Source organism: Aspergillus piperis, assembly GCF_003184755.1.
Source record: "Aspergillus piperis CBS 112811 unplaced genomic scaffold BO85scaffold_32, whole genome shotgun sequence".
Lineage (NCBI taxonomy): Eukaryota > Fungi > Ascomycota > Eurotiomycetes > Eurotiales > Aspergillaceae > Aspergillus > Aspergillus piperis.
Genome location: NW_020291622.1, coordinates 1 through 127,209, shown reverse-complemented (window position 1 = coordinate 127,209; position 127,209 = coordinate 1). Strand labels below are relative to the sequence as shown.

The following is a 127,209-nucleotide window of genomic DNA, read 5'->3' as shown; positions in this document are numbered from 1 at the left end:
ATCTCAGGCGTCGGCGCAGCATCGTCAGAGAAGAGCGGAGTGGCGAGTTCGTCGGGGTCCAATTCATCGGGGAATTCGAATTTAGTTAAATTGTTCCGCTTGGTCGTCGGACACGCACCCTGCAGCGCATTTATCACCGCTAGGACTAATGCTTCCCTCAATGGTGCTCCGGTCATTATTAATGCCTTGTCGAGCATGTGTATCGTAGGCGTGAGCCATTCTGCATCCGGGTCCACCTCAATTAGTTCCTTGTTAGAGCGGGAATCGTAGATAATCCTCAGTATATTTTGCCTGCGTGTGAGAGCCGTGGAACCGGGATGTGAAGGAGAAGGAGGGAGAATTGGGTGTCTGTTGTGTTCGCGGCGCGGAAACCCGCAGTTTTCAGCGATCGTGAGACATGCTTTCAAGATGCATGCGTCGGTGTAGTAGCGGCGCCAGCAGATGTCGACATCTTTGAAGGGGAATACGCGGAGCTTTGAGTCAGCTAGCTTGATTGCGCTGTCGGGATCGCCGAGAAGGTGGTCGTGAAGTGTATCGAGGTTGTTGTCCGGGAAGCAGCGGAGGATGGGGTCGTCGGGGCGGATATTGAGGATCTCGAGGAGAGTTTTGGGGAGCTGGAGGTGGATTGGGGAGTATCGCATTCTTTGCGGGTTATTTCTTATCTCATTGTATGTGCTTGGAGGAGGATGTGTATCTGCATGAAGATGCTGGACTTGACTCAAGAGAGTGATGGATGGTTTAATGTTGATAGTGTTGTTCTTGTCGCGTCTTTTTCCGAGGATCAATTAAGTATCCCGATCAAGACTAGCGTCCAAACCCCGCTATCTCCGAATGACAATCTTGAATGTATTCAGGTTGTCATCAACTACACGTTAGAGATGCTTAAAGGGCGTTCAATTACACCAGGAGGGATTGTGGAGCGAGATTGATTGTGCTATTAGACTAGTTGTCTCTTCATTCGGACATATTCCCTGTTATAATTACAACCGCCAAACCATCAACTCCGACCCTATGTTACAAACTCTTTATATATACACCCTTTAGGCACATTTGGTACTATCAATTCCGGTTGCCGTTGCTTAATCAAGCAAATCCACAACAAGCTTTGGAATGCCGGCAACTCCCTCGCCCCTAATGGCACTGACAGGAACCGCGCAGACCTTGTCTCTCCGTCCATAGGGATGTCCGCCCGGATGTTCCTCTTCGCCGTTCTTAACGGCGGCAAGATAGTCACGCAGTGTCTTGAAGCGTTCTTGAGTCTCCGGGAGATCGGCCTTGGTGGCTACCACAAACCATGGCTTGGTGTGGATTGGGGAAAGATTCAAAGCGGGAAGTTCGTCTTTAGCTTTTGACGCAACCTTGTTGAGCTCCTGAATTGCACTTTCGGATTGTAGTTCAGGAAGACCATGAGTGGGCGGATTCCAGGTTAAATCATCTCCCTCAACTTTCATCGACTCTTCAACGTCACGGACGCGCTCGTATTCGCCCAGTTCGTGCCAGAGACCCTTCAGTCCTTGCACAGGGTCACCTGCGCTAAGATCAACCACAAATGCCAGGATACCAGCGCGCTCAATATGCCGGAGAAAGCCAAGACCAAGGCCCTTATCCAGATGAGCGTCCTCGATCAGACCTGGAATGTCGGCAATTGTGAAGTTCGTCCGCCGGGCCTTTCCTTTGGATTCCACCAACGGTCGCCCTTTATGATTGTCGATGACCACCGTACCAATATTGGGAGAAAGCGTCGTGAACTCCCAATTTCCGACCCGGGTGCGACTGTTGGTCAACGACCGAAGCAATGTACTTTTGCCCGCATTGGGCTTCCCCACGAGTCCAACATCCGCAAGCAGCTTCAGCTCAAACTCAAGCTCCAGGCGCATGCCGCCTTCACCTCTAGATGCGAACGTAGGCCGGTTCATATTGCGAGTCACAAAGTGTGGGTTACCCAAGCCACCGGCACCTCCAGCAGCCAACAAGATCGGCTTGTCCATATGCTGCGAGAGATCGAGGTAGATTGGCGCCTGCGGTTCCAGTGCAGCAATATGTTGTCTCCGGGGCGGATTATTCGGAAACACCGTAGTCAGGTAATCAGACGGGTTGGCACCAGGGTAAAGAACCCAGCGATCATGTCGTATAGACGGTAACCCAAGCTCATCTATTTCATCCCTCTCTTCTGCGCCCTCCTCTGCCGCAGCAGCAGCAGCAGCCGCAGCTTCTTTGCGCTCACGTTTCCGGCGCACGATTTCCTCCGTGACCGGGTCGTAACGATCGACTTCACGAACGACAGTGCCAACGGGAACCTGGAGCAGGACATCGTTGCCTCGTTTGCCTCCTTTGCTTTTCCCCTGCCCGTTCTTCCCCCGACCGGCCTTTATAATCCCCCTACGAGCCAGCTTATGTAGACTCGTCATACCTTCAACGGCCTGAATATAGATGCTCCCGCCACTACCTCCATCGCCACCATTCGGCGGACCCTCTTCGACATATTTCTCACGAAGAAACGAGACGCACCCATGCCCACCAGCACCGGCGTATATCGTCGAGCGACATTTATCCTGAAAGATGAAGCGCGAATAATCTTCGGGGGACGGATTCAGATGTGACGGTTCGGAGATATGATCGGGCAGTGGCGTTTGCTGGTGATACTCTGATCGCTTAGACTCGGCTTCGGTGCTATTATACCGCTGAGACCAAACTTTCAGAGCGTAAGCCGGCGTCCTAGCTAGAGGACGTAATCGGACGGAGGGGTTTGGGGGGAGAATGCGAGGAATTGAACGGAGGAGCCATGTTCTGTGAGCTGCCATGTTGTAAAATGTGGAGCTTAGCTATAGCTCATTCTGGGATGGCGGGGAGAGCAATTATGCGAATTGAAGGGGTATTAATCAGCTGCGATGCATTTTCCTGCCTTGTTTCAAGGAACTCAATAGCTTCTTGGGATTGGGATCGATGATGAAATCGGCGTCGATGTCATGGCTCATGCCGCATTTCCAGCAAATCCGGCCAGCACGTGACTGACCTTATCGGCACCTGATGATAACAGTTGTTTACTGTCTACAAACAAACATTCACAGTCATTCAACATGTGTTTGCTATCTGCCATTGTCAGAATTGGTCCAACTATTAGATTCCAATGATGATACCAAAATATACACTGTCATCATTCAAATTCAACAACCATACAAATCTTCACACACTAACAACAGCAGAACCAAAACCAAGCCCATAACCACAAGACATACATACAGGAACCACCAAATGAACTGAAATTCCAGGACAATAACAGAACAAACCAAACTTACTTCAATCCCACAAACCACCACAAAAATACTATGCAACAAACACCAAACCGACCATCCAGCTAATTACCAACTCATTTGCAACCCTAAAGCCCGCACTCTCAAGACTGTCATATCAAACAAAAAAAAACCTCCTAATCCCATGCACCAAAAGCTACAGTCAGCAGAGGAAAATATGCAGAAGTATGTGTGTCAAGCTTACTTACACTTACGAGTGTTAGTCAACGAAGAATTGAAAGTTGGCTGTCTGTCTGTCTGTCTGAAAGAGCGGCCAGGCCCAACCGATCAATCTTCAATTGTCTTGCACTACATCGGGCAGAACTTTTTACTTTTTGACGCACTCAAGCTGAGCTGAGCTGGGCTGGGCTGGGCTGGCTGGGTCAGCTTACATTACAGATGCAGTGTGTGCGAGGGAGGGAGATGGATGTGCACTGCACTGTGCTGCGCTGCCCTGTCTCTGCTGTGTTGCGGTGATACCTTGCGCGCATATATCGGCAACGACTCGGGGAGTCTCTACGGAGTACCTTGGTTGGTGGGTTCTTATTCTCGAGGGGGGGAGGGGTGTCTGATGTCTGATGTCTGGTTGTGGATTGGGGGGTATTCGTATCTATATCGGCATTGGTGGTTATACCGGACTATAAACTCTGTTATAATGATATTTACTCTATAGTTGACAATTGAAGCAAGACATATTGGGCCTAGGCTAGTATCTCCAAATAAGGAAACAGAATGAAACCTCCGGCAAACTGAGACACGGGTTTATTTTCCCTTCTACAGACAGCCTACCATAACACCGATCAACGTTTACCAGCATAAGGGCGTACAGAAACAAACAAACAGACAGACAGACAGACAAACCTGGCAGATGGGCAGGCAGGCAGGCAGGCAAGCAGGCATCCAGTCGGGCCACAATAACAGCAAGTTAAGTAACCTGTATACTTATTTGGTAGACAATATATCAACAACCGCACCATGCGACATGCATAATACTCCCATCCCATACAGCAAGTATATCCCGAGGAATGATCGCACAATGATGCAATCCTATGCATAGTATACAGTAGACCGCTCAAATCTCACCGGGCAAATACCCAACTGGGCTGAAATGTAAGTCAGTCAGTCAGTCAGGTGTTGTGTTACAGTATATAGCGGTAGCAGCTGAAGTACTTGAGTGGCAGCAGTGGTGGTTTCAACTGCAGGGCTAATGCCGCGCGGACTCGCCACACCCGGGAATTGGTTGAGTCGCATGGCACCATAGCTGTTGAGCCACATATCCTTGTGGTACTTCGTCTCTTCTTTCCCTTGTTGCTGTTGGTATAGAAAGTGGTATGTTGAGAGTAATCTGCAGATGCAGTAGGGGTCATTGGTGATGTATGGATTAGTTGGTGCTTGGTTACTGTAGTTACTACTGTGTGCTATGTATCTATTGTGTAGACCCAGTTAGTTATTCATCATTCATTTGGGTGTGTACCTGTATCTGCGATCTGGACCGATCCACAGTGGCGAAAATGAAAGATAAAAATACTTCATATGAAAAAGAGAGTTGCTGAATTAGAAATAAGACTGCGTGATTGTGGATCGTGATTGAAGCAAGTCAGTAACTAAGTGGTCAGTGGGCTCTTCTTTGGACGTGTCAACTTTCTATTTTACCTTTCGGGGACCTGATCTGGACTGTCGGATTTAGTCAAATGTAGAATGGGTGTGGATGCGCTAAACTTATCGCAGTTAATACGTAGATACTTGACTTGGCCTTTTCGTCGAGACGGAGTATGTGTGTGTGGGAGAGTGGAGATAGGACTTATGCATGGCTTTACATATTGTGGATATTCAGTTGTTGTGGACGCACTGGACAGGCTTAGATATTGGGGTGGTGTGTCCATCCATCTGTCCCTCGGACTAAATCAGTACATGGTGCTAGTTGACTAGTATCTACTTTAGTAGTAGATCAGCAGGGGGTGGATGTTGACGCACCTCTCATCCAATGAACCTGACGTCCATTTATCGCCGACCACACGACAAGATCTCCATCACGAAATCCGATCAACAAAGCAAACAGACAAACAAGGGCTCCATTCGAAATCTGGGTTATCATGACATCTCAGGGGGGAAGGAATAATGCTCCAATAGTGAGAGCCGGAGATGTCCTCCCGTCCCGTGTGGATGTATCAAAGAACCTAAAGTTGTGTAGAGTTTTGTTATTTCCTTTGGCGTGCGCGCGGATAGCCACTGGATGCTGTAAGTTGGGGGGAGAAGAGAGCTGAAATGTGAGAGTCTACTTAGTGTAGCTGGTCTTAGTGTCCCGGATCGGATCCGGGTGCCCGGCTAGTTAGAATGCCTTTGCTTTTTGGACTTTTCCTGTTCAATGCTTCTGGGGAACGGAGGGAGGGGCGACTGGGAAATGGGTACTTTTGTCCGTTAGTGGCTGACATCCCTGCCCGAAGGATCGACTCGTCGTTCTATCCAGTCGAAGCTTACGCTAGCTTATCGGCCGCCTCATCTCATCTTGAATGATGCAGATGCAATGCATCCGGCGCGTAAAATGTATACTTCCAGCACCTCAGTCGATCACATGACGAAGGGGTGTTGTGTCTTCAGGGTCTGGCCATCCTAGTTTTGAATTAATAATTTCGGTCCAGAAAGGTAGCATTCTCCGGATCAGGTCCAGTTTCCGTGGTCCGGAATAGAGTGGGTGAGTCAATGGTTGGAAGCTGACAAGCACGGAATCCCCGGCGATCTATCCTGCACGAGCTGCCCTGGAATATATGTCTTTGCCCTAGGACACATTCCGGACCCGGTACTAGATAAGTACTAAGTAATGCACTCTCTCAGCTCCTGCTAATCACCGCATAAGCAGGGCTGAATAGATGCCCAGCTCAGTATCATGGTGAAGGCAGCCAGCCCGCAACTTGAAGGTGCATGCGGACAATTTCACAGTTAGTCCAATGCGTTGGCAGAGTTGCGATGGAGGAAGGCGACACCCAACGTTGTCTAGATCTGACAGGCAACGGCTGTGAGACATATAGCTAAAAAAGGAAGCCAGAATATCAAGTAATCCGATATGGTGTAGTGGCTAACATCGCCGTCTCTCACACGGCAGCCGGGGGTTCGATTCCCCCTATCGGAGCTCAAATTTCCTTGATTTTTGCTTTCTTTCCATCTAGTGTCTCTTTTTTCCATTTCTTCCCGCCCCATTGTTGCGAAGAGATCGATAAATGAATCCTAGCGTCATTTCTTTTTCCACTTGTTGCCTCGGTGGCGGCCTGTAGATTGACAGCTCGGCAAATATGCGACGACACGCCCGTTGGTCACACGTTACGACCAAATAGCGACCATTGGCAGTATTTTTCTGCGCGACGGCGCCTACCAAGTAGGCTACCTGCTACCTGCCAGCCTGCGAGGCGGACTATAATTACCCTGATAGGCAAAAGGGCCAAAGTACCGCAGGGCGATTACCCACCATCACCACATTGTTACACTATCGGTGCCTGTCGCACCAGGGCCTCGCGACGAGAACTTGGTCAGGTGGTGGCTAAGTCCACCGTGCAAAGTGGGCTCACCGGCTTCGGTGCCGTACGTAGCACATCTTATGATTTGTGTGACGTGAGCCCGGTTACCTCAATAGTAGCTGAGCATAATCTTGGTATGGCGAGTTGCACAGTGGGTCTTCTAGACTACCTTGTTTCCTGTAATGGCATGCCCATGCCGCTTCTCGATTGACGAAATGGAACATGGACATATCCATGACTGCATAATTCGTGGAAGTTAATGACCATTCGGGCTTATTACTGCACAGTGGACCATCATTCCACGACCTACGATCTGCGAGTAGGATCATTATCGCAAAAGCTCGGTCGAGACACGGCAGATCATTGACAGGACTCCACCCGTCTAGATAGGCCTCGACCACCCAGTTGTTGTGCATCCCATGTGCAGACTTGGATGCTGCCAAAGTGACAGATCAAGGTCAAATCCAGTAATGACACTGGCTCATCTTGTTTCGGCACTACTATGCGTGGTGGGATGCTGTTCGCAGCAAACCGCCTGCATGACAATGCCATTGGCCTGGTTTGGGGTCTGTGATTGTGAACAAGGATGCAGTAGTTCGACTGTCACAGGGATAGGCAGGCCCTTCTGCAAATCAGCGCCCGCGATCGACGAACTAGTCACGACGTCCATGAACAAGTTGAGATGCATAAAGTACCGGGCCATATTGCGATTTAAAGTTATGGTCCATTGTTAGCATCCCTGTCGGATACTACGGAATAGCGTACATACACTGTGTCGAGGGAGGAAGTCGAGGTAGGGGCTCCTCCTGTTGATGGATCATCCAGAAAGGCTAGATTCCGCACGTTGGGGCGAGGGACAAGTTCCCTCCGATTCATGTCGACAGGTACAAAGTACACAGTCGTAGACTCACTTACAGGGACTAGCCCACCTTGGCCTTGATATACAGCCGTTCAACTTGGTCTGAGGCTCCGCAGTGGATTCCAGAAGTGCAGGGATCTGGGCGAATGGGATGGGGTTCCTGGTACCGCCGGAAGGGGGAGGATGGGATTCCCCTGCAGCTCACATGATCAGAAAGAGGACGGCTATGATGGCTCTAAAATGGGGCGGAATGCAAATAGTGCGCCGTCTGAAAAAGCCAAAAGGCGGGAACAGGAAGGCGGAATCGATCAATCATGCGAGAGTCGAGAGACTAGCCGAGTGTGATTGGAGATCAGACCCATGGTCCTCGATTGTTATCCGTCGCCGCGGGACCGGATCCGCAATTCCGTTGGAGACGAAAGTCCTTCTTTGAAAGTTACTCCTTATTCAATCCGGGATTTAATTTCCCTTTACTGTTTAATGTGTGTGTGTGTGTGTACGTGCGTGCGTTGACCACCGGTGTATCCTATCAAATGGTGGATTTGGGGGTCAGCTTTGCCACGAAGACAGGAGGACAATGGCGGTTGTTGAAAACCCACTGACATGTGTAGGTGGTACAGGCATCTACCTGCCTACTCCAGCAGGTCGCCTACATACCGAGTTCTTTCATAGGTCAGCATGAAGAGGAAGAGTGAAATTAGTGGTTCTAGGAACCGAGACATGCTTAGTACTCTGTATCCGTAAAAGTAGACACATTATCCAGACTGAGCCTTACTTGAGCCGTCGAGTCCGTCGATAGTTACGCCATTGTAGCGCCGCGCCCCCATAATTAATCCCAGCTGAAAGGATGCTTTCATCTCGCATTGCGATAGGTAGAGACGGATAGAAGAGGGAGACTAGATGGAACGGATTCCATCCCGTCCCAGCTGATGCTGGATACTACTGTATGACACTTAATTAATTCAGAAAGGAAAAAAGAACAGAGTAAGTGCAAGACGAAGACCGGCCAAGTCCGCAATTCCCTTCGCCCTTTTGAGGGGGGGCGCAATTGAGGTGGGGAAAAGAAAGCAGAGGGAAGGGAAAAGAAGGAAGGCATTTTTTTTTGGTGCAAGTTGCCCAGCCCCGCTGGCTTAGCCACGGTGGCTCGATTTGCCAAAGCCAGCAGCCAGCAGCCAGCGACGGGGAAGTACTATTCGCCCGTACTTTTGCCTCCAAATCCCTTCCGTCGAGCCGGCGTGTGATTGTGACGCAACGGCGAAAAGCGAGGAGGGAGAAAAAAAAGGATGAGATGAGATGAGATGCAATTCCCGCCCTTTTCTCGGGTTCGATGTTTCACATCCACCAAACTGTGCTATCCATCCACCTGACCGCCTATATGGTTTTATTGGTTCGGGGAGGTGAAGCCGGTTCCAGTGCACAAAGACCTTCGGTTCTGGTGGTGAACTAAAGGTACCTGGTGGATTCGTACCTCTCCTCAGCTCTATCTTTGGTCCGGTACTTCCTTCCCGGTACTCGGTACCTTGGTTCGTTTCAAAGTCTATCCTACTATCCTATTACTCCTGACGTTGGAAGGGAGGAAGGTATCGAGGTTGACGAAAACAGCGAGGTGCTGGTCTCATGAGATAACTAGTTGTTCCATCTTCCAACCGAAAGGCGGGAAAGACTGCGGGTCTCTAATTGCGTTTGGCTCCTTTCTTTCTTTCTTTCTTTAGATCTCACACCCCTTCTCTCACTCTCAAAGTCTCAAAATTCCGTTTCCTCTTGGCTCTCTGAATCGAACCGACTGCGTTGCATACAGGTAACGTAGACTGGGTAATTATCGGCATTATTAAGCGATTAGATAAAGTAAGACCGAAAGACTCCGAGGATTTACATTGATGCAAATGCGATCACCGATGGAACGGATGCCTTCAAAGACACACACCATTTATCTCCTAACAGGGAAATCCCCAGTAGGTTGGTGGTTGACTGCGTATGACCTGCGCGGTTCCCCACATTGATCGAACCGATCATGTCCGTAATCCTGACAGAAGACCAGGGATCCCAGCTGAGAGACACTCCAGGATCTCAATTTTGGATCACTACTTTACTGTATGGCTTTTCAGTCCTGCCACCGTCGTAGTAGTAACTACTAGTCTACTTACTGCTGGGGGCTTCTTTGACCCGCCACAGCCGCAGTCACGCTGACTGCCGGTGTTGACCGATCGAGCAATTGTCAACGAGTATCTTACTCGATCTTACATTATTGTTCAGCACCAATGGCATGATGCACAATAATTTACGCTGACGTCAACTACTCCAATACGGGGGTTTTCTAGAAGCATTCGATACATCTGCTTGACGAAGCATCATGTAGTTAGTGACTGTTCTGGGAGGGGGGAGAGTGGACCATCTCTAGTAGTCGGGTAACCACCTCAATTACTATGAAACATGCGGCCATGCGCCGACAGTACCGACTTGACTTAGCCTAAGTCAGGACGGAACCGACATAACTAACAGACTAGTAGTTAGTTACTTTGTATTTATCGGGTGATCCGATCATGATGGAAGGCAACATCGAGCATGACCTAATTGAGAACTAGACGATCAGCAGGGGAAAAAAAAGAAATTCAATCAGTGTGGGACTGGCAAAGACACTCCGAGTCTCATCCGCCAAAGTATAGGATTCCTCATGGCTCAAGAGGCGGACCCGACACTCTGGCGCGGGAACTGCGCCTGTAAAACGATCGACCGCAGACCGGAAGCGGGTGGCTTGTCGCTCCAAAGCTGATTCCAGGTGGGCCGTGGATCCCGAGAGTTGGGAGGACGCTACGGAGGACTACTCAATACTCCATACAGAGAAAAGTTAATGGGATTCGCTGAAGCTTTGAGACATGTGCTGGGTCAGAGAGAGAGAGAATCGCGGCAAAGTAAAAATTGCCCCGCGAGCGAAACTCAAGAGTTAGGAAAAGAGATAGAAGAAAAAAAAGAACCGAGAGAGAAAGAGGCTGGAAAGGTATGGAGCAGAGACCTGCTGATAGAGTCAACGTCATGCGCCAGTAAGCCATGCATCGATGACTAGATAGAATCCCATGCCAGTAATAAAGATGCTCAATGCTGAGTGTCGTTGCAGGATACTGAACGAATCGGAGAATAGGTGGATTAGGTGATAGGGAGGCATAGTAGTATTGATGTATTGTCGTTGTGATCAGACTGACAAGATCACTAACGCAAGACGCGATACGCGATATGCTGCTTAGAGGGACAGACATACTCCAGAACAGCCTCTAACATCCTCCTGCAATACCGAAGAAAGGTTATTGATGGTCGGATGAATGGGCAGATGTTACGGTTCCTTTCCTCCAGCCTGGTTCTGACACCTCTCCCAACCATCCACTGCAGCAAAAGCGATGTACCGCGGGGCAGCCCAATGCCCCGCCGGTGCGATAACAAGAGACATGGATGTATGCCACCAGTAGCAGCAATCAATCGACCTTGCATGAGGAGTTGATCTAAGCCCAGCTGTCAAAACGGAAAACTGCTTCCCGAAGGTTGTTGCCAGCTGCCCTCCTGGCTACCGTGGCTGTGTATTGGATCAGCTTGTGTGTGTAATGTTGGATCGCTCACCGTAAGTTTCTCATTGCTCCCTGCAAGGCGGACCAGGGCTGCTGCTGCTGCTACTGCTGCTCCGTGAACGATCCCGAGCCAGCCAGGCATGATTCAAGCAAGCATCAGCGACTGCCCGCGCTTGGATTTCTGCCCAAAGCACAGCAGAGCGTTATTTTTCCTTTCCCACCCCCCCCCCTCCCCCTGGGGGACGGGGCAGCTGACCTATCGCAAAGGTTCTTGAAAAATTAAAGACACACGAGGACTGCAGTAAGTAGGGTAAAACCGGCCAGGATCTTTGACAGACGTTGACAAACAAAGCCTGTCTGTCCCGCATTTGGTGGCACAAGGATCGTGATGCAGTCAGTGGTGATAGTTAGTAGTTAGTTATCGGCCAACAGCTTAGGCGGTCCGTACCCAAGTTACCCAGCAGCCTGCAAGCCCCTCCTCTCTCGGCTCTTCACCGCTTCCTGCCGGAATTTTCGTCTGTTTTGTTTTGGCTGGCAGTGGTTCAATTCAGGTGGTGAAGTGGGCAGTGACCGACGCTTCCATTCCCCCTCTCCTCCCATCTCAGCTGGCACAAGGTTATTGCACCTGCAGGGCAGCGGCATCAGCGGGCACGGCACCACACACCGATGTTCCTCACTCATCAATCATCATCCTTTCTTTCCCTCTATTACTACAACTCCTACTACCAACAGCACATCATAGTTGCCAATAATGACCGGGAAGTTGTTGCCAGCTCCCATGCAATTAGCCTAGTTACAAGTATATACAAGTATACTAGTGGTCAAATGTGGCTGCTAATCATCTCAGGGTCCCCCACCTCTTGATCCACCCAATAATATAGACTCGCCCGTGCTTCATTCAGCTGCGACGGGTCATGCCCACATGATGCACAGCAGCACGTATGTTATCTGCTAAGAGACTAGGCGCATCGCGATGACATTTCACCGTCCGTTTCCTGTTTTCCTCCGAAACGTCCGAATGGTTATCAAGCTGGACACGATCGTGGTCACTCGAGCTAAGACCGCTGACCACTCGGCCATCTCCTGTCCAGTATCATGGTTTTGAACCGACGCCATGCAGACACCGCCAAACCACGGGCCGTTTGGGTTGACGGCTCCTTAGCAAATCCTTGAAACCCAAACGAGGCACGTCGTCGTCTTTGCTTGTCAGGGAAATGAGGGGTAAGCTCCATCTTACTGGATGCAAGTAATGCACCCAAGTCGAAAATTTAATCCTGCGACAGCACGTTGTCGCGAAAATCCCTAAATAGCCCAATCGGGATCCCCAAGGAAGCACTCGTATTGGCTTTGAAGACCCGACCCGACTTATCTTCGTTCGCATGCTCTCTCGGGTTGCGTCTCTCCCGCGTGGTATCTAGTTAGCTAGTAGCTTGGGTAGGGTTTCTTCTTCCCTAGCTGCTCCTTCGTCCGGCTCCTCCATGAAGCCGCCCCGGCGGATAGAATTCCTACTGACTTCCTATACGTACGTATTTTTGGCCCAGAGCAACGGGGTCATCGGGTTTCAACTCGGCGGGGGGTGTTTCCGGATCCTCCCCATTGGCTTTGTGTACCAAATCTATCCCCCTCACCCCCTTTTTCACTTTCTTTGATGATCTGATAGAGGTCAGCGGGTTCAGCTGCCTGCTACTGTCCGTCTCAAGTGTAATGACGTCGTCTGCTGCTCTGCAAATGCCTTTTGCTGAGCTGCCCGAGTTTATTGTCCGCCCTTCATCTTCTTTCCTGCTGGGCGGGCGGATGCTAATGGTCGATCGTCCGTATCAAAAGCGCCCCACTGGCCTATTCATCATGATGGTCAAAAGATCACTTGCAGCTTGCAAGCTTCCATTGTTTTTCTCCCCCTCTTCTTGACCCTCATTTGGCTCGCGTGGCTCCAGATCTCAACCGCGCTAAGTCAGGCACTATGAGATCCACAGCATGGTACTATTTACCTTATGCAGCGGTGGGTTTTTACCTGTTCCTCTCTCTTCGTTACCGAATACCACGTAATGTTACATACTTGGTACTAAGTAAGTAACTTGGGCTTGTTTTTCACCTCCGCCCGCCCTTAGCGTTACTCTTATGTGTTCATGGAGAAGGCAGGCTACTACTTACTACTTCTTGGAATTAACTAGAAGATATAACACGATCACAGTTGGCCAATGGCATTATCAGAGGAGCGAAATGACCAGTAAGTATCTTTCTAAACCCACCCCCCTGGTCTGTTATAGTAGGATATTTGGCCATGTCACCGGGAGAGCCTAAAGAGAGCCACACAATTTTTTGGGAAACAACACCAACGGCGGCTAATACTTAGCAGAACTTAGCTGTGGATAGGTAACCTCGTAAATGGGGGATGGAGGAGAAAGACAGACGGACAGGACCTTGAAGGTGCGTCGTCGGGTGTCAGGCTCATTAGCCTCATACCATTAGGTACCAGGAACTTACTTTTCGCATTACCCGCCGTTTCAGGTCTCAATTAAGAGGTTCTCCAAGCAACACGGGGAAAATCTCGAGCACTAGCCGTTGGACTAGTAGATAGAATGACGTCAAAGGAATCCGAGAAGGGATTTTACTGGGGATCCAGAGTCTGCGACGATGTCCATCCCTCCACAGTCATCGGCAGCCCCAGGGATGCGTGGAATGATCTTAATGGGATTTGCGATTGGTATCCAAACAAAATGCAGTTCGGTATGGACACCATGATTACTTACTTACTGTACACTTCCGTCTATCCGTTGGGACCGACAGCGCAGAAAAAAATAAAATAAAAAAGCCTTCAAACAAGATAGATAGAGTTCGGCGGGAGCTCCAATCAAAACCCCGTGATCACCTGCTGCAATGTTGTTCGCCCTCCTCGCTTCTTTCCCTCTTCGATCCTTTCTTCACATCGGAGTTAGTTACAAGACAGGCCTGCCCTTGTTACTCATCCACACCCACTCTCTCTCACTCTCGGTCTCCTCCCTCCAGAATTCCTCAGGTACTGTAAATGTCACCTACCAATCACCAGACAAAGCTAGTATGCCCTCTAAAAGATCGCATTAGAGTTCCGGGGCATTTGCTCGAGAAGCCGAGCGGTCATCACTGTGTAGTGGTTTATAGCATGGCTCGATCTACCCCCTGGGGTCGTGGGTGAGGTTGGTCAAGTTGCTTGTTTGGGTACGGTATAACACCGTGGCCCTCGGATTTGGTCCATTTGCTACTTTAGGTGCCGAGCTCAAGGACAACACGCCTCTATGATGAGGGACCCTTATTACTGATTATTACAACGATCATACAACCCTCTAAGCTTGGGCTCCTTGTGTTAAGCAACTAACCATGGGGTAAGAAGTCGCAATCCGTCTCCCAGTGAGTACTAGTAGTACTAGTCGTAGTAAGTAGGCTCTCTCTCTCCTTTTTGACGGGTGATCGCTCTAAATGTCAATCGGTTTTCTCCCGATCACCCACCCCGTCTTTTGTCGGTCCACTTCCAGTCAAGCGATGGAATAATAGCGTCGTTTCTCACCGTAAGGGCTGGCTGTCGATTGCTCACCTCCCGCTTGCCGCCAGTCTTATTATCAGTCCCACTTTGGCAAATGGAGGATGATGGTATCGACTCTCTAACTGTGTATGGTCCCGTGTGCTGTGCATGTATGTACGTATGTACTATGTATGTGTGTATGTGGGCTTTGATTTTATTTCCTTCCCCCCAATTTTACGCTGTGCTTTCTTTTTTACCTGTTCCTTTATTTTTTTGCTTGCTCCGCTCTCCCATCAACTTCTCCCAGCGATCTTCTTCTCGTCGCTCACTAATTACCCACTTCGCCAACCCCTCTTTTTCGCCCTCTCTTCTCGTTGCTTTTCATTTTTCTTATCTTTGTTTGGCTAATCAGTATTATGCCCACTGCTCCGATTTTCCGCTCCTCCATATCAGATCACCAAGCCCTCAAACCTGTCTTACTTACTGTACACTCTTTGATTTCTTGGCTCGACTTGCCGATGTGTATTCCTCCCTGATCTTGCACGATTCACCGCTTCTTACCATTAAGCAGCCCCCAAACAAGGCACCCCCGTTTTTATTGCTAGCTAATCATCTATTGTAGTCCAACTGACTGCTAAAGTACAACCTTCCCTATATTTGATGTTGTTCAGCTTCCTGATTTGTAATACCACGGTAGCTTGTGCTGTTGGATGTTGTCATGATTAGCGTAGTTCTTTGTTTGTCCAACATCAACTACCAACAACAACTACCGAGTGTGGACCTCAGTTCGTAGCACTTTTGATGCATACATTTTTTTTTTTTTTTTTCTTTTTGATATTTTTTTGTAATTTTGTGGGCGATCCCCTTTTTACCTGATCCGTCAACTGATCAAGCATGAGGGTGGGAACCGGCTGGCTCTTCCAGAATTCCGCTCCTGTGGATCAGGCCGAAGGGAGGGAGGGAGGCAGAGCGAAAGAAAAAAAAAGACATTTACTTTGTGGAGGGACAGCAGCTTTCCTAGTGTAATTACAGCCGCACATACACTCTTACTCACTTAACACTCACTCACTCGCCATTCAGTTTAGCCATGATAGGTAATCCCCTTTATTGAGACTTGAGAGGGGGGGGGGAGGCGGGCTGGTCACTGTGATTGAAAGTGGGCTGGAGGTGCTGTTAGATCTATCATCTCACTAAGTCACACTAAAACCAGACTTCTGGAAAGCCGATCATCATTGCCTTACGGGCCAATTTAGCGCGCTCCTAGCTACTCAACTACTCACCTCTGACTGTTCCCCGGAGCCCGGGGCTCAGGTCCATGGGTCCTACCGGTCAATCTGCGGCGGCGGCTCTGGAATGGAGCAATTTGCGGTTTCTCGCTGTGTCTCTCCTTTTGCCTTTTTCTCTCCCTTTTTGCTTCCTTTCTACTTTTATTTTTTTTTTCTCTATTTATTATTATTATTATTATTTTTCGTCCCCATTTTTCTTGATTTCATTTCATCCTGGAGTATTTTTTGATCTTTCCTTTTCCGTTATTTATCATTTATTTTTTTGTACCCCAATATTTCCCTTTTGCTTACTTTAGTTTAATCGTCTTCCCCTTTGAGTGTTTAGTGTGGTCTGACAGTAGGTCTAGTTGATGGATACATTTCCAGCTCCGATCTCAATCTGATTTTTCCCCTTATGACATTATTTCTGTTTGATTCGATAATGATGATGCTGATAATTATTCCTGGCTAATATTTGCAATCGGGAAAATCCACGGGCTGATTTATTTTTTCTCTGTGCTGTAAGGAATCAAAGGGCCATACCGCTCTTACATGGGTAACCGGGCGGTTTCCTTCTGGTTCCCTTTCTGCCCGGACACGGCTGGGACGTTACTGGCGAAGAGAAAGACAGAGAGAGAGTAATACTCAAGTTGTAACCCAAGGTGGGAGTGAACATGATGTATGCCCCGTAAGTACGTAGTACCTTGAATGGATAGAGAGAGTATTGTTTCGCTTCTGCTATTGGCTCCACCCCTTTCTCGGATTCCGGTTCTGCTCTGCTGCTTTCGCTTTTTCCTGCTACTTTTTCCCTTTCCGCCCACCTCAAGTCTCTTGTGGTGCCCCATTATTTTGTCTTGTTGCCTTGACGGCCGTGTCAGATGGTTCCGATCCATCTCTCGTTCCTTCCCCTCCGCGTAGTCCACCCGCATCATACCTTAAAAAAATAAAAAAATCCAAAAAATCGAAAAATTGGATTTTTTATTTTCCCTTCCCTCGAGAAAATAAAATAATAACAATAAAATTATTAATCATGCTAATAATCAAAGTGGATCCCCTTATTCCTCAGCTGTTTGCTGTCGACTGCATCCTGCATCCTTTTGTACAGCTGTAACCGAAATAGGCTTGCTCCATTGTCCCATACTTACTATCTTGAACCGTTGACGTTTTAGTCTTTTCGCCTGATCACATATCTAGGTAATCCACTGGAAATACTTCATTTAATTCCCTGCCCGTCCAGATTTCTCCTTTTATGTGACCTTCCCTCTCTCTCCGCCATCTTTCTTAAATACAATCCACTTGCCTCCGTGGACTGCAGCGCTTTCTGTCTCTTCTCCTCTCCATCTGCTGCACTCCGCTACTATATCTGCTACCTTAGTACTACTTACCCATTAGCCCTACTCTCCTACCACCTCCACCCGCCAACCCATCATCATTATTACCCTTACACACACCCTCAATTGAACGACGACGGACCAGCCTTTCTACTTCTACTCCTCTTCTGCTTCCAACTTCCTCCCCCTGTGATTTTCTTTTTATCACCGTTGGGGTTCCTCACCACTCAAAGTTTGCGTCATTGGATTCCCTTGCAGTTACACAGTCTAGCCGTTTCTCGGGAACAGAAGCACGGAAAATAAAATCCAAAAAAGTTTTAAAAAAGGATTTGCAGCATCGATTGACGACAGGGGGGGTAGAAATGTTGAACCCCCTTTAACAAACCGAGTCCTCTTGTCTTCAGTTCAGCGATCTTATCATCATAACATTCCCTCCCTTCGGTTACAGCGGAGATTCCAGCCGAAGACACATTCCCCGAAATCATTGGCCATTGGCCTCGCATATTGTCTTGCTCTATATTATTATTGCAAGAGACGCAGGCCGATATCGCCCTCCGTGTTTGATCTCGAAGACTTCACGCGGACAACAAACACAACAACAATCTTCAATTCCTCTTTCCTTCTGTTGAGAGAGTGAACCAAGTGGGTGACCGCTCAACCAACATCATGTTCAAACGACCGTCATGTTTACAAGGCCGGCGGCATGGTGAGGGCAACGGTGATTGGACCGCCTTCCCTGTCCGCCAGCTCTTTGTGCTAGGTACGTTTTTTTTTCTACTGGACTGATTGTTGTGACAATTCCTTTGCGCCCAATTCCCAACCGTGATCGTGCATATGGCAAATAGGAATTTGTTTGTCCCTCGGCCTATTACTTTGTTTTGTTGTCAATTGCTTGTTATTCTGTTTTATTTTTTTCTCTACTTTAGCTTTCTGTTTGGGTACCTGATTCCTGCGCATGCACGCACCCCTCTTTCATCTACTACTACCTCTTATTGCATGTTCCTTCCCCCACGCAATATCATACTAGTACTATTGGCCCCGCGATCCAATGGAAACTGACAGTGATACCAGCACTATGCCGCATCTGCGAACCAATCGCGTTTATGTCCATATTCCCCTATGTTTACCAGATGGTCGAATCTTTCCACGTAACAGATAACGACCGCAAGATCGCCCTGTATGCTGGAATGATTACATCGGCCTTCACCTTTGCAGAGTTCTCCGCAGGCATGTTCTGGGGTCGGATGAGTGACAAGATTGGCAGAAAGCCTGTCCTCGTCATGGGCTTGATTGGAACTGCCATTAGTATGGTTGTTTTCGGGTTCGCTCCCAACTTGCCAACTGCCATGATTGCCCGGGCACTGGGTGGCCTTCTGAACGGCAACATTGGCGTGCTTCAAACCACCGTTGCAGAGATCGTCACTGTCAAAGAGCACCAACCCCGGGCCTATTCCATCATGCCGTTCGTCTGGTGCCTTGGGTCGATCATCGGGCCCGCTATGGGTGGTGCGTTGGCACAACCATGCGACAATTATCCCGGATTATTCCAACGTGACACCATCTTCGATCGCTTTCCGTTTCTGCTGCCCAACCTGGTCTGCGTTGTCGTCTTAGTGTCCGGCATCGTTGTTGGCCTATTGTTCCTGGAGGAGACCCATCCGGAGAAGAAGCACCGCCGCGATCCCGGCCTGGCGTTGGGCAATTGGCTCGTTGCGAAAGTCTGGGGTTCTCCCGAATCCCTCCCGGAGCCCACGGACGCCAAAGCGGAATTGACCGGAGAGGGAGAGTACTACGACTACGAGGATGTCCCTCCGCCAGAATACAGAAGCACGGAAAGTTCGCCTCGTCTGGGTCCGATGAAGGAATCGGACAACCTGTCTGCGGATGACGACATTGAGGGGCAGATGAAGGGCGAGCCGTGCGCAACTCCCAAGGCTTTTACCAAACAAGTCATCTTCAACATCATTGCCTATGGCATTCTTGCATAGTAAGTCCCCTCTCGTTCCCCACTTCTCTTTTCCCCGCCATTCTTCAGACGCTGACTTTTGCACAACAGCCACAGTGTCTCCTTCGACCAACTCATGCCCGTCTTCTTGAGCACCCCCAAGTCGGACGACGATGTCGTGCTTCCCTTCAAATTTACTGGTGGTCTGGGACTGGCTACGAGTAAAATCGGCTTCATGTTGGCGGTTCAAGGCGTCTATTCCATGATCGCGCAGCTGTGGCTGTTCCCATTCGTTGTTCGTCACTTTGGAACACTGAGAGTTTTCCGTTTTGTGTTGCTCGTTTGGCCGCCTCTCTACCTCATGGTCCCTTACCTTATCCTCCTGCCCGAACAGCTCCAAACTGCCGCGGCCTACGTCGCTTTGATCAGCAAAATCACGCTGCATGTCATCGCATTCCCTGCTACTGCTATTCTTCTCGCCAACGCTGCCCCGTCCTCTAAAGTCCTCGGTTCCATCAACGGTGCGGCCGCCTCGACAGCTAGCTTGAGCCGCGCTTTCGGCCCAACAGTTACTGGCTTGCTTCATTCTAAGGGTCTCGAAAGTGGATACTCCGTGCTAGCCTGGTGGGCTTGTGGAATAGTGTGCATACTTGGCGCCATCGAGAGCTTTTGGATGGAGGAATCGGAGCGAGACCAGGACGTGGAGAAGAAACCCGAATGCGATGGCCCAACTTCAAACCGTGACTCGTTGCGGGGTTCCTTCACTGCAGGTAAGGAAGACGGCTCTCCCGAGGAAGTGCGGAGATTGCTGTCTTCGGCGCGCACCAGCATCGATGACCTGGACGTTCCCAACGTGGACTTAATGCAAGCCAACCTGAACGTCACTTCCGAGCCCGAGCCTGACAAGTCGAAGCTCAGCCAATAGACCTGTCCGACTCCTGTTTCATTATCGCGAGAGGCAATGTCGCTTCTTCTCGCATCATTGTCTTTTTTAAACTACTCTTGCTTGGAGGCTTATTTCCTTTGCTCAAATTCGCATTGCCTTGCCTTTGCTACTTTTGCACTTGTTCGATTTTTGGCTCATATTGGGTGGTATAGCCTGACTCTTTTTTGTTTTTGTTTATTCTTTGACTTTACTTTATCCCCCATTATTTACTTTGCTCTCCATTATTTATGTTTTAGATCATGATTTCGAATATTGGGCGATGGCGCAGTGTATAGACTGGGTGCATATGTGACAAAAGCATGAGGGCTGGCAATTCTGTCTTTGATTTTGGGGTTACCGCGGGGATTCATTGGGCACGCATATGATTTCATGCATCTGGGAGGCTCGTTGTCATTATTGCTACATTCAACCGCACTATTTGCAGAGAAGAAAGAAGAAGAAATTCATTGCTGGGGGCAAGGTAGAGAGCAGCAGCATCTCTCCTTAGCCCTGTCGAATTAAAAGACATAACACAGAGTTTCTTGAACCGTACTTGGTAGTGTTCGCCATCAATATTCTTTAGTAGATACTGGCAATATCCTCCATAGTGATAGTGACCTTCATGCTGGTACTATTCGTTGTACCTTGCCCCTCCGCTCGGTCGTCGGGGTCTGAGTGAGTTTTCCTCGAGGCTCTGACTGAGTAATGCAACCTTCCCCTCTTCCGACTAGCCACGCCTTGCAGCTATGCCACCTGTAGTAGTGCTGTCGCGTCCTCTGGTAGTGCGGGGGTGCAGCTGAGATCAACGAGGGGAGGGGGGCTGGTGTTGGAAGGGTACCTAGCCACCATCCTTCCAACTAAACTGACTCTAAGCGGTCATTATAAGAGCTCGTGTAGGAATATGATCTAGGATTCGTCTCTGAGTCTAGCGCTGTGCGCTACCGCATTGCTTCGAGTTCCGTAAGCTGCGATCTTCTGGATTGACAGGAAGTGGAAGAGAGGTACCTATGAACCGTAGTGCTTCCCCATAGTTAACTAAGTAGCTACTTAGCTAACTAACGTTACTTGTTAGTTACTAGGACTGACAGGCCGCGGTTCGGATGACAAATTTCATCTGTGCTATGGCCCCAGCTTATCAGTAGCCAATCATAACACAGTGTCGTTGGGCGGTGTCACGTGGAACAAGTCCAGTGGTATCGGTATTGTCACCAATTCGGCTTCGGACAACTTCGCTTCAGCATCAACGGTGAACCTGGGACCTGGACTTGGTTTCCCTCAGTGCAATTCTTGTCATTCTCTATATCGTTCACTTGGCATCAATTGCTGCATCTACAGTACTGGTTTACCATTGTTTTGCTTCCCCAGCTGACACTCTTTGACTGACATACGTACGCCTCTCACTACTGATACTAGTGCCGGCTGGCGGCACTAACCACGATACTAAATGTTCCTACCTAGGTACCGGACCCAAAGGTGCCCTTCAAACAACTCCACCAATTTTTGCCCTATCTTGACTTTTGATGCTTGCTTTTTCTCTTTCTCACTCATCAGTCGTCCATAATCCAGTCCGTCCTTTCACACCCCCCGTCTAGCCTATCCGCGTCTTCCTGCTGCGACCGGTCCCCTCCGTCATGCGCAGCGACTGTGCCCTCCCGTCCAGATAATATCGCCTTTCTGTCCTGTCGGATCGCGGCACTAACGAAAAGTCCGAGCATCGGGACAGCACTGGCGAGTCAGCCCTCCGTCGAATCGCTGTCCCCGGATATCGAATCGGATACCCCGGTCTTCGAAGAACAAAGGCGCAAAAGCAGAACATATTAGCGCATGGGGGTTGTCTTATCATGAATGCTGATTCGGTTCTGGGTCTCCGGTACACCATCTCCGCATCTCGCTTGTCCGATTCCAAATTCTCCCCTCCGAGACATGGTCGCATGTCTACTCGACTCTTCTGCGTACCCTTCTCGTCATGCTGAACCCTGATTCTCCTCCTTCGCCGACCTCCATAGGGAGGAAACGTCCGCATCCGCCTACCGAGCCTGCCTCCGTCCCGCCAGAGCCGTCGGCGCAATCTCACCAGCAACAACAGTCAGCCACTGACGGCCCTGCGACTCAGTCCGCCTCCGCCGCCGCCGCCCCCTCGACCTCCAATTCATCCTCGTTCCGAAATGTCTCCGCCTGTAATCGTTGTCGTCTACGGAAGAACCGATGCGATCAGAGGCTGCCGCGATGTCAGTCCTGCGAGAAGGCTGGTGTCCGTTGTGTCGGATATGACCCGATAACGAAACGCGAAATCCCTCGCAGTTATGTCTACTTTCTTGAGGCCCGTGTGGCGTATCTGGAGAAGGTATTGATAGACCATCAGATATCCTACAAAGACCCTGTCGCTTTCGACGAGGAGGAAGCCGTGAAGATCGAAACTGGGAGTGATACTGCGCCAGCCCCGGCAGTGGGCTCAGAAGGCTCGGCTCCAGCGGCCGGTGATGGGGCCAGCGGCTCGGATAATAACGAAAAGTGGGTGAAAAAGGAGAAGGATGGACTCGTGCTAAGAAGAGAAAAGAGCGATCCCACTGGTCAGACTTCGGAGAACAACAACCAGGACTCGCAAAAGGAAGACAATTGGCGCATACATAATCTGGTTTCGAACATAGGCATGGTCTCTGTGCAGGGAACCTCTGATCCCCGATATCTGGGCTCTACCTCTGGTATTTCGTTCGCTCGCGTGGTTTTTGCCGCCGTCAAGAGTTCCGTGCCAGGGAATGTTGCAGAGCGCGGGCCAATGCGCCCAAATGAACGTTTGCCGCATAGTGCTACGGGGACAGGTGGAAGTAGCATGCGTGATTCCTTCTTTGGATTACAGACCAGGTCTATGATGAAATGTGCTGCATTCCCGGATCGAGAATTGGCTGAGAGGCTGTCCAATCTCTATTTCGAGCATGCGAATCCACAAATGCCCATTCTGCACCGGGCTGATTTCATGGAGATGCTTGATCGTACATACTCGCTAGATGAAAAGAACCGCTCCCCTCGCAGTCTTTACATTCTCAATATTGTATTTGCCATTGGTGCTGGAATTATATTCGAGGACAAGCCATCCTCTGATGAGAAGGAAGATGGCCGCGACCACTCTCCTTCAGCTTCATCCAAGCGACCCCGGCTTTCAAGCCATCAGCACCAGCCGGAAGAGTATCATGCCTCTGCAATCATCCATCTGGAGTCTTTCCTGGGTAACACTGCATCCGGGGATGGGTCTGGAGCTCTGGAGGAACTACAGGCAGTGCTTCTCCTCGCTAGTTTTGCCCTTCTGCGACCTGTGGCGCCTGGTCTCTGGTACATTGTTGGTGTGGCAATGCGGCTGGCAGTCGATCTTGGCTTGCACTACGAAGATGGAACCGACATTGACACGCTCGGGGAGGAATCAATAAACTGCACAGCCGGGAAGAGTGCAGAGAAGTCTATAGCGCGAATCGACCACCGCGAGCTTGGACGCCGGGAATGGGTACGCGACCTGCGCCGCCGGTTGTGGTGGTGCGTTTACAGCTTCGATCGTTTAGTCAGTTGCTGCGTCGGCCGTCCGTTTGGGATCAGCGATCAAGCCATCAGTACTGAGTTTCCATCTCTGCTAGAAGACAAATACATCACTAAGTCGGGAATTGTGACTCCTCCCGAGGGTGCTCCGAGTTATAAGCACTCCGCGCATCATTACTTCAAACTGCGTCTGTTGCAGTCCGAAATCCAAGATGTGCTGCAGCATCAGCAAGCCCGGTTCGTTCGACAGAGAGCCCCATCTGTGGGTAGACGACATATTCGCCCTGACATCTCCTCCCCTTTCCTTCAAGGCTTCGATTCGTTCCGTTCGTGGCGTAGAGACGTCCACCGGCGGCTTGTGGAGTGGCAGCAAAGTGCGCCCACGCGTCGCGATACTGGAGTCAGATTTCCTATCGAGTTCCTCGAGTTGAACTACTGGCAAGCGGTGATTATGCTTTATCAGCAAAGTCTGACTGTACCGGCTGAATTGGCGGATGAGATGATGCCGGCCGAGGATGTGTCAAGCCCGTCCTTCTCTAACGTGGATGAGGCAGAAGATGAAGATGATATCTACTATAAGGTAGCAGAGGCTGGACAAAAAGTGATCCGTATATATCGTCAGATGCACCGGGTTCGGTTGGTCAATTACACGTATTTGGCTACTCACCACATCTTCATGGCGGGTATGTTATCTAGCTGACTTGGCTGTAGCGTATCGTGACTGACTTCTTTCAGGCATTTCCTTCTTGTACGCAATCTGGCACTCTCCGTTGGTGCGCAGCCGTCTGGTACGACCTCTATTAGCGATCTGCTGCTTTGATATCATTCTAACCATATGCAGACCCTCGACGAAGTGGACTTCACCGTCCTTGCAGCCACATCCGTACTTGGAGATCTCATGCACAAGTGCCCGCCTGCAGAGGCCTGCCGTGATGCCTTTGAACGTATGAGCAAAGCTACGGTTCAGATGTGCTTGTCCACCACCGGATTCGGCTCCCAAGTAGATCTAACCCAGGCACCGACCCGGAGCACACAACGACCGACAAATGCGCCACACCCAGACCAGAGCAGACCGTATGGGAGGTATGCGCAGGACCCCCGACAACGTGTGCCGGCCCGACGACAGGGCCAGGGCCAGGGCCAACCGCGGCCATCGCGACCAATGCCACGGTTCGACATGAACCTCGGAGACCTCTTCAACGACAACACGGCCGTCCCAGAACGCCCCAACAGTGGACCTAGACTGCCAGGACCCTATCCCGTCCGACCAGAGTTCCCCGAAGCCTCTACCCCTACACCCACCTTCCCTCCCGATCGGACGATGCGGCCACATCCCCCGCGAACCCCATCAATGGAATACTATCCTCCCTATGAGACCACCGTATCTCCACAGCCCCAACTGCACCAGTCGTACTACTACGGTAACTCCCCCCAACAGAGCGCGTCGCCAAACAGCGTCAACGCGAACCCACCCGCCACCCACTACCATACCCCTGAGAATGAGCATCCACCTTCCGGTTTGAGCCTAGATTTTCTCGACTTCGACCCCACAGCCGCTGAAGGCAGCCACATGGCTGGCGGGTCGGACGGACAGGGTGAATATGAATTCCAGGCGATGCCGTCATTGGGACATGGCGTGGGCCACAGCGTCGGGATTGACCTGGGCTTCGGCATGGCGATGGATTTCCAACATGATTGGAGCGAAAACGCCAATTACGACATTTTAGAAGGTTACTTTTTCGGTGGGGCAGGGAACGGACCATCTGGAGAAACTCAGTAGATTTTCTTTTTACGGCATGTGGTGGAAGACATGATGATGGTTTTTTTATATCTTTTTTACTATACTTTCATGTCTATAGTACATTTCCCCTGGGTGATGGTGTGAGAAGAGAAGAGTGACTGGATGATGGACGACTTATGAAAAAAACTTAACTTTGCGTACTATTTGTACATGGTTAGTTACGGTATATTATTGATATCATATTATATATTGAGTCATAGTACGTAGTATTATAATTACTAGTTAGGGTCTATAGTGTGTTTTCTCTCAGAGCTCTTCATCCGTATTGAACCTCCACACCGCTAAAAACTACCAGTAGTACTCGGTAGTGTAGTGTGAAGAAAACCACCTAATGTATTATACTACATTAAAGATCATTCGAGCCCAAAGAGCCCTGCACAATAGTAACCCCCCTCTCCCTAGTACCTAATATCTATGCCTCTAAACCTTATCCGAAATGACGTTTTACTTTACATTTAGTGGCTGTTTCATCAGGCGGAGAATCGGAGAATAAAAAAAAAGCAGGGCCCAAGACATAGCCCACCCTACTAAGAGTTACTATCTACCTATCTCGTAAGTTTGAATCCTAATCCACACGTTAAAAGGTAAATGTGCCCAGCCGAGAGCAAAGGTGAGGCCAACGTGGATGGAACCATATTGGGCAGCAAGAAGTTAGTTAGTTTTGTCTCCAGTCAGTTACTTAGTTAGTTAGTCACTAGTAGTAGTAATCCGCTCGCTTTGAGTTGGCCGCGGCACTAAAGTAGCCTGACTAACTAATTAATTAGTTTACTAGTGTTAGTTGAGTAAAGCGATCGGGGATCACTCTTGGGTTCTGTGGTGTTAAGATGATTTTCATCTTGTTGGCGCTGTAGGGTGAGATTGTATGTATGGAGAGGGTTGGAGGGTTGAAGTTTGGGTAGTAGTGGCGAGTATGATAGTTAGTATATAGAGTTAGGTATATAAGGGTCTCATAGAGAGGGATATTTGTTTCTTCATCACAAGAGATGTAGGTAGATGCGTTGGAGATGCTGTAAGACTGCCAATCCAGATCGCAAGTGGGGAAAGCACCAACTGGCATCTGAGACTGGCGGGCCAATCGGCGGGGCGCTTGGGCCACGCGAACCTGAGAAAAGTGGAAGCAAAGCATCCCATCCATCCATCTGCATCTCTCTTTCTTTGAGGCTGCCAGCTCTTTTGTTTCCTCACCGGTCTTGCCTTGTCTTGTCGTCTCTCTTTTATTTCCCCTCCCTTCTTCTTTTGTTCTCTGTCTTTCTCTCTCTCTCTTCTTCCTTTCCTTGTGGGATCAACTATATTTTGGGAAAGACTGTGAAAGTGGGATCATGTGGTATTGCGCAGCCTATTAAGAGGGGGAAAAACTAAAGCTGGAATCGAGTGGAGCTCTCCATAATCAAAACACTCTTCTCACCCGGCAACGCTTCCAGTATTAGTTTGACGTTGCAACACAGGTGATTTTTTTCCCCCCATTTGCTTCAATTTTATTTCCTCGTGTCTGCTACAAATTTGCTTAAGCTTATTCCCCATGCTAACCAACCAGGAAATGCCAGCGAAACGGTGAAACCATCGCTCCTTGTTGTACTCCCCGCAACCCTTCGGTTTCCGGCTCCGATCGTTCGCTCGATCCTTGCGGGCACCTCGAATTTTCTCCTGCGCTTCTGACCATTGGACGTTGATTCTGCTTCTCTGCCGGTCTGCTCTTCTTCGCCACGCCTGTGCCTTTCCCTTCTTCTCAGCCCGACCTGCAGTGCCGTTCCTTCCTCGTGATAGGTCATGTGTACAACACGATTGAACCTTGGCGCGACGATAGTGGTACACTCTCATTTCAAGTGATTCGGGAACCCGTCACTCTCTCAAAATGGTCAAGGCGGACGTGCGGAGGGATTACTACGCCGACCTGGGTCTGACCCCGAGCGCGGAAACAGAGGAGATCAAAAGACAGTTTCGCAAGCTAGCGCTCAAATACCATCCGGATAGAAACCCCGGGAAGGAGCTGGAGTTCATCTCCAAGTTCCAGGCGATCCAGGCGGCAAATGAGATTCTCAGTGACCCTCAGCAACGACTGAAATATGACACGGATCGCTTGCGCGCCGGTTACGGCAAGCTCTACGGCCCTCCCAAACCCAATACCGCTCGAAAGGCACCTCCGAATCCCTATGCATCCCCATATACTCCGAAACCTCAACCTCCGAAGACCCGTCCCCAGTCTTTCCATCATAGTCCATCTGCTGGCGCCCAACGCTATGCTAGCTACGCGCGAGCGGCCCCGAAACAGGCATGGGAGAAGAGGCCAGATGAAGGGCAAACACGAGCCGACGCTTATAGAGGGTTCCAGGAGATGAAGGGCAATGCTATGCCGGGTGGCTGGTCTTCTTTTGACCCCCGCACCGGTTACGCTGGCACCCCACCTAAGCCTAACGGGCAGTCTCCGAGGCCTAAATCTGCCTACGAGTACTTCAAGAAGTCCCCCAAACCGACGAGTCCCGAGCCGACTCGGACGCAGTCCGCGAAGAAGAAGCAAGGATTCGCTCCGCGCGCTGCTGGTGGCGATGAGCCCATGGCCGCCAATACCTCTGCGTATACGAGCGTTCCCCGGGCTGAGCGCTCGCAAACGCCAAACTCGTTTTACGCTCCGGCTCCCTCACCCACGGCTAGGAAATCGGCAGCAGCCGCGCAGCATCGGGCAGAGAACACAAGTACCCCAGACATTGAACGAGTGAGAAGCAGATATGCCACCGCTGGCGGAGAGCGCACATTTTTCTCGAGTGCCGGGCTTGGACGCTCTGCTAGCATGCGCGATTCGACGGCGAGTCCTCAACCCCGCCCCAGGACCAACCCACCTAGCCCGACTCCTCCGGAGAGTGGCAGACACCGGAGCGCTAGTCCCAAGTTGAAGAAGGATAACCGGAATTATACATCTACAAGCTCGAGTGATTCGGAGGATGATGACTTCTTGGCGCGCAAGCCCAAGGCGGTCCCTAAAAGCCGGCTTCGTGCCCATAAGAAGTTCAGCGACTTCCACACTGAGAAGAGTCGTAAGACAACTGGTAAGCGATATCATCATGAAGAATTAGTCTACCGCCCGCGGTTAAAAACCTTAAAAGAGTAGTTGGGCAGCCGAGTTGGTGAATGAGGATAGTGTCTAGTTGCTAACGAAGACCTTTTTCTTAAGGCCTTGACTCTGAGAAACCCAATCCACCCAAGAATGTATTCGATACATCTGCATTCTTTGGCGACGGGAGTCCCCTAAAAGCGTATGTTGAACTATACCCATCAATAGGTCATAAGTTAACTGGTTTACGTGTATAGCTCCGGCGCCTCCAATGCGGACGCACATACCCCAAATAGGAGTTTCAAGAGCAGCAGCCATGAGCAGCTCCGTCAGCCATTCTTTGCCCGGAGCTGGGAAGGCACAGACTTCTTTGGTGCGGCGCAGTCAGACAAAGAGTCGCAGGATTCACGCGCGCGAGGTCGAAGTGCGAACCGAGATATCTTTGGTCAAACAGCGGGCTCTACAGGTGCCTCACACCCCAAATCGCCGCGCTCAGAGTCCGCGACTTCCCAACAACCCACGCCTTTCGCCCAGGCGAAGTTCTCTGCCGACGCATGGATCGAGGAGCTGCGAAAGGCGAACATCTCGTGGGCCGTTCCGACTACCGATAACGCCAAGCAAGCACAGCCAACTGCCTCACAGCGCCAGAAGAGTCCTCGGAAGCAAACCAGGCCTGGAGCTAAACCCCGGCCCACTGCCCAAGCCAGTGTGGCTACTGAAGCTGAAGAAGCCGAGTCCACCATCAATGGAGAGACTACTCAAGAGCCAGCCAAAACCGATACTGTTGATGTAGAAGCTATGGACGTCGATGATGTTCCGCCTGTCAACACCACCGCACCAGCTGCAGAGCCAGAGAAGACCAAGGAAGACGAGGTCAAGGAAGATCAACCCAAGGAAGACCCAGCGAAGGCAATGCCCCCACCGAAGATGAGGCCAACCTCCAGGAAAGGAAAGGTCCATCACACGAAGTCATTTGACTTTTCCAACCTCACCAGCACAATGCCCTTCACACCGACCAGCAATGGCGGCATTGACGACCTGCAAGACATCCAAGCCAACCTCCCGTTCGAGTCCCGCCCCAACGTCCCCAGGACGACAATGCGCGATGTCCGAGCCCGCCAATTAGTCTGCCCGAACCCACCAAAACGACCAACCGCACCAGAGCTAGTCCCCATCAGCGCAGGGTCCCAACAACTCGGTCTCCCCCGGGCAGCATGGGAGCGCTACGCCGCAGAAATGAACACATACATGCGCGAATGGAACACTTTCAACCGCCGTATCTTGCGCCATTTCAACGCGCGCCAAGAAGCCATCGAGACAGGAATGGCCCCGAACTGGATCAGCGCCGTTGGAGACTCCGCGCGTCTCAAAGTAGACGCCCCGGACCAGGACGACGAAGACGACACCAAAAAGGCTGATGGCAATGAAAGCGACGACAGCATGGTAGCCGGCAGCGGCAAAGCCGGGTTCAGCGCCTACTTGCGCGGACTGGATGAAGATGCCAAGGTCATGAAGCATTGGGAAGTCGCGAGGGAAATGCACCGAGAGTGTATTCTAAAGCTTGGGGAGATGCGCGAGTGGATTTTAAATGGGGGAAAGTTGGTATAGGTATAGAGGGGTATGAGCATGAGCATGAGTATAGCTCGACAGAGGCGTTTTAGAGACGGCCGAGTATTATTGATACTACTACTACTGATTGCATTGGGTATGGGCGTTGGCGTTATATTGCTTACTTACTACTTACTACTGTGGCATTTGGAAGACGGGAACAACATACATGTATCATAGTCTATCGTGGTCATGAATTCGTTTGATATTGGATGGAGAGTATAATAACGAGTTGTCATCTCATCCCTTGGTCTCTTCACGCCTCGAAATCCTACATAGTTACAGTCTTCCAATTAGTCAGTACGTAGCAGGTCGCAGCATACCTACTACCCTTCTATTCTATCAATCATACCTACTACTACGTAGTAGTATCTTCATAAGCCACGTTCCGAAGTCTGGGAGTGTTGAATCTACTACTTAGTTTTAAGTACTAAATTATGAACAAGAAACTCACAATTACTTGTCAGTTTTGTTGTAGTAGGTACTGTCTATATGAAAGACTAAATAATAGATAATTTCATTCTTTTCAGTACTATTCATTTGTATGAATTGAGACATACAGTATTCGCACTGCTACTGCTACAGCTACTTTTTCTACTACTTGGACTTTTAAATGGCATCTAGTGCTTAGCGCTTTGTAGTAAATAAAGGCGCAGAAAACTTAACCGTGATTAGGTTTCCTCATCTATACTCAGATACTAGACATGGTGGAAACTCCATACTGAACTACTACTACACAACCGGCATGGTCACATGTCCTTTGCAATAATAGTCCACTCGGTATCCCATCGTTTCATTCCATCTTTCCCTTCCCAGCAGACAAATACGAACGGATAAATAGCCGAACAAACATATAGATCAGAGGCCCAAGATACAAGCCCCCCAACAGCAGCGCGCCCAAGTGACCTGGTGTATGGAGACAGGGAAGCACGGTGTGCTGCATTTCAACGTGGAGAACATCATTCCCACCAACTGAGATGCGCGCATGCGGTGCATCATACGCAATGAACAGATAGCACAAACCCAGGATATACCCAGCGTTAAACTGCGCGATCTGTACAGCCGTTAATGTCCGCTTCAGGCGTATGGGGATTGCTATTTTCATTGTCCGGAGAGCATAGTATAGGTACTGCACGATTACCGGGTCCTCCCTGGTTAGCACTACCCGTAGAGATATAACGTATACAGGAGCAGCAGCAGTACTAAGGAGTTTATGGACTGACCATTAATGCATGAACACCGCTATTCAGAAGTGCAGCCACCAAGCAGTGAGGCGACGTCGAACGCATGAGCGCCCATGAACCGAGCATGACTCCGGCATGGTGGTATGTTTGTAAGAAGGTGCTTTCTTTCCCCTTCAGGATCAGAATCATCGTGTCCGTTACCTCGTAAAACTTGGACATATACATGGCCCAGCAGAAATATCCCACACCATTCTGCCATAAGCCATCACCATTATGAGTATCCCATACAGCGGCAGTGGCGTTGGGCACGCTGGTATGAAGAGTGGGCCTTCCTTCAACGTGACATAATGTGGCGGCCACCTGCACATAATATGACTCTTGCTTTATGGACGGTAGGTTTGTGTAGACTGTTGAGAGCAACCCGCAAGATACCCATGCAGAGAAGACCGAAAGACCGATGTTATGGAAAAGCACGAGGTAGTGAAAGAAGCGAGTCTGACTCAGTCGCCATGGCTTGTGGCGTCTTTTGCGATTGACGGAGTTGAGGTAAATGATGATTAGGACATATGAGCTCGCAAAGATGATTGGGAATGCGACATGTAGAGGACAGTCATACACCTCGGCAGATATGTTGAATGGCCTACTCCAGGATCTTTTTGCATCTAATGGGCGGAAAATTGGGGTGTGATGGATGGATCGGAATTGGATAAGATTAGCTGGTGGTAGAGAAAAGTGCAGAGATAGAGAGTTGTTCATTCTGGAGTTGTGAAGAGACTCGAGGGAAGACTGCAGTACTTTCCTCTTCGAGTTGGGACCATCTGGGACATGGCTCCTTCTTTAAAATGCTTCACTAGTAGACAAGGGCAAGACGGAACATTCTTTGCCATTTAGATTAGTCGTATGAATGCAGCAGTCAACGCTTGGTATCATCACGGCATGGTGTACGAACAATCAGCAGCAGCTATAATTCCGGATAACCTGTTGATCATATCCATGATTCGGTTCTATTTCTGTATTATAGTAGTATTTCTCTTTTTGTTAATTACCGCACAGTATAAATCCTCACTTTTTCGCTATTGCGAAATCAGTGACGAAAGTATTATAGCAATGTAGCGTGCCTCGGGTGCTACTTTTACTGTGTACATCCCTGGCCAACCTCATGCCCGTGTAACCCCTTGCATCCCCACTCTCTACTGTGATGTGTAAACATTCAAAGTCTCACCAAAAAATGCCTGTGAAAGTCTTCGAGTAGCATGTTCTAGTGCCGGGGGTCTGCATATGGTAAAGTCCTCATGTCTTTAACATTCCGGAATAAAATGTCTTCCCCATGCTCATTCATATGTCCTCCTTGTACCGTCCATCATCATAGCACTGTACTTACTTAGCCAACTCATATCAATTGCTGTTGTATAGATCTTGTATCAAACCCTCCCTAGTGTCTCTCCTCTCTGGAGGTGAGGGTCTCTAGCCGAAGTAGGCAATAATAACTCACCTCTGCCGAGATCACCTGACCCAAAATGCCTCCAAATCGCCTAGCTTAGGGGTACGTAGGGCACTAATCTTCAATAGGCAATGATGTATTGTGCCGTCCAATACCGCATCCGACCGAACCCCGCCGCGGGGAACGAGCACCGGTACCGGCAATACGGAGACCCTAAGAAGGACTCATGGGGAGGAAGCGGGAAACACCGAAAAGGCCCGCCCAAGAACCGGATTGGAGGGTAACGGTATGGTAAGCCAGTAAGTAAAAGGAATGGATTAGTAGCAGGAATCACTCATGGCTATCGTGTAGTTACTCTGTATAGTAAACTGTGGCTCTGCCTCTCTTGTCTCACCGAGTTCGTCCCGGCCCCCGCCGCTGGCTGACTTGACTGCCCGCCCGCCCATATATCATTCTTTGCCTCCGCAGCCAGTTCCCCTCCGCTGGTTCTTTTTTCGGCTTTTGGATTTTGACGGTCGCGAGGTTTTTCTACGGAACCTACGTTGCTGCTCCAGTCACTGCAGATTATCTTCCAAGATTTGTCTCAGTGTGCTTTAATTGATCTTTACTCTTCTATCTTATCCTCTTTTACGTCACTTTATTAGAGATTGTTGCTGCTGCTCTCTTGAGATCAGTGACTCATTTCATCCCGCATTCAGTGCCCCGCGTTGCCGTTCGATCTTGACTGACTATTTTTGTCTTGTTGCTTCGCACGCACACCACAAACGCATTTACCGCTGGGTAAATCTGCAATTGAGCTGCTTAATTGAGATATATTTCGTGGCTTTACATTCAATTCAATAATCATGGGTGTCACAATTGTTCTGGGTAGTCAGTGGGGTGATGAAGGTGGGTTGTCATCTTATTTACCCGGCAGTTCACAGGTCGATTTGAATCGATTGATTGATCGATTGATTGGAATAACATAGTTGGGGCATGGCTGATTTATTGCGATTACAGGAAAGGGGAAAATTACCGATATGCTTGCGCAGGAGGCTACGCTCTGCTGCCGTGCCGCTGGCGGCCACAGTAAGTCTTTCCTTCTCTCTCTTCGGAGACCATTGTTTAATGGAATGGATAGATGCCGGTCACACTATCGTCCACGGTGACAAGACCTACGACTTCCACATCCTTCCCTCCGGTCTCGTCTCCCCCGCCTGTGTCAACCTGATTGGCGCCGGTACCGTGGTGCACGTCCCTAGTTTCTTCAAGGAGTTGGCTTCTCTGGAGGACAAGGGTCTGGAGGGCGCTGGAAAGCGCATCTTCATCTCCGACCGTGCGCACGTTTGCTTGGACCTTCACTCCGTCGTGGATGGCCTGGAAGAGGCCAAGCTGGGCGGTCGCAAGGTCGGTACTACCGGCAAGGGTATCGGTCCCTGCTACAGTGACAAGGCCGCCCGTCGCGGTATCCGTGTTGGTGAGATTCTCGACGAGGCTCTCTTCGAGCGCAAACTGCGCTCTTTGGACGCCGGCTACCGCGCTAGATTCGGCGAGCTGGAGTACAACGTTGAGGAGGAACTTGCTCGTTTCAAGGTAGGATGACCTCTCCCTCGCCATGTATTGTTGGTCTCGGAAGCACCTTTCCAGGAGCATCTAACAAAACCAGGATTACCGTCAACGCTTGGGCCCTTACATTGTCGACCAATTGGCCTTCCTTCAGAAGTACAAGGACGCCCCTAACACCCTCGTTGAGGGCGCCAACGCTCTCATGCTGGACTTGGACCACGGCACTTACCCCTTCGTGACCTCCTCGTCCACCGGTCTGGGCGGTGCCGTTCAGGCCCTCTCCCTCAACCCCACCAGCATCAGCTCCATCATCGGTGTCGTCAAGGCCTACACCACCCGTGTCGGCTCGGGTCCTTTCCCCAGTGAGCAGCTGAACGAGTTCGGCGACAAGCTGCAGGGCGTGGGTAAGGAGTTCGGTGTCACCACCGGCCGTAGACGTCGTTGCGGTTGGTTCGACATGGTTCTGTGCCGCTACTCCCACGCTATCAACCACTACACCGCTCTTAACTTGACCAAGCTGGACGTGCTCGATGACTTTGACGAGATCAAGGTCGGTGTCGCGTACATTCTGCCCGACGGCACCCGTACGGAGAACACGATGCCCGCCGATCCGGAAGTCCTGGAGAAGGTCCAGGTCGAGTATGTCACCCTCCCCGGCTGGAAGAGCAACACCATGGGCGTGAAGAAGTACGAGGACCTGCCTGCCAATGCTCGCGCGTATATCGAGTACATTGAGCGCGGGTTGGGCGGTGTTCCCGTCAAGTGGATCGGTACTGGTCCTGCTCGTGACCACATGATCTGTCGCGAGTAAAAGTGGTCGCTAGATACCGTTCATGACAAAAGGTTTGTGTTTTCTTCTTCATTGTGTTTGTTTATAATATCCAAAGACCCGGTGCAATCGGGAAGGCTTCGTATGCAATGTGTATATGGATGATGTGATAACTGGCTCATTAGAGGTAGACGATGGTTGGGTATAGAGTACAGTTGGGAATTTACTTGCTATCTTCAAAGAAGTGTAGCTGCTTTATATTAAATAGTTATATTCCATAATGCAGGTACCACGGTTCCAGCATCCTCCAACGTCCATCATCTCTCCTTGCCTGTAACTTGTCGGCAATCGGGTACGGGAAAAATGCCTTAGGCATGAACAACATGAGTTTCCTATCGAGTCGTTCCAGCACAACGAGACCTTTATCAACAAAATCCAAGTAAACAAAGTAATTCCCACAGCATCAAAGATCATAATTCGGTCGTAGGCCCTACATATCCCCTTCGCACTGTCATACTGTGGTAGAAGGATGATAGATACCTTTGCCGGCACATCGGCCATTTTCGGCTGGGCGGAGCACCCTCCACCAATCAGAGGCACGACAATATGATGACCGTATTCCCGATCGGACTCCCGAGGTTCCATTCTCAACTTCAGTTCACCTTTGCATCTGTCACTTGCTGTGCTTGTGTCTATCTAGCGCTGAGCATCGCGGTCACCACACCTCCCACCTCCTCCACTCCACTCCGTACAGCAAAAGCAGATCCTGCAAAATGGCCTCCATCGCGCGCCAGTCTTCTCCCCTCCTCCGGTCGGCGTTCCGCGCTCCCTTCGCGACTAAGAATGTCGCGCAGGTCGTGGCTTTCCATGCTTCCGCTAAGAAGCAGATCTTGCCTCCTCTGCCTCGTGAGTTTCTCTATATATGAATTGGGTGCGATTGGATTTTTGGGAAGGGTTATGCTAATGGGTTGGTGGCTGCAGAGACTATTCAGGGAACGAGTACGTGATTCTCTCCGGTTGTTCGGTTATTGGTTTTGGTTTTTGTCTACGGGAATTCGATATTCGGGATATCGACGTTGCTCGGACAGCCATGATTGAACTTGAAGGGCCGACATGGATAAGATGTTTGGAATATCCTCTGACAGCTCGACGCAGTGAACGACCCCGCTCCCATCCCCAAGTCTCACCCTACCGAGGGTAGCTACCACTGGACTTTTGAGAGGTGCGTTTACCCTCTATCTTGATATCCTTCGGATATACATGGACGGGTCGAAGGATAGATGAATAGGGAATTGGCAAGCTAACTATAACAGAATCGTCTCTGCCGGTCTCGTCCCTCTTTGCATTGCTCCCTTCGCTGCTGGTTCCATGAGCCCCGTCATGGACGCCGTCATCTGCTCCGCTATTGTGGTTCACTCTCACATTGGTTTCCAGTACGTCTTTCCTCCCTCTCTTTGCCTTTATTAAGCCCCGCGCGTGCGCGTGTGGAATACGAGACTAGAGGCTAATAAGTAACAGCGCCTCCATCACCGACTACTTCCCTACTCGCCGTGTCCCCAAGACCCACACCTTCATGATCTGGCTGCTCCGCGCGTTCACCCTCAGCACGGCCGTCGGTCTGTACGAGTTCGAGACGAACGACGTTGGTGTGACGGAGGCTCTCCGCCGGGTGTGGAACGCATAGACTCCTAGGGAAGTGTGTTGTTTTGTGATATGATTTTAGTTTTTATTACTGCTTGTGGTTTGTTTTGGGCGTATGTGCCGCTCTCTGCCTCTGTGTACATGTTCTGATTCCTATATTCTGGCTCATCGAGCTATAAAAGATGTACTTTGAAATATACCTTTACTTTTTCTATCATCATCATCATCACTATATACATAGATACCCCCCAGATACAGAAACTTAAGAATAACTACTCCTCCTCCTCCCCCTCCCCATCCTCCTCACTCCCTCCCTCCCCATCCAACAAATCCTCATCATCCGCCCTAACCACCACCTTCTCCATCAACCAAAGCGCCTTCTTCAACGGCAACCCCACGACATTATCAAACCCGCCCTCAATCCTCTCCACAAGAATACTTCCCAATCCCTGAATCCCATACCCACCCGCCTTATCCGCGCCCTCCCTCGTCCTCACATACGCCAAAATCACCTCATCACTCACCCCCTGATCAAACCACACCTTCGTCTCCTCCAGACAACTCTCCAACGCATACCCGGGAACCCTGGCACTCGCCAACGGCGTCATCGCCACAAGCGCCGTATACACCTTATGTTCCCCCGCATCCCTCAACCCCTTCAACATCGCGATGTGATGCGCCTCGCTCCGCGGCTTCTCTAATATACTCCCCGTCGACGTGTCCACGATGACCGTGTCCGCTGCGAGAATGAATGGGTCGCCTTTCGGCGAGTCGATTTCCTGTGCGTACACGGCTTGCGCCTTCTGTGTCGCGGTTTGGAGCACGTATTCGAAGGGGGGGAGCGTCTTGGGTAGGTCTTCGGGTGTGTTCGACGGGATTATTTCCATGTTGGGGAGGGAGAGGAGAGAGAGGATTTGTCGCCGGCGAGGGGAGGACGAGGCGAGGATGAAGCGCTTTGAGCGTAGGTGGGTTAGGATTGGGAGGGAGAGCGGGGGTGGGCGTGGGAGTAGGGAGGCGCGTTTTTGGTGGTTGGGTTGGTTGCTGGTGCTGGTGGTGTTGCTGCTGGTGTAGGCTGGAGGGGGGTCGTCGGATTCGGGCTCCGTTTGGGAGAGGAGGGATTGTTTGCTGTCGGACATTTTGGATATGTGTTTGGTTTTGGTTTGTCGGGTGAGAGGTTGAGGTTGTATAGGTGTTGGGTTTATGGTCGTGATGGGGGGTATGGTGGTTGGTGGTGGTGTTGAATTTGATAGACGGGCGGTGAGGCTCGGCAGTTGTGATAGATACGAGATAGTGATATGAGTTGGGCGTGCATGTGATGGTGGTCCATGCTGCATGTTTATTGCTCGGTTTGTATGTTGTGTATTGGGGATTAAGGTTAAGCTTAATGCTTCAGGAGAGTTGGTGTGGTACAGATTGTCTCCCTGCATATGGTTTCGTTTATACTGTCTACTCCATATGGAAAGCTGCATGACAGTAATTGCCAATTCCAGTCTCAGTCTGGCTCCACCATGTAGTATCTGCTAAATAGATAACTGAAATCATAATGCCGCCAATATATATATGCAGCAGTGCAACAATCTCAACAGTAACAATCAGGACCTTCTCATCCCTATATACCAAATACAACGCCATCCCGCCTCAAGACCCTAGGCCGAGAAGCCTCCGTAGAGGCCAAAAAGAAATTACCACAACCATCGCCCATTGCAATTGCTCAATATCACCACTACCAACCAACCGGTCAAGACCCAGCGCCGGACTTTTCCTTTCCAAATATCATTTCAGAGTCGCGTGACGCATGTTGCATAGTCTCATCCACCTCAAAGGCAAATCATAATCATCATCATCAACAACAACAGCGTGCCGCTCGGACCTCGGCAGCATCAGTTGCGAAACGAATCATCAATGCGCCCTCCACGACGCTCAATCTCCGCAATCAATTCCTGTCGTTCCTGCAGCTGAAGCTGGATAAAGTCCACCGTCTTGCGAAGCACGATACTCTCACTGCGACCCTGGCCCTCCAAGCCAGGCACCAGCTCGGTCAATCGATCGAAGCCCTCCCGAATTGCGGCGCGGCGTTTCTGCTCCGATGCAATGTGGTTATTCTTCTTTTCCTGCTCGGTGAGCCGCGGCTTGTCCTTGTCTTGTGCGTTGGCCGCTGAGGAGGCCGAGGCCGGCTTGGAGGAGGAGTTGCCGGTGGGTGTGGTGGATGGGGAACGGTCGTCGCGATCGTCGGGATGGGTGGTTGCGCCGCCGGGCAGGGGAGAGTAGGATGGTTCTGAAGAGCTGGAAGCCAGGGAGGCCGGAGGTCGTGCAGATGGCATTGTGGTTCTTCTGGGAGTATATAGGAGTGGACGAGAGAATGCGATTGTTGTCGTTCATACAGCGATTATCATGTGCTTCTTGCTGGGGTGGGATTTTCATGTGACAACCAAACAGGGTAGTTCTGCGGGGAAGAGAAGAGCAGAGAAAACAGAAAGAACAACAACAACAATACAGATTGGAAAGAGAGAGACTGAGTGGGAGATAATGAACGAAGAATATGATGAGGATATGTAAAGAGAAAGGAGACAAGACTAGAGATTCATTGCAGACCCCAGCTCATTAGGGGGGAACAAACCTGCTGGGTTTGACCAATGGAGCGGAGGTCCATTAATGGGAACCGCGATCGACTTGGAGCGGAGGGAACCATTGATCCCCAAGATTACCGCCAACTGGCCAGTCCCTGGATCGCGGCCTCACCCGCGTAACGTCATCGATCGTTCAGGTTGCTTCTAGATTCCCTCAGATACCTTCTTTCCTGCACCTATCCATTATATTGCCTCCATTCTGCCTCCCCTTATTCTAGAGATACAATTAGGCGTAAAAGCCTACCCTGAGGTCGTGTCCTCTCGGTCTTCAATCTCTCAATTGATCGACTCGATCTATGACTTCACGCTAGCGTTGTTTCACTACTACTTAGATACCCCGATCGGAGATAAACGCCACAACATGACTAGTCACCAGCATCTCCGCGGCTCCTGTCAATGTGGGAGAAATCAGTATCAGATTCGACTGCCCGACGACATAACTGACCATGCCCACGTTTACTTGGACACCGGCCGAGACAATCGTACGTCACACTCCGCCTAATATATACTTACAATAGTTGTACTAACCAGAAAATGGACAGGAAGATTTCACGCAGCTCCACTGACAGCCTGGCTTCGTGTCCCTCTAACCTGGTACCAATCTCACACTCAATCCTACTTCCCCGATGAAACACACAGTACCATCCGTCGCATCTTCTCCCCGCACCATGCGCCACATACCCAGCGGGTCTTTTGCGGCTACTGCGGCACGCCACTCACATTCTGGAGCGAGGATCCGCGCGAAGAAGCGGAGTACATGTCTGTGTCCATAGGAAGTTTATTTGGCGATGGCCAGCGCATGTTGGAGGACTTGGAACTGTTGCCTCCGGAATCACCTCCCCATTCTTCTGATGAGGAGAGGGAAGCAGAAGAGGAAGGCGCTGGGCCTGCGAAGGGAAAGGAAAAAGTTGTTGTTAGTCCGGCTACTGCGCAACAAGACACCCGCTCGTCAGATGTGGTCATTCCATCTGGGTCGGCGGTCTCACGGAGTTACAGACATGGCACACTGGGCGGGATCCCGTGGTTCGAAGAGATGGTGGAAGGCAGTCGACTGGGGAGGATGATGAAGACTAGGCGTGGTGTAGGGGTCAGTGATGATCAGTCTACGAGTTTTGAGTGGGAGATTAGCGAGTGGACGAGCGATAGTACGCAGGCGGCGGGGAAACGAAAGCGCGGTCATCATACTAATGTGGAGGATATCGAATCTACTTAGAGAGTTGGTGGTCGATGTCTAATCTGGAGTCTGGAGGCCACTCATTGTGTACTTAGTCGTTGAAGACCCTCTCAAATAAGATCATATCATAAGTTGACTGTAAAGAGCAGAGACGTTATCTCAACTAAACCACGAAGCATGACAGTAGATGCATGTTCGTCCTGCACATCAAGATCGATCACCCAGATCGCTGGTTCACTGCATCCAAACCTAACAGGTGAACAGCAATCACACCGACAAGCCCATTAACCAGTAGTAGATAAATTCAAATTACAACCTAAATTAACTCGGTGCGAACCATTCCCCAGGCGCGCCTCCCGTCACTGCAAAGCTTCCTATTCGGGAATCGCTTCGCCTAAGTTGCCGTACCTTCACAAAAGTGAAGGACAAGTTTGCCTACCTTGCACAACAAAAAACATTTGAGAATCCTCATCCTCTCATTTTCGCCTCTTCTCAAAGACATGGAGGGTGATTGTGGCTCTTGCCCACTCACTCTCCATGCCTTTATTCCGTTGTTCGAGTATCAAAGCTCTTGTTAGGGCATGTTGTTCTGGTTCTCTTTGAACTGGACGGGAACAGCATATCTCTGTGCTGGTGACGCGTCGTCACACAGGGGTACAGACAAGGGAGCTTTGTGCAGAAGGATGCCTGCTGAGTAGGTCTTTGCTTGATAGCTTTAGCCCTTGTTCTACCACAATAGGATAATCACTTACCATGACAATAGGTTGGCTGCATATGTACTCATTTTGGCTTTTGAGATTCGATGCTTCTAAGCTGGACAGACAATATCCCCAGGTCGAAGTGATCTTTGATAGCCCTAATAGACAGACTTGTGTTCTATGGCCTAGAGAGAAGTTCAGACTGGGGATGCGACGACAACCACAGAACATGTCTGCTTGGTTTATGCTTCATGCCTGGAGCCCTAAGGACTCAAGGCATCAGACGGCAAGGACCACGTATAGACCTTCATTGTCTAATTCCTAGTGTGGATATTGCCTGCTCTGTGCCAAATGTTGCCATGCACCTTATATCCTCCAGCTTATGATAGCGCCCACGACGCAGAGGAGTGTGGAATCCGTGGAGTGACTGTTGCAAGAAGTGGCATATCAAAGCCGATTCATTCACAGCCTAGTCAAAGCGCAACAATAAAGACGCATCGAGACTTAGTACTACCGAGCCCTGAGACGGAAGCTATCGTCAGTCAAACTCATCTTGTCCGGAAGCATTTGGAAAAGCAACAAGCTTGGCAGCCTATGACATAAAATGATCGGCCAGTCTTCGAGATAAAGGATTGGCTTAGCTCTCGTGCAGGTTCCCTGCCATAGAGGCCCGGTCATTGGGAATGACGCCAAAGGCAAACAGATATCGAGTTGGCTAACCTAGGACGTCCAGACAGCTCCGTTTTGCAGAACGGATGTTGTCAAGTTCCGACTCCCATGGTTAGTCAAAGAAGTACTGTCCATAACCACTGAGTATATGAGTGGAAGCAAGTGCAGCCTGAGCTCTCTCTACCTTGTGGGTCTTTCTGTCCTTGACAGCCTGCCAGGAGCATATACATGCAACCTGGTAGCCAGACTGGGCCTAGTCACCTGGTATCGGAGACCATTACAGCAGCACACCATACCCTCCCGGTGAATCCTGTGGACAGCCCTCTTGATGCTTGTTTCTTGCCGTCAATCTTTCACTCGCCCGTCTTGTCGTTTTGCAGGGGAACACAGCTTTCGTTTGCTGATTGACCAAACCGGGCAGGAAATGTCTTTCTGACGGTTTTCTCTTGCCCGGCCAACACTCGCTTCTTCCACATTCTCTTCCGCTCCGCCTACTTTCGTTTCTCAGGCATCTTCTGCTTCATCTTGCAGCTTCCGGCTTCTCTGTACTTGTTGAAGAGCGCGCTCGTCTAGCCCTTTTGTCTGCTTGCTTGCTTTGAGACCAAGATCATCTAGCATCTAGTCTTCTCTTCTCATTTCTCGCGCTGTGTTCTGTTTTCTTGAGATTCTAACACACTAATTCCCTCACTGCACTTGCTGTGTTCTATACAACACGCTGAAGGTCGCGTCCATCCTCTGCTGTTCTTGTCTCCATCTGTCATCTACAAACACATCTTGTCTACATCTTCTTTTAAGAAACAACACCGTCATAGTTGCTTCTTACTTCTGTCCCTCTTATTCTCATCTTCAAGCCAGCAGAGGTACTCTCACTGAGACCCCCAGCTGTCTTCTGCACAGACACAGAGTTACGTGTTCTGAGACTACATCGATCTCTTCTACTTCTCTTTTTAAGAGGAACATCAGCATACCTGCTCTTCTCTCCTCTCATCCGCGTGTTCAGAACAGTCGGGATACTCTTGTCTAGGCATTCAGCTTCCTCTTTTACAGACACAGATTTACGTGTTTCATACTACACACTTCTCTGCATCTCTTTTCAAGAACACCAACATAATACTTGCTTGTTGCTTCTCCCCCTGTCGTTTTGACTCCGAAGAACAGTTGAGATACTCTTGTTGAGGTCTTCATTCTCTCTCCTACAGACACAGAGTTACGTGTTGTGAAACTTCATTTCTCTCATACCGTCACAGTGCTTAAGAGTTTCCTTTTACAGACACAGTAAAGTGTTTTGAACTACATATTTCCTCACGTCTCATTCTTGAGCTCAATCTTCATCTGAGTCTGATACACTTATCATCTCATATCTCAACCACGTCTTCCAACACGAAGAACGTTTCTTTCAGATCTCCCCTTGAGGAAGTTATCTCTCCTGCTGAGAACACCAGGGCCACGGGCCGTGAGGATGGTCGTCGGGATATTAGAGGTAAGCTATATCTCCTATTATGATGTTGTTGAAAGTTGAATGCAGTGTCTCCTGTGGGAAGCATCTTACGATGGGACATGGCGTCGGTAATTGTGAGCCTGGTATATTCGTGCCTGAGCTTATGATTCTACGCATCAATGACCGAGCTGTCCTAGCACAAAGGTGTTTCACATTCTTACTGCTCTGTGCTAATTACTTTCTAGGAGCCACACGGAGTGGTTACCCATACACCCGGGATATCAACCCGGCTCAGACGATCGCTTATCCATCGCCGTATAACCCTAGTAGGTACATGCTGTCGGATCATGCAACACTCATGCTAACCCACAAAAAGATGATTCCACTTTCTGGCGGGACGCAGGAGTAAACAAATATACCGCCTTGCATTCCCACCCAGTCCACCCACTTCATATCCCCAGCGGATACACTCAGAACGTTAGCGCAGGAGTCGAGTCGTATTCGCCACAAGGGACGCGTGCAAGGTATGAGCCGCGTAGTGCTATCCCCACTGCTGTAGACAGGCGCCAGGCATTAGCCGAAGAACTTGCTGGAGGTGCTCAGGTAGCAGAGGTGTCTTGCATGCCTCACTACCAACCTCTAATCGAAAGAGCTCGCAATGCACCAGGCTGGGATGACGACCAGCGCGAAAACCGCACTCCTCTCACGCAGCGAGTAACTCGTCTGCCATATGGCCCAACTCTGAAAATCGCATCAGCGGCCGACGAGATCATTATGGGAACAGGCAAAAGTAACCCGAACTATGCCGTTACCCAATTGTCTTACCCCGCGAATCTTCGGTATGTTGACAGGCCAGTGTCAACGGAGCAAACAAGCAGCGAAGACAACGAATACTCTTCAGACTCCTCGCCAACCACCCTCCTCCCAATCACCAAAGATGTCGACCGACCCCCCATCCCCCCCAGAAATGCCACAAGAAGCGGGGTTGGGGGCCAGACACGACACAACAAACCAAAGCCAGCGCCCGAAAACCAGACAGAGCTCTTTTCCGAAGATGCATGTGCGGGCGATGAGCCGCCACTCACGCCACGCCAACAATACATCGAGAGGCCGTCTTCTTCCAGCGCTGGTACACGCAACCAAACGACCACACTAGTGAGAGCAGGAGACTTGACCATCACTTTGTCAGAGCCTGTCAGCCCTTTCCGTGCCTCTATATCTCGCAATACCTCAATGCCAGAGGTCACGGAGTGCGCCACAGCTCACGATAGGTTTCCACCACGATCAGTCTCTCTCCAGCCACTGCGAGGTCTCCCAGCCGAAATCGATAGCCACGGACCTCATACTACCTTCGATGAGATCATCCCGCCCGTCTCAAATGCAACTGCCCGGAAGGTCTTTAGCCTCCGTAGTATCTTGCAGAAGACTCGGGGTGCAGAGAAGAGTCGTGTAGGCCGAGCTACCAAATCGAACTCGCGAAGCAGCAGTAGCGGTGCCGGCAAGACAGCTTTCAAGGGCAGGAAGTCTGGGAAGAACGCACGCAACCCAACGACTTCGCTTGGAGCTATATCAACGCCGATAGTTGTGCCTACTCCCTCATTGTTGCAGCAACTTGGAAGGAACCACATCGACCTTAGCCCAAGCCAAGACACTCCTGCATATCTTCAGCAGGCAGTGTCGACACCGTTCAAGCCCGCCACACCGGAACCGCCGAACCGCCATGCTCCGCCAACATCGTTTGCCACGCACAGTATGAATGCCATGGCTGGGCATCACGAAACCCTGACCATGCCTCCACTTCCTTTGTCTCGCCCTACAGAACCTCACAGACCAGAGAGCAACGCAACTAGTGATGCAGGGATGCAGACCGAACCATCCGCCAACGGTTCGGCCTGGACCTGCGCACACTTCGATGCACTTAGTGATTCCGTCTGCAGAAAAGTCCGAGAAGCGAACACAAGTGCACAAAGAGACCAGTACCTTGAGGTAAGTCTTTCAACTCTTTCTAGATCTTGTACAGATGACTGATGATGTAGATAGATGGCTCTTGAAGTTCAGAAGCTGCTCGTCGACTACCAGCGGCTGGGAGAGGTTGTTGAAGAGACTTCTAAGTTCCTCAACCAGAAGATGATAGAGAGGAAGTCGATCGAGACCAAGCTTCGAGCTATGATGGAGGAGTCATAGGTTAGATTTTGCCTTCTGCTAATCAGTGTGTGAGCCAATTGAGCATAAGTGAAGGATATTTCCAGTGATACTTACCAACAATATGTGGTTCTGTTCCTGTACTTGTCCCTCTTTTCCTTATTCTGTTTCGTTGTCGTCCCACACCTTGCTGAGGTGGGCAGAAAAGAAAGAAGATCATCAAAGGGAAAGAGGAAAGAATGGAACTATGTCAAAGATTTGACAACCCAACTGCTGTGGCCTTGGTATTCATTCGTAGCTTTCTCACGACCTCTTGAGAACCTGATCCTAGTTCTGGTTCGTGTCCTCTCTACTACTGTTCATTATCCGAGCTCAGATAATATGACAGAAGTGGTGTTTGAACGAACGGTGATTCCACTGAAAACACTAAGAACTAGGAATGTGAGCTGACGTACTTGGAGATGTCGATAAGGAACATACCTGACGCGATATGATGATCTTGTGCATGACCACTCAGCCTGACCGGCGCCTGCCGGCCAGGCTGAGGCGTAGTAGACGGAGATGTAGAAACAAAGGCAGTGTGCGATCTGAAGAAGAATTTCACAGGGGCGCGACCAACACAAGCGAGAAGTAGACGCCTCAGGCGCGATGTTCGCATGGTGAATGAGCAAGCGAATGAATGAGAGTGACTCGCCACACTCATCTGGTGCAGACAAGCTCTTTCTCTTTCGCTTCTTTCTCTACCGCAACAAAGCATCGCACTCTCCTTTGTTACATCGACACCCCGGCCAGGCTCCTTCCCTACGTACGCCCCCGAGTCTGACTTGACGCTGGTAGGGTCAAGTAAACTACTAGGTGAGTTTGTTCAGCTCCCTTAACAGTATCGGGTCGACTGTCTTGACCTCTACCATCTTTCGTTCCTTCCATTGTACTGCATCCTCACGATATACACGTCTGCTCACTATCACTTACATTATGATCTTTCCCGTGAGACTTGAGCTTGAGCCTGAGATTCGCAGAACAGCTTCAGTGCCCACTTATCCTTCTGTTGAGCGCCTTGATGATGAGTTACACATGCTTGAGATGCTGACTCTCTCTTGATACCAGGGTCTTATCGAAGCCATCATGGCAAATCACACCAATAGAAGACGAGGAAACCGCAGACAACAGGAGGAGCCCTGCCAGCCAAGTCTGTATTGTGATCCGTCGACTATGCGTCAGAGCACCTTTGGTCCTGAGCTTCCTGCCGTTGCTAGTGCACCTGTGCATGACACTTTCTGCCCTAATCTGCCTCAGGCAAACCATCTCGCCATGCGATTGGATCACCAGCAGAAGGAAGTGGAGAATTGGAACAAAATGCAAATGGAACAGTTCCGTTTTCCAGGCCCTCAGCCGGTGAGTATTCTCGAACTCGAATAATCATGTAGAGAAAGCTTCTAACAAGCGGTCTTTCAAGATGTATGAGGCACCTGGTCTAGCTCCTAATGGGCCTCCACTCAGCCCTGACTCTCGTGCTATGTCACCAATGTACACCATGCCGCCAATGCACTACGCACCCTACGCTTTGCCTGCAACTGGGCCCCTGATTGTGGGTTCAGTGCAGCCCAGAATCTCTGGAGAACGTGAAACATTCCAGGGCCTCAAAGCAGGGGCGAGCGGGAACACCAGAAACTGCTATCCCAGCTCTACTCTTCGTGGAGATGCACCTGAGTTCGTGCCGAAAGCGAAACGCCAAGTGAACGAGGCCCAGCGTTTGGTCCCAAATGCCAATACCGTGTTCATTGTCAGTAGCACCGGTCAACACATGATGCGAGGACGGTGAGGCTTTGGCGACCTTTTCCGGATAATACACTGAGTTGTTATTGTCTTTTGGAGATGCCGAGGGCTAGTCGCTTTGCTATTTGCACACTCACTTAGGTTTCACCTTTGAGACAGACTTCATAAACATTGGAGCAACATGGAAAGCTGGATCTCTGGATTGGGTCTCTCTCACCTGCTGTTTTTCTTGTGGTTCGTCTTCGGTAGAAGCTCAATCGGCTGGGTGCTCTCGCTTACGTGGGACTCTCATGGCTTCATTTCTGCTAGATAGATATCAGCTAATCGGAATGCTAATGAGAATATTACACCCGCTCTGGTTCTGGACCATGACCTTTGATATGACATAGGATTGACTGCATACCCTCCGGCTATATCTGCCACTTTGGGAATGACATTCTGCAATCCTTGCTGGTTTGACTTGATTTCCTAGAGAAGTAAACTTCTTGTCCAATGGTTACTTGAGTATTGTCGCTACTATTCAGCACATTTATCTTATCAGGCTGGAACTATAGCCCCAGTACCGGTTCTATCCCTGTAAACTACGTAGACAGACAGCGAATGATAGAGATCCCTATGACTGTCACACCGGCTGGCTCGTCACACCCCCGAAACAAGCTGAAGGTCTTTTATGCAAGCCATCTTGCATTGCCACTTCATTCTCCCATAAACTCAAGAGGTCAGCGAGCAAAGCTTGTCACTCAAATATACTTCCAATTATCCAGTTCCAAAACAGAAATACTATCTCAATCTCAACAATGATGCTCGAAGGAGTCGCATTCATCACCGGTGCCGCATCAGGTCTATAACTATCACCTATTCATCCCACTGCAATTTTTGAGCAAATCACATTAGACTAATACTCTACAACAGGTATCGGAAAAGCCACCGCCTATGCCCTCGCCCGACACGGCGTCCGCCAGCTCGCCATCGCTGATGTTCACTTCACCGCGACACAGGAAACCGCCCAGGACATCGAGGCCCGCTTCAGTGGAGTGAGAGCGCTCCCGCTGTACATTGACGTGACTGATCCGGTCTCTATTCATGAGGCTGTGTCAGAGACGGTGAAGCAGTTCGAGAGGATCGATTATGCGGTCAATAGTGCTGGGGTTGCTGGGTCGATGGCGTATTCGGGGGACCATGATATTAAGGATTGGGAGAAGACGTTGGGGGTCAATTTGCATGGGGTGTGGATGTCAAGTCGGGAGGAGATTAAGGTTATGATGGGGCAGGAGAAGAGGGGTGATAGGTTAGGGTTTTTCAATTTCTTTAAAAGATGATGATGAGGGGTTTCGGTGTGCTAATGCGTGTTGTGTGCTGTGTTGCTTGCACTACAGTCCCCGTTCATCACGGGGTGTCATTGTCAATGTGGCATCTGCATATGGTCTTGTCGCGACGCCGGTCAATATACCCCTTGTTTCTTATACTGCTGCGAAACATGGTGTGGTTGGGATGACCAAGGCTGATGCTATTATTTACGCGCCTCTGGGGATCAGGATCAATGCTATCTGTCCTGGTTATGTTCAGACACCGATGATCGATCAGATGCCTGATGAAGTGATGCAGAAGGAAGTGGCCAGAGTCCCCGTGGGGAGATTGGCGGATGCAGAGGAAATTGCGGACACTATTACGTTCATGTTGTCGCCGATGAGTAGCTATATGTATGGGTCTGCGTTAGTGGTGGATGGGTAGGTCGTTCTTTTTCTTGGAGGCTTTGCTGGATGGATTCATACTGACGATTATAGGGGATTTATTGCGCAGTAAGATGGGGATGGCTTGTGGGTGTTTGCTGTTGTGTATGTGTATGTTTAGCCTAGGAGGGAGAGTTGGCAGTGGCTCAGACCCTCGGCTTTTATTGCCATTCTGCTCGGCTATCGGGAATGCATGCATGATGTCCAATAGTGTTGATGATGATGATGCCAATGCACAGCTGACACTTCCGCGGGTTGCCTGAAAAATCCGAAAAGCTTTCCCCTTCGGGATGTTTGCTTTCCACGTCTGCTTCCTTTCGCTGATCATAGCGCAAATGCCTGTCAGGATGAGATTCATGAGAGTTTTCACTTTCACTCATCAGCTCGCCAACTCACAGCTGACAGATGACAGATGCTCTTAGGTGACTGGCTACGGCGATGCCGATTTTATGATGGTTTCCATGCTGGCCTGTTCTGCAGGTGGCTATGTGAAGAGAAGCACACCGGAAAATTCTCGGTTTTTGAACGAGTCATGCTAAGACAGCAAATTCAACTACCTTCCAATTTTCCGCATGGACCATAAACATGCCCGATTAAATCCCGTGTTCTGGAACTCGGATAGCGGCCCGATAGCTCGGTCTTGAACAGCCCCTTCGTGGATAGTTCTATCCACAGGTCTACACCGTACGGCTTCTGCGAGGGGCCAGTTCATCATCGGCGACGATCATTGCAATAACTCAGTGGGTCTGAGCAGCAGTTTTGGTCCAGGATGGCCAATCACTCGACGCCCAAGCCCCACAGAAATAAGATCGCCCAATGAGACCGGTGCATTCCTCTTTGTATGGAGTAGTCCAGATCAGCTTCATCGAAGGTTTTCCCTCAGCCCGCCAGCTATGTGAGCTTATTGAGTCATGAAAGCAACAATTGCAGGCGTTCCAATTTGTCGGAACTTTTCGCCAGCATATGATGAAAAAGCCACGGACCCATTCACGAACACGAAGTGGGAAACAAGGCATTGCAATTAGTCCTCGAAAGCAGCAAACTATTTTGCTTCTTCCATGCCCCTTTCGATGAAATGGAACATATAAGGCCGGGTAAGCCACTTGGCTCACCTTTTGGTGTTGGCTTGTCTGGCTGCGGCTGCCACTATAACTGCCTCCATTACTTGGAATGTATTCTTTCGAATTCGGACTGGCCTTATTGGCATCAGTCTTCTCTCTGCTCTCGTGGGCCAATGGCAGCAATCTCCACGTGCGTGCCACCGGTAACACGGTGCGCTTTAATGTCACCTTGACATGGGAGGACTGGGCGCCGGCAGGCATCCCTCGCAAGATGATCCTCATGAACGGCCAATTTCCCGGACCGGCACTGCAGTTGCGGCAAGGGGATGATGTCGAGTTCCTGGTTACCAATCATCTTCCTACGAATACCACAGTGCACTTTCATGGTAGGTTTTGCTTTAATTATGGGCAATAACCGAGACTGACCCCTTCAAGGTATCGAGCAGCTTGACACTCCTTGGTCCGATGGCGTCCCCGGTTTATCGCAAAGACCTATCGCGCCGGGCGACAATTTCCTCTATAAATGGCGAGCGACGAACTATGGAAGTTATTTCTACCATGCCCACACCAGAGGCCAAATTTGCGACGGTCTATATGGCGCGATTTACATTCTCCCGGATGAATCAGTGGAGAAACCATTTCATCTAATCACGAACAACACAAGCGAGCTCCAAGCCATGCAAGCAGCTGAGCGGAGGACTAAACCTATAATGCTGTCCGACTGGCGATTCTTGACTTCGGAAGAACTGTGGAGTGCGGAGGAAGCGACGGGACTAGACGCCATATGTATCAATGCGGTCCTTATCAACGGCAAAGGATCGATCAATTGTCCGGGCCAGCAAGCTTTCAATGAGCTGGCCAGCGCTGAACAGAAGCAACTCATTGGTAACCTAAGCCTAACCGACACGGGGTATGTGTAACACACCTGATGTGTAACCGGTATCTAACAGGTTTATCTAGATGCATTCCACCAACGCTAGTGTCCGCTCAAGGCACATATTCTCACAACTACAGCGCTATGCCGCCTTCTATGTTTTATGGCTGCCGTCCTGGCAATGGTGGTACCGAGCGTCTTCTGGTAGACCCGTCTGTCAGATATGCCAGTTATGACTTGATCAGCGCGGCTGGGGTCTCGATGTTGACGTTTTCCATTGATGAGCACCCGATGTACGTCTATGCTATCGACGGACGGTACATCGAACCTACGTTGGTGGATGCAGTTACTATAGCCAACGGAAACCGCTACTCCGTTCTTGTCAAACTGGACAAGCCTGCCGGTAACTATACTGTTCGCGCGGCGAATTCAGGTATCAATCAAGTCATCAACGCGACTGCGGTCCTCACATACAACACAGCAATCAAGTCCCAGAAGGGCTCTTCGGTGCCTTCAATCGATATCCACGGATCGCCTGTGTCTTCCAACTACACCCTGTTGAACGAGACTACGATCATGCCATTCCCTGCAGAGACACCATCTTCAGAGGTCGCCGCGACCCATATCCTCAGAATCGGCCACTACAATGCTTCCTACCGGTGGACTGAGGGCAACTCTAGTTTCCCACTTTCTCTGGAAGCCGCATCGCCTTTGCTCTTTTATCCATCTACCGCTAAGCCTGATCTCACGGTCAAGACGCTAAATGGAACCTGGGTCGACTTGATCTTCCATGTGAACGGTCAGATCCAGCCTCCTCACCCGATTCACAAGCATAGCAACAAATTCTATGTGATCGGTCAAGGCAACGGCGCGTGGAATTACTCATCTGTGGCTGAAGCGATGCAATATATCCCGGAGAATTTCAACCTTAAGACTCCTCAGATTCGGGATACCTTCATCACTCCGGCTGCGGCGACCGAAGACACGTGGCTGGCGATCAGGTACCATGTTGTAAATCCCGGTGCATGGCTGCTCCATTGCCATATTCAGGTGCATCTGAGTGGTGGCATGGCGTTGGCGTTGTTGGATGGTGTGGACGAGTGGCCTGTGGTTCCAAAAGAGTACCAGCTCTCAGATTCCTGATGGTCGGAGATCACCTATCACTAGTAGTAGTGATGTGAAAAACCTATACTGTATATACACCACATGTTTGTTTATATGATGACTGCATGCTTAACATATTCCCAAGAGGCCTAGTCAATTTAGTACCATTTTAGCTGAAAGATAAGCACCGTCTGAGTGACGTAGGAGTAAGCCACAGGTTTCAATAGAAGGATGATTTGAGATCTGCGTAAAGCATGAGATAGTAAGCCCATCCAATGACGATGATTCCAAAGGAGTTAAAGTCAAATGCTAAGCAACGCGACCATCGCAAGGGATGCTTGATCGGGTTAGGGGTGAGATGCACGTGGACGCGGGGATCGCTGCGCCTCAGGCACCTCGGCCAGCAGCGACCAGCCTCAAACGTTCTCCGAAAGTCCTCACTTCATTCATATTCCGCGCTCCTCGTCGGAAAATCCCAGACATGAAGATCATCAGATAGTTTTGTATTTGCCGTGACACTACTACTACAAAGTGTCTGCTGTACTGTACAAAGGTTGGAACCCTGGCCTCCCCCATCCCCTGAGCTTCGCACTGGTTACCCGATTCAGCTGCACGTCAAACTGGCCCCCGCTATCCTCCAAATCTGGTCAGGTCAGAATGTATCCATACTCATGCTGGATTCTAGTTTGATTAGTCCACAGCGCCACATTGCACTCCGTGCACGCCCCGCCCCTGTCTAGCATTAGACATGGTTTTCTGCGGCAAACCAAGCAAGGGCTGCGGCGAATGCCGGTCTCGCAAAATCCGGTGCGACCAAGCCCGTCCTACCTGTTCACAATGTGCCAAGGGCAACCGGGTCTGTCCCGGATACCGCGACCAACTATCCTTGATGTTTCGGGATGAGAGCCAGCAAGTTATCCGGAAAGCGCGGACCGGGACAAAGGCCCGCAGAGCCAAGTCTTCTAGAAAGACCGACCCTGGTAGTACTAGTACCTGTAGTGCCCCAGCTGCTGCTGCTGCTTCCCCCAGTGGCAGTGGCATGGTAGCTGCTAGTCCTAGTCCAGCCCCAGTGTCTTCCCCGGCAAGCAGTAATCCATCTTTATCGACCGGCGATCTGGAACCGCCTGAGTTCGACGGTCCTGTGTGTCTATCCCCACAATTTGTCGAGCAGCACGCCATACAACAGCCCCTAGTGTTGCAGCCATCGTATCAACCGACCAAAAATGAAGCTATTTCCTATTTCCTTCGACAGAATGCTTGGATCGGATCGTTCTGGTCGAAGATTGAAGCAAATCCCGATATCTTGCGCAGGGCATCGGCAACTAGCCATGACGCCTTGATGACCAGCTTGGCTTCTGTTGGCATAGCAATGGTCTCGCGCATCAGGAAATCTGAACCGATGAAAATAGCCGCAGAGAAGGAGTATGGAAATGCTTTACAGCTCCTCACCACGGCCGTTGCAGATCAACAGCAAGCTAAGAACAATGCAACGCTTGCCGCAGTGCTTATGTTGGCTATCTTCGAGGTAAGTCGACCTTGCTTGATTCAAGTCCTGATCCTAATGTCTTCCAGGTGATTACCAGTAGAGGTTCTCGCTTTATTGACAGTTGGACAAATCACATACGTGGCGCTGTCGCGCTGCTAGAGCTGCGAGGTGTGGAGCAGCTCCAGGACCCAGATGGGCTGCAGCTCTTTTTGCAGCTGCGATATCAAATCGTACGTTCTGAGTCTACTTCGCCCCCAACTCGAACGTTTGACTAACCTACAATGTGTAAAAGATCATAGGCTGTCTCCAAAGGGAGGCGCGTGTGCCCGACTCAGTTCTTCACTGTGTCAAAGTTGCCATGTTTCTTCGGCCGCACACAGTGGCCTATGGTGACCGCTTGATTAACATAATGGGCCGGCTAGCAAACCTGCGGGCTGACATCAAGGAAAAGATTCTAACCGACCGGAAGAAAATGCTTGAATCTGCATATGCCATCGAGGCTGAGTTGATGTCATGGCTCACGTCCTTGCCAGGGAACTTCCCCTATGCCACCATCGAAGATCCCTGGCCTACTCTTAAATGGGGTCCCAAGCCTTATAACAACGTCTATCATGTGTACACCGATTTTTGGATCTGCAACTCGTGGAACCAATACCGAGTCGCACGGATCATTACCAGCGATCTCATTCTGACATGTATCCGGGAATTGAATGCCGGCTCACCCCTACCTGCCGATCTTGTCACGCATACCTCTCAGATCCGCAACACTGCCCGACAGCTCGCCAGCGATATCTGCGCCAGTGTGCCTTATTACTTTACCGATAGTGTCTTCAAGCTCGCCACTGGACAAGCGGAAATGAGTTCCCGCTATGAGATACCCTCGCAACAAGGCTTTGTTCGCGGTCTGGTGCTCCTCTGGCCGCTGTCCATGGCAGCCGCAACGCGAGGGCTGCATCACCCATTACGGCACTGGGCTTTGGACTGTCTCCAGCTGATTGGACATGGCATGGGTATCGATCAGGCGCTGGCATTGATTGAACTCCTGATGACCGAAGATGGTGTCTTTGACACGCTGGCCCTCCCGGAAGACAATAACCTTCTAATCGGCTCGACTGGTGCTAACTTCAGCACCGATAACAGTGGCAAACACTGGACAGGAGCCTCACTAAGTACATATACCGCTCCCGTGGGGTGAGTGTCTGTGACAATACCCACAGTGGCAGGCCACGTGTAAATACTTCCGATTAATATGTCTAAATAGCGTTGACGCGGTGTCTGACATCGTCGCACATACTATATACAGATAGACCTTCACATGAGGTCAACCCTACATAGTAACAAAGATAATACATACTTGAAATCTAATTCAGCTAATTGATTATAATAACTAACTACTCCATGTTTCGGTTCCGTGTGCCGTTCCCAGCCTGTCAAACCTTAGTAGTAGTACAGCATTGTGCCCGATGGTGGCTGTGCCCATGCCAACAGCCTGGCTCAGTCTAAGCCTTACACTGCTTTTCTGCGCAACGCTAAGCCCCTCCCCCGCAACCACACAACAAGCAGAAGGCTGTGCACGGAACCTTCCATCCAATTTCCAAACTATCCATTCATCTTCTTCACAAAGAAGTGATAAGCCAAGTGGTAGTAAGCAAGGGCGGTTCTCTACACAGCCCCCCGCTTCCCCTCTAATATTCCTTCCATTGACTCCGATTTGCCCTGTGCTAGTTTCCACGCCTCATGCCTGCCTGCATACATGTATGCAGTATACCTGCCCCGCTAGCTAACTATTAGATAGTAGGTGATCGAGAACATCCATCCATCCTTGTAAGGCTAGATTATGAATCACCGAACTAGCAACTAGACTACACCCTACTACTACTACTACTAAGCTACTAACTAGACTGCTTACTTTTGCGGTGTATGCAGAATTCTCCCCACCGTGGAATACTCCTAAGTGGGATGTAAGGTTTAACTCCTTACACATTGAGGCAGTGTCACACGGCAATATCGTGGTGGCACATCCACATACTGTGGAAATTTACTGGGCGGAGCAAACCTTCAAGTTGAAAGTCATACATAACATTTTACTACTACCTACTACTATTGCTATCTGCCTTAGGCTCTCTTGGGGTTTTCTGCCTTGTGAGAGTGCAGCTCGCGCTTAGTTCCGTGGATTATGTTGTATGCACGTTATACAATGCTTGTTTTTTTGTTTCGTTGTAACATGATGGGTACGGAATGATGATGTGGGTATGGAACTCAAGGTATCATATTGTGATATGGTGTCGTAAATTTGGAGGATCATAGTGGTACTTAGTACACTGGAAAGTTCCGATGCATTAATTGTTTGAATCTGCCTTGGTGTGCTGTCGGGTCGGTATATATATTTTGTTGGTTGCGGCGCTGGCGTAGGTAGTAGTAGTTATTCAAGTTGCTCAGTTGCTACTTGGTGACTGGCAAAGTGAAGATTTCACCTGGCACTGACATCAGCCTTACTACTTACTTACTTACTTACCTGTTCGAACGGTATTGTGTCATTGTCAGTTTCGACCCGTCACACCTTCCTGCCCTTTTATTCTTTCTTGCTTTCTTCCTCTCTTCCTGCATCCTTTATTTACTATCAACATGCCCGGACCCTTTATGCGAAAGAGCATCGACTCTCTATCCAATCTCGTCAGAGGGAATTCGCTACGACGTCGTCAGACTCAAGATCAAGATCAGAACCAGGAACAAGAGCAGTATCAGTATCAGTACCCAGATCAAGCTCATACTCCAACACCTACAACTAGTGGCCAAGAAGCATCAAATATGGGCCACTCTCATTCTCGTCAGAGCAGGCATCGGTACGACTTCTCCGGCTCCGCGAACAGGAGTCCAGTGTCCCGGTCAACTGGGAAAGCGGCCATGAATAGCAGCCAGACTCAAGATCCCTGGGCCCCTCCGCCGTATGAACCGCAGGCTGCTGCTGCTCCTGCTTCTTCTACCATCTCAGGGAGCAGTGATTCTCCATACTCTTTCCTGCGGGAATTTGATACGATCTTCATCGTGGATGATAGTACGAGCATGCTGACGGGTAACCGTTGGAAGGAGGCCGAGAATGCTATCGCTGCTATCGCGCCTATTTGTACGCAGTATGATCAGGATGGAATCGATGTCTACTTTCTCAACCATCGTCGCCAGGGAGCTGAAAAGGTGAAGGGTGGGTATATGAATATCAGAACGGCAGATGATGTTCGTGAGATCTTTGGGAGTGTGTATCCAAATGGTCCGACGCCTTTTGGCCGACGACTTTATGAAATCCTCAATCCGTACATGCGAGATTTGCAAAAGGCGATCTCGAAGGGTGATGGATCGCGTGATTCGGCTCAACTCATGAAACCACTCAATATAATTGCGATTACGGACGGGGCGTTTACAGATGATGCGGAGAGTCTCATTGCAGGAGTTGCGCAAAAGCTGGACGAGAGGAAATATCAGGCGGTGCCTTGGCAGGTTGGAATCCAATTCTTCCAGATCGGAAATGATGCCCAGGCAAGGGCGTATCTGCAGGAACTCGACGACAATCTGGCCGATATGCAGAAAAAAGACAGTCTCCGTGATATTGTGGATACCGTGCCGTGGAGGGGTGATCAGGGGCAAACGCTGAGCGCCGATGGCATTCTAAAATGCGTCCTTGGCGCCGTGTCCAGAAAGTATGATAAACGCGAAGCATCGTTTCACCGCTAAGGAAGATCGGTTCTGGTCTTCTCGTGCCGCTCGTCCCTTATCATCTACACATTCGTTGCCTTCATGGTTTTGCTTTTCTTCAGCCCTTTTAGGGGTTGGCCAATGGCTTGAGTCTAGACTCTAACCTTCATCTTCTCGACCCTGTCGTTTGTGTAACAGCGGCAGGGGTTGGGATGAAACGCGTTGCAGCAAGCGCCGGGTTGCCGCCGGCTTGCCCGAGACCAGAACCCGTATTAGAATAGGATTTTGTGACTGGTCAATCTTCCTCAGATAGTGAGAATCAAAATCGGTTGCTCTCGGCTTTCTTTGCTTTTTTCAAGTCTGCGTAGAAGGTAATGATTAGCGCTTTATCTGTACTACTTGTGAACTACGAAGCCCAGCTGTGGCCCCCGGGTAGTCCCGCTAAAATGAACTGTCCACGACTCAGTTAAGCAGGGTTAACCGATTGGTTGGTCATATTTTATGGAGAGGTGAGTGCGTCGTGCTAGGTATCTAGTGACAGCCATCTGTCAGAGATGCTGGAGGCTAGTCTAGTCTAGAGGATACGGTTTACTGTCATTAGCCTTCGACTATTTGTTGTCCTCCAAACCTTGAATTTCATGGGAGGCCGATCGATCCTAGTTGCTCGGCAGCCGGGAAGTTAGTAGTCAAGGGACGGATACTGACTGGTCGCCGGGGTGCAGCCAAAGGCGCTGAGCAGGCCATTGGGACTTGATCTAAATGAATCAGCGACGGAGGGAAATTGATTGGTTAAACAAGGCCAGTCAGTCCCCTGGGCGCGTAGACGCGCTGGTCCGTGAGGATGGATCACCGGCCTTGTCCTAGACCCCTGTCCTAGTGCTAGTTCCGTTAGTACGATGGAAACACTGGGTCGGGAGAAGATGAAAATTGACAAATCACCTTCGGCTTGACCGGCGGTTTCCTCGTTTATGTGTTGCAATTCGGCTGGTCGTCGGGACAATGGGGACAACAGGGAGACAATGAAACCGGGGGGAAGATGCAGGAGAGATGCAGCAACAATGGCTGGCGGCTGCAGCAGCAGGATGAAGGGAAGAAGCGACAGGCAGGCAGGCAATCAAGTTCAGCCCTCAGGCTGCCAGGCACAATATCGTATCATTGGGTAAGATTGTTTCTTTTTCTCGAGCACCACCTGCGGGTCTCTCACGTGGTGTGGAGAAATGAGATCGTCGTGTATGCGTAATGTATTGATGGTGTCCCCTCAGGGTCGACTGTTTGTTTTCATCCATTGACAATGGGATTGGAGATCTCTTCATGACTGGCTGAAATAGTGGGCTTGACATGGTGAACGAGTATAGGGTCAAACTTCGGCTATGAAGAATAGCCTTTTTGGCCTGCCTTGCAAGGTATCCAGGAGGGTTTCTTTTACTTTTGTCACTTGGAAACTCACCAGCCTCAAGTGGCGAAGCAAGGTTCAATACGGTACGGATATGTTCAAGCACCAGCCACCGCACCCCCAAAGGGGTAATACAGCGCGGGTCCGTCGTGGAATTTCCACCCGCCCGGCGTCTCTCCAAGCAACGCTCGAGTCAATCCGAGTCAATCAAGTCAACCACTGGATCGGTTTCGTGGCTGGCTGCTTTTTTGTGATCCATCGATATTAATCACTCGGGCTTCTTTCGGTCTCCACCAACTAAGTTCCGACTAGACGGCAGTAGTGGTCCCCATGGACTCCTGTGTACGCTGGTTCGCCAGGAGTGATCAGCATCTTTCCCAGTCTTTGGCCGGTGGATCGAATCTCCCAGGAACCATGCTCGGATCTCATCGTGCCTTTTTTCCCCTTAACCGGCCGTCCCTCTCTGGTTGCCATGAAAACCTTCTCCTCATCCATCCTCGCTTGCAGGGGCGATCCCCTTTGTGACGTGGTTATTGCCCTGTCCAGTGGATCTTTGATAAGCGCGCCGTGCGAACGATCGATTCAGCTGCTGAAATTCCACCGCAAGTCCGCGCACTGTGCATCGAGTCTATTTGGTGACTATCATACTACCGATTGGATCTGCTCCGGCCGACCTGCGCGCCCTGAAGCCGGTTCAGCCTGGCTGTCACCGACTTGTCTGGACCACGTGTGAAATCTCTTAATAACTCAATAAGAAGTCTGGTTCAAAACGTCCGACTCCTGCAGCAAGCGCCGCAATTTCTGCTCTGCCTCTCATCATCGCCCTTGGGCTCAGTCTCCGCCTTGTCGGCGCTTCCTACCCTCCATCACCCTGCATCATTGGTCGTGGTTGAACGTTGCAATCTCCCGACCAAACTTCCAATTTTGACTTCCGCATCCCCGCGGCTAATGATACAGTGATCTCCAACAGTCATTGCCCACTGTTGGTGTCAGAACGTCCCCTGGATTGTTATGGCACGGCGCTTCTGAGCCTCTTCCTCAAGTCTTATATTGCCTCTCAACCGCGCGGCCAGGCGCAATCCTTTGAACTGCACGGCTCGAGCCTTTTGAAAAGCACAGCCCGACTAGCCTCCAGAACACTCCTTCAGTATTGCGCATTTTGACTCTGTCCTGGCTGGTCTTGGACATTGTTCATTGTCTCTCCTTCTACTGTATAATACGCGCTGCTTATATCACGGACCTCGCTTCAATTGCGGTCTTCTAGAAACCAACCACTAATTCATACTCACTACCCAATCGACGACTGTCAACTTGCTTGTGCGAGAATGGCTTCCACTACTTTGATGACGTTCCTCCTGTAAGTGTACTTTGACGATATAGAGGGACCGATGCTGATATTCATCATAGCTCCACCCACCCCCATGTTCAATCGGTCAAGCTGCTGGGGTCATGGGATAACTTTTCACAGCCCTATATCATGGAGAGAGATAAGCGTGTTGGTGCAGGGCAGTGGCGAGGATGTCACACCTTTAGTAACATCGTCTGTGATGGCTCGCCAACGCACATGACGCCAGCACGCTCCGGAGGACTCAAAATGGGCGGTACTTACTGGTACTATGTATGTTGTTACCTTACCTCTCCCTCTCAGAACATTGATCTGACTTTCGGTCTAGTACTTGCTGGACAATGATGTAGAATATTATAATGAGGCAGAGCCTGTGACAACTCACTGTCCTCTCCTTCCGGGTCAACCAGTCAATGTTCTCAACGTCCCAGTCATCCTCCCGGATACATTTCCCACTCATACACACGTGAGGAGTCCCAGTTCACAGAAGGCGGATCACCGAACCATGAACCCCGAAGACAAGTACATGAATCCTCGACAGCCACCTAAGCCAAAGCTCCCCCGTCTTCGCACGTCTCCTCCTTTGTTGCAACAACCGGCTCCGGCTTGGTCATTCAGCACATCTCCTCTCGGTATCATCACGCACAGAGGCGCATCGCAGCCCAGTAGCGCAACCCCAAAGGCGAAGGGCCTGGACGCACCGAGAGCAGCCGGATGCAAAGCCGCTCGCTCCGTGTCGCCGCCTAGATCAAGGGGTCTTCGCGCGGCCTTCCGACATTGGAACACATCTTCACCCGATCTCGGATCCACAGAAGATGACTGCCGGGCTAATAAGCCCGCTGCAAATCATGGGCTCAAGGGCCTATTTGGGAGGCAAGAAGAGCATCCCTACCTCGCAGTCCAACCGCCTGCTACTTTTGAGAGCTCCCCACTTGCTGCTCCCAGCAACGTTTATCAACATTCGACTGATACCCTCCGCACACCCGGAAACTCTGGAGAACGCCGCTCGGTGCCTTTGACAATCCAGGACCGACGAGCGCTCAACTCAAAGATTACAGAGAGTGGCTCTCACAGAACTCCTCTCACCGTGCAGACCAAACCAGCAAGCGAAAGTTCCGATAAACTCCCGACTCGGGAGGGACAGCGGCATATAGTCAGAAGATCACTTCCCATGGAGTCACCAGCAATGCTATCGACAGCTATTGGGCCCTCGACGTTCGATCTTGGTACAACTCCAACCGGCTTCACGGCCGATGAGAAGAGACTCCCGACATTGCCCAATACGCCGTCATCAGTCATGGATGAAGCGCTTCGGGACATCGATGAGCAAGAGAAGGCTCTCGACCCTGAGGCTCTAGGCAGCCATTTTTCGGATTTCACCGATACTGAGTCTGTGGCTGGCAGCTCCGTGTGTGAACGGAGTCACTTTTCGGAGTGGACAGTGGATACGGATGTTCTGTCTCCCAAGTCTATGGCATGCTCAATCACTGTCACCAAAGATGCCCAGGTACCTTCCACGAACGACTTCGCTGGTACCATGGACTTCCTCAAAACTTCTATACCTGCGGATCTGAGTGATCCAGACACACCCCATCTTACAGTCAACTCCCAATCAGCGGCCACTTCCATCGCAGGTGATTCGCCTCGCTTGGATCTCCCTCTTCCTCGACTTTCCATTTCATTATCCCCCTCTGATCTTGACATACCCGGTCTGTACATCGATGACGAAGATCGCGTGGAAAGCAACCCCAAGCGACACGCTGCCTTTTTCGGCGCGGACGAGTCGATCAAGGGTCTCGGCCTCTTACAGAGCCCCGACCCCTCGACGCTGCAATTTGCCGAGGATGTCACCAGCGACAAGACCCCCCGTAATTCCCAGAGCTTGGCTGCACCCTGCAAGGATCCTGAGCGCTTTAGCAGGGTTTCGTTACTGGGGCAATCTGCAGCAATGCGCGAAATGATGGATGAGCTGAGCTATCTGAAGCACATGATAGATTCTGGCTCAGGTGCAGAATTCTGATACTATCGATGAATTGCGAAACACCTTTCATCGTACTTTTGTAAAAATACACTTTGAAAGGGGCACGTGGTGTGTGGATATATCTTGTATATAATCATGACGATGCATATTAGCGATCAGAACAGATATTTTATGATGGACCGGCAAATAAAAACCAGATATTACACTTGCATATGACTTTAGTCTTTCATCCTATAAGTTACTAGTGTTTATACCTTGTTAGTGATGCTCTTCCCCAGTAGATCGGGAGCGGATCAACGCGAGCCAAACCAACGCGACAAACACCCGCATGCCAAGAGTTTCGGGCATCCGCTAGGGAAATCCAACCAAGACAACTGAACGACAGGGCTGGACACGCGATATACAGGCATTCACAGCAATTAATTCCTTTCCCGTTCTATCATGGACTAAGGTCCCGTCCATCCAATATGGCTGAAGATCAAGATTCACGGCCGCCCCATGAGCCGCAGCTCACGCCTGTCGGGGAGAAGTCCTTACCCGCAAAATGTAAGGCAAACATTCTGACTTACTGTCCCACGATGGATCTCATTGCTCTGTCGAGTGAGGACGATGAACTTTTTGTCTACCGCCTGAATGGGCAGAAGGTTCTTGGGGGCAATTTCAAAGGAGATCCATATCTTGATGAGGATGATGGTGGTGGCGAGATTCGAGGATTGAAGTGGAAGAATACCGGTAAGTTTTTTACTTCGTAGTTGGGCATCTGGTCGTGCAGCTCTTCTGGCTCATCCCATCTTTTTGCTTTGGAGAAGACTGACATATTGGCAGGTCATCTGCTGTCTGTCGCTTGCGCTGACAACACCATCCGGGTCATCAGCGCTTACAGCGGGAAAACCGTTCACCATTACCCTGCTTATCAGTCTGACGGCGAATCATCACCTCCTGTCAAGGTGACCTGCTTAGGTTGGGGAGTGAATTTCACCGACAGCAAAGCAGCAAAGAGGCACTTGCACGACGCTGCCGGCCAAGTCAACGTCGATGACCTCTTGTCCCCGGACAATCATCCGTCCAAAGCAGCAGCTTTACTTAAAGCTGACTTACCGAGAGAGCTAGCATTGCTTGATGTGGAGTCTTCACTCCCCAAACTAAGCACATTGCCAGCAACAGGCAGCGAGTGGGTCTTCCATCCTTCTGTGCGAATGACGCAGCTAACACAGTATCTAGTGACGATGTTTTCAGTTCGCGGGCGTCTATTGACGCTATATTCCATGCTATCTCAAAAAGCGCTAGCGACGCGGTGGATGTATTACTAGTAGGCTTTGATGACGGGACAGTCCACCTGCGCATCTTCGACTGTTTCGAGATTGGCTCTCTTCAGGTCGGAGGTTCTATTGGGAATTCGGGCCCCTGCCAGATCCTTCGTCATGCCTCGCATCCACTTAGCTCGACACATGCATTATTGGCGCTGGCGCCGGAGGCCACCTCGAGCCCTTTACACCTTCTCACACTTGATCTTCGCTTCATCACCCGGTCAGGAAGATATCTGTCCCTCCTTGCGCACAAGACGACACAGCTACAGAATTTGCTGCGATATATCAGTCAGGTGCAGAGGCAGATTGAGCTTGAATGGAAGAATGCACAAGAACTGCCGACAAGGTACATGCGCAGTGTCAATGAGGATTTGCAGGAGAAATGCCACTGTGACTTTGTCACAGCTGCGTATCACCTGGTTGTTACTGGGGATTGCTTCGAGCCATTGAGGGAATTCTTGGTGGATATTGTTGGCGAGAGGGTATGCTTCTGACATGCTTTCCATCCATAGTATTCATACTGACCATCTTACAGGGACACAAGAGATGGGAGAAGGCTGTTTCTAGCGGCTATGAGAATGTCCGACGATTAACCCACGAATGCCTTCTTCCCGCTCTGGAAAGGTGCGAAGTATTATTGAGCCGGCTGATTGGGCTATCAAAATTCTATAAACTGAGTGAAGTACTTGGCCTGGAAACATCAGACCTAACGGCGATCGTGGAGACCCTCGATTGTCTTCACCTTCTCGCCCACCACATCCTAATCCATGCCAACGAAGAGTTAACCCAGTTTAGCTGTTTCTCTAGATGGCTTCGCCATGAGATAGACATGCAAAGTGCGGAACCGATGTCACAAACCCTAGAGGAGTTGATGGAGAAGACAGACATGGTCGAGTATCCTCAGACGTTGAAATACATACGCGGCGCTCTTACCAAGAGCAAGTTGCGGAACTTCATTCAGCAGCTGCCCATGATGGGAATGCCAAGGCCACCTACCACATCCTCAGACAAATGGGCTCCAACCGGCCAGGATAGGTCTTTCTATGACACATTCAAAAAGCTTCTCGAGCAGAGTGAGAGCCCCGAGGAGGCCAACTCGGTTGAGCTACCCAAGATGAACGACCTTACGAAGCGCTTGGGGCTACAGTTCGAGAGGGTCTTTGGGCAGATCGCACTGACACAACGCCGGGGAATACTTCATCGTTCGCCTTTGGCTCTTCATCCTGACTGTGATAAGGATGTTATTGATATTGTCATGTGCAACGAGGTAAGACATTGCAGTTGTTTATGTAAGCATTATCGCTCACCAGGCATGCAGGATACCGAAAAGAAGGATCAATGTGTGATCTACATTGCTACTAGATCCATCAAGAAGAGGCATCTGCGTAAGCAAACTCCGGCATATGAAGGCCCTCCTATGATGGCGTACTGATGTATCCAGTGTGTTTCTATCGTGTTGAGTTGGACTCCGAAAATGGTGTTAGTTCCACTCGACGAATCTCTACCGGAGCACTCGATCTACAGGAAGGAGAAGTCCGACAGGTTCAGTTTGTTGAGGATGGTACAGTTGTAATCTTGTGGTCGAACAATAGTATGCTTTTCCTATTCGTCCGTGGACCTTTCTCTTTCCAGATCCGCTAACTTCCGCTGTAGAAGGAACCTCTTACCTCCTTAGCCTTCCTTTCCAGCCTGCTGCAACAATGAAAACTAACACGGTTGCCGAGTCTCTGGCGCCTTGTCCCGTGGACTATCATGATAGCCTGCAGGAACCTACATCGCCTGACCCGGTTACATCCGCAACGGTCGTGGAACCCATGTCTCCAGATTCTTCGTTTGCGGGTCTTATCAAGCATACTTTCACTGGGGCTAAAGCGAAAGCAAAGCCTATTAGAGTTGATGTCAATGGCAGACGCGGTCGCCGGGCGATCTGCGTACTGTATGGCGATGCTATGCGATATGAAGTGTTAGACCTAGATGCGGAGCTGGAGGATGAGGAGGAAGAGGAAGACGAGGAAGATATGGAGGAACTTGAAGAATGATAATAACAACAACAACAAGACACGTCCATCTGCTCTCTTCTCGCCTCGATTCTCTTTCCGCGCACGGAGCACACACAACCCGAGAATACTTTGTTTGCTAATTTGCACTACGTCATGTCTCAGCGACCGGTTCCACTAGGATTCCAATCAGTTGGGAAAAGATTCCCTCGATCAACACCAGAGCTGATGAAGACTATCTGTCGATCAATGCTCCCATCACGTTAAGGGGAAAGGTTCAGAGTACGGAGTACTACGGAAGAGCTTTATCTTAGAGCAAGGCACCGAAGCTAGGCTGTCAGGATAGTTGCGGTTAGTTTTTCTGACGATCCACGACGACCACCCGCGAATGATAGACACACAGAACCCAAAAGAATCTTTATGGAACAGCCACCCGGCACTTTAAGTGGACAGATATAGTTAGTAAAAACAATGCCTCGAAAAACAGCCGTGATGATTTGTGCGTTGGGGGGTTGACGCCCTGAGAGATGGAGCTGGTCGCCGGGGTCACAGTGAGTGGATCGAGGACCACTTCAAGCAGCAAAATCAAAACAAGCAAACCCGTGGAGGGGAAAAATTTGGGTTGCGGGAAAACACAAAAATGACCAGCAAAGAGAGAGGGAGGGAGGGGCACCTCAGGCAGGCAGCCGGGCAAGAATTGGCAGTTCCCCATTACAAAATACCGTATTTTTGCAAGGTGAAACTGGTGACGACAAGACCAGACCACCGCCCATGATTTGAGGGAGGGGAAAGGAACAGCAACTTCTCTGCAGCCCAGCATGCACCCCTCCCAGGAAAGTTTGTAATATTGTCTGATAGTACTTATCTACTAGCTATGTGATAGCGGAATGCAATAGAGAGGTTCTGCATAATAATAATAAAATCTCCTGGGATCATATTCGCCTTGTCCTCTATTTTTCTCCGGTCGCTACGAATCTGGACGAGTCACTGACTAGCCGTCACCGACCACCAATTGGTCACGTGAAATGACTAAGCCTAAGAATTCCGCGGGTCTCGGCCAATAAGAGAGCAGGGTTCACAGGGCTCTGGCGGGCGCTGACTGGTCGATTCGCAGTTGCTCGTCCATTCTTCTGCTGGAACTGCAAATTGAAGGGAATCGCCCTCACATTATTATTGATCCCTCTCTTTCTCTCTCCTTCTCGCTTCTTGCTACTTCCTCCCCCCAGTACTTCCTTTTCTCCCCTCTCCTCAATCCGCATAGCTTCGACATCCTTGTCTTTTTATCCTACACCCCGTCCGTGTCTGTTTATCCGACCCTGGGGCTTTCCTTTTTCCTCTTGTTTTGCTTGGTCCTGGCGTGCACCACCGCCGTCTTTTCGCCCTCCTCTACCCCCCCCGGAAGACCTGGTGCATGCCTCGTCATAATCCACAAAAACAACCTCTGCCCTCCATCCTCCAGAGATAATCCCCCATCTCCTGTCCACACTACCACTCTTTTGTTGTGGACGGTTTCTTAATAGCCTGGTTCTGTCTGCTTTGTTTCTCTTTGAGTCAGAACAGCTCCTTCACCTTCTCTTTTTTTATTGTCCTTTTCGCTTGTGATCGCTTGCTTCGGTTTTCCGCATACGGCAACATGAACGTCACTCAGGTGTTGGAGAGTACCCTCTCGCCAGGTAATTTTTTGCTTTCGCCCCTTCTTGTGTTCAGATTATGTTACTAGAATAAGGCATCAGAATCACTAACAGGCTATCTTGCTGGCAAATATAGATGCGGCGACTCGTTCCCATGCCGAACAGCAGTTGTCCCACGCGGCGGAGGTTGACTTCGTAAGTTCTAGACTTATCCTCTTGCTAGTAATTGGTCTTGTATCAAACATACTAATCATGACTCTTTTTCGCCGGACTTCAGGCCCAGTACCTTGTCACACTCGGTCAGGAACTCGCAAACGAAGATTCCGCGTCCCACATCCGTACCGCTGCCGGTATCGCTTTGAAGAACGCTTTCACTTACAGAGACCTCGCAAAGCTCCAGGAGGTCCAAACAAAATGGCTACAGCAAATTACCCCAGAAATCAAGGCGCAGGTCAAGGAGCTTGGCCTCAAGACGCTTAACTCGAAGGACGGCCGCGCCGGCCAGTCTGCCGCCCAATTCATCGTCTCCATCGCTGCTATCGAACTTCCCCGGAACGAGTGGCCGGAACTGATGAACATCCTCGTCCAGAATGTCGCGAGTGGTTCCGATCAACTGAAGCAGGCCTCCCTGGTCACCATCGGCTTCATTTGCGAGTCCCAGGATGCTGAGCTTCGCGAGAGCTTGGCTGCTCACTCCAATGCTATCCTGACCGCCGTCGTTCAGGGTGCTCGGCGCGAGGAGCAGAACATGGACATCCGATTCGCCGCCATCAAGGCCCTCAGTGATTCCGTTGACTTCGTGCGGTCGAACATGGAGAACGAGGGTGAGCGGAACTACATCATGCAGGTGGTGTGCGAAGCGACACAGGCCGATGATCTACGTGTGCAGGCGGGCGCATTCGGTTGCCTGAACCGTATCATGGGTGCCTACTATGATAAGATGCGCTTCTACATGGAGAAGGCTCTGTTTGGCCTGTCGATCATGGGAATGAAGAGCGAGGAGGAGGATGTGGCTAAGCTGGCCATTGAATTCTGGTGCACCGTTTGTGAGGAGGAATACGCTATTGAGGATGACAACGCGGCGGTAAGTCCTATTCATTATCTGAAAACAGCTATGTTGTGGATATCGTGGCTAATGGTGAGTCATATAGGCACAAGCAGAGGGTCTCCCCGAGGTCCGCCCCTTCTTTGGCTTTGCCCGCGTCGCCTGCCGGGAAGTCGTTCCCGTCCTCCTGCAGGCCATGTGCAGACAGGATGAGGATGCCACGGACGATGAGTACAACGTCTCTCGCGCTGCTTACCAGGCCCTGCAGCTCTACGCTCAATGCGTGCAGGGTGATGTGATCCAGCCTGTCTTGACCTTTGTCGAGGAGAACATCCGTAACGAGGATTGGCGCCACAGGGATGCTGCAGTTGCGGCATTCGGCGCCATCATGGATGGCCCCGATCCCAAGGTCCTGGAGCCTCTCATCAAGCAGGCTCTTCCCGTCCTCGTCGGCATGATGCAGGACAGCTCCATCCAGGTCCGTGATTCGGTCGCCTACGCTCTTGGCCGTGTCTGTGACTTCTGCTCTGAAACCCTTGACCCTGACGTGCACCTCCAACCCCTCATCACTTGCCTGTTCAACGGCTTGGCAAGCTCTCCCAAGATCGCCAGCTCCTGCTGCTGGGCCCTGATGAACGTTGCCGATCGTTTTGCCGGCGACTATGGCGCCCAGACCAACCCTCTGTCTAAGCACTTCGAGGACAGTGTCAAGTCGCTCCTTGCTCTTACTGAGAGGTAAGTCCATACCGAAGTCCCATGTCACTGGTCTGAAGCCAGGCGCTAACTTTATCGCAGACAAGATGCAGACAACCAGCTCCGTACCGCTGGATACGAGGTCCTCAACTCCTTTGTGACCAACGCTGCCAATGACAGCCTTCCCCTTGTGGGCAACCTCTCGGACGTCATGCTTCAGCGCCTGGAGCACACCATCCCCATGCAACAACAAGTGGTTAGCGTTGAGGACCGCATCACCTTGGAAGAGATGCAGACTAGCATTACTAGCGTTGTACTTGTATGTTTATCCCATTTCTGGCATTGCTCCAGCTGTGACTGACTTTCTAGGCTGTCGTTCAACGACTCGAGACTGAGATCAAGCCCCAAGCCGACCGCATCATGCAGGTCATGCTTCAGATCTTGGCCACTGTTCCTCCCAAGTCCAGTGTCCCTGATGTTGTATTCGCCACGATCGGTGCCATTGCGGGTGCCTTGGAGGATGACTTCATCAAGTACATGGACAACTTTGCCCCCTTCCTGTACAAGGCCCTGGAGAACCAGGAAGAGCCTGGTCTTTGCTCTATGGCCATCGGCCTGGTCAGCGACATTTCACGTGCCTTGAACGAGCGGGTGCAGCCCTACTGCGACGGTTTCATGAACGCCCTTCTCACAATCCTGAGGGTAAGGAACCAATTCTCGCTACATGAAGACAAACAACTGCTAACACTGCCTTAGTCCTCGACCAACGTGCTGAAGCCTGCCATCCTTGAGACATTCGGTGATATCGCTCAGGCTATTGGCACCCAGTTCGACACCTACCTCAACGTCGTTGCCCAGGTTCTGCACCAGGCCTCTGTTGTGACCGCCAGCAACGACGTGACCCCCGAGATGCAAGAGTACATTGTCTCGCTGCGTGAGGGTATCATGGATGCTTGGGGTGGTATCCTCCTGTCCTACAAGGGCAAGCCTCAGGGTACGTTATTTTCAGAAACGTAGCAACGAACACTTCACTAACATGATATTAGTCTCCCAACTGCATCCCTTCGTGGATCACATCTTCCAGTTGCTCCACACCATTTCCCAGGATTTCAACCGCAGCGAGGGTCTGATGAGGGCAACCATGGGTGTTATTGGGTAGGTTTCCTTCACTCTCACAACTCTGGCCTCGTGACTAACATGTTTTAGTGATCTGGCTGATGCCTTCCCCAACGGCGAGTTTGCTGCCTACTTCCGTAACGACTGGGTCACCAGTCTGGTCCGTGAGACGAGGACCAACAGGGAGTTTGGATCTCGTACCATTGACACCGCCCGGTGGACTCGTGAGCAGGTCAAGCGTCAAATCACGATGTCCACTGCCGCAGCTATGGCGTAAGCCGCTGTTATGTGCTGCTAGTCAAACCCAGGTGCTCGCTTCCGAGACCGCACCCCTAGGAGGACGACCTCATCCGTCGGTGCTCTCAGGGTAGCAACGACATTGTCTCTGCTCCCCCCGAGTACCCGTCCCCACACGGAACCCAAGTCGCATTGTGCTACTGATTGCTCAAATCCTAGGGTTCACTAGGCCGTGCCCAGTGAATCAGCGCATAAGGGCTAATGTTTCCACCGACCCGTATATCACCATCCCTACCCAACGACCTCTCCCTATCACCGATGTATGACACCTTTTGAGCACCCTTACCCCTTCCCCCGCACCTTCCCCTTCTCCCCCTCCCCAACACCTCGGCCCTCTGTCCGGCACGAACCCCCTGCTTTCGGACCCCTGTTGTCATGACATCTCGCAATGCATGTTTGCACTTTTCCTTCCGGCCTTTTTGTTTCGATCTTCTCCTCTACTATTACTATCCACTTTGCCACATCTTTGCGCCCCCACATCAGTTTTAATTAGACAGAGGTTCTTTAGCATTATCATGTATGCCCGAGAAGTCATGTAACCAACCCCCTTTGAGAAACACTGTCACGAATCCCTTGACCCTGCTCCACGTATCACCTCATCCTACCAAAAGACCTGTATAGAGAATGGTAAAAAGCAAGAAACAGCATGAGAGCAAATAGTAATGCGTAACCGAGTGATTGTCGGGATAGACTTGTCTTCATATTCAAGTCCACTACCATGGTGATCAAAGCCCAAGGTATGGGATGTGGCATTACACTGTTATGCACGAGTCAAATATGCGGCCTGCACAGTAAATAAGATGAAGTCGAAACTTTTTAAGAGCCCTAAAGAAATCGGTTTACATTGAAATTAGTCATAAGCGTCGAACTTGATGTTCCCTGTACAAAGTAAAGGCCAAGAAACAGGTTTATGCCTGAGGCATCGATCAAAGCGGTGAGAAACACGTGACTGATAAGGGCACGGATCGGCAGCCCTAGTGGCCGCACAGCGAAAACTTCTCACCTCCAAAAGATCCGCGAGATTCTTCCTCCTACACTCGATCTTACCGACGTCGTCGACACATCCCTCGAGGTATGTATCAATCGTTGTTTCGCCCTATTCTACAGCCTCCCAGCTAGTCTGAGGGAGCAATCACCATGGAAATCCGCATATTCGGCCTTGCTGGTGTAGTAACCGACAGCATACGATGATCGGAGGACCGGGTGATACGCTTTCCTCACTACGGCACGGGCTGAAGAACCCTTGTTTATGCAAAAGGGGCACTCTTTGCGCTCGACGACTACTGGTGGCTGACTATTATGGACCCAATTCCTCACCGATGGTGTGAGGACTGGGCATCGTAAATATTTAGATACCTCATATCCTTCGATTCCTCGATTTGAGAATCTCGATTCTACACCGTCAAAATGGTCAAGACTTCCGTCCTCAACGATGCGCTTAACGCCATCAACAACGCCGAGAAGAGCGGTCGCCGTCAGGTCCTGATCCGCCCTTCCTCCAAGGTCATCATCAAGTTCCTTTCCGTCATGCAGAAGCACGGTATGTTCATGTCTATGCATTACCAAATGCCACAAGAAAAAGAAGAGTTCCGGGGCACTTGCAAGGTCGATCCGCCACGGAGATGAATGAAGAAAAATTCGGGTTGATAACTAGGCGACGGTTATAGACCAACCACGGCTTTCGCCCTTTAAGTGCCCGAGATATTGACAAGTGTTGTTTACAACATGGCGGCGATCTTACAAGTTTCCGGAACTCTTTTATTTCTTCTGTGTTTGGTTAACTTTTAAATCACCGCGACAAATTGCTGATTATCTTTCCTTCTTCAGGCTACATTGGCGAGTTCGAGGAGGTTGACGACCACCGCTCCGGCAAGATCGTCATCCAGCTCAACGGCCGTCTGAACAAGTGCGGTGTCATCAACCCCCGTTACCCCGTTCAGCTCCGTGACCTCGAGAAGTGGGCCACTCAGCTCCTCCCCTCCCGTCAGTTCGGTTACGTCGTCCTGACCACCTCCGCTGGTATCATGGACCACGAGGAGGCTCGCCGCAAGCACGTTGCCGGCAAGCTTCTCGGTTTCTTCTACTAAAAAGTTTACCCTGGAAGATTTTTTTTTGATGGCGAGGATCTAGTTTGTGGTGCGAGGGATGAACTCTCGTGGCTTGGCGGAGTTGGATCGATACCCGGCAGAGATGTCTAGATAGTTATTGATCGAGTGATCTCGCGAATGAACTGATTCCAGTCATCATTATTGTTCTACAACATATGCAAGTAGTGTAATCATTAGCTGCAGAGTAGATCTAAGACTTGGCCGGGCCGAGGTCTGACCGCCACCCCCAAGTTTCCCCGCAACATCTCCCTTATCCATTTATCAACACCATCTTTAACCGGCACAACTCACAACTACTTTCACTCCCTCCCTCCCTATCTTCTCCAAAATTTTATTTTCGTGTCCTGTAAACATGCCTCTAGACACAATATACCTCACCCGCCATGGCGTAAGTCCACGCACCAACCACATACTACTCCCACACCCCCCTCCCTCCATATCCTATCCCCAACACTAACAATATATCTCCAGCACCGCCTCAACTGGACAATCGACTACAAAACCGGCACCTACCACGCCCAATTCCCTACTCCAACCGGTAACCCAGCAGACCCAACCCTAACATCTCACGGCGTGCGCCAATCCCACGAACTGGCCGCCCATTTCACCAGCGACAACATATCCCCCAAGCCGTTTCGCATCTACAGCAGTCCATTCTACCGATGTCTGCAGACAATCCAACCCACAGTCGAAGCATTGAAGCAGCAGCAGCAGCAGCAGCAGCAGCAGCAGACATCCACCTCCTCCCCGGATCATATCAACGAACCCCCCGCAATCGACACCCACGCCGACCTAACCGTCCGCACTGAACCCGGCCTGGGGTACGTTGCCCCCCTCCACACCAATTTAATTATAACAAAAACCGATACTAATGAAAAACAGAGAATGGTTCGGCCCAACAACCTTCTTCCACCACCCGACCCCCGCACCGGCCTCAGTCCTATCCACCCACTTCCCTACCATCCTTCTCCCATCCCAAATCCAACATGAACACGGACATGAACTCACCTACAACCCAATCCTCCACCCCTCCACCCGCGGCGAAACCGTCGCCCAACTCCACGACCGCGTCGCAACTACCCTCTCAGCCCTGATCACCTCCGTCGACGAGGAAATCTCCGCCCTCGAGGCATCACTCCCTCCTGCCCAACGGACCAGCAAAGCCATCCTGATCTGCTCCCATGCTGCCCCGCTGATCGCTATGGGACGGGCCTTGACGGGGATAATGCCGGGGGATTCTTCAGTTGAGGATTTTAAGGTGTATACGGCCGGGGTAAGTACCTTCGTCAGGAGGAGAGGAGGGGAGGGTGTTAGGGGGGAAGAGGTAGGGCAGGGTGGTGAGCTTGCGCCGGGGACGGAGGTACTACGAGATGGAGGGGTGAAGGTTCCTGATTGGAAGGGGGGCAAGGGAGTTGCTGGGGGGTGGGAGTGTGTGAGGAATGGGGATTGTGGGTTTTTGAGTGGTGGGGCGGAGAGGGGATGGTATGTTCTGTTCTCTCTTCTCCTTTTTCATAATATTCGTTTTTGTCTTGGTTTGATTCGGTATGGGATGGTGGTTGGTTGCTAACTGTTCGCTGGTAAAGGCACTTCGATGGTGATGAGTCGTTTGATACGGGTCCTATGGCTGGTCCGTCGGCTACCCCGACTTCTAGTGTGGAGTCGTCGGTTGAGACTGACTTGGGGGGAAGTAAGTTATAGATACCATGATATGGGGCTTGGGTGTGGATGTGGATGTCATCGGGGATAAAGTACACTCAGGCTGTAGTAAATATATTGCGCTAATAGACTAGACATCTTGCCGCATTAGGCGGTATGGAAATATGATCGCAACTATCAATACATCATGAACTCAAGTTTCAAATCACCGAGTATACTCAGTACAAGTCTAATGGCTCTGCTATGGCTAATTCTCAGTTGGGGGTATCGTGTTGGGTGCGTTCTCGCCCGTCTCTCTCTGTTCGTTCTCGCCGCTCTGCTGAGCCAGTGTCTGTGCCTCACCAGTCGTGCCTGCGTTGGTGGCCTCCTCCTCCCGTCGACGCCGCTCTTCTTCCTCTCTTGCACGCTCTGCGTTCCGGGCCGCTTCTGCAGCGTTGCGCACTTCTACGTGTCTCTCGCCCACGCCGGGAACCAAGCTTGCAATGAACAGCGCCAAGGACCGTTCCACGCGTCGCAGTTGGTGTCGCAGTCCGGTTGGCTGAGCAAGAGGAACATTCCCTTGGCCAGTCGACTGCGTGCCGGATGGTGCTGGGGCCGGCTCGTCCGGAGCGAAATGAACCAGTCCTTCCAGGTGTCGTTGCACTGGCGCCACAAGCATTCGATACAATTGCTGCGGGACTCCGGTTTCTGACAGGAGGGAGACGAGGACGGCCAAAGTCACATACACCACGCGGGACCATGTGCCCGGTTCGCTGAACATGTAGCAGAAGAAATACAAGCGCACAAATAGCCACATGCGTCGGAGATTGCGCGTGAAGCTCAACTGTCCGTTATTTTCGAGGCGCTGATTGAGTACGGCCTGTCGGACGATGTTCTCCATGACGACTGCGTTGGCATTGTGAATCTCCGGTGGCGCACCGGTACGAGGCGCAGTGGCTCCGGTTGGGGAGTGCAAGGCTCGGAGCGCATCGAGAGAAGACTGCATCGTTTCTGCGCCGCGGGGAGATGCAACCAAGGCTTGATAGCCGTTTGGAGACGAGAGAAGGTACAGGGGAGCCTGCCCGGGTGCGGGATTGGGAGGTCCAGATAGGACAGATGGGGACGTGGTTCGAGCTTGCGAGACGCGCAGCTGGTCGGCGCGGGTATAGATGTTGAAGACGCGGGTAAGCAACGATTCAATCGAGCCGTCGCGTTCAGCATGTGGGTTCTGATATTGGTCGTCGAGCAGAGCGAATAATTGTGTACGTATGCGAATGATATGGTCCATTGGGGGCGCAACCCCTCGGTTTAGTTGCTCTTCGCCAAACGCAATCTGGTTTCTGAGGATCTGTAGGCGCAATCGGACTTCTTCAGGGAAATTGCTATTGGCATTGGTGGTCCCCGACAGACCGGAAGCCAATGTGGAATCAGACGAGACGGACGTGTGTCCTGGGTGCGACAGACCGGGAGCTACGTGTGGCCATGCAGGTTGCTGAGCAAAAGAAGTTGTCGTAGTCGTAGAAGTAGCCCCCGCGGTGCCTGCCGCGACGCCTCCCAACGGTCCGCCCCGTTCCTGCATGTCGATCTGTCGGCGAATAGCCTCAATATTCCGCCTCAGAGCAAGTCCGATCTCTGCCTCATGGGGAACAGCGGGCAATGCGGGGCCTCGATACCTGATCTCTTGTCCGTGAGGCAGGTGCTGCGGCGTGAATCGATTCGATGCGAATGGACTTTGAGGTGCGGGATGTCCTGAAGCTCCCCGCGGAATCGGAGCAGGAGCTCTGGCAGAAGTTGAAGCATGGGGAGCGGGGGCAGGAGGAAGGACGAGGTGTATGGAATACTCGGTATCCTGGGAAAGCATCACTGTTAGTATCTGCCAAGTACACGAGGAGCATGGAAATGGGAGTATGCGCACATTTGATGACTCTAACACGTCATTCAGCGCCACGGCATCGTTCGTCAGGGGCTTTCCCCGGTATATCAACCTTTGAGTCTCAGGTGATGGTTCGCTCGGAATGGTCTGCGCGATTCGAGCTTTGAGAGAGGAGATGGTGATGGACGGGGAGATGTCGTGGAGAGTGAATCGGTTGGGAGGAGGTAAAGATGGACATAACACATGTAGTACTATGCTCTGTGGAGAGTCCGCCAGAGCGGGCTGGTTCTCAGACGACGCGGTCATCCTGGAGTTGTATGTTGGGAGTAGACGATCACAGGCGCATAATCGTAGTCGCAATGCTCACTGGAAGAGAGACAGCAGAGTATATCAGAAGTAAATGATAGACGTTGAATCAGTCACGTCGAGTGCACACAATGACAATCTGAACAAGTGCCAAGTGGCAGTTGATGTGCATGAACCAGACAGCCAGGGACCGCGGGAGAAGTATACAAGAAGCCGGAATGATGACGGTGTCCTTTTCAACCCTGAGATGTGACTGGCCACAACCACACGAGCCAAGCAATATGAAGCAGAACAGCTAGAATTGTCAGTTGAACACGATATCACATTCACGCCCACAAGCTGTCCAGAACCATGAAGCACCTAACCAAACCACACAGACCAACAAACAGATCGGAGACAGGCAACCATGACAAGTGAAGCCGCGCGGACGGAGGGGATTCTGCCCGGCGGTGAAGCAGCAAACCCGATGCCGATCACGGGTTTTTGTGTTTTGACTGTCATAAGATTGACGATCCCATCCTGCAATCACAGCTGCTTCCTCGGTTGATCCCGGTTCCGTGATCAGAGGGCAGGTGTCTCGCACTTGTTGCTTTTACTTCCCCCCCTCTGGGATGACTTGCTCCGAGTAGAACCGCATTATGGCCCTGTGCCTGACCAGCCGTTCTGCCCTGTGTTGCCGGAAGTTCGCAGTCTCCCCTCATGGGGAGAAGGTAGGATTGATGGAAGTCTCGTTGCGGGCCACTGGTCGTCGTAAGACCGGTGCCAGGCAGTTTTCGCAGTCCTGGAAACAGTATCAGCATCAAAATTCCCACGAAAACCCTTCCCCTCGAAGCACCTTTGGCTCCCGACTCCGTTTTGCCCTACGAAACACCAAAGTCGAATGGTATCCCATCCCCGTCGGTCTCGGTATCGGCTTGCTTGGCTTGCTGCAGTTTTACAAGGCCCAGCGGGCGGAACGTGAACGTGCAGAGAGAGAAGCTGCCGGCGAGACTTTTGATTTCGAAAAAGCTCCTCCCCGTCCAAAGCACCGACTGAGTGGACCATGGCAGGTCCAGATTATGTCTACCTTGCCGCTCAAGGCCATATCGCGGCTCTGGGGGCGCTTCAATGAGATTGAGCTGCCTTATTATTTCCGTGTTCCGGGATTTAAACTCTACTCTTGGGTCTTTGGCGTCAACCTAGACGAGGTTGAGGAACCCGATCTTCACACCTATCCCAACCTGGCAGCCTTCTTCTATCGCAAGCTGAAACCCGGTGTTCGGCCTCTGGACCCTGACACTCGCGCTATCCTTGCACCCTCCGACGGACGTATCTTACAATTTGGATTGATTGAACGTGGTGAAGTCGAGCAGGTCAAGGGTGTCACATACAGCTTGGACGCCCTGTTGGGTGCCGCGACCCCGAACCATGCCGACCACACAGATAAGTTCACAGACCACCAGGGCGAGCTGGCCCAGGGAACCGAAGCCAAAATACTGGCGGACGCGGAGTTTGCCAAAATGAACGGCATCTCCTATACGCTTCCCACGCTCCTTGCAGGAGACCAGGGCGGTGTCCGGAAGCGTTCTGCATCCATCGATGCGTCCACCCCGTACAAAGCCTCTGCAGAAGCCGAAGTCAAGGCTGATCTGGCTCGCGGGGATGGTGCGCCGTGGTACGCCCCGAAGCCGACGTCCAACAATGCTCTCTACTATGTCGTGATCTACCTTGCTCCAGGTGACTACCACCGCTTCCATTCGCCAGTGCCGTGGGTGGTGCAGAGCCGTCGTCACTTTGCGGGTGAACTGTTCTCGGTGTCCCCGTACCTGCAGCGCCACCTGCCGGGTCTCTTCACCCTCAATGAACGCGTCGTGCTGCTGGGCCGCTGGCGTTGGGGTTTCTTCAGCTATACCCCCGTGGGTGCCACGAACGTTGGCTCGATCAAGGTGAACTTTGACGCCGAGTTGCGTACTAACAGCCTTACCACGGACACCGCGGCCGACATGGCAGCCGCCGCTGCGGCCAAGCGTGGTGAGCAGTACCCTGGATTCGTTGAGGCTACCTACCTCCACGCCAGCCAAACCCTGGGAGGTCACCCTCTGCAGCGTGGTGAGGAAATGGGCGGATTCCAACTCGGTAGCTCAATCGTGTTGGTGTTCGAGGCGCCAGTGGGCACCCGTAAGTCCTTCGACGCGGGCTGGGAAGAGGGCCGACGCGAGGGAGGATTCAACTGGACCATTGAGAAGGGCCAGCGCATTAAGATGGGAGAGAAACTCGGATTCGTTGATGTTGAAAACTGAGGGTGACACACAGGCGGAAGTTCACCACCAAAAAAAGCCATATAGAACAATTTGTGCACCACCGGACGAAGATCCGAGGCGCTTGCTTATGTATCATACACTTTTTCCGTACATCCCAGCTATCAGCTGACCTAATAATTAAACTATTTCAACCTCATCTCATTTTATCCCATAGGTATACTGCTAAGACAATCCCGATAAGAAACACGTGACTGATAACGGCAGTCCATCCATGAAGCTTTCCATCCATTCTCCATCCAGCATCAACAAACACTCTCAATCACCCCACGAACCATGGCCAATTCACAATAATCTACTACCAAACTGTAACCAACATGCCGCGTCATCATCATCTCCTCCGTCGACACCCCGCACCAGACACCTCCTCCCCCTCCGACAGCACCACCCCCCACCACGCACCGCAACAACCACCCCCGGCGCCCCAACGCGCCAATCGCTCGCGCCTCGGCCACCACGCGCAATTCCAAACTCCTCCGTCCCAAGGCCTCTCCATTCCCACGCTCCATCCTTCCTCCGGAACCTTCGACCCCGATCATCCCCTCCACAGTCACCCCAGCCAGCATGCAGCGCACAACCCCGCCGCAACGGCCGCCCTGTTCTCCCTCTTCGGACGCGGCGTGCATGGCCGTCCGCCCAACCACCCAGCGGACCAAATGATGGACGATGAGGATGTTGAAGATGAGGAAGAAGAGGAGGAGGACGACGCTATCCCAGAAGAGTACGACGGGGTCGGATTCAGCCATGAGACAACACTCAGTTCCATCGCCCATCAACGTACCCGGCACCGACGGCGGCAGTTCCAGCGGTCTATCTCCGAGGAGGATGGAATGCTTCCTGTTCATGATGTGGATGTGGCGGAGCCTTCTGATATCGAGGAAGAAGACGAAGAAGAAGTGGAACATGATGAGCAGGTCGAAGGGGATGAAGAGGATGTGGAGATTGAGCCGGAGGCTGGTAGTGAGTCGGAGATGCTACATGAGCGAGGTATGTACCATTCCCACCACCCACTTTACACCTATCAGTCAACCTATTCAAATACATATAAAACTAATCATTCAATCGATCTATGTACAGAAAAATCCCCAACCCCCCTCCCCGCTAACCTCCGCGAAATCTCCTCCCTAGCCAGTTGGACCGTCTCGACACATAAGCCCGGCTGTGGCGTGACTGCTCTCCGTCATCCGTCTCCAACGCAGTACTGGCAATCCGATGGTCCGCAACCGCATACCCTCACTTTGCACTTCTTCAAGCTGGTGGCTATTGTGCGCATCAGGGTGTATTTGGATTTCGAGATGGATGAGAGTTATACACCTACTAAGATGACTTTTCTGGCGGGTATGGGCGGGAATGATCTGGTTGAGTTTGCTAATTGGGAAGGTGAGGGGCCGTGTGGGTGGGTTGATGTGGAGTTGGAGGGGGTGGGAGGGAGGAGTGGGGGGTGGGTTACTACTAGTGCGCAGAGGCAGGGTGGTGCTGGTGCTGGTGGCGCTGGTGGAGGGAAGAAGAAGAAGAAGTCGGGAAGGAGGAGGAAGGGGAAGGGAAAGAGAAGGGGCGGGTTTATCTTTGAGGATCCTGACGTTGATGTGGATGAGGATGAAGATGAGGATGATGACGATGACGACGACGAAGAGGATGATCCGTATGCGGGAAACGTGCTCAAGGCCATGGTCATCCAGATGCGAATCATTGAGAATCATCAAAACGGCAAAGATACGCATGTGCGCGGGTTCCAGGTGTTTGCCAGAGATGATGAGAGGAAGAGGGTGGGGAATGCGCCGTCGGCGTCGGCGGATGGTCGTGTCCGGAGACACAGTGCCAGACGGTCATTGAGAGCCAGTACGCATGAGGATATGGAGCGTGATGGTGTTTCCAAGGTGGTGACGAGTTTGGAGGAGCCGGATTGGATGGGCGAGCCTGTCATTCGGTAGTAGTAGTCATTCATTGTCAGACTCGATTGATAGCATTTCGCGGAGTTTTAGATACCCCCCCCCCCCTTTTACAACATACATCAATATGTCATACACGCAGCAGCTGTCATACATTCTCCCCCATACTTAATACGTAGTACCAGTAAGAACAATCACGAGAGTAGCGTGGGTAGTAGTAGTAGTAGTAGTAGTAGTAGTAGTAGTAGTAGTAGTAGTAATGTAATTATTATATTCATCATTTAGATCCAGTCATATCTCATGCGGGTCACCCGCCCAGCAATCAATACTTTTTCACCCATCCCATCATGCCAAACCCAATTAACCTACTTCAACAACTTCTCCAGCTCGGCAGCAACAGCATCACCAACCTCGCTGGTAGTAGCCTTACCACCAATGTCACCAGTACGAACACCAGACTCGAGGACATTGCGAACAGCAGCCTCAATAGCGCGGGCCTCATCGAAGCGACCGAAAGAGTACTGCATCATCATAGCGACGGACAGAATAGCAGCAACGGGGTTGACAATACCCTTGCCAGCGATATCAGGAGCAGAGCCTGCAAAGCCAATTAGTTCAGCAAACCCTACTAACATCCAAAGAAAGAAGAAGAAGGGAAGGGGATCAACATACCATGAATAGGCTCATAAATACCATTAACGCGGCCCTTCCCATCGGGAATACCACTCAAACTAGCACTAGGCAACAAACCCAAAGAACCAGGGATAACACTAGCCTCATCACTAATGATATCACCGAACAGGTTACTCGTAACAATAATGCCGTTCAACTGGCGAGGGTTCTTAACCATAATCATAGCGGCCGAGTCAATCAGCTGGTGCTCAATCTTCAACTGAGGGAACTCCTTCGCCATGACCTCAGTGACCGTCTTTCTCCACAGACGACTCGTAGCCAGCACATTGGCCTTATCCAGACTCCACACGGGGAGAGGGGGGTTGTGCTGCAGGGCAAGGTGTGCGGCGAGGCGAGTGATGCGCTCGATCTCGGCGCGAGAGTAGGGCTCCGTGTCCATGGCGTAGCCGCTGCCGTCGTCTTCCTTGCGGTCTCCGAAGTAGATTCCACCCGTCAGTTCGCGGATGATGTTGAAGTCGACGCCCTCGCAGACTGAGGCTTTCAGGGGGGAGTGCTCGACCAGGGAGGGAGCAGCGAAGTTGCACGGGCGCAGGTTGCCGAATGTGCCCATTTCTTTGCGCAGCTTCAGGAGACCTTGCTCCGGGCGGACGGCGCCGGTGCCCCATTTCTATTGGGTTGGGTTAGTTCGTGTTGTTGGTGGTGGTGGTGGTGAGTATGGTGGTGGGGGGAAAATGTACCGGTCCACCGATGGCACCGAGGAGAACGGCATCGGCGTTCTTGGCCGCGGTCAGGGCCTCGTTGGTCAGAGGGTTGCCGGTGGCGTCAATGGAGGCCTGTATAGTTGTAGTGTCAGCGTTTTGTGGTCTGTTATACATAGGATTTGATTGGGACGTACACCGCCCAGCAGGTGGTCCTGGAGGTTGAGGGTGATGTCATCGCGGCTCTTCTCGATGACGCGGAGGACCTGTCGTAAAGCAGAGTTAGCATTGAGGGAGTCTAGAAGCTCAATTCGGAGCTGAGCATGGTTTGCTAACCTTGATGGCCTCGGCGGTAACCTAGATTGACGTTGGCACTGGGTCAGTCGATTGTCCGGAGCTGTACATGGGTATAGGCTCAGCGCGGACTCACCTCGGGACCGCAGTGGTCACCGGCGAAAACGACAATGTTGTAGGCGGGCATGATGAGGGCGAGTAAAAGAAGAGTCTGGCACGGGGGAAAGTGGACGATTGAGCGGAGGAGAACGAGGTATAAACTACAACTTATACGGACTGGCGGGGCAGTTGGCGAGGCTCCCCGCGCCGACACCGGAGCCACTGCCGGCCCTAGTCCACCCCCGGTTTAGCGCGGCGTATGTACTTTTACCCACGCTTACCACCGGAGTTACAGCTATTATTAACATTGACTCACTGTAAATGTGTCCACTCTAGTAGTCCCGATTAAAAATGCTATCGACGATGGCGGCGCCAATTTAATCACACGAAAAAAGCATTGAAACAAAGACAGAAGCCATGCAAGTAGAGAATCAATAAAGCACGCCTCCAATATCGTCCCATTTTTGCCCTGAGACGTCTGTACACCTAGCCTTATATGCCGCAGTCCCGCCCATCACATATACTAAGACATGACCGATATCCTCGAGCCAGAGAAAAGAAATAGAAAAATGAAGAGAGACATGGGGTAAGAGAAATTATGGGGAGACTCCTGGACCACTCTGAGCTGTCCGGAACAGCCAGAGCACCAGAACCATGCAGAAAATATCTGACCCGGTCGGGGAACATACATCACTCCTCCAGATCCCGGGAACGTAGCCCAACGGTCATTGTCGAGCCGACTGGTAGCTAGAACAAGCCAACTTCACCCACAAACTGTCGGAACCTGACTTAGTTCTTCTTGCCATTGCGCATGGCCTTGCGGCTAGCAATGTCGCCCTCCACCAGCCACTTGCTCGCCTTGACCAGCTGCACAACGTTGATGAACTGCTTCAGAGCCATGACGGGAGCCGAAATGCCGGTGATCACCCAAGGCCAGAAGCTGTCGATCTTGTTGGCGCGCGCCATCTCCAGAGCCCCAGCACTCCATGGGCTGGCAGTGCTCACAGGCTGCAGGAGGGAAGGAGACAGGGTGGGGGAAGAGAAAGAGAGCAGGTACAATCCAATGAAGAACAGCTCATTCAGCGCGCAGCAGATAAACAGAACGGTCTGTGGCGCATGTCAGCATGTTGAACGAAAGAGACGCAAAGGAACAACGAACCCTGCTGTGGTAATACTGGTACAAGATCCAGCTGCGGCTAGCCTCCACCTTCTTGTGGCTCTGGCTGGAACCTCCCATGCTCAGAGTCGCGTACATGTGCATGTAGTGACTGGCCATGTCCAAAGCGATCAAGCTCTGGAAGATAATGGCCCACCGTGGCCAGGCGGAGCTCAGGAAGACCAGCAGACACGCGGTCGTGCACCGATCCGTCACCATGTCCAGCACCGCACCAAATGTGGTAGACTGGTTATAGTAGCGCGCCGCATATCCATCCAGAGCATCCAACAGGCACGACACGCTGTAAAGGAGGGAGCACGTCCGCGGGTGCAGAGGCATATAGTAGAGGGAGGCCATCGTCAACACAACACGCGCATATCCTAGACCCATCCAAGTTAGGTGTTGGCAGACTGCAATAGTGTCGCTGAGCTCTTACCGATCAAGTTCGGAGCAAAAAGAAACACGTTTTCCTCCACATCCCCATCAGCAGTGACTGCTGCACCGTTCTTTGGCGACTCCTGCAAGGTCCCGTTAACGGCGGGCGATGGGTCGGTTGCCTCCAGCTCGGCGGCAGCTTTCTGTGATCTAGTACGGGGGCCCATCGTGGCGAAAATGATATGAATGCTGAAGAGAAAGTAAAACTAGTTTGTAGTAGGTTCCGGAGGAGAGAACGCCTGGGCGACGGGGAGTTGACGGAAGAAGGAGAAGCTCTATCCGAGGGGTTCCACGAGGACGGCGAGTGGACCGTGTCCGAAGCAAGCTTCGAGTCAATCGGAGCAGCCAAACTCAGTCGGGTAAGAAGGCTAAAGAGATGGAGACAGTAACGTTAGCACGTCTCACAGTATCTCACTAGAAATGGACCACGAGATCAAAACAAATTCAGATGGGGTTGAGAGAAGACGACGGCGCCGGAGATTCTCCTGAAAGCTTTGTGGAACACGTACCTTCTGCTATTTTTTGCGACGCGCCTGTGTCAGAAGCCAAAGACCACAGGATTCGAGTGAACAACAGAGAATAATGTCACTGTACAGAGAGCCAACAGAAGGGAAGTCGTGACTATCTCAACAGCGCGTGGAAAGACAGTCTGTCCAAGTTGGTCAGGAGAGGAAAATGGCCATGTGTGAGGTTTGGCGATAAGGTTGGGGGGTGATAAGAAGGAGCCACTCACGATGCGGTCACCTTAATTCATCCGCCGCAATCCGAGGAGTGGTGCGATTGCACTGATCAAGACAGTTGATTACAGAACGTAAGTGTCAATGTGCGACAACGAGTTCCAAGAGGAGCCAAGTGATGATGAGAAAGATCTAGAGAGGCAGGTGGTCAGGAGAAGCTGTTCTCTGTTTGCGGCCAGCCTTACATCCTCTTCCGGGCCGGTCCCGACCAGGAGTTGCCCCGTGGACCCTGATCTACCCTTCCCATACATACATCAATTAGAATTCAACCTGCAACTAATTCCTTACTCCAAAACCCCATTCTGAAGTAGTGGCGTGTAGACAAAACAAAAGAAATTAGTTGTCAAGAACTGCGTATGTACAGATGTAAACTATGCAAAGCTCTCTCGAGCAGCACGAACCAAACGAGCAGCAGAAGAAATTAGCTATATACAAACAGGCATATTCTCTATCAAATGTTAAAAATCTTCATTATCATCTCCGTGACCTGCGCGGATCTGTCGCTTCTTGCCGACGCCACTCTCGAGACTCCTTTGTCCCCAAGCTGCCCAGTCCTCCCTCTAGCCGTCGCTCCCACCCGCCCAATCGGACTACCAGGCAGGTGGCATTGTCTCCTTCACGGGTCACCTCAGTCGCAAATTTGACCACGTCGGAAGCACCCTGGTCAGGGGTCTTGGCTTCCTTGACAATGTCGACGACCTCTTGATCTAAAAGTGTGCCGCTGACTCCGTCCGACATGAGCACCAAGAACGAGTACTCAGCTGGGCCCATCTCGATGCGACGGATCTCTGGCTCTGCCGAGACACCGATGCGCTTGGACTGGACGTCCCCAAAAGATCGAGTGTTGGCAAGCCCGCTCATCCGCTCTTCTCCAAACGAGTCTGTCACAAACGTAGTAGCGTACCGTCGTAACCGGGAAGCTTCAATAGGCGACGAGGGGTGATGGTTGGACGTGACCGGGATGGCTTGGCCGGTCAAAGTGGAGCACAAGAGGATCCGGGTATCTCCGACATGCGATACAAGCAGGCTAGATGGAGCATTGGGGTGCCAAAACGGCGCGGGCGTCGGAGTTGAGATGAGCGCAATACTGGCCGTGCTGCCTCCCTTGAAGCGATTGACCCCGCCAATGTTCAACGATCGGGAGCGGCTTGGGCCATACAGGATATCATCCTGATGCATTGGCTGACCGACCTTGGTAAATTCATCGTCTCTTTTAGCCGCTTGTGCCGAGACGAACTCGAGATCAGTCCGGAGAAAGGCATACTCCAAGATCTCCTCAATGGTGACTCCCATGCCAGAATCCACATCGGTCGTCGAGTTCTGTTTTCCGGCATGTGTGAAGTGAGGTGGAACGAATCTCTTGAAATAGCCGCCAACCAATGTCTTCCAGTTCTGCACAAGGATCTTTTCTAATTCTCCGATACGCTTAGAGTTACCGCCTTGTACTATTGGCAACGCTCCGGATGAGGGATCCGCGCCCCGCGGGAACTGGCCGCTTGAGCCTTGCCGGAGACTCGACTGTAATTCAAAGGCGGCCGCAGTATCCTGAATATATTCATGAAGCCAGTCCTTCAAAAAAGTACTGCACTCCGTTCCGCCATGGCCGTCAAAGACGCCGAAATAGAAGACCTGCGGATCCCCGCTCGCGGTGTCGGCCCCGCGGCTCTCTCTAGGGACAGGGATGGTGCCAGTCTTCTTAATCGTCAAAGAGGCCGGTGGACGCTTCGCAAAAGCGGGTATATCGATGACACCAGCCTGGTAGGCATCTTCATTGTAGGGCCGGGTGCCTCGGGAGCTGTGTGCACCAAAGTGGTGTTTGGCGCTCCGCAGTGGGATGCGAACGACAGTGGTGTCCCGGTCGACAAGGGGCTGGAATGCGGCCGGAGAATGCGAGATCTCGCCCGTATGGGGGACCGACTCTGCACGAGGGAGTTTGTGGAAGGGGGCCAAAGGACCCCGGGGATCCGGATGTAGCGAGGACGAGGGCAGATGAGTGACGAAATAGTCGTGGAACTCGCGACGCTTGGTGGGGCGGATATCGTCAGGAACAATATACTTGGTCGAGTAACGACGATGCCGAGACCAGATAATATAGACTAGAGAGGAGACAAGAGGAGGTTAGCCAGGGGGGGGATGGTGAGACGCGAATGCAGGACGACCATGCAACTCCAGGCCGATCTGGCTGGGCGCAAGAAAGGCGCGGAGATAAGAGAAATCTGGGGGAGGAGGCGAACTCACGATAACTGTCAGCCAGGGTCCGGACCTGGACGGAGACTCGCTTGGCGGGAGACCCAATCATGAAGGCCGAAGCATTGGTAGGATGATGTCTAAGGAAAAAAAGTCTGGGAGAGCAAAGTAGAAAAACACGAGCACACAAAGGGAGGTGCCGGACACGAAGCAGGAAGAAGGTTCTTTGCCTTTTATCGGGAATCCGCGGGGGCTGCTGATTTTGCGGGCCGAGCAATCAGCGCGGCGGAGAAACACAACGGCACTTCTTCTTACTACTTCTACTTCTCATGGTTTTTTTTTGTCTCTCCCTCCCTCGCAGCAATTCAACTGCAATGTTTGCTGCACCCTGTGACTTATACTTCAGGCAACAGACTCGGTACCTTTTCTGTTGCCAAAGGGTGGAAATAGTGGAACTCTCCAACTTCTCCCCCTTTCCTCTCACCAGTATTAACGCTTGAGTCTTGTCCCCGTCTATTCGACTACATCATTGGAGCAGCAGACTGGAAGAGAACAAACAAATCTCACTTGCGGTATTATAGACCGTCTCATCATTTCTTCAAGAAAACAAACAGATCCCTGGAATAGGATGAGATCATCCACCGTATGCGCTCTCGATCAATGTCTCACTACACTAATCCCAGGCCCATCAACTACACATCTAACAACAAGACACGCATTGAAAATGCCTACTACTAAACGAGCTATTCCAACCACAAGAGGAAAATCTCGTCAACGTCATAGAAATCCATTCGCTGTTGGCTACCGTTATGAGTCTATCATAGCGGTCAGATACTCTCCAGTAAGCAGGAAAACGTGGCAGCAGCACGACGGCAGCCATACATATTGTGCTCGCAGTTGGCTCCACCGAATAAACGCATCACGTCAATTAGAGACATCCCCAGCCTGATCCGATAATCTTTATCTGTCAAATTTGGGTTCTTCACACTGATGAAATGATCGTGGCTAGCCATGGTCGCGTAGTTGAGCTATTTATTGACTTGGATCAAGTCACTCTATGCGGTAGCCCAATGCCCGTACGTAAGCAGGCGCCTGAGAAGAGTCAGAGGATGTATGCCATGTAAGCTGAATACGAAGACTGTAAAAGAATGATGATGTGAGCTGAGGTTGAGGTGCAAGAACTAGTAATAATGATGTGTTCTGTTTCATCAACTGAGTAAGCGAAGTAATCGGGATGGTTTCCTAAGCCTCCTCCTGTCACTCAAATTGAATGAACATCGCATGGAAATACATATTGCTCTCATTGAAGTTCCTCGATTGTCTGCGAGATTAACTTCCTACCGTTCAGTATATGTTTGAGTGCGAGGAATAAAATACACTCTACAGCAGACGTCATGGATATTGTGGGTATTGTGGGATGCTAGGTGCTATTGAGTCAGTAGCAGGAGATATTAGCCGATAAATGAGTATACATACTGTCGAGATAGTACTTATTCTAAGAACCAGGATAATGCTTCGTGTCTCCCTTAGTGCTGGATCAGCAGACTACCGATATATGTAAGGTACAGTCGGGGTTTGTATGTATAGTAAGTACTAAGTTGTAGATCAGTATACACGCGGAAAATACGTTATAGACTTGGTGCAGGTAGTTGTCACAGTATTAATCAGTGTCCACTTTACAGTGTTGTGTTGGGAAGGTTTTATGGGATGTTTTACTCTCTCATATTTGAGAAAGGAACCAACGGGAAATGCATGGTGGCACCCACAAAACGCTGGCAGTACTCCAGTAAAGAACTCAGATGATGAAGTAATCAGTAGGCTTGAAATTACAACAATCTTTTCATGATTGACAATTGTCAATTAACGAGGTTACGAAAAAAAAACTATTTGGCGCTAACGCAATGTACAAATCCCTATAGACAAGATCATTCCACGAGGCTCTCGGCCTGATAGACAACCATAAAGGGTAAGATGCCAAGAAGACTGGCACCTACCAGGGGCAGTGTCATCCAAGCCAAGCACCATGCCGAAGCAACCGCTCAACAGTTTCAAAGGCCAAAGTGTGGTCCGGCCGTCACAGATTGCACCTGGTAAGAGAGACAAATTAGATGTAATACCTACCCGTATGTGGTCATGGTAGGCGCGGGCCGATGTCATATACTTCAGATCGCTTTGGTTCGGGAGAACAGACTGCTGTAGACAGCGTCGACGACGGGCTGGGCGGTGATCTGTCGACCACCAAAGAAACGCCCGTTCAGACCCTTGATGGCGTTCTCGCCACCCTGGACGCGGTCGAACTTCAGGTAGATATCGCCTTGCGAGTTGGGATCTAGTGCAATGTGAACAACATGGCCATATTTGTCTTCGCACTCAGCGCGAACGTCATCCTCCAGCTCCTTAATCCAAGCTTCGCCCTCCTCCCTGTGATATTGTTAGCTTCCAGATACCGATCAAGAAAGCTATGACAGGACAACTTACTCGTTGGGGTCGAACATGTTGCGGAGCATGACACACCGACTTGCCATGTTGACGTTAACAGGCAGAGGTTTGGCCTCAGTCTTGGGACGGAGCACCTTTTGCTGGTCGTCGGCAGCAGGCTCGGCTGGTTCATCTGTTCTTGCAAGCTTGCGCATCAATGCATCCCTACTGTAGTTGTTGAAATTTACACCGGCAACATCTGTGTCGTCCAATGCACTAGCACCGGCCCCCTTTTCGGAGTCACGGCCACCAGCGCGGTCGAAGTTGCTGGTACCGCCGGCTTGAACACCACGTCCTCCGTGACCCGAGAAAAGAGAGCCCTGGAAGTTATGTTGGTTTGCACCTTGGCTCTGCATGCGTTGTGCGTTCGAGTCAGGAGTGAACTTATCGTTGCCAAGGCCAACGCGGATTGCTCGACCAGCAAGGTCAAATCCATTCATCTTTTCCAAGGCCTCACGAGCCTGGTTTGGATCACGGAACCTACGCACAGTGTTAGCAACATTTTTGAATGATGAGAGTCGAATGTGTAGGTGTATAACTTACTGCACAAATCCATAACCCCTGCTGCGACCAGTCTCGTCCTTTTGCAGCTGGACAAATTCGAGTTCGCCAAAAGGCTCAAAGACGTTCTGGAGGTCACTTTCAGTGATGCTGAAATGAATGTTACCCACGTACAACCTGTGAAATGGAGCAGCGTGATTGTTGCCGCTGCTGGCCTCAGGATTGCGGGCCTGGCGGTTCTTTTCCGCTTCAGTCAATTGCGCGATAATGGGAATTCCTAGAAGTTTCTGTCCGGTAAGCTGGATAGCGGGTGCAACGGCGTCTTCGCTCTTGAACTCGACATAACCGACACTGGTGAAAGTCAGTTACACAGCTCTCCTATCATCTGGGAAGGAGATTAACTCACCCTTTAGACCGCCCACTGACACGGTCCTTGACGATCTGGGCTTCCTTGACAGGTCCGACTTTCTCGAAGAACGCAATCAGCTCCTTAGTTCTCAACCGCGCAGCAAGCTGCTGAACGAAAATGGTACGCCTGTCACGCTCATCCTCGGTAGGTTCCGGCGTCCTCTCGCGGCTTCTCGGGCTCGGGCTTCGTTTGCGGTCACGGCGAGTGCGTCTGTCTTCATCTCGCTCATCGCGACGGGAGCGGCCCGAGGGGCGGTAATAGCGATCATCGTAAGGCGACCGAGAGCGAGTGCGAGCCCGTCCACCACCGCGGTAGAAGTCGCCACCAGAACGGTAATCGTCACCGTAGCGGTCACGACGAGACCGACGGCGTTCGCTATCACGACTCCTGCTCCTCTTTCTGCTTCTATGGCTTCCGTTAGCACTGCCATGTTCGCTTTTCGGGCTCTTCATGTCTTCATCTCCATCGATGTCTCGCGAGCGACGTCGATCACGGCTGCGGTCCCTGCGCTTGCGGTCCTTTTCTCGTGACCGATCGCGGTCCCGGCGGTCATTGCTGTCAGTTTTCGAGGAGGAGCGGTCATCGCGGTCCTGGGAACGGGGAGGGTCTTGAGATGGCGGAGCGGCTGTGGACTCGAGGAGAGCCTCAACATCGAGACCTGACATCTTGGCATATATGCTGCAATTTGTCTTTTCCTGGGCTAAACTGAACAGAAAACAAATGCAACGAAGGTTGCGCGGAAAGGATTGAGGTCACTTTTGGCTTGGTTAGAGAGTGACGGCGTATCAAGCTTGACTTGAGCGAACCCTTCTGTTTCAAATCCGGAAGCCGGCAAGTTGTTTCTAACACTGCAATATAGATATTCTCAAAGCCGTATAATTAAGAGTCGGGATAAGCGGATTCCCTACAGGGGTGGTGCTGTAGCTGAGGAGTGAGGTGAAGAGATGTGAAGATACTGTCCACCTCAATGTTCCGATGGCGTGGGATGCCGACACGTCACGTGGTCTTGGCGTCTTTGCCTCTTTATCTTTTGTCCTTTTTTTTTTTTTCGCGCCTACTAGCACGGCTATGAACCACGGGTCATCCAGCACTCAACCGTACCCCGGCTTGAACTCATTTCATCGATAGTGTAGGTGGGAGAGACATTATATTATAAGCGGCTATATACTCTGTACAATAGTAGAAATTGGTTTCACAAAAGCAACGAGAGTCATGGTCACATATCACGGAAGAGTAACATATAGTTTTCTTCATCCGGCCATGACAATCAATGTACATGAAAAGTTCAAACAAGAAGCCCAACTCCGGATTGTCAGCGTGGGTAAGAATAAACACGCGTCGGCGACATTACTTCGTACATTAAAGATATGAATAGAGAGCAAATAATGGGGAACACTGAGAAACCAGAGTATGAAGCATCAGGATAGCGCGGTATGTTCATTGGGTCTTCTTGGGAGACGGCATCTCAAGCTCAGTGCCGAAGACGCGGTCCCAAAAGCGACTAGTGACGCCAAAGCCATTGTCGAAGTCCGCGAAATGATGCTGGAGGTGGTACTTCTTGAGCGCCTTGTAGTAGGAAGGGAGGCTATAGATGAACATCAGCGGTTAGCAGATATTAAACGAAGAGCTTGGAGAACAGATTTACTCACTTGCGGTGGTGGAGGAAGTAGTGAGTCATGTCATAACAGACATAGCCGAAAACACCTCCACAGAAGACCGTCACAGCGGCATACCAGTTGTAGAAGAACACCGTGTGCGCTAACTTCCAAAATGGTGCGGCCAAGACGACAAATAGAGTCGGTGGCATGACCAACCGATACTTGTCCATGGGTAGGTAATGATGGATTCCATGTAGCAGGAAGTGAAGGGTAAGGCCAACGCGGTTATCAGGAAGCCACCTACGAAGCATTAGCACCAGCAATTAGAGAGATGAATGGGGCAGAGCATCATACTTATCGATGTGAAACAAGAACCTATGCATGACATACTCTATCAAGGTCCAGAGGAAGAGACCCCCAACCCAATAAGCAGCGGCAGCCGGCACATTCGCCAGTCCAGAAAAACCAACGATAGTCCCATATGTGACTGGAGGAAGCCACATGATAGGAACAACATACCAAGCTGTCTTGCTCAAAGGTTCAAGGAAGTTTCCAAAGAGCGGCGCGGACTCCCCACCCTTGTAATGACGCGGGCGATGGATCTGATCCAGGTAGAACTCCTTGGTGAACCCGCTGTTCCACAGCTGGAGAAGGAGAGGCTTGTTGAGATCCAAAAACTTATGTGTCTGATAATCCTTGGTAGGATCGGTCTCTACCGACAGGTCCTCTTCGCAGGACAAGCCAGTTGTTGCAAACACCGCCTGCTGTTCTTTTGATTGAGAAGTGCACCCATTTGCTGCCTTTCCGTTGGGTTCCGACGAGACAAACCCAACAAGACATTCGTCCAGAATTTCGTATGCCGAATCCGAATGGGCGTGGGATGTCGGATCGCGCAGTATCTCCGTCACATCTTTGCCAGCATATTCGAGGACCAACTCTTCACCACCGGGATGACCAGCGACAAAGTCAGTAACGTCATAGACCTTTGATCCCAGGGTCACATAGCACGAGTTGGCATCGTTGTGAGACTCGACCTCGGCCGGGGTGAAAGTTGGAAGGGTTCTGCCAGGCATGGTTGTCGCAAGGCAAAAGCCTGAAGAGCCAGTACCGTGTTGCGAAATCGAGGAACGGAGGGAAGAGACGAAAGGCTGGAGGTAAGGGGTGTAATGCGAGAGTCGTAGTTGGACGGTTAGCGATCAGTTGTGGTGCAAACCGCTATAAATGGCTGAGGGAGAAGTGGCGTGAGCTTCAAAATATCGAGCAGGGATCACGGGTCCGAGGCTCCGAAGGAAAAATTCGCTGAACCACTGAAACAACAGAGCACAACAATCGCAAAAGTCTGGCAAGCACTGCTACAACACAGCAATGTCGATTCTGTGAAGTTTGTGTGACTGAGAAATAGCAATAAGTTCTTCTCTCCTCTATACGAAGAGCGACCGTGTGGCTCACCATAGAGGAGGCGCTTCCTCAGGCCGTCGGGAATACAACGGGAATCCGCGGAAGGCACTAGTCCTCTTTGGGAGTTGCCCCTGAGTGGCCATCTTAGTAAGCAGTGGACTGACTTTTGTGCCTAAGGCCTATGCAAGGCATCTATAAGGCAGCGACAGGCGCTTGACCGAAACAAGAAGGCTAGCTGAACGGCTGAAGGGGTTTAAGTGGGCAAGGTAGGACAGAGTACTAGAGTACTACGGATACGAGGCGACAAAAGGAAGGCGCCCAGTTTTTGGGTCGAAAAAGAAACGCAGGTTTATGGTTCACACTTAATATGGAGCTCCTGCCAAATTAGCGACAGCATGCAGCAATATAACCCCCAAGTATAGCGCTAAGCAATCGCATTCCTCTCGCACTTCTAAGGCTAACCTTGCGACACTGTAGGTAAAACTGGTTACCGCTTTGCCCAAGACACTACTGTGGACTGTGTTGCTTATCAGATGTATGGCCCCAATGAGATATTATTTCTTGGATTGTGTGGTCAACCCGTACGCATTGGTGCAGTGATCATAGCTGGGCGCAAAATGGAGCCATTGTGGTCTCCATCCAATATGGAGCGCATCTACGGAGTAAATTGCCCGATCACATGAGCCCATTCAAGATAGTTGCGGATGCCGGTACCGAGTCACTGTTGTGGTGCTGTCTTTCAGTGTCAGTAGTCTAGCAGTAGCTACTCCGCACCCACTATCTACATGATATCCGTCAAGTGATGGCCTGATCGTCAATAATCCTGCCTACTGGTTCATGCGACCAATGACAGACCAATCCGGTTTTTGGTGGTATTTGGTGGGACTCCATCCGGGATGTCTCTTTTTGCCTACTAAAGTACGGGTTTCGAGTGGGTTTTGGCTCTGCGTGTGTGAGGGAGCAAAATACGACACCGTACACTGTACCATCATATCTCGGTCTGTGGAGTTGGAACCCGGGCACTGGTCACTCGCCGTCCGAGGCAAAAGCATGGCGGCCTGAAACTGTCTCCAAGCGGATCTCCTCCCAAAGCATGCCTCTTTTACTATCGGGGGGGGGGGGGGGGGGGGTTCGTCAAAGCGTCGATGGCAGCTGAACACTGGGGCGGATCTGGGACGCATCACAAGACCCCGACAGTCGGATGTATCACAGTACGTCTAGAGCTCTGAGCTTTGGGTGGCTTTTTCGGAATATGAGAAATGAGGCTGTCATCCGAACAAGCAGTGTGGCGTGCCTGATGGTCAAAGTCTGGCCAAAACGAGCCATTATGAGTAGGTTCCGAAACCCAAAGTATAATAGCAACTAACGACGTTGAGAGTTGGGACATGAGATCGGCAAGCAAGAGACTATCTGGATAGTAGTTGACGGTTGAATGGGGAGGGTAAGCGCTGAGCAGAAAGCACTAGTAAGCGAGGATGGGGAGGACTCGAGCTACTAAACGCCCAGCCGAACCGAATTCAACGCCCGAACAGAAAAGTTCAGCAGTAAATTATGCTCCATTTCCACAATCTGGTGAAGCGCTACTGGCCACATCGCATCCCGTGTTACTCATATTAGCTAGCTACTGCTATTTAAATCTATCTATATTTACTTTCGTACTTGCCTTCGCCACACACACAGCCAGTGTAGTCACGATTTCTAAGTGGTCCCCCTCTGCCGGGAAGGGCGAAATTACGGGCTGGATAATGACCCGCCCGCTGCGTATGCGGCGTAAGTTGCGTAACATTTCCACTGTACCGGATCGCTCGTTCCGACAAGGCGGGTTCGCCCCTGTCCGTATGGGGAAAAGGAAGGATGGAGGCTGGAGCTGGAGTGGATGAAGTTGACGGGGCACTGGGCGTGCACTGGGCATGGCTGGACGAGTAGGACAAGGTCTTTCTGGTGGGTTACACTTGTGCCCAATAACCGGACAGGATTGACTTGAACAATTGGAGAGGAAAAGAGAAAAGAGAGAGAGATGGGGCAACCAAGAGAAAAAGGGAGAGGAAGGGGAGGGGGAAGAGGGGGGTTGCCGAGATGGTTGATGGACTGATGCCTTTTCGGAGGGAAGAGTTTTGATTTGAAAGTTGAAACCGGGTATGGAGTACTGTCGAGAAGTCAAGGCGATCTCCATGGATGGAAATCATTTGGAGATCATCAGAAGTGGAGGAGGCTAAAAAGAAACTTGCAATTTGAATTGAACGGCTTGATTGGAAAGTGAGAATGCTCCATGGTTTATGGTGGCCATGGTTCACAGATAGATTACCTCTCACTCATGCACAACTCCCTCTTTGTTGATGACTATTTCCCTGGTTTCTCGGTTTGGTTACTGCCATCTCCGTACTGCGCGGTACGTACTTTAGCATACAGTTTTCCTCCGTTCCAGCCGCAAAGTCAGTCTGTGATCGGTAAGAGAATGTATCGGCCGGTGGGGAGTCCCTCGGTATTTCCCCGTGTCGCGCGGCTCCGTCTGTCGATGGAGTCTAGTTGACTCGACTCGACCAAGCTTGGGATAAGGTATGTCCCTCCCCTTCACATTCATGCATTCATTCGCTCATTCATTTATTCATTCCTCGCCCATTAAATCATGCTTTTTTTCCGCCTTCATTTGCATTGACCGAATTCAAGTCGAACTCAACTTATTTTAGGTGCAATCATTTTTCTCATCGGAGTAGTAACAGCCTATAAATTGATTAGCCAAATATATGAGTGTACGGAGTATGTTGGTGCCAGAAAAAAACAAATCACTGTAGAGCAAGCAGACTTCCCGTTCGGCAGATTTCTCTTTCTCTCAATTCCCCCTCTTTCTGTACTTTCATCTTAAGAGAAAACGGATGGAGATCTGCTTGATCCGATTCCTCCTTCGAACCACATCCGAACGGGTCCCCCCCTCAACCCCTGTCGACTGATCATGTCGAGCTAAATGTCGGAAAAGTGGAGACGGTGTTCAATTGTCAATCATTTTGTCTCGACCGAGTCGACCAGTCAAGGGACTGGAAGTGGGTTTTACCTCCATTCTAATTAGTGTACCTCAGTAGCTCAACGGGAAGAAAGCTCCCTGAGCCAGAAAGTGAGGGAAACAAAGAAGAGAAGAAAAGACACACACACACAGACATAGTTAACCTGTTCTTCCCCTCGTCCTCTTCCCAACCCTTTCATCTCTTCACTCACTCCACTCTCCCTCTTTCTCTTCCTTCCCTCTTCCCTCCCCTCTCTTCTCTTCTTTCCCCCTAAACCTCCGCCCCCTCACTTTTTGTGCCGCTTGTCAACCTTGTCTCTCACCACAATGGATACGTTTTCGTCGTCGGACAGTCCGTCCTTCCCCGGCAACCGCATTGTATCCTACCTACGAACTTTGGCCAAGTCCAAGTCCGAACTGCCTTACGGACTGCCTGTGTGTGTGTCTCCCTCTCACACGGTTACCAACACGGACTCGCTCCTGCATCTCGCGTCCTTGGTCGGCCCCCATATCAGCATCCTTCAGGTTCACGCAGATATCATCGATGACTGGTCCGAGGAAACGGTTCGCCAATTGACCACTTTGGCCAGAAAGCATGGCTTTTTGATCTGGGAAAGCGGTCGGATTCTCAATTCCACCGTGGACGTTGTCGGTCGGCAGAAATCTGAATCGAGAGAAGTACGGAATGGGGTGGTCGACTTGATACGGAAGAAGTACACTAGGGGTGTGGTGAAGCCAGCATCATGGGCGGGCATGTCGACAGCCTGGGCTTCGGGGGCCGCTGTTTACAACCAGGAAGCCGACATTTTGATTCCGACCTTGAAGGCTGCCGCTCGGGAGGCAGTGGCAGACGCTGTGCAGACCATCAGAACCGAAATCACCGCCGACAGTTTCGCAAATGAGCAATCCAACAGCGATCAAGACTCGGCACAATCCCAACATCTTACTGAGTATGTCGTCGACCAAAGTGGCCTGGGACTGCCCCCACGGAAGGCCTCGACTATCTCCCTTACCCAAACAATCACCCAGCATACCGAAGATTCTGCCGATTATCCCTTGGAATCACCTCAGTTCGAGCGCCATGGCTTCGAGTTTGGAACTTTGAGTCCATCTACGATACCTGAGGATCTTCCTCCCCCGCCTCTTCTGGCCCGTGGTCTAGTACTTTGTTTGCCATCCAGGACCGATACTTCCTTTACTCCCGACTACCGTCAGAGCTGCATAGCTGCTGCCCGTGCCAATCAAGATTTCGTGGTGGGATTCCTCTGTGGTGAACCATGGCATCTTGCCTCGCAGAGAGGCGACATCTTTGAGACAGGCCTGTCTGGTTACAACGATGAGCAGCAGCAGCTGAGCCCATACTCGTCGGATGACGACGAGGAGCTGCCACACTTTGCGCTGTTCTCTCCCATCTGCCAAGGTGGACAGCCGCTCGACGGCAGCGAGGAAGATGAAGATATGGGAGAGGAGGACGAGACACCTCTGCCTGAGACCACGATACCACTTGAATCCCTCAACCCTCTCGCCGCAAAACTATTCTATGCTGCTGGAAAGGCCTTCAAACTCCGCGAAGCGACCAGCCAGGAAAATGGAATCACGCATAAATCCGACACCACAAAAAGCTGTCAGATCTTGCACATTCCTATCGTCTCGCTGCCGTGAAGAGGCACCGCTGGGAAATCCCTTACCGCATACGCCATATCTTTCCTTTTGATTTCGAATAACTAATCACCTATTCTGTTCGCACATATACATATTTATTTCGCTACTATGTCTTTTAAAGCAACAATATCGCACAAGGGAGGTCTGGAGTTAAGCGCTGTCAAAACCATTTCGTTCTGTCATGTTCTGTTATTACCATCTTCTGAGTACAACATTAGGGGGTCAGAAATCATCTGTGACTACAGCCAAAGAGCATAGCAAATTTTAGCATCACCAGGCTCGGGGAATACAAGAATTCCAAATACCAATGACCACTAAAACGTAAGCATCCAATCGGGGCATATAGCAGCCCGAGCTAAATTGCAACGGCGCCATTTAGAAAGGTGTCTAGAACTCTAGATCCAATCCCTCAGGCTCTAAATTCATTGTAGCCTCATTCCCTGCAGCGGTCGGGACCGACGCCGGCCGAGCATTCCCCAGGCATCTGGGGAGATTTTATAAGAGCCCCTTACGATGATCTTGATCCTTTTTGGGTTGAGCAGACTGTATGTGGGTACGAATGATAACATCTAGCCCGAATCCGAACTCGAGGGCCACGTATTTGCGGTCAAGATAGTATAATGGACTGAGCATTTCAACAACCTTTTTTTTTTCCTGGTTGAGAGATTGCTTATTATCAAAGGTCCAATTCCATTGTCAGATAATCACTAGTGTAGTTGTATGTATTGGCCCAGGAATGACTTGCTACTTAGTAGTACTAGTAGGTTGGCATGGGGCTCTATAGTTCTGACGTATGCTGGGTACTATCCAGATAGTAGTTTGCTACTCGGATATTTATATGTCTTCCGTTTCAGTGAGTACCGGTCATCGACAGTGATTGCAGTAAGAATCATACCACTCGCTTCTTCCAGATACAGTAAGTTGTTTTATATATATTATTTTCGATTAGCACGAAACAACTCCACAACTGAAAAAGAAGGTACCAGACCAAGATGAGGAGAGGAGAACGAACGGTATCCCCGCGGTGGGTCACATGACGATATGGCTCGAAGAGGCAATTCTTTCGATCCAACCACCACTTCTTTCGATCCACATCTCTTATTTGCACACATATTGTTTCCATCATACTACGAAGAATATGTTTAGCTTCTCGATATGAGAAGGCTGCACATAGCGTCATAATGCCAGAGTTGTTCCGGCCGGTGGCCTCCAAATGATAACTGAACCTCTGGCGGAGATCCCAATTCCTACCTCTGGCAGCAAGAGTACAGATTCCACGGAACCTTGTTTCGAAGCTACGAGGAGCTTGTTCGAGATACCCCAATGCTGTCACCAATTGTGCTGAGAGAGATCACCTATTATGACCTCCCTAAGGATATCGCGAACAAATCCAACTGCACAAGATCAGCTCATCATGGACTCGGAAGGTGCCCCAGAATCTCAACAGGAGAGCTTAATCTCTGGAATAGGTAACCTGTCCATAGAGACAGCCGCAGGCCATTCTGAAGTCACGCATCAGGCAAATGGCGTGGCTCATTCGTTGCCTGACTTAGAGGAGTCGGCTGCTCCCTACAAAGTGATATTGCAGACTGGCGACGTGATCATTGAATACTTCGATCCTGAATCTGATATTGCGACACAAGCGGAGGCGCGCCATCGTCGGTGGCGAGTCTCCAGCGATGATTTGGCACGAAATAGTCCGTATTTTCGGGCCCTTCTTGACCCGCATAAATTCTCCGAGGGTCGACAACTCATGCAGCAGAAAATGATGCATCAGAAGCTTTTGACTGAGGAAACGGTGAACACTGCGTCTTCCAAAAACCCGAATGCAGAAGTGAGAAATCTGCCTGTCGTGATTCTCCCGAGCAAACATGTCGCATCGAGGCTTGGGTTGGATGCCATCAAATTGTTTCTGGAGATCCTGTCCTTCCACTCCTTTGAAGAGGAACAGAAGTGTTCATTTGATGCGGAACTAAAGTTTTCGCCTGTGTCTCTGATCGCAAGACTACTGGAGCTAGCGGACGCCTTCAACTCCCCGCATGTCGTCCGGGAATCTCTCAAGAGAGCCGGTTACGCTTATGGGAAGGGGAAATATCAACCCTCCAAATTTGATTCTTCTTTACTGAAGCTGAGTGAGGATCGCATCCGACAAACCATCTTTGTAGCGCGGACCCTGGACGAGCCAGTCATATACAGAGTGATGACCCATGCCCTACTGGTTCTTGGCTCGAAAACTTGGGCAAACGGTGTCGAGCCTCCGGTTACTCCTACCCACCCCTGGCGCTTTCTGCCTAACGGTATAGAAGGTATCCTCATCAAACCCGGCACGCCTTTTCCACTCCATTATCAAGCACACTAACCATACTTCAGAGGAGCTCTACTTCCGCCGACAATGTGTTCTGAACACTATTACCGACCTCCAAGCCTACTTCCTCCGGGTCTACGGCGCTTTAGAAGACCCCGAGCCCCCTAAACCTTTTGTCCCACGACAACCACTTGCACCAGCGATCAACCAAGCGCGTCCCTTCCAATGCCGCTACGGCTTTGGCAACTCCAGTGCCTGCGACGCCTTCCACCTAGGACAGATGACCCGATTCTTCTCTCTTCGCACGAAGACCATCTTTCTCGGCTCGACCTTAATTGATCCTGATTTCACCCTCGACTCAGACACCGACTCCACACCTGAACAAGCACCGGCACCTCCATCAGATATAACAGCCATCATAGCTTCCCTCAAACAATGTCCCGACTACCAAATAGACCCAAACCACGTCGGCTGCGGCATTCGCCGCCGCTTCCTCCCCCCACTGGATTGCATAGAACGCTTCGTCGGAGACGGACGAGGCCTCCTCGGAATCGACTTCCACTCATGGACCGGCCAGGAATGGCCCTTTGCAACCCCGTCCTCATGGGCTAACCGTACCCTTCCTCGCGCAAACGTCATCGATATCCGTATCTCTAAATTGAGCGCTGTACATGGAGGAAGCGGTGCTCGACTCTCAATTACCTCTCAAGAAGAAAACGCCAGGTTACTGTTCACCGCGAAAAAGAGGAACTGGGAGGCTTAGCCCAGCCTCATTCTAGGCTGAAGGTCAGCTTTGAGTCTAGCCTAGAGCTCTTGGCTTCCAATTTGCGCGGCATTCAATTTTTCTACGTTCTGAGAGGGTTGGTTATGTGTTCTCGCACGGGATACAGATATGAGCTTTGTGGTTGTTTTGATATGTTGATATTTACCACCCGTAATGGGAAAATTTTGTGTATGTAACCCATGTGATTTGGATAGAGAACATTTACTACCCACGTGAAACGAACAAGGTACTAGATACGGACCAGCATGGATAAGGATGTAAGGCGTAATCTTATAGTGAATACATATATAAAGTAGAAGAGAAAAAGGAGGCTTATATTGGAGAATAAAACAAATAAAAGAACCGTGGTCAAAAAGCATAAGACACAACTCGCAGAAACCCAAATGGGCAGTCCGAACGTCATTAGTACTCTATACACCCAAGCAACGGAGACATGAGAAATAAAAAAAGATTCTACTCGATGACATATCCCTCGGCGACGCTCTTCACATCCTTGGAGTAGCCAGTGCTCTCGCCCTCCATCTCCAGAAGAGTGATGTCGTTTACGTCGACCTCGACGAAGGGGTTAGCCTTCGAGAAATGCACGTTCATGGGGAAGAACTCGTTCTCATCTCCGTCGCCTGTGGACTCGAACTCGAAGCTGCCAGATGCGTTGCTCTCATCCACGGTTCCGATGTTCCAATCCAGGCTGTCTCCGGATACTTCGTAGACGGCGTCGAAGCTGGACACTGCCGGTTCTGTGGCGCCGTAGGGGATAGTGACGACGACGTCGCGCAGAGTGTCGGAGCCAGTCAGCTCGTACTCGATGGTAACGGTGGTCGAGTCGGAGCCCTTGTTCACCCAGACGGTGAACGTGATGGGGAGGATATCGGCGTTGTCCGATCCAGAGCTTGCGACACGCCAGCGCAGCACACCAATGGAGTTGTTAGCCGGGAACCTCTTGGACGTATCCTTCAATTGAATGGCGGAAGAGTTTGTGAAGACGGCTTTGTCGACATTAGGGTGAGTGCGGAATTGCGCACCATGCGTGGGGTTAGCGTGGAGGTCGAGCTTGAGTTTGGTGAAAGCTGGGTCGGAGATTCGGAGTTGCAGATCACCCTTCACCTCGAAGGATTTCAGTGCACCCTCACGTGTAAGAGTAGCAGAGATTGTCTCTGCGATTGTGATGTGGACAGGATCCCGGTCCGTTGACAGCGAGGCACGGGCGGAGGACACCTTTTCGGCGATCGGCGTCGAGGCTTGTGGTGTCACCAAGGGGCTGGACTCTTCAACTTCAGGACCAAGGTCGCCGCGCACTTTCTCGTATATGTCGGTGGTTTTGGACTTCTTGCCAAGTTGCATGCCCTTGCCGCGGGTGGGTAACGGCCTGGAGTGGGGGGAATGTTAGAGACAGCGAGCAGAGATAAAGATGGATGCACGCACTTAGCGAAAGACTTCTTCTTCTCCGCCTCGTAGGTGTCGTAGGTATCGGGAACAGCTGGCCGGGAGGGGGGAGTATAGACGGGGTAGGAGGGCGCCCGGGGTGCCATAGAGCGGCCAGATTTGGCGGCCTCTTTCCGTTGCATCTCCAGCTGTTTGGCCTTCCTTTTGCGCTCCTCGCTGGCCTCGAGTTCTTTGTTCTATACCCAGCAATGTCAGCCATCCATTGACAGTATACCCAGGTGAGGGTATACATACTCTTTCAATAATCTCCTGAATTCTCTCCTCGTGACTCTCCATTTCCAGGAAGGTCTTGATCTGAGTAAGGGACAGATTCTCCCTGTACCCCAGAGTCACCAATTCATCGTAGGCACTAAGCAATTCGAAAGCATTGCGCAGAATCTCCCTCTCATCCAAGCTCTTACAGATGCTGGTGGTGACTTGGGCGAAAAGGTGGAGACTGTCGATGTCCTGCAAGATGTTCGACTGGCGGTTCGTGATCAGGACGATGTATAGCTCGTCCAGAGGCTGGTATACGAAGCGGACATTGTCCTGCTCCACGGTCGTATGCTGAGTACCGGAGTCGGCCAGTTTGGGGAAGGAAGCGAGCAAGGCCTCGATTCTTGAGCGAGCAATCTCACGGAATTGGCGCGAAAGTACGGCCTTGCCCCCGCGGGTGCATATGGAGGCTGCGAGGACGACCTGTTGTTTGTGCGCGATTGTTAGCAGAGCTCTGGGAACTTCTTGAATATCGGGGATCGAACCATGGCTGTAAGGATTGAGGTCAGGTGTCTAGTAAGAAATGATAACTTTCGCCCAGATGGCAGCAATCTCCCGACGGACGAATGTCTGGTAGGCGTGTCTTGACGTCGAAGCCACGGGGAGTCGCTTGCTGTTCTCTTCGTCCCCGTTGGCCCGTGCGCCGCGCTACCCCCTCGCTTACCGCAGCACAAGAAGCTTCACTTTGCCTCGACCTCTCCATTTGCACCTTACAAGTCAACCTTTTCCCTTCACCTTTCCCTACGACTTATTCAGGGACCAAACTGTCGTCACCGCAGACGCAGTTCGCACTTTTCACTGTCCTCGGGTGAAACCATCCCTAGTGGTCAAGGCAGCTCACAAAATCTGTTGTTGGGTTGCTTTCAGGCACACCTCGAGATCGCCACGCCGAAACTCTCGACGCGTCTCTGTCCTTCTGTTGTAACACCGATCGCATATCGATGACATGACCACCGCTTCGTCGCTTGCACCTACCAACATGGAGATCTCTGTGGCCGACGATAAGATGGAGATGGCTTCCCCCTATCAAGGGCATGTGGATGACTTTGATATTGATATCGATATCATGGAAGACCAGGCCTCCGTTACCGACAAAGACATGATGGTAGCAGACGAATATTTCGAATACGATCACGATGGTGCTCCCGATGAGGACATGGTCGATGATGTTGCCGAGCCGACTATGGTTGATGCCGATGAACCTTATACCGGAGCGGATTACACCGTGGAAATGCAGGACGAGAATGAACGTATTTACGAAGCGGAAATGCTAGAAGACGACTACGAAGAAGACAACGATACCCCTGTTGCTGAAGCTCAAGACGAAGTGCCGACATCATCCGAAGCTCAGAACCAAGCGGTAGAAGGAGCGCAAGTGCCAGAAGAGAGTGCTGTGATGCCCGTTGATAAGCACAGCGCTGAGCACGAGCTCCAAGAGGAGCCCCAGACGGAACAACAAACTCAAGCAGATGCACAGAATGACCACTCGCAAGGTGTTGAACAATCTATCGACCAACCAGAAGAGCATGCCCCACAGCAGCCCGAAATAGACACAGCCGAGTCGACCGAAATCAAAAAGCCCCTCGAGGGTACCAACACGGTGGAGCAAGAGTCTCATAATGTCGCGGAACAAGACGATCGGGAAGAGACTGCTAATAACGCCGACCAGCCTCGGGTCCTTGAGAGCGGTCCCAGCGACGTTGAACCTCCAGCCGATGCGTACAAGGATCCAGCTGAAAAGCTAGAGGGTACAGTAGAAGAAGAGCATGAGGGACAAGGTCAAGAAGGAGAAGGAGATGAGGGGAAAGTAGAGGCAGAGGGACAGGGGGGTGAAGAAGGACATGGAGAAGAGGAAACTAAGGTCACAGAAACTCAGGATCGCTCTGCACAGGCGCAAGACGTCGAGCACCTAGTCGAGCAAGAGGCTCCGGCAACGGAACGCACGCCTCTGCATCCGGTCAAAGTCTATTACCAAGACAACGAGATCTCACTGTTCCCTCCTCGGGAAGGCGACTCATCGGAGACGTTCTTCCTCGAGGATGAGAGCTTGGCTTTTGGGTCTTTCGGCAAACTTCTCGGTTCGTGCCGTGAGGTATTACGTGAACATATTGGAGATAGTGAGGTTCTTGTTGTAGATGTCGAGGCTCTCAATATTCAACTAACCGAGGTTTGTCACTCGTGAATCCTTTCTATTAGGCAAATTCTAACCTCGACTATAGGACTCACTTCACATTGACAAGGTCACACTACATCAGATTGTAGATTTGTACCTCCGTCTTTGCCACAATGACGGGGTGGAAGAACCGGAAGCGCTCTATCTTAGCTTGAGCACAAGGCCCACAGTTGCTGCGGAGCTATCCTCTCTCTCTATAGCTGCAAACGAAGGGAAAGGTCTGTCGGAAGTTTACTGGGATGGTTACGGCGAAGCAGAGGCAGCCTCCGCGGAAGTTTACGAGGAGAACCAAGAAGTTGATATTCCGGACGATCTTCAGCAGGAATCCTCTGAAGCAGAGGATGCTCACAGTGATTCCGAAGACAACTACGAGCCGGATGTCGACTCGACGCTCCAGACAGGCGCTGCTGAACAACAGCAAGAAGGGCATGGCGACCAAGCCCATGAGGACCATGATCAAGCAGCTTCAGATAACGATGATGCAGTTGGCCCCGCTTCAAGTGACGTTCGGGAAGGCGATAATGACCAGGACAGCAACCGCCATGAGGCTCATCAGGCCGAACCCGAGTCTGTGGAGTCTGTTGACCAATACGAGCTGAACGAGTCGTATGAATCAGAAGAGCAGTCAGAGTCCACTGCTACGGTGACTCAACAGCCCCTGCCTGACTCAGCAGACGGTCTGGCCGATCATGATCATGATCATGATCATGACGAGCATGAGACTGAGCATTATGGCACGGGAGTTGCTGATGAAGAAGCCTACCCGGAAGAGGAAACTAATGTAGATGCTACTGAACACTACGACTATCAAGAAGATGCCGAAGCAGCCGAAGCTGCCGATCTCCCCGGAGAAGCAGATGAGGAATTCGATGGCGATGCGACGGCACCGGATGTGCAAGCACCAGATGATTTCCAGGATATTCACGACAGCGATGAAGTCCAGGATGGCACGGTCGACGCTGACTTCCATGGCCTTGAGAACGATGACGGAGAGGTCCACCGTAGCGGTCCAGGCGAAGAGGCATCGAATCAGACTGAAACGGTTCCGGATAGTGTCTCCCAGGAAGCCCCAGAGATCACCAACAAATCTGCCGAGGATTTGGAGGATGACTCACTAGGTACTGCGGAAGATCTGCTAAAGAGCCCCAGAAAAGAAGACAATCGACATGCCGCCGAGGACACTAATGCGGATGAACTCGAAGAGCCGGGAGAAATCCACGATGAATCCGAAGAAGCTCCAGCCACACACGATGACGCCGATGAGTTGACATTCGACGATGAAGACTATCTGGATCTGGGAGTCCAGGATGGACTGGCTGCCGGCGATGAGGCAGACCTTGCCAAGTCACCAAGTCGCGGTCCAACGAAACGTCATCGCGAAGCAGAGGATGAGTTTGAGTTCACTGAAACCCCTTCTCCGGATGCAAAACGTTCTCGGTCGTCCTGATTTGCTCTTTCCTACCCACACCATCTATTCACCTTGCCCTTTTGCACACAAACAACTCCTCCTTCCCTGGGATGCGAGCTTTGCTTAGGCTCTATCTAACGATTCCAGCATATTGGGACCGGGCTGGTCTGATATGACGTTTACGATCATTGGGCAGCCCTGATATGTGACGAGTCACTAATGATGTTTCCGAAAGACGGCATCGGTCAATGAAGTGCGGAGACTTTGCAGCCATGCAATCCAGATAAGGTACGTGATACTTCGATAACTCCCCCCCCTCCCTCATGTTTCCTCCCACCGGACTGGTATGGCCGGGGCAATGTTTCAGCATCGCCTTGGGCACTCCACATACGGGGTGTAAAACTTAGGTTTGTACTTGATACCTCCCACTATTCCAAGTATTATTCTTGCCCTTGTGTTTTTTTTTATTCCTCTTTGGTCAGTGATACCACCTATGATGAAGGTCTTTTGTGGCGTCTGGGAGTGGATAGGCATCTCTACTGTACTCGATGCAAGGCGTTGTTATCATGTTGAATCCAGGTAGCTTCCGCGCTGGCGGGATAGCGATAGTTGAATTTCTCTGCGTCTAATCTCCTTGGGAGTTACAAAATGACAGATTTTTTTCTTTTTACTTTGATCTGAGTTGCAATCTTTATCAGAATGTAATAGATACACAGAAGTTTCCATATTGAAAAGAAAATTGTCCCAAAGCTGAGACAGCTTCTTGCTAGATAAGGAAGGAAGACGCTGGAACGTGCTCTTGTTGATGACCGTGCTACTGGGTAGACGATCAACAGTATCTAGGAAAGCAGAGCACTGATGCAGGTGAGATTGGACAGGTCTAATATCCCGATAAGATGCGAAGAATATAAGCTACTTCTACTGAGTTACTCGTAATGGGTGGATTGGTGTGATGAGTTCAATCACAGGCCATGCCAAGACGGTAGACACACATGCTCAGACGGTCGGGAAACACCGCAGGGATTGAAGCTAATCCCAGGCAGGAGATGAAATTGAACCCCGGAACCAGAATTGAGGCGAGGGTTCCTATTCTTAGTCGACCACCTTACGTTTCAAAACGCCGATCGGATACTGAAACCAGGCTCCTCAAAGGGGGCCGGGCTGTGGCTGGCACGCCTTGATTGGGCCATTGGAATGGCCACCGTTGCCCTTCTTTTCAGGCTTCATTACACTGTACCAGAACTTGACCTTTTAAAAAGGCATAACTAGTTAGTAGTAACTAAACGACTGGTGGTTAGCTAATCCTCCAGTTATACGTACGGTATGTGTAATGCTCCCGCTTTCCCATGTGAAGCAAAGCTTAGGCTAAGGAAGTACTGAGAAGGCCAGGAGAGTAGTAGAGGTGATAATATCGAGGAGAACAGAGACTCAATTACTCCATTGCATCAGCATATGGTATCAGCAGCTCAGAGAAATTAACTAGATTACTTACCCTAGTTGTTGAGACAGGAGTTCTCCCCCTATGACTTGCTCGACAGACATAAGTGGTGCTTACCTATATTTAGAGGGAATCTAGTAAGTTAGCAGCAGCAGTAGTAAGTAGTATTGGTTAGGGATCATTCCTGGCTTGTACAGGAAAATAAAGTACTGCCTAGGTAAGGTAAGTTTTAATTAAACGCTGGTAACGCTGGAAACATTGCTTGGTTGCTTCAGCCGAGGACAACTTGGCTGGTGGGTGTCGGTCACGCTGTCGCCAAAAAGGAAGATTAACTGGTGTGTCTGTCCTCTTTGGAACAACGGCGACCGCCTCTTTGTCTTCTTTTTTCCCTTTGTCTACTCCCAGCTTATGCTTTTCCGCATAACTCCTGCTGTTCAAGTTCACCCAGACTCTCGCCCTTCTATCAGCCAAATCTCGCCCCCAGCCCGTAATATCTTGGGGGTTTGCCTCCCTCACTCGCTTCAACCACTTACGCGCGTCCAGATCCGGGCCGGTTCCGTCTGAAGGGGAAAACCCCACCGCACGAGCGCAGGCAGCCAGCCTCTAGGATCAGACAAGGTCAACTAACAAGCTCTCCTTCGATCGCAGGAGTTCTCGACCCCCCAAACTCAACTGCCGCATCAAGGCTGCAGCATCTGTCCCTGTCCGGCTTACTCGCTCCTTTCTGCCACCCAAACAATTTTTTTTATTTCCTTCTTACTCTTGCCATTTGTTGTTGTTGTCGTTGTTATTGCTCCTCCAGTCCTTACCTAGGCGCTGTCGCTATTGTCTTTGGACTGCCGGTCATTGTTGGCGCGCGCTGCCGAATGCTTGGCTCCAGGTAGTCAAGTCAACTCAGTCATCAACCACGCCAACCCGTCCATTTTAGCCTTCCCATCGCGCTTCCCTTCAGCTCCGGCACGGACTACACCTGTCCCAACACTCGTTAACATTGAAGTCGCTCAATTGCAAGGAGCATTCCGCTCCAAGAGTTTCTCACGATGATTTCCGAAAAGTATGATGCGTTCTGTCTCCAATCTGTTGGCCCGTTGGGACCATCGTCGGATTCGCAATGTACTGACCGTGGCGTAGGTATATCGGCCTCATTCTGGCCATTACATCAACAATGGCGATCGGTATGAGTCTTTCGTATTGCATTCACTCTGTGCAAGAGCTGACAAGTACTAGGTACAAGTTTCGTCATTACGAAAAAGGTTCGTTCGTGTCCAATCGCCGCCGATGACCAGCCGCGCGGAATCGCCTCTCGTCGATTTATCTATCCTCATCACGAACAAACGACTGATATCTATCATATAGGGCTTGATGCAAGCATCCGAGAGGCATGGCTTTGAAGGAGAGGGTTTCTCATATCTCAAGAGTCCCATATGGTGGGGAGGAGTGGTTACATGTACGACAGGCCCTGTTCTATTGATTGTCGCTTGAACGAGCGGAGCTGACCGGTGGTGATGTAGTGGCCGTTGGAGAAGTCGCCAATTTCGCAGCCTACGCCTTCGCCCCCGCTATCCTCGTCACGCCCTTGGGTGCGCTAAGTGTCCTGATCGGGTGAGGCTCCCCTTCACAGACCGAAGTTACTATACAATAGGCTAACAGGCCATAGTGCTGTTCTCGGATCATATTTCCTCAAGGAAAGACTCGGTACACTTGGGAAACTAGGATGTGCGATGTGCCTCCTTGGCTCCGTTGTCATCGTCCTTCATGCGCCCCCAGACAAGCCGGTGGAGAGAATTGACGAGATTCTGGGCTACGCGCTGCAGCCAGGTACGGACCGACAAATCTTGTTGAGTTGAATCTCCGGTTGTTAGCTGACAGATCCCTTCAATAGGATTCTTGATTTACTGTCTCGCGGTTGCTATCTTCTCTACCGTCATGATTTACCGCGTCGCCCCCGTTTATGGCAGAAAGAACCCTCTGATTTACATCTCCATCTGCTCCACAGTCGGCTCCGTCTCAGTCATGTCAATCAAGGCATTTGGTATTGCGGTGAAGCTCACGTTGGGAGGCAACAATCAGTTCACGCAGGCTTCGACCTACGTTTTCATGATCGTCACGGGTTTTTGCATTTTGACGCAGATGAACTACATCAACAAGGCGCTGAACCAATTCTCTACTTCAATGTAGGTGCATGTCGAGCTTGCAAGCCATGTGCGATTGCTAACGATGTCTGACAGCGTCAACCCCCTCTACTATGTCACCTTTACGACTGCGACCCTGTGCGCCTCATTTATCCTTTTCAAGGGATTCAACACCACCGACGCTGTCAACACCATCTCCTTGCTCTGTGGATTTTTGATCATCTTCTCCGGTGTATATCTTCTGAATCTTTCCCGACATGACCCAGATGGACGACACATGCTCAACGCGAAACTTGACGATGAAGGAATCCCAACGGACGGAATCGCCGGTTTCCAGACTCGGAGGTCCATGCAATCCCGCCGCAGCAACGAGCCTCATCGCCGGAGCTCTTCGGGGGCTTACATGAACGGGCACGGAGACCGTGAAGGGCTTATGCGTGCCTATGATGTCGAGAACCAGGCATTCGGGCTGTCCGACCTAGCCGGGGACAGCGACGGAGAGCCCGGTCCTACCTACAAGCGAAGCGAAGAAGTAGATCATTCTTCTCATCAGCCCAACAAGCCTTCCGCACTATAGAATGATGCGACGCCTGACTGGTTTTTCATTTGCCTGCCGGCTACATTTACGACCCAGAATATTGCTGTGACGTTTTCCTTTTATATGCTGTGCTTCTCAACTTGCTTTTCTCCTTTCTCCACCCACTTTGTTCCTCCTCTCACCCCCCTCGATGACCTCTATCTATCATCCCGTGGTTTGTGTTGATGACTGCTTATTGGATGCATTGTACTTTTACTTCCCTCTCCAAGCGCGAGGAAATACCAGGACGAGGAACAAGAGATGCCCATGAATGATTTGGATGTGCATTGGGATTGTTTGTTTGAGTTTGTTTTCTTTTTTCCCTTTTACTATTGCTGGTTATCCTCTCTTCTGGCATAGATCGCGGGCGAATCGACTGCGATAGATCCGAACTGTATATAGGCCCTAGGATAAACTTGGCAAGATAGATCTTTGTGTATTGACGCGCGCGGACCTGGCTGTGAGGCCATTACTCCAGTAATTTCTTTTGACTTGACTAGGTACACAGTAGATGTCTACTTATCTTCTACAAATATAAAAAAACTAATTGACCACTTAGTGGCTGGGGCTGCAGGTGACGTAAAGGGACGATGGAAAACCCCTCGCGATCGGGCAGGTTCTTGGGTTGTGGTTGGGTTTGGCCGCCCAGTGGGGTTGGCGGTTTGAAGATCGATGATGTCGGCTTCTCTCTGCCTTGTTGTCCTGACAGGCGTTGGGATTAGTCTTGGCCTAGTGCATCTACCGACCTTCGTTTGCCGGATGGCCTGTTCTACAAATTCCCCACTGCGGACGCCATAATTTTCCTTATTTTGAAGATATATGCCGAGCTATGGTGTGGATGGACAGGCTAGAAGATATGTTCGGCTCTGCAGCAGCTTAGGCACCGCATCGTCCACTGCTGCTTCGCTTGCCTCGGAGCTCTTTGCGCTTCCCCACTGACCGCGACCGTCGCAAACCCCGCGAAAGCTCAAGCGACATGCCGGGCTTGCTGCGAAAGCTAGTCATCATCGCCGCTGTCGATGGCTTGATCCTTCAATCTTCCGGCAATGGATTGAGACATTCTGGAAATAATGAGCCCAGCTCTTTCCGCATCGACTACAAGACCAACAAGGTCTCGTCGCTCCCCGCGCCGGCCTCGGACCTGGACGAGGACAGAGACTCCGGCTTAGAGGCGTATGGCCTGGTCGGTAAGCAGCCCGTTCCTTGTTTGAACATGAGTGTAGCTGTTCTCTGCGCCGGATTTTCCATCTTGCGTTGGCGGCGGTTTATATCCCGATCAGTTACAGAGATACCCATAGCTAACGACCACCGCGCTTTTCAAAAGGGCTGCTATCCGTTGCGTCATATTCTTTCCTTATCTCTATCACTCAGCGGCAACAAGTGGCTCAGATACAGGGCAAGCCCATTTATTCTGTGACTGATGTCGCGGTAATCCCGACCTCGTCGCAAGCCGAGGCGATTCGCGCGATCTCTCAGGCAAAGGAGAGCCTGTCTCATGGAGAAGGTGGGCCGGGCGAGACTGCCTCGGATGACAGTAGCACGATATCGGACACCGAGACTGAAGGCGGCGACACTGAAGTTGGCACGGTGCCAGCTTCCCCGGAGCAGGAAGTCACTCATTCCCGGGCTCGCAGTGTCGGCAGCATCGCTGAAGATGTGATTGGGAAGAGAGTACGATTCGGACGCTTTGCTGCAAATTGGCTCTCAAGGAAAACTCTTGGTTTGCCCGGCCTTGGTACTGTAGGTCATAATTCTGCAGAGCCGCTCGTGGAAGATGACAAGGGGGAGCCGGAGACCATCTCCTCTGAGGTGAATGATGAACGTTCAAGCCCCGTTTCAGAAAGTCATGATGCAACGCCTAAAACACTTGGAGAGCCGTTTCCCTCCGATCCAACCGTGGAGTTGCTTCCGAAGTTGCTACGTTATACCAAGATGATCTTTTCTTCCCAGAATTTCTTCTTTGCATATGATTACGATCTCACCAGACAGTTCGGGACGCAGGAAGAGTCGTCTCTCAAAACTCATCTGCCGTCGCACAAGATCGTTGATGAACTGGTATTAGCCTTTCCTTTGTGACGGACAGTATGCACGTGCTAATTCTCGTCTTCAGTACTTTTGGAACCGGCATCTGATGTCTCCCTTTATCGCAGCTGATGCCCACAACTATGTCCTTCCGTTGATGCAAGGTTTTGTTGGCCAGCGAGAGTTCACCGTTGAGGCTGCATCCTCAGACACGGAAAAGCCGGACGAGGAGCTCAAGGAAGGACGCATACTGGGTGACAAACAAGAGGCAGAAGCTGTTCAAACCAGCGAGAAGAAGCGTGATTATCTACTTACCCTGATCTCGCGGCGATCTGTTAAGCGCCCAGGTCTACGATACCTACGTCGCGGTGTTGATGACTTTGGGAATACTGCCAACTTTGTGGAGACAGAACAGATTCTCTCCGTCCCGGATTGGGATCCGTCCCATAATGCTTACTCGTACCTTCAAATCCGTGGATCAATCCCACTGTACTTTTCGCAGTCGCCATACGCTTTCAAGCCCGTCCCTGTACTGCACCACTCTACCGAAACGAACCAACTCGCCTTTGACCGACACTTCAGGAATCTAAGTCGGAGATACGGGAAGATCCAGGGAGTCTCTCTTATCGACAAGCAAGCCGGAGAGTTAAAGCTCGGAGAGCAATATGAGAAGTTTGCAAAGGCTTTGAATGAGTCAGGTGGTATAGATGGTGTGCCGCTTGCACTGGAGTGGTTTGACTTCCACCACGAGTGTCGCGGTATGAAATTCGAGAATGTGAGCCGCCTGGTGAAGCAACTGGAGGATACTTTGAGCGAGTTTGGTGATACTGTTATCCGCAACGACACTGTCCTCCAGTCGCAAAAGGGTATTGTGCGCACGAATTGCATGGACTGTCTAGACCGCACTGGGGTCGCGCAATGCGCCTTTGGCCAATGGGCTCTAGAGCGTGAATTGAAGCGCGAGGGCATCAACATTGATCTTGGCCGTGATTCATCTACTCGGTGGTTCAATACTATATGGGCAGATAACGGAGATGCTATCTCGAAGCAATACTCCTCGACAGCTGCCCTGAAGGGTGACTACACTAGGACCCGGAAACGGAATTATCGAGGAGCACTAAATGACTTTGGTCTGACACTCTCCCGTTATTACAACAACATTGTCAACGACTACTTCTCGCAGGCGTGCATTGACTATCTGTTGGGCAATGTTTCTACCCAGGCCTTCCAGGAATTTGCGGTAGAGATGCAGACTACGGACCCAGGAATCTCAGTTCAGAAGCTCCGGCAGAATGCGATCGACACCAGTTGCAAGATTGTTATTAGCGACCAGTCCGAAGAGTTCCTGGGTGGATGGACTATGTTAACCCCCCGGCAGCCGAATACTTTGAGGACCATGCCGTTCGAGGAAGCGGTGCTTCTACTCACAGACGCAGCTATTTACAGCTGTCGCTTCGACTGGAACGTCGACAAGGTGCTATCGTATGAACGCATAGACCTGCATTCCGTGACCCGGATCAACTATGGCACCTACATCACGTCGGTCTTGACCGAGGCCCAGGCCGACGAGCAGAACAACGTGGGGTTAGTGATTGAGTATCTTGCTGGCGATGAGAACGCGCTGCGGGTCAACACCCGCTCCCTCCAGAGCCAGGTTACCTCGCAAACCCTCGACAGCAATGCGCGCCCCAGCACCGAATGGAACATGTATGCGTGGTTCAAGGGGAGCCCCCGCTCGACCACCCGACTCATCGCGTTCAAGGCGCTTCCGCAGAACTCGACGGGGGCGACAGTGAGACAGCCGGATTGGGTGCGCAGTATCTGCGAGGAGATCGAGCGGGCCATGAGAGCAGGCAAGACACGACATGATGATGACGGAACACAGAGTTCCATTATCGAGTCGTCAGACATTATATCGGTCGAAGAGGCAAAGAAGCGGACAGGATATTTGGAGCATTTGGTCTACGACATTAAGAAACTGGTGTGGGCGTAGACTGGGGGGTGGTAAAGGTTTCGGTCATTTCTTTAATAAATCAGGTGACGTTCTCCACAAGAGCATAGTATTAATGATGTTCATAACTTTCGGAAAGTTGGAAATGATAAATCCATTCATTGTTGGAATACATACATCAGTATCACCAACTACCTACTCCTCCATACTAATCAACTTTCAGGGTTAAATAAATCACCGCTCCACTCTATGCACGCGATCAGGGCGGACGGAACTATTTTCTGAGATACGTACGTAAGCTAGCTCTGAAGGGATCCCTCGTGGGAGGTGTGCACGATGGGATCGGAGTTCTCTCTCTGACAGGTCATTTCTGGCATCGTGATGGCCTCCGCCGACCGGGTCTCATGATACATACGTACTGCTGGAACTGGAAGACTAGGGGGGGGGGGATGTGGGTGTGAGTGTGGGTGGGGGGAAAATGATAAGTTACCGATTTGGACACTCACTAGCATCCATGCATGGAAAGTATTAGGGAGGTAGGTATCCTTGGTATGAGGGAGATAGATACACCTTGGGGGGACTAGATGCATTATAGGGTTAGCATGGAGATAGGTACTAAAAATCGGATGTTTATAGTAGGGAATCTTCAGGTTTGTATCAAATATGAATACTATTGTATTTTCTTCTGTTTATTGGGATATGTCTGCTGCCCCTCGCTGGGCTGTGTCCGAAGGTAAAAGAGGTATGTATCAGAAGGTAACTGGGGGAAACAAAGTGTATCAGTCATAGTCGCTGATTACCATACCGGGCAGTTGGTTGCCTTCCTCTGCCTGGCGGTGGCATGTTTATTACCGTTTCGCTGGTTACCGCGGCCACCAGACCTCTGAAAGATAGAGGGTGTCACCCAGTGACGATACCAGTGATGAACATGAACATGTACATTCCTTCTTCCATGGATGTATTCCTGCCCATCGCATCGTCCCAACTGGATTATCAGCTAGACTTCATCCCTCTGGCTGGGTACAGAGGTACTGGGATAGAATACTAGATGACTTCATCTTTCCTGCAAATACATATAGCCTGAATCCTTTTTCCTTTCTTTATTAACCAGCCAGCCAAATTTTTTCTCTACGTAAGTAAGGTGCTTGGAAGTACTGCTACAACCCAAGGAAGTATCTCCGGGTGCACGGCCTCTTCCATGTAAAGAACCAGTGCCAGGAGGACCACTACTTAGTGCCACAACCACTCAGAACTTTGGTAGCATTTTGGTGGTGGTGGTTGCTAAGTACGTAGGATTGTTCTCCTTTGCCTCTCTGCCTCTGCCTCTGCCTCTCTCTCCCTCTCCCTCCCTCTCTCTCTCAGTCTCTCTCAGTCAGTCTCTCTCCGCCAGCCAGGGGAATTTTCTCTTGTCGTCACCGGACAGCCTTCTGCCTCCATTGCGACTACTTTGGTCCACTTGGGAATATTTTGTGCGCTTGAATTGCGCTTCTTCTATTGTGAACATCGGATTGTTCTTTTTCTTTTTCCTTTTTCCTTTTTTTTTTTTTTTTTTTTTTTTTAAAACAAAATCCTTTATTAATTCTATCAGATAATATCTTTTTTATATAATTTATTTTACTTACTTTCCTTGTCTTCCAAATTTTTTTTTTCTCTCTTAGCCTTTCCGGGGAAGAAGGGGCTGGAGCCGCTTCCCACAAGTTCACGGCGGGGTTTCTTTGGGCTACACAACGTCCCCTTCCACTCTCGGTCTCTCCCTCTCTCTGCCTCTGTCTCTTCCTCTCCCTCGTCCTTCTACCCGCAATTGCTCCCCCCTCCCTCCTCTGCCTTCCACCTTTGCGACATCATGGAATGGCAACCGCAGGACGATCCATTGAGGCAGCTGGCTTGCTGCCTCAAGGATTCCCTTAATCCTTATGATCGCCCCCTCCAAAAACAGGCCGAACAGGTGTGTCCTTGCTGTCGCTTTTCTCCCCTCTCTTGCTCCGCTTTATTTCCCTACTTTGAGTTTTTTTTATGATTCCCCTCCCCTCGACCACCTCAACAGAATGATGATTCTGGGAGCTTCGCGGTCGCTGCAAGAGCGCCGGCTCTACCCCCTCTTCTGTTTAGCTTTGTTCTAGGACCTATCTTTCGCTTCGAAAAGTAAAAATTTGGCTGACCGAAGCTCTTCTCCGTCTTCTGTCTTCTGATAGATGCTAGTACAAGCAACCTCGTCGCCGGACTATGTCAACTACATCACCTACCTCTTCAGCACCCCGCAGGCTTCTCCGGTGCTGGGAATGGATAGCCAAACCTACGATATGGTCCGTTTCGCGGCTGCGATGAACCTGAAGACCAAAATTCACGTTGCCTACAATACGATCCCCCAACCCTGCTTGACCTATATCCGATCGGCCACCCTGCTCGGATTGCGCGACGAGAACCCTCACGTGCGGAAGTCGGCCGGAACAATCATCACAGAATTGGTGCAACAGGCGGGGCTATTAGCCTGGCCTGATGTGCTGCAGGAGCTGCTGACCCTCGTCGAAAATAGCTCCGGTGACATCCCGCCCATGGCCCAGGAGGCTGCCATGTCGGCTCTCTCCAAGGTGTGCGAAGACAATCGCAAGATCCTCGACCGGGACTACCAAGGACAATGCCCTCTCGACGTCATCATTCCCAAGTTGCTCGAATTTACCTCCAACCAGAGCTCCAAGGTCCGCTCAATGGCCCTCGGCACCATCCATGTCTTCCTCCCGCACAGACCCAAGGCCCTCATTGCTTCAATGGATCTGTTTTTGTCGCAATTGTTCCAGCTCGCCAATGATTCGAGTACCGATGTTCGTCGCACAGTTTGTCAGACTTTCGCGCAGCTGGTGGACTTCTCCCCCGAGAAGCTCATCCCCCACATGGAAGGATTGGTCAACTACATCATCATGCAACAACACAACCAGGAGGACCCGGAGCTTGCGCTTGACGCCGCTGAGTTCTGGCTTGTCGCGGGCGAGCAGATCAAACTCCAGCAGCCCTTGGCTCCCCACATGCCCAAGATCGTCCCGGTCTTGCTCCAGAGCATGGTTTATGACGAGGATGAAGCCATTCGGTTGACGGGCGAAGGAGACGATGCCGAGGACGAAGACCGCCAGGAAGACCTCAAGCCGCAGTTCGCCAAGTCCAAGAGCGGCAAACTGGATATGTCCAAGTCTGGTCAAGCGAACGGAAACGCAGCTCCCGAAGAGGAAGACGATGACGATCTGAGCGAAGGCGAGATCGAGGATTCCGAATTCGGAGATGACCCCGAGGACGAATGGACGCTCCGAAAGTGCTCCGCCGCCGCGTTGGATGTCTTCTCGAACGTCTATCACGACCCGATCTTCGAAATCATTCTGCCCTACCTGAAGGAGACCCTCCGTCACGAGCAGTGGCCTCATCGCGAAGCTGCTGTCTTGACTCTTGGTGCTGTTGCAGATGGTTGTATGGATGCCGTCACGCCTCATCTCCCCGAGCTCGTTCCCTATCTCATCTCCCTGCTCAACGACGCTCAACCTGTTGTGCGACAGATCACCTGCTGGTGCCTCGGCCGGTACTCCGAATGGGCGTCGCACTTGGGCGACCCGTCGGAGAGAGCGCGCTTCTTTGAGCCCATGATGGAGGGTATTCTGCGCAGGATGCTGGACGGCAACAAGAAGGTTCAAGAGGCGGCTGCTTCTGCCTTTGCAAGCTTGGAGGAGAAGTCGGACGCGAACTTGATCCCCTACTGCGAGCCCATCCTTCGACAGTTTGTGCAGTGCTTCGGAAGGTACAAGGACCGCAACATGTACATCTTGTATGACTGTGTTCAGACTTTGGCCGAGTGCGTCATGGGAGAGCTGGCGAAGCCTCAACTAGTTGATATCCTGATGCCTGCTCTCATTGATCGCTACAACAAGGTCTCGGATCAGTCTCGGGAGCTGTTCCCGCTCCTGGAGTGTCTCGGATATATTGCGGCAGCCTATGGCGACGCCTTTTCTCCCTTCGCCACTCCCCTCTTCCAGCGGTGCATCAAGATCATCTATGAGAACCTGCAGGAGTACATGGCGTCCGTTAACAACCAGGCCATTGATGAGCCTGACAAGGACTTCCTGGTGACGAGTCTGGACCTTCTGAGCGCGATCATCCAGGCGATTGATCCGCAGAAGAGCGGCGAGTTGGTCGCCAACTCCCAGCCCCGGTTCTTTGACCTGCTTTGCTTCTGTATGGAAGATCCGAACTATGAAGTCCGTCAGTCGTCGTATGCTCTGCTGGGTGACTGTGCGATCAACATCTTCCCTCAACTCGAATCTTTCATTCCTAACATTATGCCCACTCTGATCAAGCAACTGGATCTGGATCAGATCCGGGATGATGATCGTCACACTGGATTCAGCGTTCTCAACAATGCCTGCTGGTCGTGCGGAGAGATCGCCGTTAACGAGAAAGCCGCGCTGTCTCCGTATATGGAGAAGCTGTACCAGGGGCTCTTCATCATCATTAACAACGAGGAGATCATCGACTCAGTGAACGAGAATGCCGCGATGGCCCTGGGCCGGCTTGGTATCTGCTGCTCTGATCAACTTGCAGCTCGTCTGAACGAATTCGCTGGAGTCTTCCTAAAGTCAATGAATAAGATCGAGTTCACCCGTGAGAAGGCTTCCGCTTTCCTTGGATTCAACCAGGTGGTGATGAAGAACCCCGCAGCCATGGAGTCTTGCCTTGGGGACTACTTCCAGGCCATCGCTGCCTTCCCCACCAAATCGATGAACCAGGAGGACTACCGTGACATTCAGACCTCGTTCCAGCAGGTTTGTAGCCTTTTCCCCCATACTTTTCAATCTGTGTAACTGACTCAATGATGATGCAGGTGTTGCAGGGATATAAAAATATGATACCCAACTTCGATTCATTCCTGTCGCAACTTCCGGCCCATGTTGCTCAGAAGCTTCGTTCTGTATACCAGATTTAGATCTATATGTTTGTCATGTTAATGTTTCGTTTGAACGCAAAATTTCATGGCGAAAGGCGCATAAAATTGCATTTCCTTTTCCTTCTCCCACGCCGGCACCTGGCTCAGTGGTTGGCTTCTCCGGAATCATGGACCTTTCTCCGGGCGGAGGGAGTATGCACACCGTCTGATGATTAAGCCTTGATGTGGCGTGTTTGGAATCTGTTTCAATCGACTGTGCGTGGATCGCCGTGTCGGGGTCTGCATAGAGAGAGGGCTAATGGGCTGGCTGGACCGTGGGCAATCAAAATAAAAAAAGGGACAAACCGAAAAGAGCAAAAAGCGGATGGACATGAAACCCTGGGATAGTATAGCTCGGGACTATATAACCAGGAAGAAGAAAATGGCAAGGGGGGAAATGAACAATGAGACATGCCTATCGATCCTGTACCTTTTTTTTATTCTTCTTTTTTTTTCTTTATGTTATTAGATAGACCAGTAGATTAGTATATTAGATAGCCTTATGATGCACGCAGGGGATAGTCGGCCGACACCTGCTGTTTGCTTCGCAACCGTTGGCGTTCTCTTTTTTAACCCTGATGATGATGTGAAGTTTCTTTTATCTGCAAATTACGATGGAAGGGAGGGGGGGGGGGATATAGTCTATATATTCTATACGAATGATGTATATGAATTTGAGTTTTGACATCATGATCGACAAACAGATGCCATTGACAAAGTGATGCATCAACCAGCCAGCCAACTGCAAGTTCAGTTCTGATCCGATCCACATGACAGTGTCTTGCACAAAGAATAGTAAGTAACTGAACCTAAGTACCATGGAGCACAAAATAGTAGTATGTATGAAGTTATACATACACTATTCTTCATCCAGTCTATACCCCTACTACCCAATCCCACTTCCCCTTTAATCACCTACGTAGTACTAAATCACTAGCCATACTCACTAGTGATAAAATACTACGGAGTAGTCAAAAGCTATCTCCGACCCTTCGGATCCGAACACACACACAACAATCAACCCTGGTCAATTATTTTTTTCTTTCCTTTTAATCCCTGCAATCCCGGGCAAGCCAGCAAGCAGCAGGGGTGCCCTGGAGGTTCTAGCGTTGCAGCATACATACTACTAACTAATTAGTATCCCAGTCGGTTTGGGACAGGTCATTTCTAGCACAGCACAGCATAGCACAGCACACTCTCTCTCACTTATAGGAAGTACAGGTAGGGTTTGGGTAAGGCCACCACCACCACCATCATCATCATCGTCATCAAGATAGTAATCATGAAAGAAACGCATATCGGCATCTCCGATAGGGTCTATAGGATAAATGGATGGATGGATGTGTACGACATGACAGATTAATCCTTGTTTAATAGTTGGGGGAGAGTATTGATTGATAATCCATTCTAAGCGATTACTTATTCTCTCTGAGTACTTACAGTAAGAAGTAAGCACTATGTACGGAGTAAGGAAGGGCGGTAGGTGTGTTTGCTTGGGGATTCTTCTTCTTCTTCTGTGGAAGGTTCCATGCAGGTGGTGAGCAGGGGGATATTTTGTTAGTTTGGTGACTAGGCACTAGGTAGGATAGTACTAGTGATTAGTAAGTAGTGAGGTAGTGAGATGGCATCATGGATGGCGGTATGGCGGCTTACTCTAGAATTGATGGATTTGCCTCTCTGTAGAGTATTGAATCATCGCTGTAGTCGTAGTAGACTAATCAAGTATCTATCTAGTCTAGGTATGATTGATAAGACACAGGTAATCATTCATTTCTCATCCATGTACGTACGCAATCCTAGAGTTAGTAGGAGTCAGTAAGGTAGTCAGTAATTGACTCAAGTATGACTCCTACCCAATCAGGGTATCTTCGGCGAAGGCGAAAATGTTTCGGCCGCTAAAAAACTACTTACTTACTGCTGGTGGTGGTGGTATTTTAGTTGAGCAGGTTTTTTATTTTCTCTTTCGGAGATTGGCCATTGCGCCGAGACTTCTATCTCTCTCTTTCTCACTCTCTCTCACTCTCACTGTTTACTACGGTAGATAACTGTGTCCTCCGTACTGGGTGTGGTCTGTCGGCTAATTCATCGTGGAATTGGATGGGGTTTCCCAGTCATATCCATACTAGACTTAGTCTTCGACTTAGTAAACCAAGGTCAATGAGGCTGTGTGGCCAACTTTTTGTTTTTGTTTTTGTTTTTGTTTTTCCCCCTGTGTACCCATTTGATTAACTTCCATAGGCGCGCCCGACGGGCTGGATCCTGGGGCTGGAATTGATGGTGATACCGAGCGAGAGAAGAATAATAAAATCATTACTGGTGGGTGATCGATCCTTCAGGCTGGCCACGAGGGAAACTGGACGAGTTATTGGGTTCTGACATGGTTGATCCTGGGCCGCGTGTGAAGTTGGGGGCTAGTTTTGGGTTGTGGCAGTTATTTAGTAGCAGTTAGTTAGGTGGGTAGTAGTAGTAGTTAGTAGGTTGGTCGCCTTGAATTCCTTTTTCTGCTTATGTTGATGGATGATGGTGAGTGAACATCATCCCATCTTTTTCTTTCTTGCTTTTTTAATCAGATGTGTATTATTCGATTTGTATTTTTTGTCTTAGAGTTGGCAGATCCCTATTCCGGGTTAGTGGGAAACACCTCTGGACTCCTCCCGCACTAACCAGATGCGGTTGTATCTGGCGAGATTGAAAACTGACTGAGAAGTGAGAAGAAAAAGAAGACGGCGGATCTGCCGAGCCCAGCGCCTGTCTGTGACTGGCCCACTACTTCCCTGTTCTGGTCGCCATCCAAACTGATGCGGAGAATGGTTATGTCTGCGTCATTGGCTGGTCGGGATCTGGGATCGGCTTGCTCCGACCGACAGTTGCCTGACTGGGTCTAACTGGCTGTGCTACCGCTACCTGGGCTAGTCTTGAGTAACCTCGTTGACCCCGTGATCAAGGGTACTTTAGACTGATGGATCCAATCAATCAGTATCAAGCGACTACTCTTCGAGGTACTTACACAGTACACCGAGTACGGAGGAGGTATGGAGTATACTGTGTACTGACGGATGTTTACTCCTAGTCTGGTGCGGCAGTCGGTCGCGATCTATTATCTAATTCTATCTGTCCATCTCTATCTTGCTGGAGAGCTAGTTGAACTTGGGAGCATCGTCCCAACGAACCATGGACGCCTTCCTGAAGATCGCTTCAAATTTAATTTTGACGGCCGAGAAGGGTCCAGCTGCTCCTTCCCAGTCCGCTCTTGGTATTAATCTACGAGTAGTGTACTCACTAGCTAAGAAATAATCTACAAACAACAAATCTCATCCCCTTCGCTTCTCCCTCCGACAGGGATGTAAGTGCATCATCCCTACACTCCCCCCCCCCCCCCTCCTCCATCATCACATGGCATATGCTCGATTTCTTCGGGATCTTGGGAACTTTGTCGCGATCTCCGGGACGAAAACGTGGCAATGAGGCTTTGTGCAACGATGCATGCAACCATCCAGCCCCCTTCCCTCACCCCCCTTCCATTCTCATCCCTCCATGGCTGATGCAGGTCGAGCCCTTTTTCCGCTGTCAGGCGGGCTCTAGACTAGATTTTAGCTTAGTTGAGACCGACCCGAGAGAAGACCGACTATCAAGAGAAATTGACTGGTGGATTCTTTGCTGCTCCTCCCCCAACAAGGTTTCGGCCTCAGACCTTTTCCCACTCTTTTTTTCTTTACAGTCTCAGCCTCCCCGTGACCGTGGACCCGGCCCGCAGCCCCGGATGGTTTGGCACCGTCAACCCTGGCTCTGCTTTTAGTCCTTTGGGTCATCTTCAGAGTTTCGATGGGTCCGGTGGATGACGGTGGTTGTGTGGTCGGACCAGATTGTTGGTCCCTCCCCACTAAACTGTGAATGTCCAAGCGTGGGCGAACTAAATAACGGAGTTCTTCTGGCTTCTGACCAGCTTTATCCAGCAGCGCCTTCTCGAATCCTGGCTCCAATCAACACGCTAACAATGCTGGTCGTGGAGATTTCCCTTTAGCTTTATTCTAGTTTAACTTTACCCTTCAGACCGGTATCGCCGCCGTTCTTTGTTGTCTCTTTTCTGATCGTTGATTATTCTTTAAACGGAATTATTTTATTTATTTATTTATTATTTTCCCTATTCTCTATTTTCTTTTTTATCTATTCCGCTCGACCGTTCCGTAACGGGCCAGATCACTTACTTACTACCACTAGACTAAACCACGACTAATCATCAATCGCTTGCAGTCCAGCCCTGCTAGAGTTCCCGTCTGATGAAAGAAAAGAAAGGAATAGAATGGCAGGAATCACCGAGAGTCTGCCTGGCCATGAGGTATGACAGCTGACGCTGTTTCATCCGGCCGATTGGGAACCGACACTTGCAAGATCACATTGGCTTCCGTCCGTCGAGGCTGAAACCGTGTTACCTCCGTATCGTCTTATCCAGACTGTGCATGTGGACTAGGTCTGTCATACAGAAGACTTCGCCTGTGCATGGAGTGCGTTTAGAAGCAGACGATCTGTCCGCGTTACAGATATCTAACCCACTACGTACTCACATATCGGCTGAGGTAAGGCGCCATGCCACGTCCGTCCACTGCGCCTTCATCCTCGCGGTGGATCGCGCGTCTATCATAATCGACCGCCCGGTCTCTCCTGTAACTCCAGTCGCCCCACTTGATGCAATGGAAGGTCAGATTTTCTACGAAGAGAAGGCCTAAGCTACTAGGATCCTCTCGCGAGGCTCATCTTCCATGCCCCATGGAAGGTCCTGCCAGTCATTACGTTGGCAATCCTGGGTTGAAAATGCGCCCCGAACTGTCCATTACAACATGTCATTTACACAGTATCCAAGTAGTAGAGGGTGAGGGCTGTTGCTTTACAGCCTCGATCCCAAACTTTAGTTCGGCGGGGACTAGACTAAACCTACCGAGCAGCACCAGAACCCAAGACTAAGGATGATGGACGCCTTCCAGCAGGGCAAAGGTTGAGTCGGGGTCTTGGGGTCTTGGCCGGTGACTTGGGTTTGTCATCGCCTCGATGCCAACTGATGAACCGAAGAAGGTATCTCTCTGCAGGTTTTCTGAAGGTTGTACTTATTGTCTACCCCCCCTTGTCCCGCGGGTCGCATGCTGCATGGCTTGTCTGCACCGTTACACAGGGTCTTGCTCGGCAAAAGAGCAGGATGGCTGACTAGCAACCCCTGGGCACAGTCCCCTGCGCGGCCAATCACCGAAATGAATCCTGCAGATTGGGATTTCGTCTGCGCTTTGGTCGGCTGTCATGGCCAGATCCAGAGAGTCCTGCTGATGACGTCCTAAGTGTAAGTAAGTGTGCGCCCGTAAGGTATGGATAGGAGCGAGCGAGCTTGTGAAAGATCGCATCCTCCGCAGACGGTCCCATAGTCACTACACATTGGCTCATTAACGATCCTTGGAACATGATGAAACTGTGACTATCTACGGAGCCCAGCGCGCTTGAATCATGGGTCTTCTGCGGTGCCTATTCAGATCAAGGTAACCGCGACAGGGTGGTGACCCGCCGCAGTTATCGAATACCCACCACCCTAGCAAGGGGAAATTATCCCCCAAGTCCCAACAGCCATCAGAGGGCCACAGGGAATCTACTAGCGACCGGTGCCTCCACCCTAGCGCACATTAAGGTTGTGACCTGGCTGTGAAGAGTACTTTAGGTAATCTGTTATTTTTTACGGCCGGTCACCCCCTCCAGAGAGCGAACGGGGAGAAAGGAGGGGTTGTTGGGTCACCTTTTCAGGCACCATGAACGGTGCGCTCAGATCGCCCTGCAAGGCAAACCATTCGGTGTGTATATGTGTCAAGTGCAAGCGACGACTAGTTAAGTTGCTCAGTACTTTACCTGTCTTGGCGTCGGGGGCACACTTTGACGAAAGTTGACATCTCCACGAGAGGCTAAGTTAAGTAGCCAAGTACTTTGATAAATGCAGAAGAGGAGAAGAGAAGATAATGGGGGGTGAGATGGGATGACGAGCCAGGAAAAAGCAACAACGCCCCCCTAATTGGTATGAATAAGGGGGATAGAATTTACGGGCTGCCCAATCAGCGATGCATCGCTTATGGCAGACGACTAACTAACTGCTAGTGACAACTGCCCGTCAAAACTCACAGACCCTGGTCATTTCTTGGTGTTTCCGATGGAGAGGGAGGATGACCCTGGCATTGCAATCCGCATCATCAGCGGCATGGCTATTTGTCGAAGTTTAGACCCGAGCAAGTCAAGTGTCGTTCCGTTTATAATCGTGGCAGCGATCCCAGCACGGGCGGACGACTTAGCTTTAGTCACTACTATAACGATCATCCTGGATGGCCCAATGTGGTAGGATCTGTGGTCCATCGATCACCTTATTCGATGGTTCTCCGATTAGCATCCTTACCGGTACGTCAGCCAACGTGAACAGAGGAAAAGAAAGAAAGACGGCGGCTGACACAGTTCGAGCGGGTCTGATTAGGCTTATTGCAGTCCCGCGGGGATGATCTGTCCGTCAGTCAGGCAGAGGTAGCGAGAGGAAAAAGAAACCAAAAGAAGGGGACGGGCTACGTAGGTACCAAAGAGGAGGGCGGAGATGTAGGTACTAGACCAGGCCACAGTGATGTTGCCTACAGATCTTATTGCCCACTGGTGATTTCCATCTCCCAGAGTGGTCCCCATGACGAAGAAAGCCTGACCGGCCGGCCGCCTTTGATCCAAGAAAAGTACAGCTCTTAGTGGAAGGTACTTGCAGCCGATCTGTATGATGATAGACGGACCAACTCCGCAGCAAGTGACAGGCTGTCTGTCCAACCGTGTGTCATTTGCTTTTATTTCTATTTTCATTTTTTAAATCGAAAGCACAGCCCAATGGTGAACCAACAATGTGATCTAAGCCCAGCCAAAAAAGACACAGTGTCTGTGTGTGTAAGTTCCTCCGGCCCAAGTCTAAATAGGGGAGGAACCATAGAACAAGCAGACGCCGCTGGCTTGGTATGGGGAAGCGCTCTCCACCAATATCAAGAATGGAAATCGGAAAGGTAGAGCGCTTCGGAACCACACTTGTATCCCGCCAGAGTTTGGGTGAGGATTCCGCAGACCCTGTCCAGACTATCTGGACTCTAGACAACCCCCGGGGTTACTCTACTAACTTACCAATCTATGTTGTTCGTTTGCTCGTTCACTTCTGTATCTGTGTTCCCGCTGCGCCCGAGCCTTGGTGAGTGAGGGAATGGGGGTGGGAAAAAGAGGGAAAGCATTCCTCTGACAGACCCTGACCGCCACCACCATCTCGGGGGCTAGAAGGGCTGTGGCATGATTCTGGGTTTGGGGCGTAGAGATGATAGTATTTACTTTTTATTATCTTTATTTTGGGGATGGAAGAGGGAGGGATGGATAGGAGGGAGAGGGAGGATGACATTGCTTCTTCTGATGAGGAAGGGCGTTTGAGTTTCTGGTTCCGTCGATTCGAAGGCAGTGTGGATTGGCGATGAACTCCAGATTGTTGCGGCTTAGACCTGAGGATGAGGAGGGCCTCTTACTCCTCGGAGGCTTGTGAATCCCGTCCCGCCCACTGGAAGGGAAAAAGTGGAGGGATCACCATGAAAGAGGGGAGATGCCAGTCCTCGACTACCACAGACAGAGGACTTGAAACGGAACAAGCCAGCAAGTAAGTAGAGGGAACGGAACCAGACCGAATCTAGGCGGGATGGAGCGAGCGAGGATCAATCAGGAAATTCCCACACCGGCCGTCAGTTCATCACCGGCAGAGTCAGCAGTACACTAAGTAATTAGTTACTCCATACTGCATTCTGCTCGGGCTACTAACTCAGGAGGGAGGGAATCTGGCGTGTTTCATTTGGACGGATGGCCCAAGCACTTCCACTGGCGGTGATGCTGCCATGTGGCCGCCCCGTGCCCTCGTCTTCATTGGCCCTGGGGTTATTCTAGCAGCCAATTAACAGTCAGAGTACTCATCTCAAAACAGAATGTGGATTCCAGCTGCCTCGCCTGCGCTAAGCCTGTCTCGGCAGAAGAGGCTCAAGTCGTGCCAATGGAGAAATTCCCAGCGCGAATAATCCGGAAAACAGTAATCTGAGCGAGCCTGACATCCTTCTGCTGCTGCTGCTCTTGCTACTGCCACTACTCACGATGATTTTGGTGGTCGGTTCTTCACTTGGCCAGATGAAATCATCACTTCTCACAATCTCACTCACAATCTTCTCTCTTACCCAAGTCATTCAGACCATCAACACCCCCCCTGCCTGCAGCCATGGTCCGATCCTCCTGCTCCTCCCAACTTACCCTTCCCCCATGTCGGGGCTAGGCTCACTCGACGGATTTCATTACCCCCCCC

The 127,209-nt window shown here is 50.8% G+C and overlaps 43 protein-coding genes and 1 non-coding gene across 44 annotated transcripts in view; 29 read left to right on the top strand and 15 right to left on the bottom strand.

Annotated features, from left to right (window-relative positions):
• The window catches only part of BO85DRAFT_481915 (putative JmjC domain protein), a gene marked incomplete at both ends in the record, with an annotated part of 1,686 nt that extends 1,045 nt beyond the window's left edge, over positions 1-641 (bottom strand). The window contains one exon of the mRNA XM_025663081.1: positions 1-641. This exon is cut by the window's left edge and continues 1,045 nt beyond it. Coding sequence (XP_025510284.1) covers positions 1-641 — 641 coding nt within the window.
• Positions 642-1,079: 438 nt separating this feature from the next.
• BO85DRAFT_384167 (GTP-binding protein Obg) lies at positions 1,080-2,801 on the bottom strand (the record flags this gene model as incomplete). Its single annotated transcript, XM_025656540.1, has 2 exons — positions 1,080-2,182; positions 2,225-2,801. The coding sequence occupies 2 exons, from the start codon at positions 2,799-2,801 to the stop codon at positions 1,080-1,082; spliced, it is 1,680 nt and encodes a 559-aa protein (XP_025510283.1).
• Positions 2,802-6,345: 3,544 nt separating this feature from the next.
• On the top strand, positions 6,346-6,417 carry BO85DRAFT_t274. Its single transcript has one exon. It is a non-coding gene; the product is annotated as a tRNA-Glu (tRNA).
• Positions 6,418-6,851: 434 nt separating this feature from the next.
• BO85DRAFT_507469 (uncharacterized protein) lies at positions 6,852-7,675 on the top strand. Its single transcript, XM_025664407.1, has one exon. The coding sequence runs from the start codon at positions 7,219-7,221 to the stop codon at positions 7,531-7,533; it is 315 nt and encodes a 104-aa protein (XP_025510282.1). The 5' UTR covers positions 6,852-7,218; the 3' UTR covers positions 7,534-7,675.
• Positions 7,676-10,163: 2,488 nt separating this feature from the next.
• Positions 10,164-11,036, bottom strand: BO85DRAFT_203119 (uncharacterized protein). The gene has a single exon (XM_025654555.1). It carries the CDS (start codon positions 10,907-10,909, stop codon positions 10,481-10,483), a length of 429 nt encoding a protein of 142 aa, XP_025510281.1. The 5' UTR covers positions 10,910-11,036; the 3' UTR covers positions 10,164-10,480.
• Positions 11,037-14,454: 3,418 nt separating this feature from the next.
• BO85DRAFT_203263 (uncharacterized protein) lies at positions 14,455-15,466 on the top strand. The gene has a single exon (XM_025654557.1). The coding sequence runs from the start codon at positions 14,824-14,826 to the stop codon at positions 15,328-15,330; it is 507 nt and encodes a 168-aa protein (XP_025510280.1). The 5' UTR covers positions 14,455-14,823; the 3' UTR covers positions 15,331-15,466.
• Positions 15,467-17,970: 2,504 nt separating this feature from the next.
• Positions 17,971-20,174, top strand: BO85DRAFT_443233 (MFS transporter; the record flags this gene model as incomplete). The annotated part of the gene is made up of 3 exons (XM_025658870.1): positions 17,971-18,064; positions 18,376-19,291; positions 19,361-20,174. 3 exons carry the CDS (start codon positions 17,971-17,973, stop codon positions 20,172-20,174), a joined length of 1,824 nt encoding a protein of 607 aa, XP_025510279.1.
• Positions 20,175-22,140: 1,966 nt separating this feature from the next.
• Positions 22,141-25,479, top strand: BO85DRAFT_384105 (positive regulator of purine utilization; the record flags this gene model as incomplete). The annotated part of the gene is made up of 3 exons (XM_025656536.1): positions 22,141-24,382; positions 24,435-24,487; positions 24,541-25,479. The coding sequence occupies 3 exons, from the start codon at positions 22,141-22,143 to the stop codon at positions 25,477-25,479; spliced, it is 3,234 nt and encodes a 1,077-aa protein (XP_025510278.1).
• Positions 25,480-26,944: 1,465 nt separating this feature from the next.
• BO85DRAFT_202999 (DnaJ domain protein) lies at positions 26,945-30,538 on the top strand. The gene is made up of 4 exons (XM_025654554.1): position 26,945; positions 27,045-28,541; positions 28,667-28,748; positions 28,804-30,538. The coding sequence occupies exons 2-4, from the start codon at positions 27,353-27,355 to the stop codon at positions 30,152-30,154; spliced, it is 2,622 nt and encodes an 873-aa protein (XP_025510277.1). The 5' UTR covers position 26,945; positions 27,045-27,352; the 3' UTR covers positions 30,155-30,538.
• A 409-nt stretch (positions 30,539-30,947) lies between these two features.
• Positions 30,948-32,094, bottom strand: BO85DRAFT_431666 (elongation of very long chain fatty acids protein; the record flags this gene model as incomplete). The annotated part of the gene is made up of 2 exons (XM_025658345.1): positions 30,948-31,283; positions 31,378-32,094. 2 exons carry the CDS (start codon positions 32,092-32,094, stop codon positions 30,948-30,950), a joined length of 1,053 nt encoding a protein of 350 aa, XP_025510276.1.
• Positions 32,095-33,225: 1,131 nt separating this feature from the next.
• On the top strand, positions 33,226-35,406 carry adB (adenylosuccinate synthase ADE12). The gene is made up of 4 exons (XM_025661191.1): positions 33,226-33,667; positions 33,779-33,847; positions 33,900-34,351; positions 34,425-35,406. The coding sequence occupies exons 1-4, from the start codon at positions 33,625-33,627 to the stop codon at positions 35,133-35,135; spliced, it is 1,275 nt and encodes a 424-aa protein (XP_025510275.1). The 5' UTR covers positions 33,226-33,624; the 3' UTR covers positions 35,136-35,406.
• Positions 35,407-35,755: 349 nt separating this feature from the next.
• On the top strand, positions 35,756-36,951 carry BO85DRAFT_454057 (CybS family protein). The gene is made up of 5 exons (XM_025661190.1): positions 35,756-35,999; positions 36,075-36,092; positions 36,249-36,315; positions 36,407-36,526; positions 36,612-36,951. Exons 1-5 carry the CDS (start codon positions 35,867-35,869, stop codon positions 36,775-36,777), a joined length of 504 nt encoding a protein of 167 aa, XP_025510274.1. The 5' UTR covers positions 35,756-35,866; the 3' UTR covers positions 36,778-36,951.
• A 55-nt stretch (positions 36,952-37,006) lies between these two features.
• On the bottom strand, positions 37,007-37,870 carry BO85DRAFT_431657 (nucleotide diphosphatase; the record flags this gene model as incomplete). The annotated part of the gene is made up of 1 exon (XM_025658344.1): positions 37,007-37,870. The coding sequence occupies one exon, from the start codon at positions 37,868-37,870 to the stop codon at positions 37,007-37,009; it is 864 nt and encodes a 287-aa protein (XP_025510273.1).
• A 266-nt stretch (positions 37,871-38,136) lies between these two features.
• On the bottom strand, positions 38,137-39,351 carry BO85DRAFT_454055 (uncharacterized protein). The gene has a single exon (XM_025661189.1). It carries the CDS (start codon positions 39,053-39,055, stop codon positions 38,615-38,617), a length of 441 nt encoding a protein of 146 aa, XP_025510272.1. The 5' UTR covers positions 39,056-39,351; the 3' UTR covers positions 38,137-38,614.
• A 116-nt stretch (positions 39,352-39,467) lies between these two features.
• On the top strand, positions 39,468-40,679 carry BO85DRAFT_408040 (uncharacterized protein). Its single transcript, XM_025657386.1, has 2 exons — positions 39,468-39,843; positions 39,904-40,679. Exons 1-2 carry the CDS (start codon positions 39,723-39,725, stop codon positions 40,572-40,574), a joined length of 792 nt encoding a protein of 263 aa, XP_025510271.1. The 5' UTR covers positions 39,468-39,722; the 3' UTR covers positions 40,575-40,679.
• A 2,773-nt stretch (positions 40,680-43,452) lies between these two features.
• Positions 43,453-45,931, top strand: BO85DRAFT_524417 (uncharacterized protein; the record flags this gene model as incomplete). The annotated part of the gene is made up of 4 exons (XM_025665414.1): positions 43,453-43,483; positions 43,586-43,666; positions 43,717-45,326; positions 45,381-45,931. 4 exons carry the CDS (start codon positions 43,453-43,455, stop codon positions 45,522-45,524), a joined length of 1,866 nt encoding a protein of 621 aa, XP_025510270.1. The 3' UTR covers positions 45,525-45,931.
• Positions 45,932-46,488: 557 nt separating this feature from the next.
• BO85DRAFT_481903 (uncharacterized protein) lies at positions 46,489-47,544 on the top strand. Its single transcript, XM_025663080.1, has 2 exons — positions 46,489-46,877; positions 46,939-47,544. The coding sequence occupies exons 1-2, from the start codon at positions 46,608-46,610 to the stop codon at positions 47,302-47,304; spliced, it is 636 nt and encodes a 211-aa protein (XP_025510269.1). The 5' UTR covers positions 46,489-46,607; the 3' UTR covers positions 47,305-47,544.
• A 511-nt stretch (positions 47,545-48,055) lies between these two features.
• On the top strand, positions 48,056-48,989 carry BO85DRAFT_463934 (SDR family NAD(P)-dependent oxidoreductase; the record flags this gene model as incomplete). Its single annotated transcript, XM_025661953.1, has 3 exons — positions 48,056-48,098; positions 48,171-48,546; positions 48,635-48,989. 3 exons carry the CDS (start codon positions 48,056-48,058, stop codon positions 48,987-48,989), a joined length of 774 nt encoding a protein of 257 aa, XP_025510268.1.
• Positions 48,990-50,158: 1,169 nt separating this feature from the next.
• Positions 50,159-52,066, top strand: BO85DRAFT_443221 (laccase TilA; the record flags this gene model as incomplete). The annotated part of the gene is made up of 3 exons (XM_025658869.1): positions 50,159-50,435; positions 50,485-50,959; positions 51,010-52,066. 3 exons carry the CDS (start codon positions 50,159-50,161, stop codon positions 52,064-52,066), a joined length of 1,809 nt encoding a protein of 602 aa, XP_025510267.1.
• A 429-nt stretch (positions 52,067-52,495) lies between these two features.
• BO85DRAFT_431639 (Zn(II)2Cys6 transcription factor) lies at positions 52,496-54,884 on the top strand. The gene is made up of 4 exons (XM_025658343.1): positions 52,496-52,580; positions 52,713-53,552; positions 53,600-53,743; positions 53,806-54,884. The coding sequence occupies exons 2-4, from the start codon at positions 52,776-52,778 to the stop codon at positions 54,706-54,708; spliced, it is 1,824 nt and encodes a 607-aa protein (XP_025510266.1). The 5' UTR covers positions 52,496-52,580; positions 52,713-52,775; the 3' UTR covers positions 54,709-54,884.
• A 913-nt stretch (positions 54,885-55,797) lies between these two features.
• On the top strand, positions 55,798-57,497 carry BO85DRAFT_454049 (uncharacterized protein). Its single transcript, XM_025661188.1, has one exon. The coding sequence runs from the start codon at positions 56,139-56,141 to the stop codon at positions 57,237-57,239; it is 1,101 nt and encodes a 366-aa protein (XP_025510265.1). The 5' UTR covers positions 55,798-56,138; the 3' UTR covers positions 57,240-57,497.
• Positions 57,498-59,918: 2,421 nt separating this feature from the next.
• Positions 59,919-61,958, top strand: BO85DRAFT_384102 (uncharacterized protein; the record flags this gene model as incomplete). The annotated part of the gene is made up of 3 exons (XM_025656535.1): positions 59,919-59,950; positions 60,001-60,211; positions 60,267-61,958. The coding sequence occupies 3 exons, from the start codon at positions 59,919-59,921 to the stop codon at positions 61,956-61,958; spliced, it is 1,935 nt and encodes a 644-aa protein (XP_025510264.1).
• Positions 61,959-62,386: 428 nt separating this feature from the next.
• Positions 62,387-65,265, top strand: BO85DRAFT_463929 (putative anaphase-promoting complex component Cut20/Apc4; the record flags this gene model as incomplete). Its single annotated transcript, XM_025661952.1, has 7 exons — positions 62,387-62,651; positions 62,745-63,090; positions 63,141-63,708; positions 63,762-64,493; positions 64,545-64,611; positions 64,668-64,817; positions 64,880-65,265. 7 exons carry the CDS (start codon positions 62,387-62,389, stop codon positions 65,263-65,265), a joined length of 2,514 nt encoding a protein of 837 aa, XP_025510263.1.
• A 188-nt stretch (positions 65,266-65,453) lies between these two features.
• On the bottom strand, positions 65,454-66,141 carry BO85DRAFT_202715 (uncharacterized protein). Its single transcript, XM_025654552.1, has one exon. The coding sequence runs from the start codon at positions 66,041-66,043 to the stop codon at positions 65,642-65,644; it is 402 nt and encodes a 133-aa protein (XP_025510262.1). The 5' UTR covers positions 66,044-66,141; the 3' UTR covers positions 65,454-65,641.
• Positions 66,142-66,669: 528 nt separating this feature from the next.
• BO85DRAFT_202739 (karyopherin beta) lies at positions 66,670-70,073 on the top strand. Its single transcript, XM_025654553.1, has 9 exons — positions 66,670-66,896; positions 66,991-67,049; positions 67,132-67,938; positions 68,006-68,634; positions 68,695-68,911; positions 68,962-69,294; positions 69,349-69,586; positions 69,639-69,747; positions 69,799-70,073. Exons 1-9 carry the CDS (start codon positions 66,857-66,859, stop codon positions 69,983-69,985), a joined length of 2,619 nt encoding a protein of 872 aa, XP_025510261.1. The 5' UTR covers positions 66,670-66,856; the 3' UTR covers positions 69,986-70,073.
• A 1,339-nt stretch (positions 70,074-71,412) lies between these two features.
• Positions 71,413-72,200, top strand: BO85DRAFT_408012 (40S ribosomal protein uS8; the record flags this gene model as incomplete). Its single annotated transcript, XM_025657385.1, has 2 exons — positions 71,413-71,545; positions 71,833-72,200. The coding sequence occupies 2 exons, from the start codon at positions 71,413-71,415 to the stop codon at positions 72,090-72,092; spliced, it is 393 nt and encodes a 130-aa protein (XP_025510260.1). The 3' UTR covers positions 72,093-72,200.
• A 265-nt stretch (positions 72,201-72,465) lies between these two features.
• Positions 72,466-73,680, top strand: BO85DRAFT_384163 (phosphoglycerate mutase family protein; the record flags this gene model as incomplete). The annotated part of the gene is made up of 3 exons (XM_025656539.1): positions 72,466-72,501; positions 72,585-72,934; positions 72,996-73,680. The coding sequence occupies 3 exons, from the start codon at positions 72,466-72,468 to the stop codon at positions 73,678-73,680; spliced, it is 1,071 nt and encodes a 356-aa protein (XP_025510259.1).
• Positions 73,681-74,016: 336 nt separating this feature from the next.
• BO85DRAFT_431618 (uncharacterized protein) lies at positions 74,017-75,927 on the bottom strand (the record flags this gene model as incomplete). Its single annotated transcript, XM_025658342.1, has 2 exons — positions 74,017-75,597; positions 75,664-75,927. 2 exons carry the CDS (start codon positions 75,925-75,927, stop codon positions 74,017-74,019), a joined length of 1,845 nt encoding a protein of 614 aa, XP_025510258.1.
• A 509-nt stretch (positions 75,928-76,436) lies between these two features.
• On the top strand, positions 76,437-78,363 carry BO85DRAFT_454043 (phosphatidylserine decarboxylase 1). Its single transcript, XM_025661187.1, has one exon. It carries the CDS (start codon positions 76,566-76,568, stop codon positions 78,204-78,206), a length of 1,641 nt encoding a protein of 546 aa, XP_025510257.1. The 5' UTR covers positions 76,437-76,565; the 3' UTR covers positions 78,207-78,363.
• Positions 78,364-78,492: 129 nt separating this feature from the next.
• Positions 78,493-80,224, top strand: BO85DRAFT_431612 (anaphase promoting complex subunit DOC1). Its single transcript, XM_025658341.1, has 2 exons — positions 78,493-79,211; positions 79,302-80,224. The coding sequence occupies exons 1-2, from the start codon at positions 78,542-78,544 to the stop codon at positions 80,153-80,155; spliced, it is 1,524 nt and encodes a 507-aa protein (XP_025510256.1). The 5' UTR covers positions 78,493-78,541; the 3' UTR covers positions 80,156-80,224.
• An 84-nt stretch (positions 80,225-80,308) lies between these two features.
• leu2A (3-isopropylmalate dehydrogenase LEU2) lies at positions 80,309-81,983 on the bottom strand. Its single transcript, XM_025658340.1, has 6 exons — positions 81,875-81,983; positions 81,781-81,801; positions 81,642-81,710; positions 81,484-81,579; positions 80,786-81,413; positions 80,309-80,711 (listed from the first exon to the last, which is right to left on the bottom strand). Exons 1-6 carry the CDS (start codon positions 81,923-81,925, stop codon positions 80,479-80,481), a joined length of 1,098 nt encoding a protein of 365 aa, XP_025510255.1. The 5' UTR covers positions 81,926-81,983; the 3' UTR covers positions 80,309-80,478.
• Positions 81,984-82,626: 643 nt separating this feature from the next.
• Positions 82,627-83,595, bottom strand: BO85DRAFT_384126 (CDP-diacylglycerol--inositol 3-phosphatidyltransferase; the record flags this gene model as incomplete). Its single annotated transcript, XM_025656537.1, has 3 exons — positions 82,627-82,944; positions 82,997-83,373; positions 83,430-83,595. The coding sequence occupies 3 exons, from the start codon at positions 83,593-83,595 to the stop codon at positions 82,627-82,629; spliced, it is 861 nt and encodes a 286-aa protein (XP_025510254.1).
• A 682-nt stretch (positions 83,596-84,277) lies between these two features.
• On the bottom strand, positions 84,278-86,570 carry ptcA (type 2C protein phosphatase PTC6). Its single transcript, XM_025661186.1, has 2 exons — positions 86,404-86,570; positions 84,278-86,261 (listed from the first exon to the last, which is right to left on the bottom strand). Exons 1-2 carry the CDS (start codon positions 86,462-86,464, stop codon positions 84,640-84,642), a joined length of 1,683 nt encoding a protein of 560 aa, XP_025510253.1. The 5' UTR covers positions 86,465-86,570; the 3' UTR covers positions 84,278-84,639.
• Positions 86,571-88,153: 1,583 nt separating this feature from the next.
• On the bottom strand, positions 88,154-90,677 carry BO85DRAFT_407986 (putative RNA splicing factor (Pad-1)). The gene is made up of 4 exons (XM_025657384.1): positions 89,738-90,677; positions 89,374-89,682; positions 88,831-89,310; positions 88,154-88,773 (listed from the first exon to the last, which is right to left on the bottom strand). Exons 1-4 carry the CDS (start codon positions 90,403-90,405, stop codon positions 88,515-88,517), a joined length of 1,716 nt encoding a protein of 571 aa, XP_025510252.1. The 5' UTR covers positions 90,406-90,677; the 3' UTR covers positions 88,154-88,514.
• Positions 90,678-91,177: 500 nt separating this feature from the next.
• Positions 91,178-92,411, bottom strand: BO85DRAFT_384127 (fatty acid alpha-hydroxylase; the record flags this gene model as incomplete). The annotated part of the gene is made up of 3 exons (XM_025656538.1): positions 91,178-91,325; positions 91,390-91,638; positions 91,693-92,411. The coding sequence occupies 3 exons, from the start codon at positions 92,409-92,411 to the stop codon at positions 91,178-91,180; spliced, it is 1,116 nt and encodes a 371-aa protein (XP_025510251.1).
• Positions 92,412-96,061: 3,650 nt separating this feature from the next.
• On the top strand, positions 96,062-97,396 carry BO85DRAFT_443205 (uncharacterized protein; the record flags this gene model as incomplete). The annotated part of the gene is made up of 1 exon (XM_025658868.1): positions 96,062-97,396. The coding sequence occupies one exon, from the start codon at positions 96,062-96,064 to the stop codon at positions 97,394-97,396; it is 1,335 nt and encodes a 444-aa protein (XP_025510250.1).
• Positions 97,397-98,632: 1,236 nt separating this feature from the next.
• On the top strand, positions 98,633-100,701 carry BO85DRAFT_202440 (uncharacterized protein). Its single transcript, XM_025654550.1, has 2 exons — positions 98,633-99,702; positions 99,767-100,701. Exons 1-2 carry the CDS (start codon positions 98,757-98,759, stop codon positions 100,462-100,464), a joined length of 1,644 nt encoding a protein of 547 aa, XP_025510249.1. The 5' UTR covers positions 98,633-98,756; the 3' UTR covers positions 100,465-100,701.
• On the bottom strand, positions 100,605-102,757 carry BO85DRAFT_407979 (coatomer subunit delta). Its single transcript, XM_025657383.1, has 4 exons — positions 102,669-102,757; positions 102,163-102,606; positions 101,908-102,104; positions 100,605-101,851 (listed from the first exon to the last, which is right to left on the bottom strand). The coding sequence occupies exons 1-4, from the start codon at positions 102,669-102,671 to the stop codon at positions 100,939-100,941; spliced, it is 1,557 nt and encodes a 518-aa protein (XP_025510248.1). The 5' UTR covers positions 102,672-102,757; the 3' UTR covers positions 100,605-100,938.
• Positions 102,758-103,008: 251 nt separating this feature from the next.
• BO85DRAFT_202272 (uncharacterized protein) lies at positions 103,009-106,066 on the top strand. The gene is made up of 2 exons (XM_025654549.1): positions 103,009-104,350; positions 104,403-106,066. Exons 1-2 carry the CDS (start codon positions 103,130-103,132, stop codon positions 105,801-105,803), a joined length of 2,622 nt encoding a protein of 873 aa, XP_025510247.1. The 5' UTR covers positions 103,009-103,129; the 3' UTR covers positions 105,804-106,066.
• Positions 106,067-108,242: 2,176 nt separating this feature from the next.
• Positions 108,243-109,911, top strand: BO85DRAFT_493052 (DUF803 domain membrane protein; the record flags this gene model as incomplete). Its single annotated transcript, XM_025663811.1, has 8 exons — positions 108,243-108,256; positions 108,334-108,377; positions 108,430-108,455; positions 108,559-108,649; positions 108,714-108,804; positions 108,860-109,020; positions 109,085-109,376; positions 109,431-109,911. The coding sequence occupies 8 exons, from the start codon at positions 108,243-108,245 to the stop codon at positions 109,909-109,911; spliced, it is 1,200 nt and encodes a 399-aa protein (XP_025510246.1).
• Positions 109,912-110,621: 710 nt separating this feature from the next.
• Positions 110,622-114,315, top strand: BO85DRAFT_407969 (SacI domain protein). The gene is made up of 3 exons (XM_025657382.1): positions 110,622-111,098; positions 111,236-111,966; positions 112,022-114,315. Exons 1-3 carry the CDS (start codon positions 110,888-110,890, stop codon positions 113,924-113,926), a joined length of 2,847 nt encoding a protein of 948 aa, XP_025510245.1. The 5' UTR covers positions 110,622-110,887; the 3' UTR covers positions 113,927-114,315.
• A 1,495-nt stretch (positions 114,316-115,810) lies between these two features.
• Positions 115,811-118,800, top strand: BO85DRAFT_454031 (putative importin beta-2 subunit). The gene has a single exon (XM_025661185.1). It carries the CDS (start codon positions 116,077-116,079, stop codon positions 118,720-118,722), a length of 2,646 nt encoding a protein of 881 aa, XP_025510244.1. The 5' UTR covers positions 115,811-116,076; the 3' UTR covers positions 118,723-118,800.
• Positions 118,801-120,623: 1,823 nt separating this feature from the next.
• Positions 120,624-120,936, top strand: BO85DRAFT_202228 (uncharacterized protein). The gene has a single exon (XM_025654548.1). It carries the CDS (start codon positions 120,728-120,730, stop codon positions 120,887-120,889), a length of 162 nt encoding a protein of 53 aa, XP_025510243.1. The 5' UTR covers positions 120,624-120,727; the 3' UTR covers positions 120,890-120,936.
• Positions 120,937-125,184: 4,248 nt separating this feature from the next.
• BO85DRAFT_454029 (uncharacterized protein) lies at positions 125,185-125,634 on the bottom strand. The gene is made up of 2 exons (XM_025661184.1): positions 125,322-125,634; positions 125,185-125,261 (listed from the first exon to the last, which is right to left on the bottom strand). Exon 1 carries the CDS (start codon positions 125,532-125,534, stop codon positions 125,337-125,339), a length of 198 nt encoding a protein of 65 aa, XP_025510242.1. The 5' UTR covers positions 125,535-125,634; the 3' UTR covers positions 125,185-125,261; positions 125,322-125,336.
• Positions 125,635-127,209: the final 1,575 nt, after the last annotated feature.

Excerpts from the sequence above, each read along its gene's own strand:
- BO85DRAFT_507469 (XM_025664407.1), top strand. The coding sequence starts at position 7,219 with ATGTGCAGACTTGGATGCTGCCAAAGTGACAGATCAAGGTCAAATCCA.
- BO85DRAFT_203119 (XM_025654555.1), bottom strand. The coding sequence starts at position 10,909 with ATGTCTGTCCCTCTAAGCAGCATATCGCGTATCGCGTCTTGCGTTAGT.
- BO85DRAFT_203263 (XM_025654557.1), top strand. The coding sequence starts at position 14,824 with ATGGAGGATGATGGTATCGACTCTCTAACTGTGTATGGTCCCGTGTGC.
- BO85DRAFT_202999 (XM_025654554.1), top strand. The coding sequence starts at position 27,353 with ATGGTCAAGGCGGACGTGCGGAGGGATTACTACGCCGACCTGGGTCTG. Across the intron at positions 28,542-28,666 it reads GAAGAGTCGTAAGACAACTG|GCCTTGACTCTGAGAAACCC; the intron begins GTAAGCGATATC and ends CTTTTTCTTAAG. Across the intron at positions 28,749-28,803 it reads GACGGGAGTCCCCTAAAAGC|CTCCGGCGCCTCCAATGCGG; the intron begins GTATGTTGAACT and ends TTACGTGTATAG.
- adB (XM_025661191.1), top strand. The coding sequence starts at position 33,625 with ATGGGTGTCACAATTGTTCTGGGTAGTCAGTGGGGTGATGAAG. Across the intron at positions 33,668-33,778 it reads TAGTCAGTGGGGTGATGAAG|GAAAGGGGAAAATTACCGAT; the intron begins GTGGGTTGTCAT and ends TTGCGATTACAG. Across the intron at positions 34,352-34,424 it reads AGGAACTTGCTCGTTTCAAG|GATTACCGTCAACGCTTGGG; the intron begins GTAGGATGACCT and ends TAACAAAACCAG.
- BO85DRAFT_454057 (XM_025661190.1), top strand. The coding sequence starts at position 35,867 with ATGGCCTCCATCGCGCGCCAGTCTTCTCCCCTCCTCCGGTCGGCGTTC. Across the intron at positions 36,316-36,406 it reads TACCACTGGACTTTTGAGAG|AATCGTCTCTGCCGGTCTCG; the intron begins GTGCGTTTACCC and ends TAACTATAACAG. Across the intron at positions 36,527-36,611 it reads CACTCTCACATTGGTTTCCA|CGCCTCCATCACCGACTACT; the intron begins GTACGTCTTTCC and ends AATAAGTAACAG.
- BO85DRAFT_454055 (XM_025661189.1), bottom strand. The coding sequence starts at position 39,055 with ATGCCATCTGCACGACCTCCGGCCTCCCTGGCTTCCAGCTCTTCAGAA.
- BO85DRAFT_408040 (XM_025657386.1), top strand. The coding sequence starts at position 39,723 with ATGACTAGTCACCAGCATCTCCGCGGCTCCTGTCAATGTGGGAGAAAT. Across the intron at positions 39,844-39,903 it reads GGACACCGGCCGAGACAATC|GAAGATTTCACGCAGCTCCA; the intron begins GTACGTCACACT and ends GAAAATGGACAG.
- BO85DRAFT_481903 (XM_025663080.1), top strand. The coding sequence starts at position 46,608 with ATGGCAAATCACACCAATAGAAGACGAGGAAACCGCAGACAACAGGAG. Across the intron at positions 46,878-46,938 it reads GTTTTCCAGGCCCTCAGCCG|ATGTATGAGGCACCTGGTCT; the intron begins GTGAGTATTCTC and ends CGGTCTTTCAAG.
- BO85DRAFT_431639 (XM_025658343.1), top strand. The coding sequence starts at position 52,776 with ATGGTTTTCTGCGGCAAACCAAGCAAGGGCTGCGGCGAATGCCGGTCT. Across the intron at positions 53,553-53,599 it reads TTATGTTGGCTATCTTCGAG|GTGATTACCAGTAGAGGTTC; the intron begins GTAAGTCGACCT and ends AATGTCTTCCAG. Across the intron at positions 53,744-53,805 it reads TGCAGCTGCGATATCAAATC|ATCATAGGCTGTCTCCAAAG; the intron begins GTACGTTCTGAG and ends AATGTGTAAAAG.
- BO85DRAFT_454049 (XM_025661188.1), top strand. The coding sequence starts at position 56,139 with ATGCCCGGACCCTTTATGCGAAAGAGCATCGACTCTCTATCCAATCTC.
- BO85DRAFT_202715 (XM_025654552.1), bottom strand. The coding sequence starts at position 66,043 with ATGCTGGGCTGCAGAGAAGTTGCTGTTCCTTTCCCCTCCCTCAAATCA.
- BO85DRAFT_202739 (XM_025654553.1), top strand. The coding sequence starts at position 66,857 with ATGAACGTCACTCAGGTGTTGGAGAGTACCCTCTCGCCAG. Across the intron at positions 67,939-68,005 it reads TTGAGGATGACAACGCGGCG|GCACAAGCAGAGGGTCTCCC; the intron begins GTAAGTCCTATT and ends TGAGTCATATAG. Across the intron at positions 69,748-69,798 it reads GCAACCATGGGTGTTATTGG|TGATCTGGCTGATGCCTTCC; the intron begins GTAGGTTTCCTT and ends AACATGTTTTAG.
- BO85DRAFT_454043 (XM_025661187.1), top strand. The coding sequence starts at position 76,566 with ATGGCCCTGTGCCTGACCAGCCGTTCTGCCCTGTGTTGCCGGAAGTTC.
- BO85DRAFT_431612 (XM_025658341.1), top strand. The coding sequence starts at position 78,542 with ATGCCGCGTCATCATCATCTCCTCCGTCGACACCCCGCACCAGACACC. Across the intron at positions 79,212-79,301 it reads GGAGATGCTACATGAGCGAG|AAAAATCCCCAACCCCCCTC; the intron begins GTATGTACCATT and ends ATCTATGTACAG.
- leu2A (XM_025658340.1), bottom strand. The coding sequence starts at position 81,925 with ATGCCCGCCTACAACATTGTCGTTTTCGCCGGTGACCACTGCGGTCCC. Across the intron at positions 81,580-81,641 it reads AGGACCACCTGCTGGGCGGT|GCCTCCATTGACGCCACCGG; the intron begins GTACGTCCCAAT and ends ACAACTATACAG. Across the intron at positions 81,414-81,483 it reads TCGGTGCCATCGGTGGACCG|AAATGGGGCACCGGCGCCGT; the intron begins GTACATTTTCCC and ends CCAACCCAATAG.
- ptcA (XM_025661186.1), bottom strand. The coding sequence starts at position 86,464 with ATGATTGGGTCTCCCGCCAAGCGAGTCTCCGTCCAGGTCCGGACCCTG. Across the intron at positions 86,262-86,403 it reads GACCCTGGCTGACAGTTATC|TCTATATTATCTGGTCTCGG; the intron begins GTGAGTTCGCCT and ends TCTCCTCTCTAG.
- BO85DRAFT_407986 (XM_025657384.1), bottom strand. The coding sequence starts at position 90,405 with ATGTCAGGTCTCGATGTTGAGGCTCTCCTCGAGTCCACAGCCGCTCCG. Across the intron at positions 89,683-89,737 it reads GTCAGTGGGCGGTCTAAAGG|TGTCGGTTATGTCGAGTTCA; the intron begins GTGAGTTAATCT and ends GACTTTCACCAG. Across the intron at positions 89,311-89,373 it reads AGGGGTTATGGATTTGTGCA|GTTCCGTGATCCAAACCAGG; the intron begins GTAAGTTATACA and ends CACTGTGCGTAG.
- BO85DRAFT_202440 (XM_025654550.1), top strand. The coding sequence starts at position 98,757 with ATGACCTCCCTAAGGATATCGCGAACAAATCCAACTGCACAAGATCAG. Across the intron at positions 99,703-99,766 it reads TCTGCCTAACGGTATAGAAG|AGGAGCTCTACTTCCGCCGA; the intron begins GTATCCTCATCA and ends ACCATACTTCAG.
- BO85DRAFT_407979 (XM_025657383.1), bottom strand. Across the intron at positions 102,105-102,162 it reads TTCAGGAGATTATTGAAAGA|AACAAAGAACTCGAGGCCAG; the intron begins GTATGTATACCC and ends TGCTGGGTATAG. Across the intron at positions 101,852-101,907 it reads AAGAAGAAGTCTTTCGCTAA|GCCGTTACCCACCCGCGGCA; the intron begins GTGCGTGCATCC and ends CCCCCACTCCAG.
- BO85DRAFT_202272 (XM_025654549.1), top strand. The coding sequence starts at position 103,130 with ATGACCACCGCTTCGTCGCTTGCACCTACCAACATGGAGATCTCTGTG. Across the intron at positions 104,351-104,402 it reads TCAATATTCAACTAACCGAG|GACTCACTTCACATTGACAA; the intron begins GTTTGTCACTCG and ends CCTCGACTATAG.
- BO85DRAFT_407969 (XM_025657382.1), top strand. The coding sequence starts at position 110,888 with ATGCCGGGCTTGCTGCGAAAGCTAGTCATCATCGCCGCTGTCGATGGC. Across the intron at positions 111,099-111,235 it reads AGAGGCGTATGGCCTGGTCG|GGCTGCTATCCGTTGCGTCA; the intron begins GTAAGCAGCCCG and ends GCTTTTCAAAAG. Across the intron at positions 111,967-112,021 it reads ACAAGATCGTTGATGAACTG|TACTTTTGGAACCGGCATCT; the intron begins GTATTAGCCTTT and ends TCTCGTCTTCAG.
- BO85DRAFT_454031 (XM_025661185.1), top strand. The coding sequence starts at position 116,077 with ATGCTAGTACAAGCAACCTCGTCGCCGGACTATGTCAACTACATCACC.
- BO85DRAFT_202228 (XM_025654548.1), top strand. The coding sequence starts at position 120,728 with ATGTTTCGGCCGCTAAAAAACTACTTACTTACTGCTGGTGGTGGTGGT.
- BO85DRAFT_454029 (XM_025661184.1), bottom strand. The coding sequence starts at position 125,534 with ATGGGGACCACTCTGGGAGATGGAAATCACCAGTGGGCAATAAGATCT.